Source organism: Saccopteryx leptura, chromosome 7, assembly GCF_036850995.1.
Source record: "Saccopteryx leptura isolate mSacLep1 chromosome 7, mSacLep1_pri_phased_curated, whole genome shotgun sequence".
Taxonomy (NCBI): Eukaryota; Metazoa; Chordata; class Mammalia; order Chiroptera; family Emballonuridae; genus Saccopteryx; species Saccopteryx leptura.
The window spans coordinates 88,458,415-88,602,593 of NC_089509.1; the positions used below are offsets into that span (position 1 = coordinate 88,458,415).

Genomic DNA, 144,179 nt, shown 5'->3' on the forward strand with positions numbered 1-144,179 from the left:
AATACTAAACATTAAAATCCATTTGAAATCCTTATCACTTTTAAATATATCCACAGATGGTCTCTGAGGTGGGGGGAGGTTTTTAGGTTGATTTCTTGACAGTTAAAATTGATGTTTCTAGTTTAACAACCTTCTAGAACAGAAGCTTACATTCAAGTATTTGAAGTAAACATACTTACTCTACAAATATACCGTATTTTTTGCTACATAAGACGCACTTTTTCCCCCAAAAGTGGAGGGGAAAATGCGCATATGTCTTATGGAGTGAAATATACAGTATTTTATTAAATATTTTAACACATGATTTGGTTCAGAATATTTTTTTTTCTTATTTTCCTACTTAAAACCCTAGGTGTGTCTTATGGTCAGGTGCGTCTTATGAAGTGAAAAATACGGTATATAACACATCAGTTGTTTTAAAGTTTTGATATAAACTAAATTTTAAACTATAAATACTTACCTTGAAGTACTATAAATTCTAATACCATCAATTCAGGAATAACTCTGGCAAAGAAAAATAAATACAACCCAAATTCTTTTCTAACCAAAGCTGAGACTTCAACATAAAATAGAAAAAATTCCTCTGCTGATATAAAAAAATCCCCCAAATTATCTGTAAACATATTATTCTATTATTCTTTCAGAATCTCTCAATTTCTACATTTTTCCACCCATCAGTATAGTTGTACTACAATACTGCATAAATCCATGCAGATTTACATTTATTTCTGTTGTTTATCTTATTAATTCAAGTTAAAATTCTCAGTACTTTCCAAGATTCTTTAAATTTCTACTCAATGACCATTATTAGTATGCTATTGGTTTGTAGTTATAAGTATAATAACCACAGTGGACGAAACTAAAATGCAACTACACAGTTTCCACAGATGTGACTGCTGGGATTCGTGTTATGAAGTGAAAGCTATTGTTTTATCTTTTCCAAATGATACAGACTGCAAATCTCTCACCTGCCTGCCAATTTAAATTTTTTCTTCACAACTTTATTTTTTTTTTTTTTTTTAATTATTTATTCATTTTTTTAGGAAGGAGAGAGAGAGGGAGAGACAGAGAGAGAAGGGGGGGAGGAGCAGGAAGCATCAACTCCCATATGTGCCTTGACCAGGCAAGCCCAGGGTTTCGAACCGGTGACCTCAGCATTTCCAGGTTGACGCTTTATCCACTGCGCCACCACAGGTCAGGCCTTCTTCACAACTTTAAAGAGGGAATAAGTTCTTTTAGAAATTAAAAATGTCATAACACACACACACAGAGTTTTTGTTCCTTTTCATCTGTTAAGAGCCAAAATTGGGTATTTCCAAGGGATATGTTAGATACTATTTGTGTTCAGGCTATATTATGATGGATAAATTAAGATGACCTTTTGAAATACTGGCCTTATCAGGTACTCAAAAAGCATAAGATTATACAAAATAAGAGGTATAAAATATCTCAATGTAAAAATATGGAATTGGCAACAAATATATCAGTTTTAAATGAAAGCTGATCATCGAACCAGTCTTCAGTCCACTTATCACATTGCTGAACTTTGACAATATTCACCTTCTGTTCTATGACATCAGAAGTCACCAGAGTTGTAATCCTGAAAAGCTTCAGTAATTTATGTAGCAGATAATTTCTTAAAGTCCACATTTTGTTTTCACTTCCATAGACAATGCTGGTTCTTTGGGTTCTTGCTTAACTTGGTTCACAGAAATGGTACCTTCTGGATCTTCTTCAACTTTAAAACCAAATATAAAAGAAAAACCATCAAGGTTAATAACTGGGATCTTTAGAATTATATGAGTTTAGAAGCAAAGCATAAAACCATAGTTTGGAAAAAAAAACTGAGTAATTTAGAAGAGCAGTTGGTATCTTTGAAAATTTAGTGCTTCTGACACCTTAATAGCCATTCATGTTAAATTCCTTCAGCATGCTTCTAGTAATGAAAAAAAGAAGAGACAAGAAAACTATAGCGGTAGAGCGTCGGCCTAGCGTGCGGAGGACCCGGGTTCGATTCCGGGCCAGGGCACACAGGAGAAGCGCCTATTTGCTTCTCCACCCCTCCGCCGTGCTTTCCTCTCTGTCTCTCTCTTCCCCTCCCGCAGCCAAGGCTCCATTGGAGCAAAGATGGCCTGGGCGCTGGGGATGGCTCTGTGGCCTCTGCCTCAGGCGCTAGAGTGGCTCTGGTCGCAATATGGCGACGCCCAGGATGGGCAGAGCATCGCCCCCTGGTGGGCAGAGCGTCGCCCCATGGTGGGCGTGCCGGGTGGATCCCGGTCGGGCGCATGCGGGAGTCTGTCTGACTGTCTCTCCCTGTTTCCAGCTTCAGAAAAATGAAAAAAAAAAAAAAAAAAAAAGAAAACTATAAAGTTATTCCCCTATAAAGATACTTTGATCAAAAAGCAGTCCATAATCTGAGAAAATTATGAGAAATAACTAATATTTAAAGATAATTGTCTTTAGAAGCATGTGTGAATAAAAGCCAGGAAACATTCCATTATTTCAAAATGATTTGTTTTGCAAACAGCAGGCATATGTATCACAAACTCATAGATGTGTTACCATTCCCATATGGTTTCCATATGTGGTCATATATTAAGAAAATTTTCCCTACCTAAAGAAACTTCACTACATCAGTACTTTAGGAAAAAAATATACCACATCTTTAAATGATAGCTCTGCATGTTTGCTTATCTAAAATATTTCAGAATGCATTTACCATTCTGACTTCAAAGAACTTATGACCAAATTAACACCAGCAGCACTGTTATGAATTGGCCAGAGGAATATCTAAATAAAATAAAATCTTTCTCTCTCCTTCTCAGAAATATCAGTTTTTCAGTTGCTTTAGGGAATTGAGGTTAAAGGGACCATATTTATTCAGAGAAGTGTGGTGGACACACCTAACGCTTGTTACATATGGGTATGTTACAGTTTGGCTCGAGCCATAGAGAAAATCAGTAGAAGATGGATTTAAATGACCATGAGAATAAATATTCTGGTGAAGTAGTCCCTCAGATCATGAGCTAATTTGATAAAATATGTAAGTTCAGATTTAAAGAGGGTCCCCTTTAAAGCAATCTGAATTAGAGATCCCAGAAATACATACTTTGGCACAATGCAGAGGGAGGAAGCATGTTAGAATGAAAAAGCTTTAGAAGCAGATAGATCTGAATTTAAATTCCTTCTTTGTCACTAGATGTGATCTTAGGCAATTACTTAATCTTGTTGAGTCTTAGTTTCACCATCTGTAGAATGAGGACACCTTCAACTCTTTCATGAAGTTGTTATGAGGATTAATTCAAGTATATTCCATTTCTCTCACTTTTTATTTTCTTTCTTTTTAGGTGAGAGGAGGGGAGATAGTGAGGCAAACTCTTGCATGCACCCTGACTGGGATCCACCCAGCAGCCCCATCTAGGGGCAATGCTCTAGTACCGAGCTATTCTTAGCTCCTGAGGTTGATGTTCTCCAACAGAGTTATCGCCAGTGCCTGGGGCACCAATCAAACCAATCGAGTCACCGGCTGCAGGAAGGGAAGAGGGAAGAAAGGGGGGGAGAGGGGAGAGAAGCAGATGGGTGCTTCTCCTGTGTGCCCTGACCGGGAATCAAACCCTGGACATCCCTTTGCCAGGCCGATGCTCTTTCTACTGAACCACTGGCCAGGGCCCCCATTTTGCTCCGTTTTACTGAAGTTCCTCAGTAGTGACAACTATCACAGCCCTCCGGATAAATGTAATACTTCCAATAAATTTAAAAGACAACGATTCTTTTGTAGAAGGACCGATCTCACATTTTCCCTTACCCAGAAAAATGATGATTAAGAATGGAGGGGAAGCCTAACCTGTGGTGGCGCAGTGGTTAAAGCGTTGACCTGGAAATGCTGAGGTCACCAGTTTGAAACCCTGGGCTTGCCTGGTCAAGGCACATATGGGAGTTGATGCTTCCAGCTCCTCCCCCCTTCTCTCTCTGTCTCTCTTCTCTCTCTCTCTCTGTCTCTCCCTCTCCTCTCTAAAAAAAAAAAAAAAAAAAAAAAAAAGAATAAATAAAGAATGGAGGGGAGGCCTGACCTGTGGTGGCACAGTGGATAAAGCGTCGACCTGGAAATGCTGAGGTCGCCGGTTCGAAACCCTGGGCTTGCCTGGTCAAGGCACATATGGGAGTTGATGCTTCCAGCTCCTCCCCCTTCTCTCCCTCTGTCTCTCCCTCTCCTCTCTAAAATGAATAAATAAAAAATTAAAAAAAAAAAAAAAGAATGGAGGGGAAATAGATATATGTTCTAAGGTAACTGCTATGAAGATTTTGCTCTTCAAAGCAAACTACAAATCTTTTCCCACAATAAGTGCCTAATCCAAAACAATTTTTGGGAAAAGAAGTGAAATAGGTCAAGTAGTAGTAAACAGTTTATTACTATATGGGCTGGATTCATTACAAAGTGAAGGTAAACAAAGTCATGTATTAAATCCAAATCCCCAAGTCTTACTAGTTCTCTTTCAATTTCCATAGAAATCCACGTAGAAGTCTATAACTCAACATTTTAATCTTTATATCTGCACACTTCATTCTATTTTCATTCTGTATATATTACTTTTTCCCATAATACACTGAGTTACTACACTAAATAGTTTTCCTTGAAGTTTCTTTAATCTTTTTCATGCATTTTAAAATAACCTTTCTGATCAGACATCACATCACAGATTTTCCATGTAAACTCTGATAATAAGAAAATAAATAATTACACTAGAAAACAAAATTAAAAGTTTAAAACTTGGCCTGACCAGGCAGTGGCGCAGTGGATAGAGCATCGGACTGGGATGCGGAGGACCCAGGTTCGAGACCCCGAGGTCGCCAGCTTGAGTGCGTGCTCATCTGGTGTGAGCAAAGCTCACCAGCTTGGATCCAAGGTCGCTGGCTTGAGCAAGGGGTTACTCGGTCTGCTGAAGGCCCCCGGTCAAGGCACATATGAGAAAGCAATCAATGAACAACTAAGGTGTTGCAATGAAAAATTGATGACTGATGCTTCTCATCTCTCTCCATTCCTGTCTGTCTGTCCCTGTCTGTCCCTCTCTCTGACTCTGGCTCTGTCTGTAAAAAAAAAAAAAAAAAAGTTTAAAACTTATTAAAACTTATGCTTATGAAATTTTTCTCTTTTTCTTGTAGTTTTATACTTGATTTCCTTTATATATTATAAACCAGCTGAGTAGAAATATTTTTTTCTGTAGTTGTAATAGTGGTGATAAGCTATAAAGTTTTAAAACATCGTAACTTGATTTTAACTTACTAAGATCTGGGTGGCTGTCTATAATCTGTATTGGAATGGTCCGCACATTTCCCAACAGAATCCGATGAACACTTCCTTCCAGATTCTCTGTATCCTCAACATCTCCCACATCCACCAGCTGGTCCATTGCAGCCAGATTTTGATCTGGTCCTGGAAGGTTACTCATGGTAGAGACAATACTATTGTTTTCGGTTAGGCACGTATCTACTTCAAGGCTGTGACTTTGACCAAGCTGTAGAGAATTATCATTCATTACAGCACTTCCTGCTGAATCCAGAAGTCTTGAAGGACTGGAGGAAGGGTAGTTATTTACTGATATCAGAGCCGATGATCCATCAGAAGAAGTGAATCTTGGTTGCAACTGTAAACCCTTTTAAACCAAAAAGAATTACATCAAAATGTTTTAATTTATTCTGTAAATTCTCACAGGATATATTATTCTTTTGACACAAAATTGAAATAAAATATGAGTATAGTTATAGTAAATATTAAGTGAGGATAGAAACAAGAACCAAAGGAAAAGTAGTACAACTAAATTTTATTGTATGCATTATCAACTCAAACTTTTTCAAAACACTGTTTAAATTATCATCTTAAATCATGATACAAAATTCAGGAAATTAATAATGAAAACATCTTTCATCATTATTATAATTCTAAAACAATGCTGTAAAACCACTAAGAAAAGAAGGGAGAATTAAAAAGAAAGGGTCTCAAATATGGCTATTTTACTGAATTTCTACCTGTGGTTGTGTGAATATTTTTGGTGGAAATGAAGAAAGTGAGGAGAGCAAGTGGGCTGGTTCTGGAGACAGGGCACGCCTTGTCTGATTGGTTTCCACTTTGGTAGTAGTTGATTCTCCTGGTGAATTTCCTAAATTATATTTTAAAAAAGGTATTAAAACCAAAAAAATGTATGGCTTCTAGGATACTACTCTTTATTACAATCCTAACTATCAGAATTGGAATAGGAAATAAGGTCAAGGGTTTGAAGAGGACTTGAAGAAGTTACGTAGTCCACTACTTCCAGAACCTGGTAGATAATCAAACCATTAGGGGAACTTTAAAAATATATAAATTCCTAGGTTAAACCTCTATTAAATTTAATTCAATATATCTAAGAGGAAGTAGAAAATAATTTTTTTTTCCTTGAAAGACTACATCTATATCTCTGATCAAGTCCATTTTCTATGCCATGATTTTGGATTATATCTACACTTCTCTAGATGAGGGAAAACCACTGAGCCTCTCTATCACAAAGACCAACCTTAATTTAGGCTACTTTGGTAGCCCTAGTGCCTAGGACAATGCCTGGTATAAAGCAAGCAGGTCCTCAATAATAACTATTAAATTTCCTCTAGTAACTCATTAAGGAATATATACAAGTAAAAATCTGTTTTCTTAATATCTCAATTTTAAAGTAAATTATCCTTAGGGAATTTGATTCCTTCTCATGTAAATCTTATCTTAACCCCAAAATATTCATCTCTTTAAATCAATCTAAAACCAATTACCAACAACTACTATTGCTTTCATACTGGCTTTTGAGTGATTTAAAAAAAAAATTTTTTTTTTTTGTATTTTCCTGAAGCTGGAAACGGGGAGAGACAGTCAGACAGACTCCCGCATGCGCCCGACCGGGATCCACCCGGCACGCCCACCAGGGACGCCGCTCTGCCCACCAGGCGGCGATGCTCTGCCCCTCTGGGGCGTCGCTCTGCCGCGACCAGAGCCACTCTAGCGCCTGGGGCAGAGGCCAAGGAGCCATCCCCAGCGCCTGGGCCATCTTTGCTCCAATGGAGCCTTGGCTGCAGGAGGGGAAGAGAGAGACAGAGAGGAAGGAGGGGGGCGGGGTGGAGAAGCAAATGGGCGCTTCTCCTATGTGCCCTGGCCAGGAATCGAACCCGGGTCCCCCACACGCCAGGCCGACGCTCTACCGCTGAGCCAATCGGCCAGGGCCTTGAGTGATTTTTAAAAATCACTCAGTTGGCTCAGTAGTAGAGCGTTGGCCCAGCATGTGGAAGTCCCTGGTTCAATTCCTGGCCAGGGCACACAGGAGAAGTGCCCATCTGCTTCTCCACCCTTCCCCTTCTCCTTTCTCTCTATCTCTATCTTCCCCTCCTGCAGCCAAGGCTCTACTGGAGCAAAATTGGCCCGGGTGCTGGGGATGGCTCTGTGGCCTCTGCCTCAGGTGCTAGAATGGCTCCGGTTGCAACAAAGCAATGCCCCAGAGGGGCAGAGCACTGCCCCCTAGTGGGCATGCAGTGGATCCCGGTTGGGCACATGTGGGAGTCTGTCTCTCTGCCTCCCTGCTTCTCACTTCAGTAAAATACAAGAGAAAAATACAAGAAAAAAAATGGCACTGGTATTAGACAAAGATGGATTTAAGCACTGGCTTTTTTTCTGTCTCCTTCAACATGCTATTTTTTTTCTTTTTTTTTTCTTTTTGTATTTTTCTGAGGTTGGAAATGGGGAGGCAGTCAGACCAACTCCCGCATGCGCCCAACCAGGATCCACCTGGCACGCCCACCACAGGGCGATGCTCTCCCCATCTGGGGTGTCGCTCTGCCACAATCAGGTAAATTAATTTGAATAAAATACAAATCATAATGAAAGATACAGATGTGTAAACAAAAGGATACCATGTTAAACAAAAATGTAAACACAAAAGAGTGAATACCTAACTTTATAGGGGATGAAGTTAAGAGAGCACTTAAAGCCAAAGAGATTATTATTTGAGTAGTGAGTGATGTTTGCCATGCAAAAGAGGAGAAAAGACATTTCTAGAAGAGAGAACAAAAGAGGTGAAATCAGCTTGGGATCTTGATGCAACATAGGAGTAAGAACATATGAGAAAAAGCAAACCATACAAAAGGGACAATAGTTTCCTGATCACAGTATCTGAGGGTTATTACTATTGGAATTAATCTAACTTTATAGCAAACTGTGGTAGTAATCAGACTTAAATTTCAATCATAAAGAAGCAAAAATACTGATTATAAGAAGAAATTTAAGCCTGACCAGGTCGTGGAGCAGTGGATAGGGCATCAGCCTGGGATGCTGAAGACCCAGGTTTGAAACCTTGAGGTTGCTGGCTTGAGCACAGGCTCATCTGGCTTGAGCATGGATTCACCAACTTGAGTGCAGTGTCGCCGGCTTGAGCGCAGGATCATAGACATGACCCCATCTTAGCTGGCTTTAGGCCCAAGGTCTGGCTTGAACACAAGGTCACTGGCTTAAGCAAGGGTTCAGTGGCTGGGCTGGAGTCGCCCCCCTCTGCCTGTCAGGGCTCATATGAGAAGTAATCAATGAATAAAGTGCCGCAATTACAAGCTGATGCTTCTCATCTTTCTCCTTTCCTGTCTTTCCCTGTCTGTCCCTCTCTTGCTCTTGCTAAAAAAATAAAAATAAAAATAAAGAAAAGAGGAAATTTAAATAGATGGAATTCTTTGATAAATCCTAACATAGTTGCTCTTATCTCTTAGGGCCATAGTGTCCTTATCCATAACATTTGATGAGATGAGATAATATCTTAACTGTCTTCCCATTTTAGCATTCTTAGATTTGATATTTTAAAGGCATTAAACATAACCTACCTTCTGCAAATGTAACTGTGACAGTCTCTCTGAGAATATCCCCACTGTCTGTAGCCCATTGAAGCTAAAAAGGGAACATTCACCTCAATAAATATTGAAAAAACATTTTAAAATATCAATACAACTGTCATTTTATTGTAACAGTATAATAGTTCATATTTTCAAAGCACAAGTATACAGTATTTTTCGCTCCATAAGACACACCTGACCATAAAACACACCTAGGGTTGTAAGGAGGAAAATAAGAAAAAAAAATATTCTGAACCAAATAGTGTGTTAAAATATTTAATAAAATACCGCAGTTTTTGTTCCATAAGACACATGGGCATTTTCCCCTCCACTTTTGGGGGATGTTGGGCAGATAAAATATATTATGCTCACTTTGTTAAAGATGGCACTGCCCATGTGGAAGCCCATTGCCCAGGTGATTGCTTGGGATGGGTGTGATTATATTAATGTGTGTTGGGGGCGGGCTGTGGGCAGGCAGGATCCTTGTAGCCTGGGGCTTGGTTTTAGGACTAAGCCTTTCCCACCCTTTTTGATGTATGGTGGTGCACTCTCATGAGGAATCCCATTATGCTTCAGATAAGTGACTTTGTATCAGAGACTTCCTTGTTTGTATATAGGATTAAAGGTTTTGATTTCTACACTATAAAATGGGGGCAGACCGGGAGCTTGCTCTCTCTGGGTTCCTGAGATTAGCATTAGAGGAGAGGAGAGGCAGCCAAGATGGTGGAGTGCTGAAGGAGAAACCAGTTTGTGCAGGGTTTGTGCGGAGAGAAGGAGATGGGGAACAGAGGTGAATAAGGCTAGTGAGCTAGAAACCTTTGATTCTAGGAAACTTGGATAAGTCAGTAGCTTTGTGAGCACTGAGTGAGTGGGCTTTGGACCCAGTGTGTGTTTTTACTTGCCCACCGGGTGCAAGCTAGGATTAATGCTAATGGCCCACCAGTTCTTGGCTCCGTTGTTTCATTACCGTCTGTCCGAATCTAATGCGAACCTGCATGGGCCAGGCGGCTGTGATTATGGCCCTGGCTACTGGCTTTACAGGGGGAAAAAAGTGTGTCTTATGGAGCAAAAAATACAGTACTTCACTATCCAAATGCCTTAGTTTCCCAAGTTCAGATAGCAAGACTTTGGATAGCAAGTATAGGTGGCAAGGACCGTTGCTAACCAAATCTGTTCTTGTTCTTGAATTTTGGATAGTGAGTAATTATGAGTTTTGGATAGCATAGAATAGTAGCTCTAGCTATAAAAAAGTCTAAATCTAAAAAATAAACAAAAACCTAAATCTATTACTGAATTTGGATAGTAAAAATATGGAGAGCAAAGACTATTGTTGCTGAAATTTTAAAGCCATAATCACTGCCCACATTATAACTAGTAGCTTCTGGGTAATGATATTAATCTCTTCAAAGCAGAAAAAATTTTCATAGACGTGGCCAATATTCAGGGGAAACTATTATAGATAAGGAAACATTAATATCCACATATGGCATACAGACCTAAAATTATTACTTTACTGAAGTCTGAACTATTTTATTTAAATTTACCCATCTACTTAGAAGATATACACAGCACATAATCAATAAGCCTGTTAAATGAATAAGATATGCTTTTTACAGAGATGAACTATGTTAATTTTTAGATAAAGATTACTATTGTTATTAGAGTCAGAACTGGAAATTCACTGGTTTTTCTTCTTTTTGAGTAATACAAAAATTTAGTCAAATCATCATTTGAGAGTTCATAATGTTTATATTTTAAGGAAAAACCCTATTTTTTAATATTATATTTATTTACATGTCCTAATAGTAATCAACACTACTAATCCAAATAGAAATAGAAGCTGAGAAAGATTCTGTAATAAAACAAGGAATTATAGTTTAATCATACCGTTGTTGGAATAATCTCCGAGTTATACACATTATCTCCGTTTCTCAAAGATTTCTGTACTTCATGGATGTGATTTTTTATATCATTCACAGTTGGAAAAAAGGATAAATTATGCCTTTCAGGTACCTGTTCAGGTTTGAATAGTTCTCTTTCCACAAATTTTCTGTGGAGAATATAAAATGGAATAAACCATAAATAATCTAGCAATTTACTTGAGATCACATGAGAAGGTTCTCTTTTGGCATAAACTTGTATAAAGTATGACTTACAGCTTTATAAGTAGTTTATATTTTTCTACTTTTAGTTTTTCTCATACATTTAATCATAGTATTCATGAGGATTAAAGAAACATAATAAACAACTGTGTATCTTAGGCCATGGGTGGTTGGCTCAGTGGTAGAGCAACGAATGGCCCAGTGTGTGTTAGTCCTGGGTTTGATTTCCAGTCAGGGCACACAGGAGAAGCGACCATCTGCTTCTCCCCCCTCCCCCTTCTCTCTTTCTCTTTCTCTTTCTTTCTCTCTCTCTCTGTCTCTCTTTCTCTGTCTCTCTGTCTCTCTTCCTCTCCCACAGCCATTGGTTTGAGTGCATAAGCCAGGGCACTGCGGATGGCTCCGTGGAGTCTCTGCCTCAGGCGCTAAGAAAAGCTCAGTTGCAAGCATGGCCCAAGATGGGCAGAGCCATTGGCCCTGGACAAGGGTTGCCGGGTGGATCCCGGTAGGGGCGCATGTGGGATTCTATCTCTCTAGCTCCCTTCCTCTCACTTGGAAAAAAACCCAAAAACCTGTATCTTAAAGTGAGTTTTATACTTTTATGAATATAAAAAAATCACTATTTTCAATTTAAGTATGTTTTTGAATGCTTACTAGGTCAGGTGTTGCACTGAATACCTCAGACAGTGGGATTCAGCTGGTTTGCACCAGTTCAGCTGAACCGATACCTAATTTTTTGTTGAGTTCGGCAAGCTGGTTGTTAAAATGGCACTTATAATCAAGGTTCTCTCTAAAGTGGGTGCCTGGGCAGCTGCCTAATGTAGAAATCACAAATTTATATTCCTTACTCTTTTTTAATGTTCATCTGTGCAACAGCGTATTCTAAGTGCCAGCCATTATGTTCATTTTGTCCATAGGTAAAAAAAATTGGACAGAACTATGCTTGTAATATTTATTCATTCATTTCAAAATACTCATTATACCTTATACCTTTGATGAAATACTACATTTTAATTCCCTTGTGTTTTTTACTTCAGTAAACAAACATATAGTGTAAAGAGAATAAGTGCCAAACAACCAGGAGGTGACAAGCTGGCACTGGAAATATCTAAATAACAGATTTATTGCTTTTTATCAGGTATTATTTAATATTTTTCATTAGTATTTTAAAACTTTCTTATCGAATCTAGTTTTGTGTACCTCTTTTATTGTACTTATTTTTTAAGTATTAAGTGCATGAAATAATAAACTACTTCCAGTATATCATTTTTTTATACTTAAAACAGTCATTACCTCCCCCTCTCCTCTCTCTCTCTCTCTCTCTCTATCTCTTCTTCTCCCACAGCCAAGGATTAGTTGGAGCAAGTTGGTCCCTGGCACTGAGGATGGCTCCATGGCCTGCCTCAAGCACTAAAATAGCTTGATTGCCAAGCAATAAAGCAATGGCCCCAGATGGGCAGAGCATAACCCTATAGGGGGTTTGCTGGGTGGATCCTTGTCGGGGTGCATGCAGGAGTCTATCTCTCTGCCTCCCTGCTTCTCACTTAAGAAAAAAAAAAATAGCCTGACCAGGCGGTGGCGCAGTGGATAGAGCGTCGGACTGGGATGCGGAAGACCCAGGTTCGAGACCCCGAGGTTGCCAGCTTGAGCGAGGGCTTATCTGGTTTAAGCAAAAGCTCACCAGCTTGAGCCCAAGGTCGCTGGCTCGAGCAAGGGGTTACTCGGTCTGCTGAAGGCCCGCGGTCAAGGCACATATGAGAAAGCAATCAATGAACAATTAAGGTGTTGCAATGCGCAACAAAAAACTAATGATTGATGCTTCTCATCTCTCCATTCCTGTCTGTCTGTCCCTGTCTATCCCTCTCTCTGACTCTTCTCTCTGTCTCTATAAAAAAATAAAAAATAAAAAAATAGAAAAATAAATGCAATCATGTATATAAAGTGCTGAGCACAATACCTGGCACTCACATGTTAAGTGCTACCTGATAATAATAGTTAATTATTATATCCTTAGTATCAATAAAACCAGAGTGTTACATGTAAGATTTCATTAGACAAAGAACTATCCATATTCTTCTGTTGTAATAAAATTTAATTGTATTTCAATAGCTTAAAATAAGTACGTTGGCCTAGAGCTTTTAAAATCTTTGAATCTAGGCCCTGGCCGGTTGGCTCAGTGGTAGAGTATCAGCCTGGCGTGCAGGGGTCCCGGGTTCGATTCCCGGCCAGGGCACTCAAGAGAAGCGCCCATCTGCTTCTCCACCTCTCCCCCTCTCCTTCCTCTCTGTCTCTCTCTCCTCCTCCCGTAGCCAAGGTTCCATTGGAGCAAAGTTGGCCCAGGCGCTGAGGATGGCTCCGTAGCCTCTGCCTCAGGCGCTAGAATGACTCTGGTCGCAACAGAGTGACGCCCCAGATGGGCAGAGCATCGCCCCCTGGTGGGCGTGCTGGGTGGATCCCGGTCGGGCGCATGTGGGAGTCTGTCTGACTGCCTCCCCGTTTCCAACTTCAGAAAAATACAAAAATTAAAAAAAGATTAAAAAAAATTTTTTTAAAAAGGTGTCTATTTATAGACATCATTATTAAGTCATGTAGGCCCAATCAGAACAAAGCCTCTACCTGCATTAACCATTAAGCCCACTGACCATAACCAAAGCCACCATTACTCAAGCTAAAATTTATTAAAAAAAAAAAAAAAATCGGCCCTGGCTGGTTGGCTCAGTGGTAGAGCATCGGCCTGGCGTGCGGAAGTCCCAGGTTCGATTCCCGGCCAGGGCACACAGGAGAAGCGCCCATCTGCTTCTCCACCCCCCCTTCCTTCCTCTCTGTCTCGATCTTCCCCTCCCGCAGCCAAGGCTCCATTGGAGCAAAGATGGCCCGGGCGCTGGGGATGGCTCCTTGGCCTCTGCCCAGGTGCTAGAGTGGCTCTGGTCACGACAGAGCGATGCCCCGGAGGGGCAGAGCGTCGCTCCCTGGTGGGCGTGCCGGGTGGATCCCGGTCGGGCGCATGCGGGAGTCTGTCTGACTGTCTCTCCCCATTTCCAGCTTCAGAAAAATACCAAAAAAAAACCCAAAAAACTTTGAATCTATAAAGATGTTTCCTACACAGGTATTTATTATATAACTCAAATCATATATCATTTAGAAATAGTTGGTCAATCAGAATATGGAATATCTCAAATGAGTAATTCAAATCATTACTCATGGCTTGCCAAGCATCGGCTCGAAAATGATCAGTTACTAAATAAGATTATTTTAATAAATTGATAAACGATATTCTTTTTCTACTCTAATAGCATATCTCCCAGAAAATGTCTACAAGGTTCAGTGTATTGTTTAAAGCAACAAAAATAAATAAATAAAAACATAGAAAAACAATTTGTTTCTACGTACCTCAGCTGTTTCCTTACTGTATACACTTGTTCTGTTCCCTGGGATACTAATTCTTGAATCTTACGTGCTACTTGAGGATGTAGACGTGAGGGTAACGCACAATTCTCATCTCTAATTGCAGTTTCCTCTTCTTCACGAGAGGACACAGGAAAAGGAGAAGGTGACAAAGGGAGAGAAGGAGTCTCTAAATCGTGATACTGATGAGCTTGCTGTGTAGGTAACTGTACATACCACCTGACAAAGGCAAGAATCATAATTACCTATTATAATATTCATCAGGAAAAGAAATAATATTTTAAGAAAAAATTATATATTATATTAAATATAAATATAAAATGTCCTCTGCTTAACTCTTCTAAGATTGGCTTTAAACTCAATTAAATACAAATATTTTTTCTTTTGTTACAGACTTTTCATTATGGCCCTAAAGTTAAGGAGGATACAGAATTTAAGTATATTTAAGTATATATGAAATGGTATTTTTTTTTTTTTTTGGTATTTTTCTGAAGCTAGAAATGGGGAGAGACAGTCAGACAGACTCCCGCATGCGCTCGACCGGGATCCACCCGGCACGCCCACCAGGGGGTGACGCTCTGCCCACCAGGGGGCGATGCTCTGCCCCTCCGGGGTGTCGCTCTGTCGCGACCAGAGCCACTCTAGCACCTGGGGCAGAGGCCAAGGAGCCATCCCCAGCGCCCGGGCCATCTTTGCTCCAATGGAGCCTTGGCTGTGGGAGGGGAAGAGAGAGACAGAGAGGAAGGAGAGGGGGAGGGGTGGAGAAGCAGATGCGCGCTTCTCCTGTGTGCCCTGGCCGGGAATCAATCGGGGACCCCTGCACGCCAGGCCGACGCTCTACCACTGAGCCAACCGGCCAGGGCCTGAAATGGTATTTTAAATCTCATATTAAGTAAATTCATCTTAAAATAAAGACAATTTTACACCATTATCTTTTAAATCGTGTATATTCCCATTCTATTCACTTTGTCATCAGATTACAATTTCTCTGTTGCAGGTATTATCCTTCCAAACAAACAGTGGATATAGTTAATACAGTGTGTCCGTAAAGTCATGGTGCACTTTTGACCGGTCACAGGAAAGCAACAAAAGACAAGAGAAATGTGAAATCTGCACCAAATAAGGGAAAACTCTCCCAGTTTCATACCTATTCAGTGCAGTTTGATGTGGGCTCACACACAGATTTTTTAGGGCTCCTTAGGTAGCTATCCCATATAGCCTCTATAGACTCATCACTGACTGATGGCCTACCAGAACGGGGTTTCTCCACAAAACTGCCGGTTTCCTTCAACTGCTTATCCCACCGAGTAATGTTACTCCTAGGTGGTGGTGCTTTGATATAAACGCGCCGATATTCACGTTGCACTTTGGTCATGGATTCAAATTTAGTGAGTCACAGAACACACTGAACTTTCCTCTGTACCGTCCACATCTCGACTGGCATGGCCGTGGGCTGCTCTGCTGTATACACGGTGTTACATCATCATCTGAGCATGTGCACATGCTGCCACATCATCCTACAGAAACTGGGAGGGTTTTCCTTTTATTTGGTGCAAATTTCACATTTCTATCGACTTCTGTTGCTTTCCTGTGACCGTTCAAAAGTGCACCATGAATGTACAGACACACTGTAGTTTATCAAGACCAAGCTATGTGGGAGAATCTCCTCTGACAAGAGCTCACCATACTGCCTCTACAGTGCTCCAGCGCCTGTCACCCCAGGGCCAGACAACCAACAAAAATGCTAAGAAAATGAACTGATCTGACAGGACACTGTTTTAATTGATACATTTGTATAAAATGCTTGCAACGACTGATATTGTGTAAAATGGAGCCTACTTAAAAATTGCATGCAATGTTTTCCAAACTGAAGGCTTTAATTATTGACTCTTTATTTTATTTATTTATTTTTATTTTTTGTATTTTTCTGAAGCTGGAAACGGGGAGGCAGTCAGACAGATTCCCGCATGCGCCCGACCAGGATCCACCCGGCACGCCCACCAGGGGGCGATGCTCTGCCCATCCAGAGCGTCGCTCTGTCGCGACCAGAGTCACTCTAGCGCCTGAGGCAGAGGCCACAGAGCCATCCCCAGCGCCCGGGCCATCTTTTGCTCCAATGGAGCCTTGGCTGCGGGAGGGGAAGAGAGAGACAGAGAGGAAGGAGAGGGGGAGGGGTGGAGAAGCAGATGGGTGCCTCTCCTGTGTGCCCTGGCTGGGAATCGAACCGGGACTTCCGCACGCCAGGCCGACGCTCTATCACCGAGCCAACCGGCCAGGGCCTGACTATTTTTTATGAATGAAAAAAATTTTAAGTTCACACAAAAATTATGGTCCATACCTTTAAGCCCCTAAAGCAATTACAATTTTTTCACCTGGGTTGACAAACACACAAAAAATGAATAAGAAAGAAAGCTTATATTTTTTCTTATTTAAGACCTTAGTGAGTCAAATATATGGTGATGGAAGATGATCTGACCTTGGGTGGTGGGCACACATGCTATATTACAGATCATGTATCATAGAAATCGACACTTGAAACCTATATAATCTTATTAACCAATGTTACCCCAATAAACCTAATAAAAAATTAAATTAAATAATTTTAAAATGACTAGTATAAAAAGTATAAAACAGAATTTTGTGTAGGGCTTAGAATTCATTTCTGGCTGCCACAAATAATCGAAGATGCATTGAAAAAATATTCAGGTGACTGCAAGTTCAGTTCTTATTGTCTGAAAAAAAGTAATAAATATATAGTGAAATGCGTTGCTATGTATGTATTTGTTATTTGGGGGGGAAAACTTCCTTTGATATACAGAATCCTTTGGCCTGATTTAGCTATGACATTTGGCTGATAAACTCAATGGCTTATTCAGTGGCAAATCATTTTAATACCTAGGGTACTACCAGTGAGATATCCACCTTATAAAAACCATTTCTTAATTAAATAATTGGAAAGCATAATTATAACTTATTTTACACAACATGTTCATGCAAATGGAGTTAATCAGTTTATAAAAAAAGAACTATATAAACATCATACCTAAGAACACCACCAGCATCTACCAAGTTCTTCTTTAGGATGTTAAAGGCTTTCTCTTGCTCCAATCGGATTATTTTCTTATCAATTTTGGGGTCTGTAGAAACTCGATATTCAGGAAACTTTTGTACCTTTTTAATATAAATTCTTTTTATAAGAAAAAAATACTTTTTCATTATATTGTAATCTCAAGAAAACCTAATTTACCAACCAAAAGTTTATTTGAATCATTAAAATTTAGAAAAAATTCAATTTATCTAGAAAGCATTCAGATGATTACATGAAAGACATGCCATATTCTCAATGCATCATAATACTTAGCAAATTAACAATAATCATGATTTCAGTAAAATATCTAAATATTTCTAGATATTAGGTTTTGTTTTGTTTTTACTGGATTTGCCTCTTCTCCATTCTCTAGGAAGCCATTAACATCTCATACCTCGATTACTTTAATAGCCTCTTTCTGGCCCTCTGGACATCCAGTCTTGCATTACTTAAATCCACCTGACACATCTATGCCACAATAATTCTTATTTGCACTTCTTGTCTAAAACATCTATCTGCTCTTGTCTCTTTTTTTTTTTTTAAATCTATCTACTCTTTAGTCAAGTAAAATTTCTCAGCAGCATTCAAGGCATTCCATATGATTCTAACTTATTTACCTAAACTTACTTTCAGTTACTTCAAATATAAAATTGCTTTTCCTGTGAACTTTATCATCTTAATGATGAAATCATCCTTCCTCCACTGATACCAAATATATAATCATGCTATATCTTTATTTATATAGTTCTAACCTACAATATCTTTCCTTTAATTCTCTACCTATCCAAATTCAATGTAAACATCAGCATCAGGCTTTCTTATCTAAGTACTTTCTTTCTTGTTAATGAGTTTGCATGGATATTTTTCCTTTCCAAAAATGGTTAGCTAATTCATACTATACTACTATGTTCTCTAAACGTTTTTTGTTTACTGATCTACTTCAACAACATTTTAAGTTCCTCATAATTAAGTAAAATCTTATGCCTCTTTTAGTCTCTCTCCTTCCCACAGCACCCAATGTGGTTGCTGGGCACAGAGTAGATACTAATTAAGTACTTAGAGAATAACAAAGAATAAAATAATTTCTTCACATATAGAGATTTTCTCCCAAGTTAGACGTAAAGTTTTAGATTTATTATCATATGTAAAAATGACCTGAAAATTGTTTCATGGTCAGGTTTAAATATTGCCTAAAGTTAACATTACCAGATTAAACAAGAAAAACCTTCTGACCTGACTTTAAAAACTTGAGAATACTGAGGTCTGTGATATAAGATGTGCTGTTAAAATGTTTCAAGATCGGCCCTGGCCGGTTGGCTCGGCGGTGGAGCGTCGGCCTGGCGTGCAGGGGACCCGGGTTCGATTCCCGGCCAGGGCACATAGGAGAGGCGCCCATTTGCTTCTCCACCGCCCCCCCCCCTCCTTCCTCTCTGTCTCTCTCTTCCCCTCCCGCAGCCGGGGCTCCATTGGAGCAAGGATGGCCTGGGCGCGCTGGGGATGGCTCCTCGGCCTCTGCCCCAGGCGCTAGAGTGGCTCTGGTCACGCCAGAGCGACGCCCGGGAAGGGCAGAGCGTCGCCCCCTGGTGGGCAGAGCATCGCCCCTGGTGGGCGTGCTGGGTGGATCCCGGTCGGGCGCATGCGGGAGTCTGTCTGTCTCTCCCCGTTTCCAGCTTCAGAAAAATACAAACAAACAAAAAAAAAGTTTCAAAGATCAACTAAGTCCAACCTTTATATGTTATCTTTTTAAATTTTATTTTATCTAATAATATAAAACATTTTCAATGTCAGAAAAAAGCAATATTAGCAAAGGACTTTATGAAAATCTTTGATTGGTTCACATTTTTCATTTTTGCTCAGAGCAATAATTCTGTTGTCCTATTCTATCTAAAACTTACTATGTTGGTCTCATATGTTGCTGCTATGAATATAATTGCTAAAATCTCTCTAAAAATAAACTTGATAATACCTGTCAACATTTTAAAAGAATATAACCTTTGCCCTAGCAATTTCATTTCAAGGAATTTATTCTACTAGTATACTTGCACAAGTGTATAAACAGGTACAATATTATTAACTGCAGCTTTGTATATAATAATAAAGAATACTTTTCAGAGTCCATCATTACAAGTCTAATTAAATAAAAGATAATTCATCTATTAATAGACCATTGTATAAATATTAAAAAGGAACCACAAAACCAATATGTTATATGCTAATTATATCTCAATTTAAAAAATAAATTTTAAAAAAATTTAAGAAATAACCAGTGCTTTTAAATACAGATATGGCAGCTTTGAGATTTATTTGGAATAATAAAAGCAAAGTGTACTATATAGTATATGCCATTATATTCAAACTAGTATAAAGCATAATAGCTATTCAGTAAACAATCACAATGAGCATTCAGAAGGAAAACAAAGCAATATGGATTCATAATAGGAAAGAAGGTACATGACTACCTAACTTTAAGAAAAGAACATATTAGTAAGCTTTACTAAGATTTTCAACATTTATGAATGTAAAGAATATATAAAGATATAGCATGATTGTATGAAGGAATATATATATATTCATATACACAGAATATCTTTGGAAGGTTACTCAGGAAACTGGCAAGAACTGCTGCCTTAGAAAGGGACACAGGGAGCAAAAGTAAGAGGAAACTCAGACTTCACTGTATATTTTTTGGAGCTGCTTAAACTTCGCAAAGTGCATATTAGCTATTCAAAAATAAGTACTTAATAAGAAAGGAATAAAAGAAAAAATGCTTACCGGGCTGGACAAGTGGCTTTGTAGAGCTGACAAGGCCTGCTTTCCTGCTCAATGATTTTTTTTAACTGGAAGCCTTTTCTCCTTGGCCCGTACTGACACTCCATTACCACGGCTCTACTCCCTGTGAGTCAAAACCAACTATTGATATTCAATTATCCATCTGTTCTGGATACCAGATTAAAAATAACTTAGTGGTGGCAATGTCAAAAGCTCTCTTTTCGTTACACAACTTTAAGGAAATAAAACAGCAATAAGTCTTACTAAAATGTATAAATAAATTTAAAAGTTTATTGTATTATTTAGCAAACCATATTATATATGTTAAGAAAATGAGTTAAATACCATATTTACTGAATGTCAACTGGTATTTACATACATATAATTTTAATAAAATTTACCATTTTATAAATAGAAATAACCACATGCTACATTTGTTAATATTAATGTCATTAAAATTTTTTTATTTCCTTTTATAATTACTTATTTCCTTTTTTATATGTGGACTGTTAGAATAATGTGATAGTAAGTCACTAAGATGCCCCCAGTGATCTTACCTCCTAGTACATGTCTTTGTGTAATTCCCTTCCCTTGCACATGGGCTGGACTTATTAACTTACTTCTACTGAATATAGCTGAATTGACAGGATGTCATTTTTGATATTAGGTTATAAAAAAGTCTGTGACTTCTCTCTTGGGTACCCTCTTGCTCTTGTTGCATTGCTCTCTGGGAAATATCGGCTGTCATGTAGTGTGGCAGATCTGTGCAGAGGCCCATGTGGCAAGGAAGAAGGTCTGCAAACAGGCTCATGGTGGGCATGGAAGCCGACCACCCTAGTCAAGCCATGAGATGACTGCAGCTCCAGCCCGTACCTTAACTGCTGTCTTGTGAAGGTCCTGAGGCAGAACCACCGTGCTAAGCTGCTCCTGGATTCCTGACTCACAGTAACTGTGAGGTAATAAATGTTTGTTGTTTTCAGTCACCAAATTTGGAGTAATGCGTTACATAGCAATAGATAATACAAATAAGTAAATATAAAAATTATACAGTTTAAAATTTTAAGTTGAATATCCTATTCTAAGGGAGAGCAAATTTCTAAAATATAAAACCAAAAATACAAATCATAAATTCAAATGTTAATAAAGATATTAAAATGTAAAACTTAGATATAAAAGACACTGTAAATAAAGGTAAAATTAAAATAATAGTTTGAAAAACTACATTTTATAATACACATAACAAAATATTAATATGCAGACTATAAAAAACAAAATTTTTTAAAATAAAGATGCAAACAGAAAAATGAGCAAAGACTATGAATAGGCAATTAAGAAAGAAAAAATGATATTAAATGAACAAATAAAAAGATGTTCAACTTCACTAGAAAAGAGGGAAATACGGGAAATACAAATTGAAAACAGTAAAATACTAACTTACATTCTTCAGAATGGCAAAATAAAAAAATTTGACAATACTCTAAACAACTGATTCCACTGATTGATCTTAATTTAACATCACTAAATGGTATTACACATAGGTATCAATAAGAACTACACAGGGCCCTGGCTGGTTGTTCAGTGGATAGAGTGTCAGCCTGGTTTATGGACATCCTGGGTTCAATTTCCAGTCAGGGCACACAGGAAAAGCAACCATCTGCTTCTATCCCCCTCCCATTCCCTGTTCCCTTCTGCAGCTAGTGACTTGTGACCCTGGTGGCTGAGAATAGCTTGGTTGGTCCAAGTGTCAGCATCAGGCACTAAAAATAGCTTGGTTGATTCAAGCATTGACCCTAGATGGGTTGCCAGGTTGATCCCAGTTGGGGCACATGCAGGAGTCTGTCTCACTATTTCCCTTCCTTCCAAATAAAAGAAAAAAGAAAAATAAGAACTATACAGAAGTATTCTTGCAAAATACTTTTACAAAGATTGAATCTTCATTTAGTCAAGCCTCTAGATCTAACAGTTTACAGGAAGTACAGGAGTTAAAAGAACATGTTAAATTATACCACAAAGACTGAACCAGCAAAATCTAAAATATGGCAAACTCCACAGAACAAACTATCTGGAAGAAAATAGAACAGAACGTTTTAGATGAAATTTAAGAGATATATTAACCGAATATAATCTGTGAATTTGGACAAATCTATGAAAAAAGAATTATGAGCCAAGTGGAGGAATATGAACATTGGACATTCTAAGACATTAAGAAATTACTGTTGAAAAGAAAAAAAAAAAATTACTGTTGGCCTCAGCTGCGTAGTTCAGTTGGTTAGAGCATCGTCCTGATATGTCAAAGTTGTGGGTTCTATCCCCCGTTAGGGTATGTACAAGAATTAACCAATAAATGCATAAATAACTGAAACAACAAATTGATGTCTCTCTCTCTCTCTCCCCCTTCTTCTCACTCTAAAAATCAATACATAATTTTAAAAAGAAATTACTGGTAATTCTTTTAAAGTGTGATAATGGGATTCTCATATATGTATATATAAAAAGAGAGAGAGACCTTATCTTTTAGAGACGTATGTTTTAGTATATATTGTTGAAGCTGGATGATGGATATGTAGAATCATGGGATTTCATATATTATTACCTCTCCTTTGATATACATATGAGAATTTTCATAAGACTTTTTAAAGGAATGACAATTGCTAAGGCACAGAGTAAATGTGGGAAAAAGAAATTTTCATACAGTACTGAAAGGACAAAAATTGGTACCATCATCAATTCTTCATGGAAATTTCTGAATCTAAAGAGCTCAAAAAGAACAAAGTTTTTTGGAACTCATTTACCTGCAAAACCTGACTTGAACTTTATAAGGCTATTTATAGTCTTGATTTATTCATTACTGTGACTACCCATTAAATATTACTGTTTGATCATGTGTAATAACATGATCACATGCTATAGAATACATGCTAGAAGTATTTTGTAATATTACATTGTTACAGTCTAAAACTTCGGACTTCTAAAATACATATGGCCAAAAAAAATTTAAAGAAGGGATTTTTAAACCTGTCCAACCACTTTACTGAACAATTTCGGAGAATCTTGTAAAGATAAAATGGGCATTATTCACAACTCAGTAATTTCACTTTTAACACAGATACACTAGAATAACTACATCTTTTCAACAGAAAATGTATACTGTAGAAGTCTGACTATAGCATTCTTTGTAAAATTGAAAAGTTGAAGACAACATAAATGATTGCTTATAGAAAAATAATTGTGGTTCAGTAATATGCTGGACTGTTATATAATAATTAAATTGAGTTAACTGGATCTGTCAGTATCAATATGGATAGATTTCAAAAATAAGGATGAATGAAAAATTTACATAGTAACATCATAGTTTACTACTTATATAATGTGGGGAAAACAACTGTATTAGGCTTGCTCTCTGGTTTCCTGGCCACAGCACTTTGCACGATTAGTGCATGAGCATGTGCCAGAAAGCCATGTGTGTGTCCCTATGAAAAGCTATGGGTGCTTTCCCTCAGTGGCGATTCTCTCAGATCGCTCTCCCACCACTTCAAGGTGCGGTTCCCTGATTCTCTCACCTGCCACTTTGAGGTCAGTTTTCCTGACCCCTTGCCCTCCACTGTGAAAAGCTATATTCCTTTGTTTATTTGCTCGCCTGGCTCTACGAGCCTCCAATCAACAGGTACAGCTCGACACTTTCCGGCTCCACAGTTCCTCTACTGTCTGCCCGAATTCAATGTGAATTTGCCTGGCCTCAACCACCAGCATTACATGTATATTTTTAAAATATCCAAAACAATAAAATATATTATTATAAATAAAAACATGTATGGCAAAGTATAAAAACAGACTGGAAAGATACACACCAAATTCATGTAGTGGCTGCTTAAGAAGAGTTAAGAAGAGGATTAAGAAGATGAAGATGTTGCATTTCTTTTATAGAATACTGATAAACCTGGGCAGAAGAAGTTACATTTATTTTATGTTCCTCTAAGTATTTCTCTTTACCCTCAGAGGTCCAGGATAAAGCTACGACTCTTCCAGCTGAATCACTACCAGCATAGTCCTGAAATAAATCATCACTTATTTTTAGGTTCTGAGGGGTCTGACTAGTCCTAGGGTGAATCTTTGGGAATTGTTTGAAACTCTTCTGCTTAGTAAACACTAGTGTCTGAGAATATTGTATATAAATACACCTGATGCTTGAGAACCTTTATATCAAAATTCTATATAACTCCTGATTGTATGCAGAATTTATATAGCAACTCTAGAGTTATAAGGTATATAAAATGGACACAAATATGTACCACAAAACAAATCAAGAGAGAGATGGAGAGAATATGTGGATTGGATGAAAAAACAAAACCCAAGAGATACATATATTTTAAATAATGAAATTGCTTATTGTTTGACTTGTATTAAATAGGTCTACCTAGAACTTCAATATTTTTATTTTCTATTTTCAGCATAATATCTAAAGAAATCATGATTTATTTAATACATTAAAATGCAGTTTTACAACATAAAAATGGTTATATTTATTATGTTTTCTTCTTAGTTAAATATATATTTTTATCCATTAACATTTAGTTATCACCTACAAAAATGAAAATGTATCACCTTAGGAAAACCACAATTTCACAATGGATCATGGCTAATGCTGAACCTTTTAAAATATTTATTTTAGAAAGTACCTGCATTGACAAATGGAATTCCATCATATGGGACATACTGGGATTTCCACATCAAACGTGTAGCTGGCTTGGCTGGGCTTGGAGATTGGCGGGTCCCCCAAACACTCTGTGTTTGCTGCTTGTGAACTGTTAAAACACTTTCTAATTCAGTCTCACTTACACAGTAGCCCCGGTATGAATCTCCAATTTTCTGCATATAGTAAAAATTAAATAACAGAATTACTACCATATATGTTTCATGGTACAAAAAACTTAATGAGGTGATTGTCCAAAATGAGACTCATCAGCCTTCAAAAAAGAAGGTCATTTCTCCCCTCCGATCAATGGTCTATTACAACCAGTGGATCTGATCTGAATTCAACCAGCTTCATCGAATAGATATTGTCTAGGTATTCTTGATGCCAAACTCTGCCACAATGAGTTCATCAAAATCTTGGTTTGAGACAAATAATATTTAGGGAAGACAGCTTGAAGAATACATCATGTACCCATTCTCCCAGATATTTAAAATTCTTCATCTGTATCTAACCAAATCAGCATAAAACTAGCCACAATATACTGGTCCCTTGTGGAGCTTCTTTACTAAAACTGATTTTGATATGATGCCAGGAATCTACTCAAAAACCTATGAAAATTGTGATGTATCCCATATAAAAATGATGTCAAAGAATTTGTTCATTATATTAAGATTCTTTTCATGAAGAGCCTCCTCAGAGAGAAATTACTGTCTGAACTTAGTACCAAAAATAGGTAAAGGGTTTTTTAAAGCTAATGGAAATTAGCATAATTATTTTTATTTAATACACAAAGAATTTACTAATTAACTGGGTTTCCACTTTTGAATGTAGATGCTTAGATTGTAGACAAGTACGTATAAATATGTCTCAGAGACATACATACACACATAGTCCATTAAGATACATACTTCTTACTTCTATTTTATGGTTCCATTCTTGTTTTTCTTTATTCTTTAGTGCCACTTTTAATTTCCACCTTTGTAATATATTTTAAGTATTATTTTCTTTTAAATTAAAAATTTTCACAATTACAGTTCCTATTCAATATTATTTTATATTAGTATCAGGTATACAGCATAGTGGTTAGACAATTACATACTTTATAATATGTATGTTCCCCCTGATATTTCTGGTACCCAACCAGCACCATACATAGTTATTACAGTACTATTGATTGTATTTCCCATGCTGTACTTTACATCCCCATGACTATTTTGTAACTACCAATCTGTACTTCCCAATCTCTTCACTATTTTTACCCAGTCCCCAAGCTCCCTTCCCTCTGGCAAACACCGTCTGTTCTCTGTATTTATGAGTGTTTTTGTTTTGTTTGTTCATTTATATTGTTCTTTAGATTATACATATAAGTGAAGTCATATGATTTTTGTCTTTCTCTGACTGACTTGTTTCACTTAGCATAATACCCTCTAGGTTCACCCATGCTGTTGCAAATGATAAGATTTCATTCTTTTTTATGGACAAAAATATTTCATTTGTATACATATATGCACAACCACTTTTTTTTTTGTATTTTTCCGAAGTGAGAAGAGGGTGGGGGCAGACATACAGACTCTTGCATGCGCCCTACTGGGATCCACCTAGCATGCCCACCAGGGGGCGATGCTCTGCCCATCTGGGGCGTTGCTCTGCTGCAACCGGAGCCATTCTAGCACCTGAGGTGGAGGCCATGGAGCCATCCTCAGTGCCCAGGCCAACTTTGCTCCAATGGAGCCTCGGCTGCAGGTGGGGAAGAGAGAGATAGAGAGAAAGGAGAGGGGGAAGGATGGAGAAGTAGATGGGCACTTTTCCTGTGTGCCAGGAATCGAACCCAGGACTAACACACACTGGGCTGACACTCTACCCCTGAGCCAACTGGCCAGGGCTGCACAACCACTTTTTATATATAAATAAATAAATAAATAAATAAATAATTTTTTTTATAGGGACAGAGAGAGAGTCAGAGAGAGGGATAGACAGGGTCAGACATATAGGAACAGAGAGAGATGAGAAGCATCAATCATCAATTCTTCGTTGCGAGACCTTAGTTGTTCATTGATAGCTTTCTCATATATGCCTTGACTGCGGGCCTTCAGCAGACAAGTAACCCCTTGCTCGAGCCAGCGCTAAAGCTGGTGACCTTGGAGTCTCAAACCTGGGTCCTTCCACATCCCAGTCCGACGCTCTATCCACTGCGCCACCGCCTGGTCAGGCATAACCACTTTTTTATACACTCCTCTAATGATGAGCACTTTCTATTTGTTGATGGGTTATCATCTTTCCATTTTGTTGATGATTTCTTTTGCTGTACAAAAACTTTTTAGGTGGATGTAATCCCATTGTTTATTATTTTTTTGTATTTCCCTTTCCCAAGGAGATATACCAGAAAAAATATTACCAGCCTGACCAGGCAGTGGCACAGTGGATAGAGCATTGGGCTGGGATGCAGACAGGTTCAAAATCCTGATGTCATCCACTTGTGCGCGGGGTTGCTGGCTTGAGCATGGGATCATGAACATGACCCCATGGTCACTGACTTGAACACAAAGTCACTGGCTTGAGCCCAAGGTCACTGGCTTGAGCAAGGGGTCATTCCCTCTGCTATAGCTCCCTGGTCAAGGCACATATGAGAAAAGTCTATGAGCAACTAAGGAGCCACAACTAAGGGAGAGAGATGCTTTTCATCTCTCTCTCTTTCTGTCTGTCCCTATCTGTCCCTCTCTCTGTCACAAAAAAAGAAGAAATAATATTACCAAAAAAACGTCCAAGATTTTACTGCCTATATTTTCTTCTAGGAGTTTTATGGTTTCGACTCTTACATTTTAGTCTTTATTTCATTTTTAGTTTATTTTTGTATATGGTTGAAGGCAGTTGTGGGATTCAAATAATTTAACAACTGGTACTCTGCCCTAATGACCATTTTAGGTATAAAAAATATATATACCAAAGGGTAATTTATTATTTCATACATTTAATAGTTAAATAAAAGTGATACAAAAGACTAGATTATAAGAGTTTTTAAATATTAATGAAAAAATATTAAATAATACCTGATAAAAATAATAAAACTGTTATTTAAGATATTTCCATATTGCTTCTTGATTGGCATCCTCATTGCAATTTTTTTCACCTGTGGACAGAATGAACATTACTACGGGTGCTTAGAATATGCTGTTGTGCAGATGAATGTTAAAAAGAGTAAGGAGCCTGACCAGGCGGTGGCGCAGTGGATAGAGCCTCAGACTGGGATGCAGAGGACCCAGGTTCAAGACCCCGAGGTCACCAGCTTGAGCGCAGGCTCATCTGGTTAGAGCAAAAAGCCCACCAGCTTGAACCCAAGGTCGCTGGCTCCAGCAAGGGGTTACTCGGTCTGCTGAAGGCCCGCAGTCAAGGCACGTATGAGAAAGCAATCAATGAACAACTAAGGTGTCGCAATGAAAAACTGATGATTGATGCTTCTCATCTCTCTCTGTTCCTGTCTGTCTGTCCCTGTCTATCCCTCTCTCTGACTCACTCTCTGTCTCTGTAAAAAAATAAACAAAAAAAAAAAGAGTAAGGAATGTAAATTTGTGATTTCCACAGTGAGCAGCTGCCCAGGCTCCCACCTTAGAGAGAACCCTGATTACAAGTGCCATTTTAACAACCGGTTCACTGAACTCAACAAAAAATTAGGTACTGATTCTACCAAACCTGTATGAACTGGCTGAATCCCACCCACTACTGGTTTAAGGAGTGGCTTTGTTTCCATTTCTTGCATGTATCTGTCCAATTATCCCAAGAGCATGTATTGTATAGATTATCTTTAAGTATTTTTATAAGCTATCTTACATTCTTTTTTTTTTTTTAATTTTTATTAATTTATTTATTTTAGAGAGGAGAGAGAGAGACAGAGTGGAGAGAGAGACAGAGAGAGAAGGGGGAGGAGCTGGAAGCATCGACTCCCATATGTGCCTTGACCAGGCAAGCCCAGGGTTTCAAACCGGCGACCTCAGCATTTCCAGGTCGACGCTTAATCCACTGTGCTAACACAGGTCAGGCTATCTTACATTCTTATCATGTAAATAGACACTATTTACCCACAACCATGTGATTATCCTTCATCTAGAGAAGCTTTTTACACCAACAGAGAAAATCTGGTAACTGTGATTTCTTACACTGAAATGCATAGAGACCTAGAGTTGAGGCCATGTATATTTCCCCCCTTAGAGGAAATAAGAGCAAAGGTGTGGGAATAGTGATCTTGTTCCTTCCCATTAGATGAAATATTTCATCTTGCAAGGATACATTTAACAAAAGGAAGGTATTAAAATACTGTTGTTGGCCTTGGCCGGTTAGTTCAGTCGGTTAGAGCGTTGCTCGAAAATGACAAGGTTGTGGGTTTGATCCCTGGTCAAGGCACACATGGGAAGCAAAATATAGGGAGCCCTGGCCAGGTGGCTCAATAATAGAGTGTCGGCCCAGCGTATGGAAGTTCTAGGTTTGATTCCTGTTCAGGGTACACAGGAGAAACGACCATCTGCTTCTCTTCTCCTTCTCCTTTCTCTCCCTCTTTCTCCCTCTCCCATAGGCATGGCTCATTCAAGCTAGCTGACTCCTGGGCACTGAGGATGGCACCATGGCCTGCCTCAGGCACTAAAATAGCTCGGATGCCAAGCAACAGAGCAATGGCCCCATGAGCAGAGCACTGCCCCATAAGGGGCTTGCCAAGTGGATCCCGGTCGGGGCATATGTGGGAGTCTGTCTCTTTGCTTCCTTGCCTCTTACTTAATAAAATATATATATTTATATAGGGAAAAAATGTTACTATATATTCATATAACTTAGAAAAGCATCAACAGTGATAATGTCCTAACAAATGCAATACATTGTATCATTAGACTTTATAATTAGAAAATTCCTCAAAATATTAAATAGTAATGCTTTTCCTTCCCATATTTCAAGATGTGTAGAATATAATGAAACATTTTAAGAGTTAAATACTTATTGCCATGCATGGTTTATACAGAACATGGTCCCTTTCCCTCAAAAGGTAGTCTAAATGTTGTGTAATAATGAACAACCCAAACTAGTAAATAATTAAGAATAATGATAATAAATACCAAAGAATTTAAAGAAATAAATAGGTAAAAGTTAAAATAATCATTTGATTATTTACAGAAAAGATATATAGAACTTGCATTGGGATTTGAAAAATAGTTAGAAAGGCAAGCAGAAGAAAAATAATGTATTAGGAAGTAGAGATAAAAATAAATGAAGACAGAGGTAAAGGAAGATTGACTAGGCTAAGAATGAAAGATGAGTTGAAGAAAAATAGGAAATAAAATAGGACAAGATAGGGTGATACTAGATTATTCAAGACCTTAAAAGCTAGCTACAGTGGATAAATGATGTGGAAAAAATAGCACTGAATTTATTGGTTAGTGAGAAATCACAATAAAATTGATACTTAAAAACAAGTAGTTTTAGAAAAATACACAGAAAAGACTAGCAATGGAAGAGTAAAAGAGATTAGAGGAAAGGCTGTTACTACTTGTATAATCAATTTCAAGACAATAAATCTATCATTATTTGCAGATGACATTATACTGTATATAGAGAACGCTAAAAATTCCACCAAAAAACTACTAAAACTGATAAACTAATTCAGTAAAGTAGTAGGATACAAAATAAATATCCAGAAATCAGATGGATTTTTATACACAAATAATGAACTATCAGAAAGGGAAATTTAAGAAATCAGTCCCATTTATAATTGCATAAAAAAATAAAATAAAATACCTAGTAATAAATTTAACCAAGGATGTAAAAGACTTGTACTCGAAAAATTATAATACACTAGATATTAAAGATATAATACAAAGAAATCAAAGATATATAAATAAATGGAAGCATATACTGTGTTCATGGAAAGGAAAGGAAGAATTAATATCATTAAAATGTCCAAATTACCCAAAGCAATGTACAGATTCAATGCAATTCCTATCAAGATACCAATGGCATATTTCACAGAACTAGAACAAATATTCCAAAAATTTATATGGAACCACAAAAGACACCAAATACACACAGCAATCTTAAGAAATAAGAAAAAGTGAACCTAACTGGTGGTGGTGCAGTAGATACGGTGTTGACCCAGAATGTGAGGTTCCAGGTTCGAAACTCCAAGGGCACCAGCTTGAGCTCTGGGTTACCAGCTTGAGTGCAGGATAATCAACATGATCCCAAGGGTGCTGGCTTGAGCCCAAAGGTTGCTGGCTTGAAGCCCAAGGTCACTGACTTGGCTTGAGTACCCAAACCCCCTGTCAAGGCACATATGAGAAAGGAATAAATGAACAACGAAAGTGATGCAACTACAAGCTGATGCTTCTCATCTTTCTCTGTTCTTGTCTCTTTCAAAAAAATGAGAGAAATATTGCTACCTGATATCAAACTATACTACAAGGTCATAGTAATCAAAAGAGCAATGGTACTGGTAAAAAACAGAACTATTGATTAATGGGACAGAATAGAGAACTCAGAAATAAACCAACACCTTTATACTCATGAATATTTGAAAAAGGAGGTAAGAACATTCAATAAATGGTGTTGAGAAAATTGGAAAGATACATACAAAAAAAAATGAAACAAGACCACCTTCTTATACCATACAAAAAAATAAATTCAAAATGGATTAAAGACTTAAATGTTAGACTTGAAACCATAAAAATCCTATAAGAAAACGTAGGCAGTAAAATCTCAAGACATTTTTTTTTTTTCTAAAACTTTCAGGGTTTATTTATTTTATTTTATTTTATTTTTTTACAGAGACAGAGAGTGAGTCAGAGAGAGGGACAGACAGGGACAGACAGACAGGAACAGAGAGAGATGAGAAGCATCAATCATTAGTTTTTCATTGCGCGTCGCAACACCTTAGTTGTTCATTGATTGCTTTCTCATATGTGCCTTGACCGCGGGCCTTCAGCAGACTGAGTAGTCCCTTGCTGGAGCCAGTGACCTTGGGCTCAAGCTGGTGGGCTTTTGCTCAAACCAGATGAGCCTGCGCTCAAGCTGGCGACCTCGGGGTCTCGAACCTGGGTCCTCCACATCTCAGTCCGGCGCTCTATCCACTGAGCAACAGCTTGGTCAGGCTCAAGACATTTCTTTTTTTTTTTTTTTTTTTTTTTGCATTTTTCTGAAGCTGGAAACAGGGAGAGATAGTCAGACAGACTCCTGCCTGTGCCCGACCCGGATCTACCCGGCACGCCCACCATGGGGCGACGCTCTGCCCACCAGGGGGCGATGCTCTGCCCCTCCGGGGTGTCGCTCTGTCGCGACCAGAGCCACTCTAGCGCCTGGGGCAGAGGCCAAGGAGCCATCCCCAGTGCCCGGGCCATCTTTGCTCCAATGGAGCCTTGGCTGTGGGAGGGGAAGAGAGAGACAGAGAGGAAGGTGCGGCGGAGGGGTGGAGAAGCAAATGGGCGCTTCTCCTGTGTGCCCTGGCCGGGAATCGAACCCGGGTCCTCCGCACGCTAGGCCGACGCTCTACCGCTGAGCCAACCGGCCAGGGCTCAAGACATTTCTTGTAGCAACATTTTTTCTGATATATCACCTCAGGCAAGGGAAAAAGTAAATGGAACTACATCAAACTAAAACATTTTTTCACAGCAAAGGAAACCATCAACAATATGAAATGACAACATACTTTATGGGAGAACACATTTACCAATGATACATCCGACAAGAGGTTAATAATCAAAATTTATAAAGAACTTATGAAACTCCGCACCAAAAAACAATCGAATTAAAAAATGGGCAAAGTGCCTGACCAGGCAGTGGCGCAGTGGATAAAGCGTCGGACTGGGATGTAGAGGACCCAGGTTCGAAACCCCGAGGTCGCCAGCTTGAGCGCAGGGTCATCTGGTTTGAGCAAAAGCTCACCAGCTTGAGCCCAAGGTTGCTGGCTCGAGCAAGGGGTTACTCGGTCTGCTGAAGGCCCGCGGTCAAGGCACATATGAGAAAGCAATCAATGAACAACTAAGGTGTTGCAATGCGCAATGAAAAACTAATAATTGATGCTTCTCATCTCTCTCCGTTCCTGTCTGTCTGTCCCTGTCTATCCTTCTCTCTGACTCTCTCTCTGTCTCTGAAAAAAGAAAAGGGCAAAGTACCTAAATAAACACTTCTCCAAAGAAAATATACAGATGGCCAATATACATATGAAAAGATGCTCAATGTCACTAATCATCAAAAAATTACAAATTAAAACCACTATAAAATATCATCTTACACCTGTCAGAATGGCTATCATCAATAAATCAAAAAACAAGTGCTGACAAAGATATGGAGAAAAGGGAACCTTTGTGCACTGTTGGTGGGAATGCAGATTGGTGGAGCCACTGTGGAAAGCAGTGTGGAATTACCTCAAAAAATCAAAAATGAAATTTATGACTCAGTGATTCCACTTTTGGGAATATATGCAAACAAACCCAAAACACTGATTTGAAAGAATATATGCACCCCTGTTCATTGCAGTGTTATTTACAATAGTCAGATTTAGAAGCAGCCCAAGCGCCCATTAGATGAGTAGATAAAAAAGCTGTGATATATTTACACAAAGGAATACTACTTGGCCATAAAAAAGAATGAAATCTTACCCTTTACAACAGCATAGACTTACCTAGAGGTCATTATGCTAAGTGAAATAAGCCATTCAGAGAAAGACAAGTACTGTGATTTCACTTAAATGTGGAATCTAATAAACAACATAGAAACAGACACATAGATACGGAGAACAGCTGTCAGAGGTTAGTGTTTGAGGGGCTAGGTGAAAATGATAAAGGGATTAAACAAAGAAAAAAAACTCATCAACACAGACAACAGTATGATAATAACTGGAGGGCTAGGGAGGTGGAGGGGAGACAGAAAAGGGTAAAGGGGAGATAAATAGTGAGGGAAGGAGACTTGACTTGGGGTGATAAACACACAACACAAAATATAGATGATGAATTATAGAACTGTACATCTGAAACCTATAACATTTTATTAACCAATGTCACTCCCAGTAAATTCAGTAAAAATTATTTTTAAAAAGAAAAAACTGGTGGGCCCTGGCCGGTTGGCTCAGTGGTAGAGCATCAGCCTGGCGTGCAGGAGTCCCAGGTTCAATTCCCGGCCAGGGCACACAGGAGAAGCGCCCACCTGCTTCTCCACCCTTCCCCCTCTCCTTTCTCTCTGTCTTCCTCTCCCCCTCCTGCAGCCAAGGCTCCATTGGAGCAAAGTTGGCCCAAGCACTGAGGATGGCTCCCTGGCCTCTGCCTCAGGCGCTAGAATGGCTCTGGTTGCAATGGAGCAACGCCTCAGATGGGCAGAGCATCGCCCCCTAGTGGGCTTGCTGGGTGGATCCCGACTGGGCACATGTGGGAGTCTATGTCTTGCCTCCCTGCTTCTCACTTCAGAAAAATACAAAAAAGAAAAAAAAAAGAAAGAACTAGTGATCTAGTTTGGGGAATTGTTTTTATAAAAGTGATAGAGGGTTAACAAAGTTGATAAGCCCTCCAAGAAATAAAATGTAGAGAAATAAAATAAGGTGAACATTAAAGAATATCTACTGAGAATATGAAAATAACTAAGCTCTAGCAAAGAGAAGGAATCATCAAAAGATAAAAAGAAAAATATGATGGCAATGTTTATGGAAGACAAGGGAAGAAATGATAGCGAAGTGAGATTTATACCATCCTCTCTTCAACGGAACTTACAATCTAACAAATACAAGAATAGATGAGATCAGATTTAGTATAAACCTTAACAAAATACTACAGATGCAGCCTCTGTTAGTTGTATTCAAAAGTGGACATTTTGGGATGAATTGTAGTTCATCAAGTGAATCTAGGTAAGGATTATTTTTAACTCACCTGACAGCTCCTAAGACGGCAGGCCCATAGAGGTGTGTTAGAAGAAAGTGGTTGGAGAGGAGCCAGTAATGGTTCTTCAAGCATTCTGGGACTGGGGAGCAATACATATAAATATATATTACAAGTTATACACACATACACATGGCATTCAGTTGCTCTATTCTCTTAGTCAATGTCAAAGACAAAATATTGGGGTTGCCCAATAAGAAACTGTAATAATGACAGATTGATCTGATGGGTGTATTAATTACAATTTTCTTTAATTGTGACTATTTTAGTAACTGCTAATGCAAAGGTTTATTCTTCTAAGTATATATACTTCCAACAAATTCAAGCATTTTGTATCTCTCTCTAAAAGCTTATTTTATACTCATATAATTATTTTCATTTATCAAAAAATGAGCCAATAAAACATCTATAGGTGACTTGTTAAGATTAGGATGATATGTCAGGTTCTAAGACTATGAAGATCATAAGTATTGTGTTAACTTAAAAATATTTTCATAGAACAGCCTGACCAGGCAGTGGCACAGTGGATAGAGCGCCGAACTGGAATGCAGAGGACCCAGGTTCGAGACCCCGAGGTCCTCGGCTTCAACACGGGCTCATCTGGTTTGAGCAAAGCTCACCAGTTTGGACCCAAGGTCGCTGGCTCAAGCAAGGAGTTACTCGGTCTGCTGAAGGCCCGTGGTCAAGGCACCAATGAGAAAGCAATCAATGAACAACAGTCAGAGGTCCCCAAACTTTTTACACAGGGGGCCAGTTCACTGTCCCTCAGACCGTTGGAGGGCCACCACATACAGTGCTCCTCTCACTGACCACCAATGAAAGAGGTGCCCCTTCCGGGAGTGCGGCGAGGGGCCGGATAAATGGCCTCAGGGGGCCACATGTGGCCTGCTGGCCGTAGTTTGGGGACGCCTGAAAGGTGTCGCAACAAACAACTGATGATTGATGCTTCTCATCTCTCTCCGCTCCTGTCTGTCCCTATCTATCCTTCTCTCTCTCTGTCTGTAAAAAAAAAATTTTTTAAATCATAGAAAAATTAAAAAAATATTAATAATACAAAATCCACATATGTATTTCCCTAAATTTTTATACAGTGTTATTTTAAGGCAAAAATAAACGTTAAAATAGATGTTAACAAAACACATTTTAAACACTTTACCACAGAGGAATAACAAATGCTAAATATATAAAAATGTAATGAGACCATTTAAAATTTTAGGAATTAGAATGAATATTTATTATAAAAACTCAATTAGTGTCAGGTGTTTTCAAAATATCACAGGCAAGTGTCACTGAGGAAAAGAAGCAGTTGGATGTCTGTACCTTCTAGAGTAGCCTCCTTGTTGCCAAGATGCCATTAAAATAAAGATATATTTAGGCCCTGGCCGGTTGGGTCAGCGGTAGAGTGTTGGCCTGGCATGTGGATGTCCTGGGTTCGATTCCCAGTCAGGGAACACAGGAGAAGCTCCCATCTGCTTCTCCACCTTTCTCCCTCTCCTTTCTCTCTCTCTCTATCCCTCCCATAGCCGAGGCTCCATTGGAGCAAAGTTGCTCGGGCGCTGAGGATCTCTCCCTGGTTCTCCACCTCAGGCACTAGAACGGCTCTGGTTGCAATGAAGCAATGGCCCAGATGGGCAGAGCATCGCCCCCTAGTGGGCATGCCGGGTGGATGTCAGTCAGGCGCATGTAGGAGTCTGTCTCTCTGCCTCCCCACTTCTCACTTCAGAAGAATATTACCCCCAAAAAAGATATATTTGATGGTGGTTTACTCTCTATTTCCTGGATTTCTGATCTTTTCTATAGTCATCTAGCATGAGATGTAATAATTTTAATAAAAAGTATCTCCATGGTGATATCAAAAGGTGAGTTCCTCTTTCCCACTGACTCACCTGGTCACTGTCTTTTTGGGCAACGTGTGGGATGCTTGTGGATGAAGAACATAACTACTGTTATTGTCTGGTAGAGCATCCACTCTTACAGTTGGCAAGTTTCTGTGGCTGGGTTTCTTCTCTTCAGAGGCATCTTAACCACAATAACAAGAATAAAGCAACATCAATATCTTGAACAAGACCATAAGAATGTAACTACCTTGAATTTACATATTTGAAGTAAGAAAGGGAGGATAGTTCTGAAGCTAAAGATAACAAACTTACAATGCTTTATTGAGAATATCTCTGATAAACTTGTTTACTTTCCAATTATAATACTAGCTACTAAAATTCTCTAATTAAGTTTTCAGAACTTACATTGAACATCTAGGATATAAGAGGGGTAGAAATAATTGTTATAAATATCAAGAGTTTCTCAGTATAAAAGGAGAATGTAAAACTGAGTCATTTTGTTTGTATACCATGTTTACAATATTTTCTGCAAACTATATATTTTTCTAACATTCAGTGACTGTTAACAAAGACAAAGAATCATAACACTAAGATAAAAATATCTACCCTAAATCACTAATTATGAACAAACGACAAAGTAGTGCAGCGATGATGTCAGAAAAGAAATTCAAACAGATGTGGAAGCAATAGGAAGAGACTAGTGATATTATTAAATAGGTAAAGGAAAAAGCAAAATAAAAACAAAACTGGGAATATGAGTCTCCTTTCTTAATCTGAAGGAACAAAGGAAAGAGGAAAATAGCAGAGATAAAAAAGAATCATTTAAAAAAAGTAAGGTCACATGACTAACAAAGATAAAAACATAAATGGTAAAATCTTCTCCAGTAGCTATTAGCACTATATTCTTGTTATGTTGTTGTTATTATTACTGTTATTATAACTAAGAATTTATTTTATGCTCACTGATCATTTGGAAGGAAGCAAGAGTCAACCAGCTTCACAGAATTCCAAAATGAAACAGACAGCTAACCTAGACAGGAGTTGAAAAATGAACTTGAACTTTATTTGGACTAAGAAACTTTTTCTAATTGTTCAGTTCACAATCTTACCCAAAGAAATAAATTTTAGCACTGACTTTCATGAAGTGATTTTCCTAAATACACATTTTTTTCTTTATAACATTCTAAAATCCTTTATGTCCCATTATTACTCACCCCGAGGACTATTCATACCCACAAGCTGCCCCTGAGGTACAATCACTTGTGCCATTCCTGTCTGGGTGGATGGAATTACACGAAGCACCTGTCCATTTTCTGATGAGCTGGCAACAATCATCTTGGAAGCATTAAAAAAAAAATTAAATGCATAAGCCTACAATAATTTAACAGTTATTACTTAAATTATTAAAGACATGCTTCCTTGGTCGATTCTATTTTATTTTATTGATTTTTTTTTTCTTTGACAGAGACAGAGTCAGAGAGAGGGATAGATAGGGACAGACAGACAGGAATGGAGAGAGATGAGAAGCATCAATTTTTTTCGTTGCAGCACTTTAGTTGTTCACTGATTGCTTTCTCATATGTGCTTTGACCGTGGGGCTACAGCAGAGCAAGTGACCCCTTGTTCAAGCCAGCTACCTTGGGCCCAAGCTGGTGAACTTTGCTCAAACCCAATGAACCCATGCTCAAGCTAGCAACCTCAGGGTCTGGAATCTGGGTCCTCCGCACCCCAGTCCAACCTCTATCCACTGTGCCACCGCCTGGTCAGGCTGATTGATTTTTTAGGTGAGAGAAGGGGAGCTAGTAAGACAGACTCCCACATGCACCTCAATCAGGATCCACCTGGCAACCCCTATCTAGAGTCAATACTCAATCAACCTAGCTATTTTTAGTGCCTGAGACTGACACTGGAACCAACTGAGCCACTGGCTTTGGGAAGAAGAGAAAGTGAAGGGTGAGGGGAGGGGTAGAGAAATAGCTGGTCACTTCTCCTGTGTGCCCTGACCAGAATCAAACCGGGGACGTCCATTCGCTGGTCTGATGCTCTATCCACTGGGCCAACTGGCCAGGACATATTTATTGATTTTAGAGAGGAGGGAGGGAGGGGAAAGAGGGAAAGAGGAAAATTTAAAAAAAGAGAGAGAGAGAGACATCAGTTTATTACTCCACTTATTTATGTACTCATTGGTTGATTCTTGTATGTGTCCTGACCAGGGATTGAACCCACAGACTTGGTGTATCAGGACAACACTCTATCAACTGAGTTACCCAGCCAAGTCAATACTATATTTCCCTAATTTTATAAATGAAAATATAAAAGTTGTTTCCAAGGTCTCATAACTGATAAGTGTTAAAGCTAGGATTAAAAACAGTTTGACCTGAATGTCCTATGATCTTAACCACCTATGGTCTTAGTCATTACACATGGGTGAGATCTAAAGACTCAGTGATCTGAACAAGGCTCTGATTGAACTAACTGTATTAACTTTTTAAATATTTATTGTATTATCCATACATGTTTGACCTACTTGTGTGGTAATCGTCCATATTTTAAGTCATTTTATTGGTTTAAAAACAATAACTTGTTAGATGTCTAACTAACAGTATTTTTTTTTATATCTGCATTTATACATATATCCTGTCTTGATCCATAGGGAATACTACACAGTCCAAAAAAGTCTAAAAACATAGAGAAAAGTATATGTTTAATGTATCTTTTATTCAGTTTAATAACTGGACACATTGTCTCAAATTTAGAGGAATGTAAACTAAAAAGGAGTCTGAAGTTGAAGTAAAACGTTTGAGCCTAGCATTTGAAGATATAACTAATAAATTACTTGAAAATAAGTTTATCCTATAGTTTAGACTTTTTGTACACCCTGCAAACTTTATTACCTAACATACTACTTTCTACTGACACAATTTCACTGTTTTACCTCTACCTAGTGCAAGTAACTAATTCATTCCAACCCACCTTCCCAGACTTCCCTTTTGCTGTGAAAAACATGAAAACATTGATGATACCTCATAGAAACTGCATTCCTCCTTTTAAGAGGGTCATTTGAAAAGAACTAAAAACCACCTCAACAGAGTAGAATGCTTTAAATATAATCATAAACATTTTCTAGAAATTTAAGAGTAGGAATTGTTTCCTTCCCTGCATTGTTTATCAAGTTTCTTGATATAAAAATATCTTGCTATACCTCTTATCATTTCACCTGAAAAAGCAACTCTGTAAACTCGGACGATGATTCTGCTTTACATATGCTGAATGCATATAAAGTGGCAGGACTTTACATGTTCTCCTTAATTAATACTCATTAGATGTATAAAAAGTATATACATTATACACATAAGAAAACTGTCATACAGTGGTTACAAAATTTATGTAAGGTAACACAGAGCTAGAAATCCAAAACCAAGCAGTCTGACTTTTTTAATCACTACTCTGTACTGCCTCCTGATATCTAGTGATTTTATTTAAATCTAAAAGAGACAAAAACAAAACAATACAAAATGCTTTCCTGGATTTATTTTCTTCTTCCTTTCCAAGTGAGAGAAGGGGAGGTAGAGAGACAGACTCTTGCATGTGATCCGACCAGGATCCACCCAGAAACCCCCCATCTGGGGCCAGCTCTGCCCATCTGGGGCCATGCTCGCAACTGAGCTATTTTCAGCACCTGAGGCAGAGGCTGCACAGGGCCAACCTCAGCACCCGGGCTGAGTGCTCAAACCAGTCGAGCCACGGCTACAGGAAAGGAAGAGACAGTAGTAGGATTCAAGTAATTTCACAGCCAGTTCTCTGCCTTAATAACTGTTTTAAATATAAAAAACCAATATACTGAAAGGTAGTTTATTTCATGATTTAATACAAACAATAAAAGAGGTATACAAAACTATGTTATAAGAATGTTTTAAAATGTTAATGAAAAAATATTAAATAATACCTGACAAAAAGCAGTAAAACTGTTATTTAGATATTTCCAATGACAGCTTGTCACCCCTGGTCATTTGGCACCTTTTCTCTTTACATTATGTTTGCTTACTGAAGTAACAAATACGAGGGAATTAAAATGTAGTATTTAATCAAAGGTATAATGAGTTTTATGAAATGAATAAATATTACAAGCATAGTTCTGTCCAATTTTTTTCACCTATGGACAGAATAAACAGTACTGCTGGTGCTTCAAAGACACTTTTGTATAGATGAACGTTAAAAAAGAGTAAGGAAGCCTGACCAGGCGGTGGCGCAGTGGATAGAGCGTCGAACTGGGATGCGGAGGACTCAGGTTCGAGACTCCGAGGTTGCCAGCTTGAGCGCGGGCTCATCTGGCTTGAGCAAAATCAGCTCACCAGCTTGGAGCCAAGGTTGCTGACTCAAGCAAGGCATTACTCGGTCTGCTGAAGGCCCGTGGTCAAGGCACATATGAGAAAGCTAAGGTGTCAAAACAAAAACTGATGATTGATGCTTCTCATCTCTCCGTTCCTGTCTGTCTGTCCCTATTTGTCCCTATCTATCCCTCTCTCTGACTCTGTCACTGTATTAAAAAAAAATGGGCAAAAGAAAGAATAGACACTTCTCCAAAGAGGACATACAGATGGCCAATAGGCATATGGAAAAAAAAAAGAGTAAGAAAAAAAAAAAAGAGTAAGGAATGTAAATTTGTGATTTCCACACTGGGCAGCAGCCCAGGTGCCCACCTTAGAGAGAACCCTGATAACAAGTGCCATTTTTTTTTAATAAATCTTTTTTTTAAATGTATTATTATTATTATTATTATTTTACAGTGATAGAGAGAGAGTCAGAGAAAGGGATAGATAGGGACAGACAGACAGGAACGGAGAGAGATGAGAAGCATCAATCATTAATTTTTCATTGCAACACCTTAGTTGTTCATTGATTGCTTTCTCATATGTGCCTTGACCGTGGAGCTGCAGCAGGTGTAGTAACCCCTTGCTGGAGCCAGCGACCTTGGGTCCAAGCTGGTGAGCTCTGCTCAAACCAGATGAGCCCGCACTCAAGCTGGCAACCTCAGGGTCTCGAACCTGGGTCTTCCGCATCCCAGTCCGACACTCTATCCACTGCCACTGCCTAGTAAGGCTACAAGTGCCATTTTAACAAATGGCTCACCAAACTCAACAAAAAAATTAGGTATCGGTTCTGCTGAACTGGTACAAACTGGCTGAATCCCATCACTGGGAAGATAGAAAGAGAGAGGGTGGGGGAAGGGATAGAAAAGCAGATGGTCACTGCTCCTGTGTGCCCTGAGCAGGAATCGAACCCAGGATTTCCAAATACCAGGTCAACAATGCCACTGTGCAAACCGACTAGAGCCAAAGCTAGTTATCTTTAATCTTTGCTATGAAAACAAACAGTTTTTGAAGAGTCATCTACAGGAATACATACTATTTGAGGCAGACCATGAAAATTATCAAAAAAGCTTGGGTAATGTGTAGTCTCATAATAATGGGCTCTTTGTGTACAATCTAGCTAATAAATTCAAAATATCATTCTTGCTTCACTCTAAAATCTTTGCATTCATTTCACATTCATTTATCCACTACAGAATACTTATTAGCTCCTTGATAGCTTCTATATTAAAAAAAGAAAAATGAAGGAAGGGAAGGAAAGAGGGAGGGAGGGAGGAAGGGAGGAAGGAAGGAAGAAGAAAGAGTGAGAGAGAGAGAGAAAGAGAAAGAAAAGAAAGAAAGAAAGAAAGAAAGAAAGAAAGAAAGAAAGAAAGAAAGAAAGAAAGAAAGAAAGAAAGAAAGAGAGGGAAGGAGAGGGAAGGAGAGGGAAGGAGAGGGAAGGAGAGGGAAGGAAGGAAGGAAGGAAGGAAGGAAGGAAGGAAGGAAGGAAGGAAGGAAGGAAGGCAGGCAGGCAGGCCCTGGCCGGTTGGCTCAGTGGTAGAGCGTCAGCCTGGCGTGCAGGAGTCCCGGGTTCGATTCCTGGCCAGGGCACACAGGAGAAGCACCCATCTGCTTCTCCACCCCTCCCCCTCTCCTTCCTCTCTGTCTCTCTCTTCCCCTCCTGCAGCAGAGGCTCCATTGGAGCAAAGATGGCCCAGGCGCTGAAGATGGCTCTGTGGCCTCTGCCTCAGGCGCTAGAATGGCTCTGGATGCAACAGAGCGACTCCCCAGAGGGGCAGAGCATCACCCCCTGGTGGGCATGCCGGGTGGATCCCGGTCAGGGCATGCGGGAGTTGGGAGTCTGACTGCCTTCCTGTTTCCAGCTTTGGAAAAAAATGCAAAAAAAATGCAAAAAAATAAAAAAGGAAGGAAGGAAGGAAGGAAGGGAGGGAGGGAGGGAGGGAGGGAGGGAGGGAGGGAGGAAAATAAACACAACTTTTTCAATATGCTCCATTTGGTGGAGGATGTTGATAATGGAGAAGGTTGCACATCTGGTGGGGGGAGGTGCAGAGGATATATGGGAAATCTCTGCATCTTCCCCTCAATTCTACTGTGAACTTAAAACTGCTCTGAAAAAATAAAGTCTAGTAAAACAAAAACAAAAAGTTCCACTCAGTTTCCCAGAAAATCACCACTTTCTGATCTTTGGTACTTTGAAAAAATACTTTCTTACTCATCTTTGTTTCTTACATTTATTTTCATGCTTCCTCATGCCAATGCTTCCTATCTCACAGCTTTAAATAACCCTCTGTATCATCTCCTACCCGAAACAATGTAAAACCACCTGTATAATCAGTCTGGATAGACAGTATAATACCATTAAAAGAGACTAGAATTCTTTTTTTTAGAGTCAAATAACTTTAACATGCTATTAGGAAAGGTACTATATGTAAAATGCTAGTTCTTTATACATTTGACTCCTTGATGTTTCATCAGAACATAAAGACTTTCTAAATGTTCTGAGAGAAATGAAAATAAGTGTCAAATAAGAAGAGAAATTATAAAAGTATTTCATTTGGGACATGAAATATTTAAATGTTCACATTTTAGTTTTGTGTTTTTTTTTACAGAGACAGAGAGAGAGTCAGAGAGAGGGATAGACAGGGACGGAGAGATGAGAAGCATCAATCATTAGTTTTTCATTGCGCATTGCAACACCTTTTTTGTTCATTGATTGCCTTCTCATACGTGCCTTGACCGCGGGCCTTCAGCAGACCAAGTAACCCCTTGCTCGAGCCAGCGACCTTGGGCTCAAGCAGGCAACTTCAGGGTCTCGAACCTGGGTCTTCCACATCCCAGTCTGATGCTCTATCCACTGCGCCACCGCCCGGTCAGGCACATTTTAGATTATTTATTGCATATTAATCTCTGCTAGTGATGCAGTGTGGTTACAGAAGCTTACTCTTACTTTGATTTTCAGTCCTAAAGTAGGCCCAAAAATTCGTTTACACAAATAGCACTTAGCCTTGTCTACATGTGGCCACTTCTCAAACCCAGAATTTAGCTGGATTACAAGGGAGAAAAAGGAAAGAGATAAACTCTAGAATGCTCTAGACTAGAAATAACAGCAACAAGGATTAATTTTAAGTAAAATGGTTGCTTACCTATTATATAATCTATAATTGAAGTTATAAATATAAAAATAATTTATATTATGAAATTAATATTCATTGTAGAAAAATTGTAAAATACAGGTAAATGAAAGAGCTACATTATTCCTCATAACATTACTAATATAAATATGTTCTTATTAATCAGAGAACAACTTAAAAGTTTTTCTCAGTTAATTTCTTTATTTAAATCAAAACCATCTTTCATCTCTTCTACTCAAAGTACAACTTGGTCATAAATACGTTTAACTAACAGTTGAAAGCAGTATTTTCATATTTGTGCATTGTTATTCACATGACACATGTATCTACCTAGAAAGATCAGCAAGGGTGCATCTAGTTTCTAGTGTGCTGTTAGTACTTCCACTGGTTTTTTTTCTTCAAGAAACTATACTAGCATGCAGCTGAGATGTTGATAAAGTGATAATCTTGAGTTCAATCAAACACATATACAAAAAAATAAATGTAAGTTACATGTAAACTGTGGCACGTTAGCACTAGTTACAGATTATGGTACATTTCTAACTGATCTCAAAGCACCTGTGTGCCCAGACACAGCAGCTGGAACTACTGGTTTGGAGTACTGTTTGGTACTCTTTAAAGAAAATCTTTTAAAATCCTTTCATAACTTAAAAATGCATGTCATGGAAAGAGTTTTAAAAGCAATGTAAGTCAACAGTGTTAAGAAATTCACTGGGTAGGCCCTGGCCGGTTGGCTCAGCGGTAGAGCCTCAGCCTAGCGTGCGGAGGACCCGGGTTCGATTCCCGGCCAGGGCACACAGGAGAAGCGCCCATTTGCTTCTCCACCCCTCCGCTGCGCTTTCCTCTCTGTCTCTCTCTTCCCCTCCCGCAGCCAAGGCTCCATTGGAGCAAAGATGGCCCGGGTGCTGGGGATGGCTCTGTGGCCTCTGCCTCAGGCGCTAGAGTGGCTCTGGTCGCAACATGGCGACGCCCAGGATGGGCAGAGCATCGCCCCCTGGTGGGCAGAGTGCCCCCCCTGGTGGGCGTGCCGGGTGGATCCCGGTCGGGCGCATGCGGGAGTCTGTCTGACTGTCTCTCCCTGTTTCCAGCTTCAGAAAAATGAAAAAAAAAAAAAAAAAAAAAGAAATTCACTGGGTAAAAAAAGGTAAAGGGATTAAGAGGTACAAATTGGTAGTTACAGAATAGTCACAGGGGTATAAAGTACAGCAGAGGGGACACAGTCAATAATATTGCAACAACTGCCTGACCAGGCGGTGGCGCAGTGGATAGAGCGTCAGACTGGGATGCAGAAGACCCAGGTTCGAGACCCCGAGGTCGCCAGCTTGAGCGCGGGCTCATCTGGTTTGAGCAAAAATTCCACCAGTTTGAGCCCAAGGTCACTGGCTCGAGCAAGGGGTTACTCGGTCTGCTGAAGGCCTGCACATATGAGATAGCAATCAATGAACAACTAAGGTGTTGCAACGTACAATGAAAAACTAATGATTGATGCTTCTCTTCTCTCCGTTCCTGTCTGTCTGTCCCTGTCTATCCCTCTCTCTGACTCACTCTCTGTCTCTGTAAAAAATAAATAAATAGCCCTGGCCGGTTGGCTCAGCGGTAGAGCGTCGGCCTAGTGTGCGGAGGACCCGGGTTCGATTCCCGGCCAGGGCACACAGGAGAAGCGCCCATTTGCTTCTCCACCCCTCCGCCGCGCTTTCCTCTCTGTCTCTCTCTTCCCCTCCTGCAGCCAAGGCTTCATTGGAGCAAAGATGGCCCGGGCGCTGGGCATGGCTCTGTGGCCTCTGCCTCAGGCGCTAGAGTGGCTCTGGTCGCAACATGGCGACGCCCAGGATGGGCAAAGCATCGCCCCCTGGTGGGCAGAGCGTCGCCCCTGGTGGGCGTGCCGGGTGGATCCCGGTCGGGCGCATGCGGGAGTCTGTCTGACTGTCTCTCCCTGTTTCCAGCTTCAGAAAAATGAAAAAAACAAACAAACAAACAAAAAATAAATAAATAAATAAATAAATAAAATAAAATAAAATAATATAATATTGTAACAACTATGTGTGGTGTCAGGTGGGCACTGGAAATATCAAGGGGAACACTCTGACTCACAAGTTAAAAAGATTGACTGACTAATCACCATGCTGTACTCCTGAAACTAATACAAAATACTGAAAGTTGTAATTGAAATTTTTAAAAATAAAATAAATAAATTAGGATCTAGTAAGACTAATAAAATTTGCTAAATAGCATAGAACTGGTTATTTATAAAATATACTCACCATTTGTGCATTAGAATCCCCCAGTGACTGAAGTTCACAATGAAGAGGTTGCCCATTTTGGTCCACTAGGTGAAACTGCTCTGCAGAAAGAGTATGTGCCTGAGTCAGGGGCCCTGCTATAGTCTGTGATGTCAGTGAATTATCTGCTTCATGAATAGTGATGGGTAAAACTCTACCAGAACTGTTTTGTCCAAAGGAATGATCCTTGGAGTCCATACAGGTTGGATGCTTTGCAAAAAAAAAAAAAATTAATAAATCACTTGATTGTTTGTAAAATATATCATAATACTTTTTAAATAGGATATTTATAATAAAAATAAAGACATTAACTTTTCAGTTAATTATTCACTTTATACTTTGTAAGAGTTGTCAATTCAAACTTATATAAACAGAAAGACATTCTTAAGTGAAATTGTTGATTTTTATTATATGTAATTTCAACTTTATTTAAAAAATTGTCCATGGAAATGCAATTCCTTGTATAAAATTTTATGAATATAAAATTAGAGGATAGAATTGTGGCTAATAAAATGTTAAAATTATTGAATACATTAAGTATAGCACTAGTCCTTAAGCATAAAATGTTAAATGGCATGTTGTTTTTCCTAAGAATGGAAAAAAGTTCCCAGAATCCCTATCTCAAATTACCTGAGAATCTGTTTTCGAATCTTCGGAATCATTGTGGTTGACTATTAATGAATCATTAGACTGTTCCATGCTGATATCATGTTCAATTCCATTTTCTTCTATTATTTAATAGCTGAAAGAGTTCAAATATCTAATTAATTAAAGACCTTAACATTTTTATGGAATTTGTATCTTAAACAAATCACTCATCTTCCCTACTCTGTTACCCTACACAATTTAGGTTAAATCATTCCCATTGTATAAATAAGAAAATAAATATTTTTGCTAAGTGACTTGCCAAGGTACCAGAATACATTCAAGGCAGAGCAAAGATTAGGGTTATGTATTTCCTTCTTCCTATCCTTAATTACACTGCCATACAAGCTTATTAAGATTGCTGTATATGGTACGTACTGTTATACCCTTCAAATACAGTACTTCTAAAATTCTCATTTTACAAAAGATTTAATAAAAATAAAGATTTTTAACATTATAAGTTGGGTGTACCCTATTGTAGCATTAAATAATTTTAGAAAAGATCTCTTACTATAGATGAAGATTATGTATACAGAACTCTTTTTTTTTTTTAACAGCGAGTCAGAGGGATAGACAGGGACAGACAGTTACAGAGAGATGAGAAGTATCAATCATTAGTTTTTCGTTGCACGTTGCAACACCTTAGTTGTTCATTGATTGCATTCTCATATGTGCCTTGACCACGGGCCTTCAGCAGACCAAGTAACCCCTTGCTCAAACTAGCGACCTTGAGTCCAAACTGGTAAGCTTTGCTCAAATAAGATGAGCCCGCGCTCAAGCTGGCGACCTTGAGGTCTCGAACCTGGGTCCTCCGCATCCCAGTCCAACGCTCTATCCACTGTGCCACCGCCCAGTCAGGCTATACAGAACTCATACTATACAGTCACTCCACTCAATAATAGCTTGAGGAGCTTTGAAATTAAAGAAATATGTACTCCAAAAAGTTTGAACCACTAAGGCCCTGTAGAGTGATTTTTAATTGTGGCGACTTTGTATCCTCACACACTCCCCAGCCCTCAAGGATACTCAGCAATATCTGGAAATTTTTTGGTTGTCACAATGCAGGCGGTGGGGGGGAGTGCTACTGTGATCTAATGGGGCATTGCTAAATATCTTTAAATGCACAATACAGCTGCCACAACAAAGATGTCAGAGTTGTTAATCACAAATTCTGGCCTGTTATATTATAGTGAGTATAGCATTCTGTTATCTAATGAGTAAGGTCAGAATGAAACTGGTGAAGATACCATTGAAAATTTATAATATAAAATAAAATAAACTTCATAAAATCTTTTTAAGAACCCACTCATTTAATTTTATTTTTCAAAAGGCAGCACACATTTGTTGTCTTTAAAATTTTATTTTTTAAATTAACATTCATTAAACTTTTTAAAAATATTTTTTCTTTTTTTTTTTAAATTTATTTATTTATTTATTCATTTTAGAACGGAGAGAGAGAGAGAGAGAGAGAGCGGAGAGAGAAGGGGGGGAGGAGCAGGAAGCATCAACTCCCATATGTGCCTTGACCAGGCAAGCCCAGGGTTTTGAACCTGCGACCTCAGCATTTCCAGGTCAATGCTTTACCCACTGCGCCACCACAGGTCAGGCTTTTTAAAATATTTTTTAAATTTTATTTATTCATTTTTAGAGAGGAGAGAGACAGAGAGGGAAAGAGAGGAGAGAGAGAGAAGGGGGGAGGAGCTGGAAGTATCAACTCCCATATGTGCCTTGACCAGGCAAGCCCAGGGTTTCGAACCGGCAACCTCAGCATTTCCATGTTGACGCTTTATCCACTGCGCCCCTACAGGTCAGGCAACATGCATTAAATTTAACTTTTCTGTGTGTATATATAGTTCTGTGGATTTTTACGCATATCCATGTAACCACTATCATAACCAGGATACAAAATAATTCCATCATCCTAAACCTTAACTTAAATTTATACTTTGTACTTTAGACTCAGTAAGTAAGTATATATTTGAATACACTAAAAACTTATTTTTCTGTGATAATATGCAAACATACATTTGTAAAATTAACCATTTCATAAAATCTACAAGGTATGCCATTTCATATTTTCAAAATATTGTAACTATTTCTATCTCAAATATAAATTGTAATAGGCTATAAAGTTGCTCTTATTTTTTATAACTATAAAACATCTTAAAATTGTTTCTCCTTTAAGGTTTTAAATTATCACTTGTATTCTAATCTAATTTATTACAAAAATTCCAAACACCTGTTGTTACCTCTCAGGCTATAAGAGAGCAATTTTATTTTATAACTTTCTGTTCTGTTTTGAAGTTTTTACACTATAGACATATTCCTGAAGAATATTTTTTAGAAAGGATTTAAAAATAAAAAGAAACAATATAGCAGATTAGATACCATAGAAGGCTCTCTTGCTAGACAACAAAATATAGAAAGTTGATGTAAAACAAAATCTTTATTTTGTGTCTGGGCTCTGCTACAGGAAGTAAAAATCAGAAGCCACTTCCCATCCACCCTTTTTCACAGCCACCTAGTACTCATTGTGAGTATATATATACTACAGCTTTTATATCCACTTGTCTCCTGATAGACACTTGGGCTCTTTCCAGATCTTGGCTATTGCAAACAATGCTGCAATGAGCATGCCGGTATATACCTTCCTTTGAATTAGTGCTTTGCATTCTTGTGATAAATTCCTAGGAGTAAGATAGCTGGTTCACAAGGCAGTTCTTTTTTAATTTTTTGAGGAAATGCCATTTTGTTTTCTGCAGGGGTTGCACGAATCTACATTCCCACCAGCAGTGCAGGAGGGTTCCCTTTTCTCACACCCTTTCCAGCACTTGTTGTTTGTTTGTTTGTTTTTAATTTTCTGAAGCCGGAAACGGGGAGAGACAGTCAGACAAACTCCCGCATGCGCCCGACCGGGATCCACCCAGCACGCCCACCAGGGGCGACGCTCTGCCCACCAGGGGGCGATGCTTTGCCCCTCCGGGGCATCGCTCTGCCGAGACCAGAGCCACTCTAGCGCCTGGGGCAGAGGCCAAGGAGCCATCCCCAGCGCCTGGGCCATCTTTGCTCCAATGGAGCCTTGGCTGCGGGAGGGGAAGAGAGAGACAGAGAGGAAGGAAGGGGGGGGGGTGGAGAAGCAAATGGGCGCTTCTCTTATGTGCCCTGGCCGGGAATCGAACCTGGGTTCCCCGCACGCCAGGCCGACGCTCTACCGCTGAGCCAACCAGCCAGGGCCAGCACTTGTTGTTTGTTGATTTAATGAAAGCCATTCTGGTGGTGTAAGGTGATATCTCATTGTGGTTTTAATTTGCATTTCTCTAATGATTAGTGATGTGGATTTTTTTCATATGCCTACTGGCCATTTGTATGTTCTCTTTGGAGAAGTGTCTATTTAGGTCCTTTGCCCTTTTTTGTGTTTGTGGTGATAGAGACAGAGAGTCAGAGAGAGGGACAGATAGGGACAGACAGGAAGGGAGAGAGATGAGAAACATCAATTCTTCGTTGCAGCTCCTAAGTTGTCCATTGATTGCTTTCTCATATGTGCCTTGACCAGGGGGCTACAGCAGACCGAGTGACCCCTTGCTCAAGCCAGCGACCTTGGGCTCAAGCTGGTGAACCTTGCTCAAACCAGATGAGCCCATGCTCAAGCTGGCGATCTCAGGGCCTCGAACCTGGGTCCTCCACATCCCAGTCCGACTCTCTATCCACTGTGCCACCGCCTAGTCAGGCCCTTTTCCCATTTTTTAATTGGATTGTTTATCTTTCTGGTGTTGAGTCATGTCTTTGATCCTATGCTCAAATCAGCGACCCCGCGCTCAAGCTGGTGAGCCCACGCTCAAGCCGGTGACCTCGGGGTTTCAAACCTGGGTCCTCCACGTCCCAGTCTGATGCTCTATCCACTGTGCCACCGCTTAGTCAGGCTGAATTTTTTTTTAAATTTTTTATTTATTCATTTTAGAGAGGAGAGGGAAAGACAGAGAGAGAGAGAGAGAGGAGAGACAGAGAGAGAGAAGGGGGGAGGAGCTGGAAGCATCAACTCCCATATGTGCCTTGACCAGGCAAGCCCAGGGTTTTGAACCGGCGACCTCAGCATTTCCAGGTCGACGCTTTATCCACTGCGCCACCACAGGTCAGGCAGTCAGGCTTAATTTTTAATTCTTTAAAATGAAGGACTCGCCTGTCAGGCTGAATTTTTAATTCTTTAAAATGAAGGACTCGCCCTACCTGTGGTGGCGCAGTGGATAAAGCGTCAACCTAAAAATGCTGAGGTCGCCGGTTCGAAACCCTGGGCTTGCCTGGTCAAGGCACATATGGGAGTTGATGCTTCCTGCTCCTCCCCCTTTCTCTCTCTCTCTCTGGCGCTTTCTCTTCTCTCTCCAAAATGAATAAATAAAATCTAAAAAACTATATATTCTAAAATGAAGGACTCTACTGGTGTGAGTGGTCTCTAAGATCCTATTAAGTTCTAAGATTTTGTTTCTAATAGTTGATTATTTCAATGACTTTAAAGTTCATTTAACTATTATTTATTGACTGACTTTTTTTTTTTTTTAATGATGTACTCATCAAAAGTGATCTTTTGCAGTAGTTTTTTTTTTTCCTCATTTTTCTGAAGCTGGAAACAGGGAGAGACAGACAGACTCCCGCATGCGCCCGACCTGGATCCACCCGGCACACCCACCATAGGGCTACACTCTGCCCACCAGGGGGCGATGCTCTGCCCATCCTGGGCGTCGCCATGTTGCGACTAGAGCCACTCCAGCGCCTGGGGCAGAGGCCACAGAGCCATCCCCAGCGCCCGGGCCATCTTTGCTCCAATGGAGCCTTGGCTGCGGGAGGGGAAGAGAGAGACAGAGAGGAAAGCGCGGCGGAGGGGTGGAGAAGCAAATGGGCACTTCTCCTGTGTGCCCTGGCCAGGAATCGAACCCGGGTCCTCCGCACGCTAGGCCGACGCTCTACCGCTGAGCCAACCGGCCAGGGCTATTGACTGACTTTTAATGTGCACTGAGCAGAAAAATAAAATAATTCTATTCAAAGAGAAAACTTTTCCAAATTAGATTCAACTGAAAATAAGTCCTATGGACGGACTTATTAAAACTGAAATAACTCCTGTCAAGGATACAACTTAATTTTTAAAGTAAATTAAATATATTGAAATACTGTTTAAGCATGGCATTAATGTAAGAAATATTTTTGAGATCTTTATTTTGATATTAAAAATAAGTATTTATTATGATCATGAATTTGTCATAGGTATAAAAGAATCTAATGTTTATCAAATGTTCTCATACTAAATAACTATTAGCTACAATTATTAGCAATCACTCTATTGTCCTGTCATATAGGACCCATTATCACCATTTTACAGAAAAGGATATTCAAGCTCTCTGTTCAAGATTATAAGGTTATAATTTATTGAGTACTTAACCACAGTAAAGAACTTTGCTAAAAGTGTTTTATATGTCATTTTATATAATCCTTTCAACAATGCTGTGATTCAGTTACGTCCTTTAATTTCCATGAGGAAATAAAACTCCATCAATTAAGTAACTTTACCAAAATTACAAATATACCAAGTGGCTGAGCAAAGACTCAAATCTACATGTACTGATCCCAAAGCCCACTCTTTATTATAATAGAAACTCCTGAGGTAAAAAAAAAAGCTTCCTCCTTCCTTCATTAATCATAGCTTTAAATCTTTTCTTTTTCTGATAGGTTAACAAATTAAAGATGCTAAAAGAAGGTCTCTCCTTCTCAACTTTCTTTGGTTGTAATTTAGAGGCAGTCCCTCATACACAAAAGCCCTCCTGCAAGCAATCTCAAGGTCTCGAACCTCACAAGAAATCTAGAGCTCCAACTATGCAGAATGTTTGCCCACGGAGAAAATATTCTGCAGATTCCAAAGAGCTCGGGAAGGAGAGGTTGAAAACTGCAAATAGACATAGACAAAAGTGAAGTGGTTGTCGGAGGGAGGGTAGTTGCGGGAGGGAGGTCAAGTTTGACTTTGGGTGATGGGCACATAGCACAATGAATAGTTCATGGGCTACGGAGATGTGCACCTGAAATCTATGTGTTCCTATGGACCAGTGTCACCACATGAGATTTAATTTCTAAAAAACAAAACAAAGATTAGCAATTATTAACAAGACAGGTAATAGCAAATGTTGGAGAGGTTGTGGAGAAAAAGGAACCCTCATCCACTGTTGGTGGGAATGTAAAGTAGTACAACCATTATGGAAGAAAGTATGGTGGTTCCTCAAAAAACTGAAAATAGAACTACCTTATGACCCAGCAATCCCTCTACTGGGTATATACCCCAAAAACTCAGAAACATTGACTTGTAAAGACACATGCAGCCCCATGTTCATTGCAGCATTGTTCACAGTGGCCAGGACATGGAAACAACCAAAAAGCCCATCAATAGATGACTGGATAAAGAAGATGTGGCACATATACACCATGGAATACTACTCAGCCATAAGAAATGATGACATCGGATCATTTATAGCAAAATGGTGGGACCTTGACAACATTATACGGAGTGAAATAAGTAAATCAGAAAAAACCAGGAACTGCATTTTTCCATACATAGATGGGACATAAAAGTGAAACCAAGAGACATTGATAAGAGTGTGGTGGTTACGGGGGGGAGGGAGGAGAGGGAGAGGGAAGGGGGAGGGGGAGGGGCACAGAGAGAACTAGATAGAGGGTGACAGGTCAATCTGACTTTGGGTGATGGGTATGCAACATAATTGAACTTTAAGATAACCTGGACATGTTGTCTTTGAATATATGTATCTTGATTTACTGATGTCACCCCATTAAAAATAAATAAAATAAAAAAAAATAAAATAAATAAATAAATAAATAAAAAACAAAACAAAAAACAAACTGCAAATAGATTAGGGCCAAGAATTCTAAAAACTTACTCTTAGCTTCCTAAGGTGCCCTAATCTCATTACAAAGTATCCCTACTGGCCTAAATTTTTTCATTTTATTTAATTTCTCTTACCCTATCTAAAATTTCATCAATGAAATTTCCACTGGATTTAATTAGCATTTTCTTCAAATAGAAAAAAACTCGAAAGAGTATCAATTATTAACAAATTGCGTAAATTTACATACAGAGGCTAACTTTCTTCAAGTTAAAAACAACTATACTGAAAAGTTTAATTTAAAGGTAAGAAAGCAAGTACATCTTAGGCTCCGAGTGTTCAAAAGGGAGTCAGCGGACCTGACTGAGCCAGACACGTAATAAAGATGTAGGCAGGATGACTGCCCCCGGAAGTGCACCGAGGGGCAGGCCTGGGTGTGGCCAGTCAGGCGGCAGGTTGAGATTTGTCCTGCACCAAGGTTACAGGCTCCACCCCAGTCAGGGCACACACGGGAAGCAGCCAAAGAATGCATGTCTGAATGGAACAACAAATGGGGCTTCCATTCTCCCCTCTCCCTTCCTCCGTCTCTCTAAATCAATAGCCCTGGGTGGATAGCTCGGTTGGTTGCAGCAGCATTCCAGAGCATGGAGGTCGCTGGTTGATTCCCCGGTCAGGGCACATACAGGAGCAGCTCAGTGTTCCTCCTCTCTTTCCCTCTCTCTCTCAAAATAATAATAATAATAAAAAGAAGAAGAGAAAGAAGAGGAAGAAGAGGAGGAGGTGGAGGAGGAAGGAGGAGAAAATAATAAAGGGGTGGGGTGGAAGATAGCCAAATATTTAAAAAAATTTACTTCAGAACTTTGTCCAGATTACAATGGAAGAAAGGTAACATGTTTTCTAATGTCTTCTGGGAAATCAACTCAAAATTGTCCTTTCAGTTATGTGCTACAATACAACTATACTATGGGTTTTAAACAAGCTTTTTAAAATAATTACACTGGGAAATTGCTTCTTCAAGTTGTTTCCATATGCAAAGTGGTTTTTAATATCTATTGGCCTAACCCATTGCTGAATTGGATATTAAAAGTATATTTTTATGATACAGACACCCTTTTAAAAACTCATTTGAATGCAGTGAAAAGTATTACTCCTTTCTCCTTTAATCCTTCTACCAATTTGCATTGACTTTTAATATGTCAAAGTAAAGTTTCTTTGAGGATAAAGATATTAATATTAAATACCTAGGTATAAAATGTTCTTTTCCAACAGGTAGCCATAAACAAAACAAAATATCTATACTCGAATTGTAATCTGACTTTGTCCTTAATTTGTAATGGACGATAGTTAACTTTTATACAGCTGTTATTTTCAACTAGTTAAAAATAAAATCATTACCTTCAGGCAGTAGCTCAAATTTAAATTCCAGGCCTGAAGCAACCTACTATCCCCCAAAATGTCCTCTTGTCCACTGAAGCTCTTCCTTTCTGCAGCACTAAAATCATGACAGCTTCATTTACGTGAAAACTATGATTGTCTTCATAGCAGCATTTTTTTTTCTGCAATGAGGTGTTCAATGTGTATTTTATTTTCCTACACATAAAGAAAATACTTGAGGCCCTGGCCGGTTGGCTCAGCGGTAGAGCGTCGGCCTAGCGTACGGAGGACCCGGGTTCGATTCCCGGCCAGGGCACACAGGAGAAGCGCCCATTTGCTTCTCCACCCCTCCGCCGCGCTTTCCTCTCTGTCTCTCTCTTCCCCTCCCGCAGCCAAGGCTCCATTGGAGCAAAGATGGCCCGGGCGCTGGGGATGGCTCCTTGGCCTCTGCCTCAGGCGCTAGAGTGGCTCTGGTCGCAATATGGCGATGCCCAGGATGGGCAGAGCATCGCCCCCTGGTGGGCAGAGCATCGCCCCTGGTGGGCGTGCCGGGTGGATCTGGATCCCGGTCGGGCGCATGCGGGAGTCTGTCTGACTGTCTCTCCCCGTTTCCAGCTTCAGAAATGAAAAAAAAAAAAAAAAAAAAAAAAAAAAAAAGAAAATACATGCAGACTTTATTATAAAATAGTCGTTATGAGCCTGGTATAGTGGAACCGTCAGTTGACTCAACTGATGAGAACTAAAAGACTAAACTGACTTCTACAGATAATTATCCTTATCATGGGTTAAGTGACTTAACCTGTTTCCTTATCTAAAACTGGGACACTTGGACTGGTTTTGTTTCAACTCACAGTCTAGAACTACTGAACCAAAGATCTCTGCATCAAATTATTTTTTCCACAAATAAAATTTAGAGCCATGGAAGAATCAGAATAAGGGCCTCTGCCCCTTACCCCACCCCATATAAATTCCTGGAACTGGCCTGACCTGTGGTGGCACAGTGGATCAAGCGTCGACCTGGAAATGCTGAGGTTGCCGGTTCAAAACCCTGGGCTTGCCTGGTCAAGGCACATATGGGAGTTGATGCTTCCTGCTCCTCCCCCTTTCTCTCTCTATCTCTCTCCTCTCTCTCCTTTCTAAAATGAATAATAATAATAAAAAATTCCTGGAACTGATGTGACAAGCTTATTTCTTTTTAGAGAGGCATCAACTCATTCCACTTAGTTGTACACCCATTGATTGCTTCTCATATATGCCCTGACCAGGACTCCAACAGCAACCTCAGGGCTCCAGGACAATGCACTATCCACTGTACCATCAGCCAAGGCTTGATAAGCTTATTTCTTTGCTATAGGGACAATACTCTATAAACAACCAAGCTATTTGGCCAGGGCTGACAAGCTTAATCAAGTAGTATTTGGATGGAATAAGAGAACAGAAAGGAGAAAGTATTAAATATGTCTATACAGTTAATGACTGGACTTCAGACAACACCCTAAGGTATTAAGTTTTCCTGGCAAATTGCTTTCTAGAATGTTTCATATTACATTTAAAAAGTGGATTTTATCTTACAGTGAAAGCAAAGACTAGGAAGTATTAAAAGTATGTTTTTATTTATAGGGAAAAAGGCTTTTTATTATTTATACATATTTAATACATGGCAGAGGGGAAGCGACGATTCAGGCTGTAGTTATTCATATCTCTGTGTGCCATGCTTGGGCTACTGCTATTTTGATTTTATTCAACAGCATTGCTATTTGTAAAAAAATTAAGAGGCAATTTTTAGGTGAAATTTCTCAAAATCTGTCTTTAAGTTTTCTCCTCTAGAGTTTTGTGTAGTAAATGTATCTATTAAAACCAGTAGTCAGTGGTCTACCCAGGCCAGGTAGCTCAGCTGGTCACCCTTGATACACCAAGGTTGGGGATTCAGTGCCTGGTCAGAGCACATACAAGAATCACCCAATAAATGTATAAGTGGAACAACAAATTGGTGTCTCTCTCTCACCTTTCCTCTCTCTAAAATCAATTAAAAAATAATAAAATCAATAGTCTGATAATAAATCCCTGAACAGGAGAGCTAAGAATAAAGCCACTTAAGAGATTTTTTTTTTACTTCTATGTACCTTGATTAGTGTCTCAAGATTTAAAGTATCTTGAAATCTGTTCAATATCAATATCAGATCTTATTAATACATTTTCTTTTTTTAAAATTATTTTAAAAATTTATTTATTCATTTTAGAGGAGACAGAGAGAGAGAGAGAGAGAGAGAAGGGGGGGAGGAGCAGGAAGCATCAACTCCCATATGTGCCTTGACCAGGCAAGCCCAGGGTTTTGAACGGGCGACCTCAGTGTTCCAGGTTGACGCTTTATCCACTGCGCCACCACAGGTCAGGCTTATTAACTACATTTTAAATATATCCCTCAAAAGTACTTTAGAGGCCCTGGCCAGTTGGCTCAGTAGTGGAGCATCGGCCTCATGTGTGCAAGTCCGGGGTTCGATTCCCGGCCAAGGCACACAGAAACGACCATCTGGTTCTTCACCTTTCCCCCCTCTTCTTTCTCTCTGTCTCTCTCTTCCTCTCCCACAGCCAAGGCTCCATGGGAGCAGTTGGCCCAGGCAATGAGGATGACTCCGTGGCCTCTGCCTCAGGTGCTAAAAAAACAGCTCCAGTTGCAAGGGAGCAACACTCCAGATGCGCAGAGCATCGCCCCCTGGTGGGCTTGCCGGGTGGATCCTGGTCAGGTGCATGAGGGAGTCTGTCTCTCTGCCTCCCCACTTCTCACTTCAGAAAAATACAAAAAAAAAAAAAAAAAAGTACTTTAGGAAACAAAATGCTTTTCATATTTTAGGGTAGGTAAATGACATAATGTACCTTTCATGATGTATGCAAAAGTAATATGAATCAGTAGTGTGAAAATTAAATCAAGACTACTAGTTCACAAATATTTTATAGAATAATTTTTTTTTAAGATGTTTTGGTTGCCCTGGCTGGATAGTTGGGTTGGAGCATCATCCCAATACATAAAGGTTGCAAGTTTGATCCTTGATGAGGGCAAATAAAGGAACAGATCAATGTTTCTGTCTGTCTTTCCCCTACTCTCTCTAAAATCAATAAACAAAATTTTTTAAAAATTTAAAGATAGGTTTTTAGAGTTACAGTATGCTAAATCAATATAAAAAATTTAAATGTATGGAAATCTATATAGAAACAATAACCTATCACTTCTCAGCCTTCTGACTAACATGAAGTGTAGAAACAATACCTACTTTAACTTTTCAGTGAAAAAAACTTAAGGCTAGTGTTCATAGTATCTTATTTCTTTTCCATTGATTTGAGAGACAATAGCATTAACTCGTTTCACTTAGTTCCATTTAGTTGGGTACTCACTGATTGCTTCTCCTACATGCCCTGGGGGTTGAACCTGGACCTCTGGCATGCCACCTCTAGCTTTATCCACTAAGATAGGCCCTGGCCGGTTGGCTCAGTGGTAGAGCGTGGCCTGGCATGCAGGAGACCCGAGTTCGATTCCCGGCCAGGGCACACAGGAGAAGAGCCCATCTGCTTTTCCACCCCTCCCCCTCTCCTTCCTCTCTGTCTCTCTCTTCCCCTCCTGCAGCCAAGGCTCCATTGGAGCAAAGTTGGCCCGGGCGCTGAGGATGGCTCTGTGGCCTCTGCCTCGGGTGCTAGAATGGCTCTGGTTGCAGCAGAGCGACGCCCCAGATGGGCACAGCATTGCCCCCTGGTGGGCATGCCGGGTGGATCCTGGTCGGGCTCATGCGGGAGTCTGTCTGACTGCCTCCCCGTTTCCAACTTCAGAAAAAATTAAAAAAAAAAAAAAAAGATACCCTACCAGGACCCCCAGTGTCTCTTTTATATAAGGTTTGTCCTTCCTCTAAATTTCCTTGTAATCTTGGTTTCTACCCATTTCTTACCCTGTCTATATACATCTCTTCTTACTTCTTTGCTCTTTAAGAACTTTACAAATTATTTCATGTATCCTCACAATGACTCTGTGGTACGGCTTAGTATCTCTATAGATAAGAAAACCAAAGCTGTCAAGTAACTTCCTTAAAATCACAGAGAGCATTAAAGCTCAGATTCAACTACTCAGCCATAAGAAATGATGACATCGGATCACTTACAACAAAATGGTGGGATCTTGATAACAATATACTGAGTGAAATAAGTAAATCAAAAAAAAAAAAAGAACTACATGATTCCATACATTGGTGGGACATAAAAACGAGACTAAGAGACAAGGACAAGAGGGGGGGGGGGAGAGGGGGAGGAGGAGGGAGAGGGGCACAAAGAAAACTAGATAGAAGGTGACTGAGGACAATCTGACTTTGGGCGATGGGTATGCAACATAACTGAATGACAAGATAACCTGGACGTGTTTTCTTTGAATATATGTACCCTGATTTATCGATGTCACCCCATTAACATTAATAAAAATTTATTTATAAAAAATAAAAATAAAAATAAAGCTCAGATTCAAAACTAAGTAGGGGGAAAAAAAAACAGAACAAGTTAAAATCCAAAGCCCATACACAATCTTTATACCATACCACACCATGCCATCATATATATATAAAAGAAACCTATAATAAAAAAATATTTTCCAAACTGTTGTTCTCTAGATAACAATGTGTCTTCATAAGGACTATAATAATAAATGAATCATGTAGGAAATCATTAAGAACCAAAAGCTTTGCAGTTAATATTCTAAATAAAGTTTAAAAACAACAACACTCAAAGTAAAAGCACTAACTCCCCTAGGTATCACATGGAGACAGCACCACATATAAGACATGTTACTGTTGAAAACACACCAAAGCCGTCATACTGGCTGTTTAGTTATTTTGGAACACTTGTTAACTAGTTTTTCCTTAACTGAGTTTTCAGTTAAGTGAAAAATATATTTTAGTGAATTCAACATTTCTGGCTTGCCAATTGAAGTTTTATCTTATTAAGCGTTCCGGTTCTGTATCTCATTGATATTTTTCAATTCAAATTAAGATCAACCTATAACTGACTTTTACCAGGTATTTTTTTATATTTCAAACTAATGATAAAAATGTATTCATTTACTGATTAACTATATATTTTAAAGATATATGACTAATGAGATATTATTAGTAATTTTTAAATTACCTGACAAAAGAGTTTAATTGAAATTTTATTTCAGGTTCAATGAAATTTAATTCAGGTAATTATACTGTTGTAACTAAAAAAATCTCTAATGATAATGTTTAAAACTCAAATTTCCCTCTACTTCTACCAAATTAAAAAATATATATGGGTTAAATAGGAGACTTCAATTAAGCAACTGTTTCAAGCCTCAGGTGGTCAATGAATTCAATTTTCACCATTATAATAGATCACACGGTTAAATGATAACCGCTTTTACTTGCCAGCCCTGTTCTTTCCCAGGATTTCAACAAAGAGGTTTTGTCATTTTATTCTTCTACCCATGAGGCTATTCTCCTTTACTTGTTCACGCTGGCAAAGCTAGTTTAATTGATATCTAAATGACAATGATGGTAATAGTAAACATTTACCAGGTGGCAATTAATTCTCACAGCTAACCCAAGAGTGGCCCAGAGGAGGTAAAAATACGGGGTGAGCAAAAGTAGATTTGCAGTTCATTAGGAAAAAGAGATGCAAGTTTTAATTATTATAACACATTTATTAACTGTTTCGCCTACTGACAATTGTAAACCTACCTTTGCCCACCTGTAAGTAGCTGAGGCAGCATTCGAACCCAGGCATTTGGTTCTAGGGCCCCGAATTATAAAAATTGAAAATACTCCTGGTTTCATCGTCATTGCTCTCTAACAAAAGATTGGTTTTTGCTTACAACAGTTTAAATAAATCACTTCTCATATTCTATGGTTGAAATATCGGTGTAACTTAAGCACATCTTTAAGCAACTTGTTTAAAAAAAAAAAAAGAAAAAAGAAAGTTTTAGTTCTCTTCACCTGTACACATACCGCTCTGCCCACAAATTTTGCAATCCAGTTTTGCCTGATTCTAAACTGCTGTCTCTTGAAGTCTCCCTCTTGGGTTTTTCTGCCGAATGCCTTAAAAAAGTGACTTTGAAATATGCATTGTATCTCTCCATCCATCCTCCCTCAGAAAAACTGAATTTATTTAGAATAATTCTCAGTCATTGAGAATAAGACATAAAAATCTTTGGGAAACTTCAAGACCCCAAAAATTCAAAGAGCGGAGAAGGTGGTGGGCGAGTGCGCCTTTGCCCTTCTAAATACATGAACGGGCTCCTAAGAGAAAAAAAAAAAAAAAAGCAGAAACCTAAAAAATGGGGCGTGGGGCAGCGCGAAGGACCACAAACACTGGGCGCTCCCGCCCAAAGGAGGCCGGGTCCTTCTCCGCGGCAGCGGTGCGTCCTCCGGCCCAGCGACCCTCCTCCTCCGGACACCCAACCTCCACCTTTTCCAGCCTGCCTCCCCGGGACCCGCGAGCCCCGTTCGGGGCAGAGGGTAGCAGGCCTCGCTCTATACTATAGAGGGCCCGGGATTGACCCGAGGCGGCTGCGGAGCGGCCACCGGGCTCGGCTCGGCTTGGCTCGCCTGCGGCTGGGGGCGAGGGCGGCGGCGGCTCAGCGACCCCGCAGGTCAGCAGGTGATGGAGGAGGAGGCAGGAGGAAGAAAGAGGGGGGTGGGGTGGGAAGGAGCGTCCAGTCCGGCGGCGCAGACAGCTCTGCCAAACCTCGGACTCCCCCAGTTCCGCCGCCGCCGCCGCCAGCTCTACAGGGCGAGGAGGGAAGTCCACAAAGTGCTGGAGCAGAGGGGAGAAAATTCAAAACGAGTCTACTCAACCTCGTCTTGGCTCGGAGGCCCCGCCATGGAGACCAGCACAATGCGCAGGCGCCTCCCTTTCGGGAGCGCGCAGCGCAGCACCGTGAGATAAGACCACTATCGGCCACCGTCGTTCGTTTTCTATTGTGAGCCGTTCTTTTTTTACACTTCCTTCGCTTGAGGCTGGATCCCTCGGAGAATCGGTAGTATGTATGATAAAATAAACGTGAAACGGCTTTAGTAAATTAAAGTTGAAGACACAGGAAATAGAATCCATATCTAGCTGGAGTCGGGATGGTTTAATGCAAGTTAAATGCCCTGAGGGCAGCGTGGCAAAAATAAATAAATAAAAGACTACAATTCCCTATTGTTACAGCGTCTTAGAAGCGCTGCTTTCTGGGGGTTGTAGTATCTAGGCGCTGTGTTTGAAGTATCGGGTCTAAAGACAACCTCTTACGTTAAGAAAGAGCGAAAGAGAAGCAAATTTGAATTGGGCGTTTCTGTATCTTCATACTATATCACAAGCCTAAATATATGAAAGGAAATCCAAAAATATTAAAGGACACGCTGTCTTTAAGACTATGCTTTCCTGATCGATGATTCCTAAATCTAGGAATAGGTAGTTGATGTGTGTAGGCTGGGCCTCTGTAAAAGGGCCGCCTCGTGGTCTCTTTGCTGTGGAGGCCGGAGGGTAGCAAGCGGAATCCCAGTCTTGGACTGCAGCTTCTGCTTCCCTGCGCAGTCTAATTTGAAGCTGCCTCTTATTATAGTCCTAAGGGACCAGAGCGCCGGTTGTCTGACTCTTTACCCTGTACGTTTCTGTAGGCAAGTTTTGTGTGTACTCCCCGCGATGGCTCAGCTCCAGACACGCTTCTTCACTGACAACAAGAAGTAAGTAAGCTTCTCTCTTGTCACCTTACTAGGGATCCTTTCCAAGGACCCCTTCTGTATGACCTTGTGGATCCCTACTTTGCCGTGTTGACTTTTACACTGCCACCCCCTAATATGTATATAAATATATATATATATATATATATATATATATATATATATATATATATATATTTTTTTTTTTTTTTTTTTTTTTTTTTTTTTTGCTGGACTCCTCGGTTGAGCGTGTTTTCCACTTAATCGAAAGCGGTACCTTTCAAGGATTTCTCAGGGACCGAACTCTGATATCGCGTCCTTACTGCCGAGCTTCTCAGACTCTATACAATTTAAATTGTGAATGCAGGGGGGCCGAAGGGCTTCGAATGGCTTGCTTTCTGGATGAAACACATTATGACATAATGATTATGTAATTTGAACAACGCACCACGTCGTTACAGGCTGTCTGCTAGTGGTGTGTCGGTTTCGGAAAACACAACTTTTTTTTTACAGAGACAGAGAGTACAGCGACAGGGATAGATAGGGACAGACAGACAGGAACGGAGAGAGATGAGAAGCATCATTAGTTTTTCGTTGCGACACCTTATTTGTTCATTGATTGCTTTCTCATATGTGCCTTGAGGGTGGGGCTACAGCAGACTGAGTGACCCCTTGCTCGAGCCAGCGACTTTGGGTCCAACCGCGCTGAAGCTGGCTACCTCAGGGTCTTGAACCTGGGTCCTCCGCATCCCAGTCCCACGCTCTATCCACTGCGCCAGCGCCTGGTCAGGCTTCATTTTCTTTTCAAGGTAATAAACGATGTTTTTTAAACCAGGCTAGAAAGGAGAGCTTTTAGGGGGTTAGTAGAACTGTTTTTGTTGTTGTTGTTTGTATTTTTCTGAAGCTGGAAACGGGGAGAGACAGTCAGACAGACTCCCGCATGCGCCCGACCGGGATCCACCCGGCACGCCCACCAGGGGGCGATGCTCTGCCCACCAGGGGGCGTCACTCTGTCGCAACCAGAGCCACTCTAGCGCCTGGGGCAGAGGCCAAGGAGCCATCCCCAGCGCCGGGGCCATCTTTGCTCCAATGGAGCCTTGGCTGCGGGAGGGGAAGAGAGAGACAGAGAGGAAGGAGAGGGGGAGGGGTGGAGAAGCAGATGGGCGCCTCTCCTGTGTGCCCTGGCCGGGAATTGAACCAGGGACTTCTGCACGCCAGGCCGACGCTCTACCACTGAGCCAACCGGCCAGGGCAGAACTGTTTTGTTTTTTTTTGATGAGTGTGAAGTCAGTTTAGTTAATGTGTGTATATACATACATACATATGCCAGTATACGTAATGTGTGTATATATACCTCTGCGTGTATATATACATCTATGTATATATAAACATTTTTGCCCATTTTTTTTTTATTCTTTTTTTTTTTAGAGAGGAGAGGGAGAGACAGAGAGAGAGAAGGGGGGGAGGAGCTGGAAGCATCAACTCCCATATGTGCCTTGACCAGGCAAGCCCAGGGTTTCGAACCGGCGACCTCAGCATTTTATATAAACATTTTTAACAGTAGTTCCCAGGTCTGTAGCATTCCTTTGAAACCTAATTACATTCTGCTTTATGGTGTGTTTGTAGCTTTACGAATTGACCTGGTAAATCATATTCACTCTTTGTATTTTTAATTACAGTATACATAAACTGTATTATCAGTGCTAATTAGTATACATACTTAGCCTCACTACTTCTCAAGGAATGTGATGACGCAATAGCATGGTCACTGTACTTTTTCTAATTGAAATTTTTATTATTGTTGTTGAAGTCTTAAGAAATAAATAGGCCTGACCTGTGGTGGCGCAGTGGATAAAGCGTCGACCTGGAAATGCTGAGGTCGCCGGTTCGAAACCCTGGGCTTGCCTGGTCAAGGCACATATGGGAGTTGATGCTTCTAGCTCCTCCCCCTTCTCTCTCTCTCTGTCTTTCTCTCCTCTCTCTCTCTCTCTCTGTCTCTCTCTCTCTCCTCTCTAAAAATGAATAAATAAAAAATAAAATTAAAAAAAATAATAAACTGTGGGATCTAAGAAGTAAGATTTAAAAAAAAAAAAAAAGAAATAAGAAATAAATAGACCACTGTATTTTAGCCCCTGAGATAAACTAATATATATATGTATATGTGTGTGTCATATATACCTGTATATAAGTAAAATATATAATGTGGTCTTTAGTGACTGGCTCCAAGTGTCATACATGTTGTAATATGTATAAGTACTTCATTCCTTTTTTTTTTTTCCCCCTTCTTTCCCAAGTGAGAGGAGGGAAGAGAGAGAAACAGATTCCTGCATGTGCCCCATCCAAGATCCACCTGGCAAACACCCCTACACCCCAGTCTGGGGCGATGCTCCCAACCAAGCTATTTTTAGTGCCTGAGGCAGAGGCTGGAGGGAGCCATCCTCAGTGCCTGGGGCCAATTTGCTGGAATCAATTGAACTATGGCTGCAAGAGGAGAAGAGAGAGAGAGAAGGGGGAGGGGGCATGGAGAAGCAGATGGTTACTTCTCCTTTGTGCCCTGACCGGGGATTGACCTGGGACATCCACATGCCTGGCTGGTGCTCCACTACTAAGCCAACTGGATAAAACAGTACTTCACTCCTTTTTATGGTCAAATAATATTCCATTATATGAGTAATACCACATTGTTTCCATTGTTTAGTTGATGGACATTTGGGTTGTGTATACCTTTTGGCTATTATGAATAGTGGTAATGTGAATATTTGCGTATAAGTTTTTGTATGTATATATATTTTCATTTTTCTTGGTTTTATGCTTAGGAGTGGAGTTGCTGGATCAACTGTTAAGATCCTGCTTAACTTTCTGAGGAAATGTCAGATGTCTCCAAAGCACCATTTTACATTTCCCTCCAGCAATGACTAAGGGTTTAATTTCTCCACATTCTCACCAATACTCATTATGTCTTTTCATTGGTCGCTATTGACAGCAAAATCACACTTTCTAGAATAGGCTGGGTGGGCAATTTAACAACTCTTAGCTATTGTTTTGCTGCTCCCTGCTTTCCTGGACTCCTGCTTTCTGTCTATCCATATTTCACTGTGTATCCTTTCAGACACTGCTCACCCGTCCTTCTTTTCTCTGTTTGAAATGACCTATGGCTTATTTGTTCTCCCATTTTTATATTATATAGGACATTATTCTTATATAGTTTCATTGTGTTTGGTTAACAGACTTGAACTCTTTCTGAGAACTGAGACCACGTCTTAATTTATTTTGTTAACCCTATAAAACAAAGTGTCTTACATGGATTAGATACCCACTCGATGTTTGTTAAATGAATAAACACATATTTGTTAAAATAATCTGTGGACTTAATCTTAATGTTTCATTTCTTCTTTATAGATATGCAGTAGATGATGTCCCCTTCTCAATTCCTGCAGCTTCTGAAATTGCTGACCTTAGTAACATCATTAATAAATTGCTGCAGGCCAAAAATGGTGGGTATATATATTCTGAAAACTTAGGAGAGGGTACAATATCACTAACTACAATAAATTCTATCACATTTTAATTTTATTTCCCTTTTTTGGCCTTATAATATTGCATGCATTTTATAATGGTGTCATTTATAACATATGGGTTTCCTAGCTACATGATACTTTGAAAAATGCTTTGAAATAAAGGTTTTCAGGAAAATATTTCAGTTTAATCTGTTTTTAAGACTATGGAGATAAGGTGGTTGCAATTCAGGAATAAAGATCTTACTATAATAGTTGTGTTACAGAGGGAATCAAGGCATTGTGATTGTGCTAAAGAGAGCTGAGTTGAGAAGCGGAGAGAGAGAGAAGGGGAGAGGAAAGGGAAGAGAAGAGAAACAGATGGTTGCTTCTCATGTATGCCCTGACCAGGGATCAAACCTGGGACATCCGCACGCCAGGCTGACACTCTATCCACTGAGCAAACAGACCAAGGCCATATGATGGTTTTTAAAAAGTAAAATTGTAATAGGAAATAGAAAATTTAAACAATAAATTGAAAATAAGCCCTGAAAAAAAAAAAAAAAAAAAAAAAGAAAATAAGCCCTGGCCAGATAGCTCAGTTGGTTGTAGTGTTGTCCCAAAGCACAGAGGTTGCCTGTTTGATCACCAGTCAGGGCACATACACGAACAGATCAATGTTCCTGTGGTGGCGCAGTGGATAGAGCATCAGCCTGGGATACTGAGGACCCAGGTTTGAAACCTTGAGGTTGTCAGCTTGAGCATGGGATCAAAGACATGACCCCATGGTTGCCGGCTTGACCCCAATGTTGCTGTTATGAGCAAGGTGTCAGTGGTTCAGCTGAAGCCCCTCGGTCAAGGCACATATGAGAAAGCAACAATGAACAACTAAGGTGCCACAACTATGAGTTGATGCTTCTCATATCTCTCCGTTTCTGTCCCTGACTCTCTCTAAAAAAAATTGAAAATATAAAGTGTGATTTTTTAATGTTTATTTTATTGATTTATGGGAAAGAGAGAAACAGAAACAATCTGTTCTTGTAAGTGCCCTGTCTGGGGATCAAACAGGCAACCTCTGTGCTTTGGGACGATGCTCAACCAACCGAGCTCTATGGCCAGGGCAGGTGTGATCTTTGAAAACAAAACCTGTCAATGGAGATACCATTTGGAGGCAAGCATATTATTAAGCAGATGTTTCTGATACTTCAAAGCTCTTTTGTACCCTAGTTGGAGAGATAGGGAGGTGAGAAGTATAAACTAATGCCTTATACTTTCCCCTTCATCTTCAGATAGCCCCCAAACTTTGGTAAGTTTGAGGTGATGTTTTTTCAGGGACAGGGTCTACAATCTTTTCATTGGTAGCAGGTGGTAGTTTTTGGTTTGTTTTCTGAAGTGAAAAGCAGGGAGGCAGAGAGACAGACTCCCACATGTGCCGTACCGAGAACCACCGGCATGCCCAGGAAGGGATGATGCTCTGCCCACCTGGGGCATTGCTCTGTTGCAACCAGAGCCATTCTAATGCCTGAGGCAGAGGCCATGGAGCCATTCTCAGCACCTGGGCCAACTTTGGTCCAGTGGAGCCCTGGATGCTTGAGGGGAAGAGAGAGTAAGGGAGAAAGGAGAAGGGGAAGGGTGGAGAATCAGATAGGTGCTTCTTCTGTGTGCCCTGGCCAGGAATTGAACCTGGGACTTCCATATGCCCGGCCAACACCCGGCCGATGCTCTACTGCTGAGCCAACCGGCCAGGGCCTAGCAACTGGTAGTTCTTGATTAAGAGATATTCATATTGTGTTTTCTTTCTAAAGAAGTCCCTGTCTTTACTTTCATTATGGATTGGATATATAGAGATTCTGATGCATACTTTTCTAAATTTCAAAAATATCATATATTCTACCCATTAAAAACTTTGAACTAGAATAAGAATTATTCTTGCAATAGAAGCTTTGCAATATCAATATGATTGTTGTTATACAAATACTTGTATATTTTTAAACTTGTAGATAAACATTGATTTGTCTTTCTATATAAACTGAACAGCCAAGACATCACTCTTGAGTTGAAGATGCAAATTATTTAGATTTCCGATTTTTACAAAGTAACAGTCCAAATAGACAAAGAGAGAATTCTTATATCAGACGGATTATCTCGAATAAGTGCAGAAAGAATAAAGAATTTTAAGTATATTGTAACTTCCAGTGAAATAATGGATTCAAGTAGTGATTATCAGTAGCTGCTAAAACCATTAATTAGGTAAAAGGCTGATAAAGAATATGATGGGAGGGATCATACCTGATCTGAGCCAAGAGGTGGGTCTTAATATTTTAAAAAGAGACATAATGAAGTTACATGCTTCCTGATGTGATGCCATAGGAAATGCAAAAGGATAAACCAGAGAAACCTAATAGAAATGATTGAGGTCTGCCTCATGTACAGGATATATAGGTGATAGAGAAACATGGTCAATGATACCTTGGAAATACAATGTTAGATTTCCTGGTCAGGGCACATACAGGAGCAGCTCAATGTACCTGTCTCTCTCTCTCTCTTCCTGCCTCTCTCAAAAAATAAAAAAATGTAATCAATCAAACCCAGAATGTAAGAAGAAGTATGAAAAGGCAGATGACCCAGTTTCTTTAACAAATATATAAATGACAAGGGAAATAAACATTATTATAAAATATATTAAATATAATTTGTGGACTTTGGATGCTGACTCTAAAAAGCTTCTTGTAAAAAATATTTATGGAATAAGGAAATGTGAACATTGGCTATTTGACAGAGAAAATTATGAAATATTTTAACGTGACTTTTTAAAGTCTTTATATTGTGGAGATACATACTAAAGATTTACAGATGAACTGATACCATTTCTGAGGTTTGCTTAAGAATAAAGCAGTGAGGGAGTGGAGGAAGGAGCATAGAGATGATTGTCCATGAGTGGGTAATTGTCTTTTTTTTTTTTTTTTTTTTTGGTGGGCCATTCCTTTATTAAAGTCTTGTACTGGCGGAGAAACACCACACAGGGGAAACACTTCCCTCTTCATTCATTCAGAGCTCACAAAACCCTGACACATTATCCGTCCACAACTAGGAGAATCTCTCCGGTTCCTCCTAGAATCAAAGGCCCCACCAGTCTCAGCAGAGCTTGCCAAAGCCCCTCAGCTCTGGTTCCCCATCTGCACACCTTCTCTCTCTCTGCACATGGCTTCTTCTTCAGCACTCTGCATTCCTTTCTCTCACTCTGCAAACATGGCTTCTCTCTCCTGCAAAACTGGCTTCTCTCTCTTTCCTTGCCAACATGGCTTCTCTCTGCCTCTGCACAAACTGACTTCTTCTCCTCTGCTCTTTTCAAAACTTTCTCGAGCCCTGGCCGGTTGGCTCAGCGGTAGAGCGTCGGCCTAGCGTGCGGAGGACCCGGGTTCAATTCCCGGCCAGGGCACATAGGAGAAGCGCCCATTTGCTTCTCCACCCCTCCGCTGCGCTTTCCTCTCTGTCTCTCTCTTCCCCTCCTGCACCCTCCTGCAGCCAAGGCTCCATTGGAGCAAAGATGGCCCGGGCGCTGGGGATGGCTCTGTGGCCTCTGCCTCAGGTGCTAGAGTGGCTCTGGTCACAATATGGCGACGCCCAGGATGGGCAGAGCATCGCCCCCTGGTGGGCGTGCCGGGTGGATCCCGGTCGGGCGCATGCGGGAGTCTGTCTGACTGTCTCTCCCTGTTTCCAGCTTCAGAAAAATTAAAAAAAAAAAAAAAATTAAAAAAATTAAAAAAAAAAAAACTTTCTCGAGTGGGTAATTGCCAAAGTGTGTTTAGTGGATGGGGATTCGTTTGTTATTTCTATGTTTGTATATATTTGAAATTTTTTCATAGAATAAAATGGTTTTTTTTTAATCTAAATATAGCTCCACAATAACAACAATTTTACCAACAGAACAAAGTATTTCTGTTCTTAAAAAATCACATACTATACTGGGATACATGGCTTGATTGTGCCATGGAGAAATTCTGGAGAAACTCAGAGGCCACACTGGGATAATAGGCACCTCTTTGTTTTGGGGTCTCATATACCTCTGCCAATACCACTTCAGGTCCTAAGAGTGATAATTTTATTATGTATTTTCTTTAGAGATCCACAAACATGTGGAGTTCGATTTCCTTATCAAGGGCCAGTTTCTGCGAATGCCCTTGGTCAAACACATGGAACTGGAGAACATCTCATCGGTAAGTTCAAATGCTTACCAGCTCTATTTTACCTATTATTAGATAATGCAGGTAAACTCCATTTAGAATCAGCCTAAATCTATAGTAACCAAGATCCTTTTGATTATTGTTTTTTCCTCGGAATTTGAACTTTAGTTTCTATATATTCAAGTTTGAAATCCTCTCTTCTTTGAGTAAATTAGTAAAGAAGTATAGATGAATAAATATGGAAAGATAACTTCGTATCTGTGCAAGAATTGTCAAGAAAGGGAAATAGCAAATATATGCTTACTGCTCCTAAAGATGTACAAAATGACTGTGCACATATAACCACTAGTAGATTAGGTTATTGTGATTTAGAATGATTTTTCTCCCTTTCCTCTAATTTTCAAACTTTTCTTAATATTGCTTTTATAACAATTTTGGGGGCAATTTTTAGAACTATAGTAAAATAGACATGAAATTTATCATTTTATAACCATTTTTTAAAGAACTCTTTAAATTTATTTATTGATTTGAGAGAGAAAGGGAGGGAGGGAGAGAGAGAGAGATGGAAACATTAATCTGTTTCTGTATGTGCCCTGACCCAGGATCAAACAAGCAAGCTTTGTATATTGGGAGGACATTCTAACCATTTTTTTGGAGTACAATTCAGTGGCATTAATTACATTCACAATATTTTGCAACCATCACCACTATCCATTTCCAGAACCTTTTCATCAGGGGTCCCCAAACTTTTTACACAGGAGGCCAGTTTACTGTCCCTCAGACAGTTGGAGGGCCGCCACATACAGTGCTCCTCTCACTGACCACCAATGAAAGAGGTGCCCCTTCCGGAAGTATGGCGGGGGGCCAGATAAATGGCCTCAGGGGGCCGCAGTTTGGGGATGCCTGCTTTTCATCATCCTAAACAGAAGCTCTGTACCCATTTAACAATATGCTTTTGTGATTTATAATTTAAAGTTTCTTATATTTTTCCCCCCACTTTTAGCAAAAGTTTTCAGAGGTCATTAATATTTCTTAATGTTCTTCATAGCATAGTTACATCAAATAAAATTTTTCACATTTTGTATGGCTCCAAATTTTCTGGGTTATGAAGGGGGGACAAACATGAAGATTTATTAATCTGGGAGTCCTTTATCTTCAGAATATACCTTTTAAGATTGTACCGCCTGACTGATTTCTGATTTCTCTCTGTGACCAGGAAGAGGTTGTGGAACTCGAATACGTGGTGAAGTATACTGCACCTCAGCCAGAGCAGTGCCTGTTCCACGATGACTGGATCAGTTCAATCAAAGGGGCAGAGGAATGGTATTGCTGGATGAATGTTCTTGTATCCTTCTTTGTATGCCACCTTGATCAGTCTTTTTAAGTGCACGATGAGACTATTCTCTGATTTCTCTGTCCTTTGTAAAAGTAATTTGTGATACAGGTATCAGTGACCATACCAAAGGATCTTTACAGTCACCGTAGTTAAGAAGAAAGATCTATTAGTAAGCTTTCTTTTCGGTGTCAAGATGTAGTGACATTTTTATTTTGAATAGGTCAAGGGTTAGGGCATTTGTTTGATACAAGTATGTTGTTTCTTAAGACCAAGGATGTAGTATGTGTTGGGGGGGATCCTTTGTCGTCACGTTTCTCCTGGCCTGCTACCATGAAGACGCAGGTCGTGCTGCTTTAGGGCTAAAATGGGCAGACTGCAATCAAGAAGTTGTGGGTGGCTCAGAGCAGACCCCCACTGCCCTTACTTGTAGAAAACCACATCAAGAGTGGTATATAGTGGTAGCTTACATTCAAAGAATTTCTCCCTGGGGCTGTTACACAGTTATATTTTTACTGGTTTTATTTTTTACTTTAACTGGTTTTACTGTTTTTCTTTTTAATGGTTTTCATTGGTTAAACCATTGTTAGGTTTTATAGGCAACTTGCTTAGCTTTCCTGAGAGTTGTAGTATTTATAACGGCACTAAAAATAAAATCTAGGATTTGTCCGCTGTGTGTTTATTCTTAGCAGGTCAAGAAAAGCCAAATGTAACATCTTCTGATCCACTCCAGTGTGTTTTGAAATCTTAATCTTATTAAAGGAGAGTTTAAAAGTACAGTCCTCAAGATTGACTTTGTCATTGCTTTATAAATATATATAATTGATTTCAGGATTTGAAAAAGCTGCTTTTTGTATTTCAAAGGATTTTTTTTTCTCCTTGCAGGATCTTGACTGGTTCTTATGATAAGACTTCTCGGATCTGGTCCTTGGAAGGAAAGTCAATAATGACAATTGTGGGACATACAGATGTTGTAAAAGATGTGGCCTGGGTAAAAAAAGGTATGACTCTGCCTAAACTGAGAGGAATACTGGACAGAGACTAGAAATAAGCCATTCTAAGTGCTGAGGCAGAACAGAGGGTAGGAAACGTCTCATGCCTCAGTCATTGTGCGGTCTTTTAAAAATACAGTGTTCAAGAAGTAAAGGACTATATTAAAAAAATTTGTATGTTCATAGAAGTGCATCCTTTCTAAAATTCTATCAGATAATACATATTTTCAAGTTGGAACTAAGTGTGTTAAACTCATTTTTTACAGTATTTTTGAAGACTATACTGTAAGTTTCTTTTTCAAAGGTGGACATAATGAGCTTTTATATATTTTTAACCTTTGTCCCAACAATAACCAATTCTTTAGTTTCAGAACACGGTGTATTTTAAATTTTTGTACTAGCTTGTTTCTTATTCTTGTGCCCTCCTTTCCTCAGACAACTTGTCTTGCCTGCTGCTGAGTGCCTCCCTGGATCAGACTATTCTCCTGTGGGAGTGGAGTGTCGAGAGAAACAAAGCGAAAGCCCTGCACTGCTGCCGAGGCCACGCCGGGAGTGTGGACTCCATCGCTGTTGATAGCACAGGAACCAAAGTAAGGAGCTCTTCATTATCAGCACTGGGTTGAGTTACACTTTGAACTTCTCATGCAGAAATATTTTCTCTACATATATTCATTGTGATTGGCCTACTTTCTTCACAATTGGTGACTGAAGAATATGATTTGAAACCAAAAAGTAACTACTCATACAATAAAAGATCAGAAACTCACTTCCTTAGTCTGGGTATCTGTGTTAGAACTTCATATGAATTGCAGAAAGTTTTAAGAATTCAGATAAACAAGCAATTTCTTTATATAGACTTAAATCTTAGTGATTGACATTTTCAATGTTTCAGCCACTCACAGTGCTGTCATCAATTGAAAATGTCTAGTTCATCTAATAAGCCATAGCATACACTAAAGTTACTGTTAATAGAGATCGTTTTACTATTACTGCTGATCTACTCTTTATTCTAACAAAACGGCAAGTTAGTTAACAGGAAATAAACCCGAAGGCAACACTATATTGATTTATGAGAAATTACAGCCTCTCATACTGTGTGAAAGTTCCCTAAAAGTGTTTCTTCAGCATTTCTTTGCCAGTTAGCGTTACAGAGGGCATTTGATGCATTCCAAGTTAAAGATTTATGATTATTCATATTTGAGCCATCAAAAGGTTTACATGTTGTCAAGTCCAAACTTAAGTGAATTAATTGCACCCTATGTTGTAGCTATAAGAAACAGGAACTCATCTTAAAATTTTTTCAGCTTAAAGATTGTGAGAGCCAAGGAAGAGTGAATAACCACATCATGAGCAGGGAGATGGTGCATTTGGGTCTCAGGAACCGAGGCGTGGAGGCTTGAATGTGGCCAGCACACCCCCGCCCTCTTGTCTCCCCAAGTTGACTTTATTTTCTCTTACCTCAAACTTGCTTTTTCCACATGGCAATAGAAACTGGCCTTCAATATTCCCAGGTTTTACATCCTGTACCATTAGTCCCTGGAAAAAGACTAACTCCACTCTCTGGATTACAAGTTTTCAAAAAAAGAAAAAGGTCCTGAAGGAGAAAGAGACCTGTTAGCCTACTGGAGGTCAGTTGTCCACCCTGATCTAAGCAACGATGGCCAGGGCACCAGGCCATACAGGGATGGCAGCTCCTTCTGTTGCCATGAGATTGAAGGTACAACTTTCAGGAGACTAGGAAGACAGGCAGATGGTGCCATATTAGTAAGGCTTTCAGAGCAAAGTAAAGGTTTTACGTTAAATAGCAGGAAATAACAGGGCAAATAATATGGATTATACTACAAACTCGGTTTCCCTTCATGTATATCTCTTTAGTTTTGCAGTGGTTCCTGGGATAAGATGCTAAAGATCTGGTCTACAGGTAAATCAAATATTTCTTTTAATGATATTTCAAGAATTTCAGTGAAAGATTTCTTTTTAACCCATATATATATATATATATATATATATATATATATATATATATTGTATTTTTCTGAAGTTGGAAACGGGGAGGCAGTCAGACTGACTCCTACATGCACCCGACCGGGATCCACCCAGCATACCCACCAGGGGGCAATGCTCTGCCCATCTGGGGCGTTGCTCTGTTGCAACCAGAGCCACTCTAGCGCCTGAGGCAGAGGCCATGGAGCCATCCTCAGCGCAGGGGCCAACTTTGCTCCAATGGAGCCTTGGCTGCGGGAGGGGAAGAGAGAGACAGAGAGGAAGGAGAGGGGGAGGGGTGGAGAAGCAGATGGGCGCCTCTCCTGTGTGCCCTGGCCGGGAATCAACCTGGGACTCCTGTACGTCAGGCCGACGCTCTACCATGGAGCCAACCGGCCAGGGCTTAACCCATATTTTAACATAAAAATGGACCAGGGCTTTGTAGGACACAAAAGAGCATAGTGTAGAGAAAAATTAGTATATTTCATTTTGTTTCAAAATGTTTTTTGCCTGACCAGTGGTGGCATAGTGGATAGAGTGTTGATCTGGGATGCTGAGGTCCCAGGTCGGGACCCCAAAGTTACCGGCTTAATCACAGGCTCATCTGGCTTGAGCGCGGGCTCGTCCAGCTTGAGTGCAGGGTTGCCAGCTTGAGTGGCATAGACATGACCCCATGGTTGCTGGCTTGAGCCCCCCAGTCAAGACATGTATGGGAAGCAATCAGTCAGTGAACAACTAAAGTGACACAACTATGAGTTGATGCTTCTCATCTTTCCCTTTCTGTCTTGTCTCTCTGTCTCTCTCACTTAAAAAAAAAATGGTTTTCTACCCCACAATCCCCTTATTTAGCGGACAGTGTCACTGAATTGCTGCAGGTGTCCACAATATGTCTGGTGCAGTGGGTCATTAACTGCCTGAATTCTCTTACTCAGAAACCTGGAAATAAACAAAAATACCTTCTGAGTAATTTTTAAGCTGGTTTACTTAAAATAAAATGTTTAATACAGTTTTACCAAACTTCTGACTTTGAAAACAGAGAAGAAACAGTTAGAGTAGGAAGAGGAGGGAGGACGCTCAGAGGAAGGTACCTTGATAGTAGTAAGAAGTTCTTGAAGACATAGCAAGATCTCAAACTGGTTAGGTTCTAGGATTTTAATGTCTTTACTTTTTACTTTCGTCTTTTGGAAGATTGGTAACCCAAGTATTGTTTTTATGTATAATTTTCTATTAACCCATAAATGAGTAGGAATGTCTTTCTAGTCAATTGAGATAATGTGGAGAAAGTATACACCCAGAATGTAAGAATTTTTTGAGACTTTGCAGTCAATGTTTACTATAAATTTTAAAAATATAAAATCTGGCCCTGGCCTATTAGCTCAATCAATTAGAGCATCGTCCCAAAAGACCAATGTTGCAGTTCAGGGCACACACGGGAAGCAACCAGTGAGTGCACAAATAAATAGAACAACAAATGAATGTTTCTCTCTCTCTCCCTCCCTCTACCGCCCTTTCTTCCCCTCTCTGTCGCTCTAAAGTCAATGAATAAATTTTAAAAATATATCTGTTCTAATTCTCTATGATATAGTTCCTACAGATGAAGAAGATGAAATGGAGGAATCAACAAATCGGCCAAGAAAGAAACAGAAAACAGAGCAGTTGGGACTAACGAGGGCAAGTATTTGTGAGAACTACTATACTTGGCTTAAGTTTGTATTGACAAATAGAAGATAATTTAATATGATCTTTCTTATTTAAATTTCCTTTCGTCTCACCTTGCTGCTTCAACCATAATTAAGCCTTCTTTCAGTAGATTTGTAAATTTTTATCAGAAATACTCCTGTTCCTAGGCTAAATTTATCTGACTCATTGGATGTAGTAGCATTGTGTCAGGCTTACAGACTGGTAGGCTGACTATTTAGCTAATATATTTTATCACATGGTGCATTTAAAAAACTTTTTTCCATTGATTTGAGAGCGAGAAGGAGTTAGGGAGAGAGAGAAGCATCAACTTGTTGTTCTACTTAGTTCCATCTAGTTGTGCCCTCATCGATTGCTTCTCCATGCATGCCCCAGCCGGGGATCAAACCCGTGACCTTGGTGTGCCAGGACCACACTCTATCCAGACCCATCCGGCCAGGGCTCGTGGTACATTTTGAAGTAGGATCTTGCCGTTGTTAGAGCTTGCACTAAAGTTATGTAAAGGTTTTTAATCCTTATTTTCTCTCAAAAATCGCCTTATTCCCTGAAGAACTGTTCTACTTAAGTAACAGGACCAAAGTTGACTTTTCTGTCTTTTAAAAAAAATTACACATATGTAAATTTATTCTTTGATATATAGCTTTTGAATTTTGATAAATGCATTGAATATGCAGCTACCACATAATCAAGATACAGAACAATTCATCATCCCCTAAAACTCAGGCTGCCTACTGGTATAGTCAACCCTTCCCCTCTGCGTCTATACCCTGCAACCACTGGCTTGTTCTCCTTTCCTATCAGAAATGGAATCACACAGTATATAGACTTTTGCATCTAGCTTTTTTTTTCCGTATAGCACAATGCATTTGAGGTTCATCCCTCACCAGAGATATACCCAGGTTATTGGTATCATGGTTTATTCCTTTTAAAAGCTGAGTAGTATTCTTCTGTATGGATATACAGTAGTTGATTTAATCACTCACCAGTTGAAGTATATGTGGGTTGTTTCCAATTTAACAGTCATAAATAAAAATGTGATAAAAATTTGTGTATAGGCTCTTGTATCAGGTTTCTTTATTTTTTTTATGGGAAAATTTTAGAGCTGAAAAGAGAAACCTTAGGGATCATTTGGTCCAGGAATAAGCAAAATATAACTCAACAACTAATTGGGCTGTGGCCTAATTTTGTACTACTAAGAGTGTTTTTTACATTTTAAAGAGGTTTTAAAAACAAAGAATATGCAACGGAGGCGGTATGTGGTCCAGAAAAGCTAAAAAATTTCTTTTCTGAACCGTTATCAAAAAACTTCGCTGATCTCTGATCTACTACTATAACCCCTCATACTGCAGATGAGGTAATAATATTTAAGGAGGCCATATATAACAAAGTTACAAAAGTAGATTATTCTCATTTCAGAATTTTTCCCCTCTCTCTATCACATGTTATTTATATTTAAGACAGACACTATACCTAATTTGGGGTTTTAATTTGAGAAAGATAGTAGAGATTTTGGAATATTAATGAGCCATGGACATTTAAAGGTTGGATGCTAAGAAAATAAAGTGGTAAGAATAACCTATTTAGATTAATTTAACTTGGAAGAGAGAAAATTGCAGCACTTTGACTCAAACCTAGATCTAACCCCAGAGGTGCTTCTACTAACTTCTACATGTAACAGGTGAAAAGAGTTAGTATTCATATTAATACTTCTATCTCAAAATGAAAAGTAGACCAGATGAGGAAGCAGCAGAATATAGTGGAGTAATCATTTGGGTTCAATTTTAAATCTGCCACTTAAAACTTGTATGACCTTGGCAAGTTACCTTTCTCAGCTTCACTCTCTCTAGCTATAAAATTAAAACAGAAATACCTGTCTTGGAGGATCGTTGTAAAGAAGAAATAAGCAGGATACGCAAGCCAAAGCACCTGACACACTATCCGCCATATGGGCTTCAGAAGTACCAGCTACTGTTACTGTTTCAGCTGCTCTGAACTAAACGTGCTTTCCCTTTCGGTGTCTTTCATTTCTAGACGCCCATAGTGACGCTCTCTGGCCACAAGGAAGCCATTTCCTCAGTGTTGTGGTCAGATGCTGAAGAAATCTGCAGTGCATCCTGGGACCACACAATTAGAGTGTGGGATGTTGAGTCTGGCAGTCTTAAGTCAACTTTGGTAAGACTTAATAAATTCAGTGGTTCTCTGATTAACTTTGAGCTTTTAAACGATAAGCTTCTAGAAATGATTACTTCTAGCCCACCCATGGTTAAATGTCCTTTCCTTTTTTTTTTTTTTTTCCAGACAGGAAATAAAGTGTTTAATTGTATCTCCTATTCTCCACTTTGTAAACGTTTAGCATCTGGAAGCACAGATAGGCATATCAGACTGTGGGATCCCCGAACTAAAGGTGAGTCATGTAAAGCACTGCAGAAAACTGTGTAAATAACAACTTCTCTTTTCACTAGAGATGGTATAAAAAGGCAATTTTCTGCTTTTTTAGATTTATTCTGCTTAGTTCTAAAATTTAATAATAGTTTTCTTTTTTGCTTTGTGCAGATGGTTCCCTGGTGTCACTGTCCCTAACCTCACATACAGGCTGGGTCACAGCAGTAAAGTGGTCTCCAACCCATGAGCAGCAGCTGATCTCAGGTTCTTTGGATAACATGGTCAAGCTGTGGGATACAAGAAGGTAAATCCTATTTACAGTCCACAGAAGAAATAGATCAATTGCCTGTTGTATATGGAGAAGGTGAAATGACTACTGGAATGATAAAATACTTTAATTTTTATTTATTGATTTTAGGAAGCGAGGGAGGGAGGGAGGGAGGGAGAGGGAGAGAGAGAGGGAGAGAGAGAGAGAGAGAGAGAGATATGAACATGGCTCTGTTCCTGTGTGTGCCCTAACTGGGGATTAAACCAGCAACCTCTGCGGGTTGGGACAGTGCTCCAACCAATGGAGCCATCCTGCCAGGGCTGGAATGCTAAGTATTGATAACAAAAAGAAAAATCAGGATCAAATGAATTTTCCTCATGTTAATTTGTTTTTTGCAATCTGAAAGAATTTGTGACAGTTTTTTGCCAAAAAAAAAAAAAAGAAAAGCCCTGGCCGGTCGGCTCAGCGGTAGAGTGTCGGCCTGGCGTGCGGGGGACCCAGGTTCGATTCCCGGCCAGGGCGCATGGGAGAGGCGCCCATTTGCTTCTCCACCCTCACCCCCTCCTTCCTCTCTGTCTCTCTTTTCCCCTCCCGCAGCCGGGGCTCCATTGGAGCAGAGATGGCCCGGGCGCTGGGGATGGCTCCTTGGCCTCTGTCCCAGGCGCTAGAGTGGCTCTGGTCGCGGCAGAGCGACTCCCCGGAGGGGCAGAGCATCGCCCCCTGGTGGGCAGAGCGTCGCCCCTGGTGGGCGTGCCGGGTGGATCCCGGTCGGGCGTATGCGGGAGTCTGTCTGACTGTCTCTCCCCGTTTCCAGCTTCAGAAAAATACAAAAAAAACCCCAAACAAACAAACAAAAAACACACGTTTATAAAATCCATCTTTTTGACACTGTTATATGATACAGGATAAAATAGAATTTAGTGAAATTATCCTGGACCTTAATATAAATATAACTATAGAAGTAAAAGCCAGTGGTCTCTGAATAAATAGAACTGTGATTAAATTATAAATTATGTTAAAGAAACATTAAATTTAAAAATGTATTTTTAGGCCCTGTCTAGTTTGCTCAGTGGATAGAGCGTTGGCCTGGCATATGCATGTCCCAGGTTCAATTCCTGGTCAGGGCACACATGAGAAGTGACAGTCTGCTTCTCCACCCTTCCCCCTCTCCTCTTTCTCTTCCTCTCCTTCTTCTTTCCCTCTTCCCCTCTTTCAGCCAGTGGCTCAGTTGGTTCAAGCATTAGCCTCAGGTGCTGAGGATACCTTGGTTGGTTCATGCATTGGCCCAAGGCACTGAAGATAGCTCAGTTGATTCAAGCATCCCAAGACGGAGGTGGCTGGGAGGGTCCCAGTCAGGGCACCTGTGGGAGCCTTCCTCACTATCTACCCTGCTCTCACTTAAAAATATATACACACACACATACATATTATTTTATGTATTTTATATATTTTTTAAAGATAAGCAGATAGTAAAGATGTCTTTTTTATTCATGGGCTAGTGCTATGATACTAATATATTCAGCACATTCTCAATAAAAAGCATACACAATTTGTCTATTTTGACAAGTAAGATGGAGAGGCATTAACCAAATACGTGTTATTTACCCTAAATCTGCTTTCTAACTCCTTATATTACTGTATGACATATGATTTATTAATATCTAGAAGGTATATACATTTTTTTTTTTAATTAAGTGAAAGGAGGGGAGGCAGAGAGACAGACTTCTGCATACTCTCTGACAGGATTTCACCTGGTAAGCTCCCTACAGGGCAATGCTTTGCCCATCTGGGACATTTTTCATTGTTCACTAACCAAGCTATTTTTAGCGCCTGAGGTGAGGCCACAGAGCCATCCTCATTTCCAGGGGCCAACCTGCTCGAACCAGTCGGCCAACTCACTTGAACCAGTCGAGCTGTGGCTGTGGGAGCAGGAGAGGAGAAGAGACAGAAAGAAAGGGGAGGGGTGGAGAAGCAGAAGATTGCTTCTCCTGTGTGCACTGACCAGGAATCTAACCCAGGACATCCACACGCCAGGCTAATGCTCTACCACTGAGCCAACCCTCCAGGGCTGGTATACATTTTAATTGGATACTTTATATAGCAATTATCATATACTTTCTCATAATAGTATACTATATACTTTCTTCATATAGTACATCCTATATGATACTTTCTTCATAATGCTATGAAGAAAATAAAGCAGAGTAAAAGGACACTTATTTGGGGAAGGCCTCTCTGAAAGTGGTATTCGAATAGTGAATTGAACAAGGTGATGGTATGAGACATGCACAGATAATGGCAGAGGTAAAAGCAGACAAGGTGCAGAAAATATTTGCATATTGTTAAAATAGCAAGAAAGCCAGTGTTGATGGAGTGGAGTAAGCGCGGAGGAGAGTGGCAGTACACGAGGCAAGTAGTGGTTATACTGAGCGGGACCTTGTGAGCTATGGTAAGGAATTTGGGTTTCATTCTAAGTGTGATGAAGACTTTGGAGGTTGTTGAGCAGGGGAGCAAGAATGAAAGCAGAGAGGCCAGTATTATAATTTAAGAGACAGAGAATGATGATTTAGACTATGGAGGTATCATCAGAGATAAGTGGTTGACTTTTAGGTATATTTTGAAGATAGCTCTTAGGCAGGATTCCTAGATCCTAGGAATCTAGGATAATGTCCATATAGTCTACTGAACAATTAGATGATTATTGGTGCCATTTGCTGTGATGGGAAAGAGTAGAAAAAGAGGTTTGATAGTAAAAATCAAGAGTCTTTTGATTGTTTTAAACTTGTAATGCCCATAGACATTCTGTGTGTCAGCCAATTGAATATATATACCAAACCTGGGAGAAGTTTGGCTAATATATAAATTTGGGAGTTATGAGCATATAGATGGATAGAGAAAGGATACATCAAGTCATGATTCATTGATAAAAGTAATCAAGAAAGTGTGAAAATGGGCCTGAGTATAAGTTTTTACAAATACATAGCATATTTTCCTGAATATATTTGTTGTACAAAATCTTGGCCGTTGGCTAAGGATACAGGAAAAACAGGAGCGGTGGTCAAGTATATACGCAGAATTTAAATTTATTTTTTATTTTATTTTATTTTTTTAATTTTTTTTTATTTTTTACAGAGACAGAGAGAGAGTCAGAGAGAGGGATAGATAGGGACAGACAGACAGGAACGGAGAGAGATGAGAAGCATCAATCATTAGTTTTTCGTTGCTACCCCTTAATTGTTCATTGATTGCTTTCTCATATGTGCCTTGACCATGGGCCTTCAGCAGACCAAGTAACCCCTTGCTCGAGCCAGTGACCTTGGGTCCAAGCTGGTGAGCTTTGCTCAAACCAGATGAGTCCGCACTCAAGCTGGGGATCTCGGGGTCTCGAACCTGGGTCCTCTGCATCCCAGTCCGATGCTCTGTCCACTGCACCACCGCCTGGTCAGGCATATACGCAGAATTTTAATACTAAGTGGTTATAGAGTCAAGGATGGTGAACTCTTTAGTTTTCAGGAAAGTATACGTGATTATTCGTATGTTTGTTTTAATATTATGAAATACATATAACAAGTCAACCTTTTCATCTTTTAGTTGTAAGGCTCCTCTCTATGATTTGGCTGCACATGAAGACAAAGTTCTGAGTGTGGACTGGACAGATACAGGGGTAAGAAATCATCAGTTATTTTGTGAAGAGGAAAATATACTATTTAACTAAATCTGGAACTTGTGTTTATGGAGTTAATAGTTTCAATTTGTCTGATATTTATAATTCTGTATTCTAAGTTTCCATTATTACTATTCATAAAATTTTTATATTCAAAGAAGAAACAAATATGTCTTTTATTATTAAGAATAGTAAAATTTGAGGATTATGAAGCAGTTTATTTCTCATGAATATTTTAATGAAATCTTTCAAGTCCATAAACTTGCTAATTTAGACTAATTGGATCAAAGTATTTCTCATTTAGATAAGTCTTATATAATAAATCTAGATAAAATGTGTTTAAAGAATTACAGTTCAATTATTTTTATGTACTGTATATACATAAGCTCTTATGCCTATGAATTCAAATATAGGGCCTAGGGCTACTTGAATAATTTGTTATCCATTTACCCACAAACAATTAATGTGCTGTCCTTTAAAAACTTAATTTTCTTAAATGGGTTAAACTATATTACCCTTCAAACTTTTTATTACATTTCTTAGCAAATGCTTCATAGAAAGTACAGTAGCAAATCATTCCTTAACCAAATTCAGTTGATCCCTTTTAAAACTTTAATATATTATAATAAGTAGTAAAAATTGATGTGATCAGTCCATTTAACTATTAACTCTCAATGCAAGTTAACTGCTCATTCATGATTGCTGATAATCAGAATCACCAGTATTTATGTAGGTTTACTAGCATATGAAATAACTGCCTTTACTTCTGTTTGTGTTTTTTTCCCTCCCCTTTTATGCAGTTACTTCTGAGTGGAGGAGCAGACAATAAGTTGTATTCGTACAAATACTCACCTACCACTTCCCATGTGGGGGCATAAAAGTGAATGATGAAGTTGACTACAGAGATTCTTTCTATAAATGTAATTGATAGAAAATACTCAGATTATATCAATGCAGATCACCCCTGGTAATAGTTATTACTGTCTTTTTCTTTATTTTGTATTTATTATACAAGAGTTTGCATTTATAAAATATAAAATGTGGCTTGCATTGTCTACCTTAGGCAAACTCTTGAAATTAAACTGAGTTTATTATTACTTTTTGAAAGTATTGGTTTGCATTAAGTTTTGCTTTTGAAATACCATAAAAGCATAAATTAAAAATACAGTACTTGTCCAGTTTTTTTTTATTTCTGATGGAGAAACAACGTTTTTAAGGTAGCTGTTTTTAAAAGGGATCTAAAAAGCTAATAAGAGAAAAATTTAGAAATACACAATTTTATTTTGGTAAAATAAGTGATGTTTAACTGTAATGACTTTGTAGGTATTAGACATCTACATGTTGCCAGTTTTTAAAGAATTTGTTGAAATACCGTAAGTACTTCATATAAAGATATGTCAGAATCCTTTAGAAACTGCATATTGGTAACCAGGACTCCATCTATCACTGTGTACTGTGTATATAAAAGAATAGATATTTTAGACCAAACCTTTCAGTCAGTTTACAAACATTCTGTAATACAAATTTTATATCATTAGCATTTATCTAAATTCATACGTTATCTACCAAATATTTAAAGTAAATGTTTTCTTAAAACATGACTTCCATCTTGAATAGACTGGCATTCCTCAAGCAGAACACTTCAGCTTCTGAGTAATATATGGCAAATCACTTTGTTCTTATCACTAGACTCTAATGCAATATATCTACTTTGTTTTAATTTTAAAAGTTTTTAAATTAGAGTTGACATAAAATACTATATTCATTTCAGATGTATAATCTGATCACCCCAATTAATGTAATACCCATCTGATACCACGTATAGTTACTGTATTACAGTATAATAAACTATATTCCCTATGCTGTACTTTACATCCCCGTAACTATTTGGTAGCTACCTATTTGTACTTCTTAATCCCTTCACCATTTTTGCCCATTCCCCCAAACCGCCTTACCTTGGGCAACCATCAAAATACTCTCTTTATCTATAAATCTGTTTCTGTTCTACTTGTTCGATTTTGTTTTTTACATTCCACATATAAGTAAAATCATCTGGCATTGGTCTGTCTCCAACTTATTTCACTTAGCACAATACCCTCTAGGTCTATGCAGATGACAAGATTTCATTCTTTTTTATGGCAGAATCATATTCCATTGTATATATGCACCACTTCCTTATCCATTCATCTGTTGATGGACATTAGGTGGCATCCCTATCTTGGCTATTGTAAATAATGCTGTAGTGAGTATATGGATACATATGTCTTGTCTTTTTCTTTATTCAGTTTCTCTTAAAATTTTGGAGATGACAATGGTTAATAAAATATATAGGTTTCAGGCACACAATTCCACAACATGCTATCTATACACTGTACTTACTGTACATTTACCATCCAAGTCGTCTCCATCCATCACCATTTACGTCCATAGATCCTTCTCCACCTCCCTGACCCCTTCCCCCAGCAGTCATACACTATTGTCCATGTGATATATATATAGACCTATAACATATATATATATAGACCTATAACAAATAACAAATAAAATATATATATATAGACCTATAACAAAGAGCTGTCAGCCTGCTCTCTATGAGTCTTGCTCTATTTTACCTCTTAGTCCATTTTCTTCATTATATTCCACATATGAGTGAAATCATGTACTTATCTTTCTCTGCCTGGTTTATTTCACTTAGCATAATGCTTTCCTGATCCAACCATGCTGTTGCAAAGGGTAAGAATGCCTTCTTTTTTACAGCCAAGTAGTATACCATTGTGTAAAGGTACCACAGCTTTTGTACCCACACATCTACTGATGGAACTTGGGCTGCTCCCAAGTCCTGCCTATTGTAAATAATGCTTCAGTGAACATAGGAGTGCATCTATTCTTTTGAATTAGAGTTTCGGGTTTCTTTGGATAAACTCCCAGAAGTGGAATTGCTGGGTCATATGGCAGTTCCATTTTTAATTGTTTTGAAGCATCTCCATACTGCTTCCCACAGAGGCTGCACCAATCTGCATTCCCACCAACAGTGCATGAGGGTTCCCTTTTCTCCACACCCTTGCCAACACTTGTTTGTTGATTGATTGGTTGCTTGGTTTGCTGCTTTATTGTCATTAGCCATTCTGACAGGTGTAAGGTGGTATCTCATTGTGGTTTTAATTTGCATTTCTCTGATTACTGACACTAGGCATTTTTCATGTCTATTGGCCATCTGTTTGTTCTCTTTGGAGAATTGTCTATTCAGGTTCTTTGCCCATTTTTCATTTGTTTTTTGGCATTGAGCTTTGTAAGTTCTTTATAAATTTTGGATATTAACCCCTTATCAGATGTATCTGCACATATGTTCTCTCATTCAGTAGGTTGTCTTTTTATTTTATTGGTTTCCTTTACTGTGCACAAGCTTTTTAGTTTGCTATAGTCCCATTCGTTTATTTTTGTTTTGTTTCCTTGACCCAGGAGGTATATCAGAAAAAATATTGCTACAAGAAATGTCTGAGATTTTACTCTCTATGTTTTCTTCTATAATTTTTACAGTTTCAGGTCTTAACATCTGTCTTTAATCCATTTTGTTTATTGTACATGGTGTAAAAAGGTATTCTAGTTTCATTTTTTTGCATGTATCTGTCCAATTTTCCCAACACTCATTTATTGAATAGACTATCTTGACCTCATTGTATGTCTCTGCTTCCTTTGTTAAATTTTAATTGACTATAAAGGCATGGGTTTATTTCTGGAAAAGAGGTAGAAAAAGTTGTAGAAATGTTCAAGATTAAAGAACACTAAAAAAAAAGGCAACTAAATACAGTGTGCCCGTAAAGCCATGGTGCACTTTTGACCGGTCACAGGAAAGCAACAAAAGACGATAGACATGTGAAATCTGCACCAAATAAAAGGAAAACTCTCCCAGTTTAATACCTATTCAGTGCAGTTCGATGTGGGCTCACGCACAGTTTTTTTAGGGCTCCTTAGGTAACTATCCCTTATAGCCTCTACAGACTCGTCACTGACTGATGGCCTACCAGAACGGGGTTTCCTTCAACTGCTTATCCCACCGAGTAATGTTATTCCTATGTGGTGACGCTTCATTATAAAAGCGCCGATATTCACATTGCACTTTGGTCACAGATTCGAATTTAGCGAGCCACAGAACACACTGAACTTTCCTTTGTACCGTCCACATCTTGACTGGCATGGCCGTGGGCTGCTCCGCTGTATACATGGTGTTACGTCATCATCTGTGCATGCGCACATGCTGCCACATCATCCTACAGAAACTGGGAGGGTTTTTCTTTTATTTGGTGCAGATTTCACATTTCTATCGTCTTTTGTTGCTTTCCTGTGACTGGTTAAAAGTGCACCATGACTTTAAGAACACACTATTGCCGCGACCAGAGCCACTCTAGCGCCTGGGGCAGAGGCCAAGGAGCCATCCCCAGCGCCCGGGCCATCTTTGCTCCAATGGAGCCTTAGCTGCGGGAGGGGAAGAGAGAGACAGAGAGGAAGGAGGGGGCGGGGGTGGAGAAGCAAACGGGCGCTTCTCCTATGTGCCCTGGCCGGGAATTGAACCCGGGTCCCCCGCACGCCAGGCCGACGCTCTACCGCTGAGCCAGCTGGCCAGGGCCAGTTGTAGGGCTTTTGTTCAGCTAGATTTTAGACGGTTCTGAATGATGGTTGTTCAGTAGTTGTAATTTTGATGTGGTGGTGGGAGGTTCTGAGTATGGTGTTTACCTTCACCACCATCTTGACCAGAAACCATTTAATGCCAATATATCTTGCATGAGGTTCCTATCAGGTCTAGGAACCAAAACAGCAGCTATACTTGGCTGTAGTTGAGGGCCAAATTAACTGCGGATTGAACCAGGTGGGAATTTAGTCCTCTCATGTGTAGCAGTCCAGGGCTGGTACAGTGGTTTTGTCCTATACTCTTTAGGGACTCAGGCACCCTTTACCCTGGAATCCAGTCTTCGCACCAAGAGCTAGAGCTCCAGTTACATCATTGCTTAATGACAGGACATTTTAATTCCCAAAAAGTGAATAAAGCTAATGAAAATTTATACCGAAAGTCTTTGATGTTCTCATTTAGTGCAAACTGGTGTACATTTCATCATGTCGTTTCTAGAAATCTTTTAATTTTTAGAGGTCAGAGGTCAATTTATAGTCCTGTTCTGGATGGTCCCTGAATAACCTTATAGGTACAATTATTTAAAATATCTCTCTTAAAAAAATAAATATCTTGGCCCTGGCCGGTTGGCTCAGCGGTAGAGCGTCGGCCTGGCGTGCGGGGGACCCGGGTTCGATTCCCAGCCAGGGCACATAGGAGAAGTGCCCATTTGCTTCTCCACCTCCCACCCCCTCCTTCCTCTCTGTCTCTCTCTTCCCCTCCCACAGCCGAGGCTCCATTGGAGCAAAGATGGCCCGGGCGCTGGGGATGGCTCCTTGGCCTCTGCCCCAGGCGCTAGAGTGGCTCTGGTCGCGACACAGCGAAGCCCCGGAGGGGCAGAGCGTAGCCCCCTGGTGGGCAGAGCATCGCCCTTGGTGGGCGTGCCGGGTGGATCCCTGTCGGGCGCATGCGGGAGTCTGTCTGACTGTCTCTCCCCATTTCCAGCTTCAGAAAAATACAAACAAATAAATAAATAAATATCTTAAGTCACCCAACATGGGCTGTTCAACTGTTGTATGCATAACACTAGATGGTTAAGGTAAGGGAAAAAGGCCTATTTATAAGGCAAAGGATAGACAAGGAAGTGGCATCAACTACAGGTCCTTTACCTATTCTCAATCCTGGTTTCAAGGCGGCATACATTCCTGGGTCAGACATTCTCCCTTGGGATGGATATAACACTAACAACCAAGTCTCTTAGAGAAGGATTATCTGATTGATCTCTACCAAACGCTCTCCCTGCGTAACTCAAGTGTTAGATCTTATTCCCCAAACAGGAAGAACATAGGAGGCCCATAGAAGCCTTGGAGACTCAGTCCTCTTAAAAGATTACTACTCTCCTACATCCCATCCTCCACTTTTCCTTCAAAAGTCAGTCCCTTTTGCAATAGTCCATTGCTCTTCATTTAACACGAGATGGGGCATTACATGGACTTCTTTATCCTGAGACTCTTGGAGAAATGAGTGGGGCTGCTCTCCCAGTAGTGGGTTAAGTCAGGAACAGACAGTGCGCTGCGCAGGACCCGTGGACCTTCACGAGCTCTTGGTGCTGTCTTGCCGTAGTAATGCCGTTCATAAATACGTTGATTCTTGCTCTTACTTGATCAAAGTTTAAACCTTTTATTACTGTTTAACAATAAACCTCCTAATTTTAAAATCATTCTCAGTATATCTTACTACCAAACAAGCCAAGTCAAGGAAAAAGGCTGAACTTCTACCATGTAGCAGGCTCTCTGCGGGACTAGAAGGGGGAAAACAGAAAAATGTGTAAGATATGGACACGGTCTCCAGAAAGAGGGCCTTCACACTCACATGGGAGATACTCATTTCAAAATTAGTTACAGCAGTGTTTTAAGTGCAAAGAAAGGTGTAAATGTAAGGTAGAAAGGTAACGAGAGCAATTAAGTTTGTATGGAGCAAGTTTTGGCTGTCAAGAAAGGCATTGCAGGCCCTGGCCGGTTGGCTCAGTGGTAGAGCGTCAGCCTGGCGTGCGGAAGTCCCGGGTTCGATTCCCGGCCAGGGCACACAGGAGAGGCGCCCATCTGCTTCTCCACCCCTCCCCCTCTCTTTCCTCTCTGTCTCTCTCTTCCCCTCTCGCAGCTGAACTCCACTGGAGCAAAAGATGACCTGGGCGCTGGGGATGGCTCCTTGGCCTCTGCCTCAGGTGCTAGAGTGGCTCTGGTCACGACAGAGTGACACCCCGGATGGGCAGAGCATCGCCCCCTGGTGGGCGTGCCGGGTGGATCCCGGTCGGGCGCATGCGGGAGTCTGTCTGACTGCCTCCCCGTTTCCAGCTTCAGAAAAATCAAAAAAAAAAAAAAAAAAAAAAAAAACGCATTGCAGAAGAGTGACATTTGAGCCAGATATGGACAGATGACTGGTTGGGAAGATGGAGATGCAGGCTATTTCTGGAAGCAGGAGTAGCACAGAAGCAGCAAAAATGATAGCTCAGAAATACTGTGAGGAAAGAAGTGTAGCATAATATTTCTTCACATGCTAAGAAGTTTAATTTTGTTTTCCTCATTTAAACAAAGCTGCCTTCCAGAACTTATCTAAGACATCATGATCTTTATATACTGGAAACTGTAACTAAAACCAGGCTGTAATGACTACCTAGAAGTTATGGTAGAGTTTAGATCCTTAAGATTTTTATTCTATTTAGAATGTAGAAAAACATTATAATAACTTTTCAATGAGCCTGACCAGACGGTGACGCAGTGGATAGACCGTCAGACTGGGATGCGGAAGACCAGTTTCGAGACCCAGAGGTTGCCAGTTTGAGCGCCGGCTCATCTGGCTTGAGCTAAAAGCTCGCCAGCTTGGACCCAAGGTCGCTGGCTCAAGCAGGGGGCTACTAGGTCTGCTGAAGGCCCGCGGTCAAGGCACATTTGAGAAAGCAGTCAATGAACAACTAAGGTGTCGCAATGCACAATGAAAAACTAATGATTGATGCTTCTCATCTCTCCGTTCCTGTCTGTCTGTCCCTGTCTGTCCCTCACTCTGACTCTCCCTGTCTCTGTAAAAAAAAAACCAAAAAAAAAAAAACCCAAACAAACAAAAAAAAAACAAAAAAACTTTTCAATGAGTAGATGGCCAGTATTTGCTTTGTCATATCCTTCTCTTTTGAATTTAGAATTACTATTTTGGAACTGTGGTCAACAATGCATAATAATATGCAAGTTTAAATTGATATAAAGTACATATAATTGGAAAAAAAATCCTGTAAAACAAAACTAATGCATTCTGAAATTTCTGATAATACTGAAATCTGTTCATAAAAATTCTTTTGATGTATTCTACTTTTGAAAAGTTGCTTATATAAAGCAAGTATAAAGGAAAATATTAATCTTTGATATATACTACCATAGCTCCAATTCTTAAAGAAAAAAAATGACATTTTAAGACTATGCATGTGCATGGCCCTGGCTGGGTAGCTCAGTAGGTTAGCTCATCATCTCAGTATGCCAAGGTTGCCGGTTTGATCCCTGGTCAGGCACATACAAGAATCAATCAAGGCCCTGGCCGGGTGGCTCAGTGGTAGAGCGTCGGCCTGGCGTGCAGGAGTCCCGGGTTCAATTCCCAGACAGGGCACACAGGAGAAGCGCCCATCTGCTTCTCCACCCCTCCCCCTCTCCTTCCTCTCTGTCTCTCTCTTCCCCTCTCGTAGCCGAGACTCCATTGGAGCAAGGATGGCCGGGGCGCTGAGGATGACTCCATGGCCTCTGCCTCAGGCGCTAGAATGGCTCTGATTGTGGCAGAGTGACGCCCCAAGATGGGCAGAGCATCGCCCCCTGGTGTGCGTGCCTGGTGGATCCCGGTCGGGCGCATGCGGGAGTCTGTCTGACTGCCTCCTGGTTTCCAACTTCAGAAAAATACAAAAAAAAAAAAAAAAAGAATCAATCAATATATGTATTAATAAGTGAAACAAATCAATCTCTCTCTCTTCCTTCCCCTCTAAGATGTTCCTCTTTCTCTAAAAATCAATAAGTAAAATGTTAAAAATAAGAGTATGCATGTACAAGAGATGTTCAATTAATATCTTTTTTTTTTAATTTTTTTACAGAGACAGAGAGAGAGTCAGAGGGATAGATAAGGACAGACAGGAACAGAGAGAGATGAGAAGCATCAGTCATCAGTTTTTCGTTGTGACACTTTAGTTGTTCACTGATTGCTTTCTCACATGTGCCTTGACTGTGGGCCTTCAGCAGACCGAGTAACCCCTTGCTCGAGCCAGCGACCTTGGGTCCAAACTGGTGAGCTCTGCTCAAACCAGATGAGCCCACGCTCAAGCTGGCAACCTCGGGGTCTCAAACCTGGGTCCTTGGCATCCCAGTCCAATGCTCTATCCACTGTGCCATAGCCTGGTCAGGCCAATTAATATCTTTTTTTATTTTGAAAAGCCACTAATTGGAATCAGGTTTCATTAAGCAAATGATATTCAAACATTGCTAATCAGAAACTTATAGGTAAAAAAAATGGCCGGAACTTTTAATCACTTTAATATTGACTTTTTTTTTTTAATTTAGTGAAAGGAAGGGAGGCAGAGACAGACTTCCGCATGCGCCCGACCAGGATCCACCTGGCAATCTTGTCTGGGCCAATGCTCTGCTGATCTGGGGCCATGCTCACAACTGAGCTATTTTTATCACCTGAGGTAGAGACTCCACGGAGCCATCCTCAGTGCCGAGGGCCGATGCACTTGAACCAATCAAGCCATGGCTGCAGGAGGAGAGAGTGAGAGAAAAAGAGAAAGAAAGGGGAGGATGGAAAAGCAGATGATCACTTGTCCTGTGTGCCTTGACTGGGAATCCAACCGGGACTTCCATACACGGGGCCAATGCTGTACCACTGAGCCAACTGGCCAGGGCTGATCCATATTTTAAAGAATATATATGTTAGAGAGGTCATGCGAGCAGATTTCATGCAGCCAGTAAGCAAGATTTGAATTTCGATTTACTGCGTTTAGAGCTCAAACTCTTAACTAACATATATTTTGCCAATTCCTGAGTTATGCACAAGACCAATTGTTTTTATAAATGTAAAGAATAGGTGTGAAAAAATGTCTTCACCTATGTGAAAGAAAGGTTATATATAAACTAAAGTGGCATTTGTAGGTACCAAATTACCATAATGTTATGTTCAGGTTTGCATGGTTTTGCCTTTACAATTTTAGTATACAACTAAATGTATTAACATAATATATAAGATCCATTTCTGGCCTGACCTGTGGTGGTGCAGTGGATAAAGCGTCAACCTGGAATGCTGAGGCCACCGGTTCAAAACCCCAGACTTGCCTGGTCAAGGCATATATGAGAGTTGATTCTTCCTTCTCCTCCCCCTCTCTCTCCTCTCTCTCAAATGAATAAATAAATAATTAAAAACTTAAAAATAGATCCATTTCTGGCCTGTCCAGGCGGTGGCGCAGTGGATAGAGCATTCGCCTAGGATGCTGTAGACCCATGTGAAACCCCAAGGCTTGAGTACAGGCTCACCAGTTTGAGCTCAGGGTCACCGGCTTGAGCATGATGAGATCACAGACATGACCCTATGGTCCCTAGCTTGAGCCTAAAGGTTGCTGGCTTGAAGCCCAAGGTCGCTGGCTTGAGCAAGGGGTCACTGGCTCAGCCGGAGTCCCCAGGTCAAGGCGCACATGAGAAAGCAATCAATGTACAACTAAAGTGCCAAAACTATGAGTTGATGATTATCCCTCTCCCTTCCCGTGTGTCTGTCTCTCTCTTGCTAAAAATAATAATGATAATAAAGATTCATTTCTTTAGTTTCACATGGGAATTGTACATGAGCAAAAAAAGAACTTTAGAAATCATGTTATTCATATCATTTGAATTATGTTACTCGTTATTAAAGGAAACCACAGCCCAGACAAGTTAAATACTTAGTGTGAAGGCATACAGTTAGTGAAGAAGATAGATGTGCCTCTAAGTAATAAAGACTATAGAGAAATTATCTTGTTCAGTACAATCCGATACAAAGTTTAGAAATGTCAGTTCTATATATATTATAGTTAACAAAAGTATAAAGAACATCCCTGAGATTTCTTAATACCAAGGTAAGTACAATGGGTTTTTTGGTGGGTGGAATACTTTTCCTATGTCTGTAACATTTCACTGCGGGAGACAGGCTGTAAACTGACAAAATTACTTGCAGTCTATGAGCTTAGCCAAAGGCTAAAACTCTTCCCCACACCCTCTGATGCTTTTTGCTCCTTGAAGCAATCTACATGCCATTCCTCTTATCCCTTATTTGTGGAACTGCTAGTTACAATGTTATGCATGGTGAAAGGTTATGCACTGTTGAAAAAGTTCTTGTTTATACCCCAAATATGTGACTTTGTATCGGAGACTTCCTTGTTTTGCAAACTGCTTTGTTCTCCGCACTATAAAATAAAGCTCACCAGGGGTGTCTGGGCTGTTTTAGGTCATCAGCCTACAGAGAGACCTCCTGATCCCATTCTTTTTCTCTATTTCTTCATTCTCCACCGTTCTACTTCAGGACCTGGGATAATATGAATCACACTGGTTCACGGCATTTCACATTTAATAAAATAATTTTAATAATACTGTCTTTAATTATACCCTTACTTGAATAAACAAAACACTAATAAAATAACCAGTATGGCAGAGAGAGCATGTTTAGGTTGCCGATGTAAGTAATTACTAGTGTGGGCATCTGGAAAGACAGCTCGCCATATATAATACCTCACTGACTGCCACTGACCTGTTACTTCTGACTTCCTTGATAAGATCAAACAGATTACAAAGAAAGTGGAACGGCCTGAAGAAATGGAACTATTTCTAGGATATTAGGTTCAGTAGATCTGTAATGCTTAAGAGTAAAATAGCACAAAGGGTAAAATTCTTAATATATTTTATAGTATCAATTGAGGTTTTACTTGGGAGATTACCTAGAGGTTTGTTTGATGGCACAAAAATAAAAATAAACATCATTACTCTGTAAGGACATTAAGACTCCAAATTGGAATCCCAGATTTGTGGAGCCCCACTGTGTGGCCAGCATCCACGGTCACCATCATAGCTGCCTGGCCCATGCAGGTTCGCAGTGGATTTGGACAGATGGTAATGAAACAATGGAGCCAAGAACTGGTGGGTCATCATCTTTAACCCTAGCTTGCACCCGGCGGGCAAGTAAAAACACACACTGGGCTCCAAAACCCACTCATTCAGTACTCACAAAGCTACTGACTTATCCGAGTTTCCTAGAATCAAAGGTTTCTAGCTCACCAGACTTATTCACCTCTGTTCCCCATCTCCTTCCTTCTCTCTGCACAAACTCTGCACAAACTGGCTTCTCCTTCAACACTCCACCATCTTGGCTGCTTCTCCTGGCCTCCTCCATGTGGCCTTTCTCTGTTCTCCTCTCTGATGCTAATCTCAGGAACTGAGAGCGCAAGCTCCCGTTCTGCCCCCATTTTATAGTGTATAAATCCAAACCTTTAATCCAATATACAAAATAGGGAAGTCTCTAATACAGGGGTCCGCATGCGGCCCGCGGGCCGTAGTTTGGGGACCCCTGCTCTAATACAAAGTCACTTATCTGAGGCATGATGGGATTGCACCACCCCACATTAAAAAAGGTGGGAAAGGCTTAGCCCTAAAACCAAGCCCCAGGCTACAAAGATCCTGCCTGCCCACAGCCCGCCCCCAACACACATTAATATCACTTGGGCAACGGCTTCCATGTGGGCAGTGCCATCTTCAACAAAGTGAGCATAATATATTTTATCTGCCCAACACCCACATTCCAGGCCATCTAATGGTCTTCATTTCTAGTTAGCATGTAGAAGGCTACAATGGAGGAAAACACTTTATAGTAGGATAAATCTGTTAAAATGTTGATAGAAAATTAAACAATAATTCTATAAATGTTTGTACTTCTAAGTGAAATTAAATCCATATAAGACTATTTAAATGGTGTTATAAATTACTTTTGTTTTCTAAAACAGTTTTTTTAATGAAATTTAACTACTGTGGCTGCCTCATATGTTAAGGGACTAAGATTAGCCATTTAAATATTTTCTTATCAATTCAACAACTAAAGGAGGATTATCAATTCATTCCACAAACATTTTTCAAATACCATGAGTAAGAAGATCTGCTTCCTGCCTGGTGGGAATGTCAGCAGCTCTAGCTGAAACCATTCTTATACTGTGCCCCCAGTTACATACTGTGTGTGTGTGTGTGTGTGTGTGTGTGTGTGTGTGTGTGTGTGTGTGACAGAGACAGAGAGAGGGACAGACAGGAAGGGAGAGAGATGAGAAGCATCAATTCTTTGTTGTGGCTCCTTAGGTGTTCACTGATTGCTTTCTCATATGTGCCTTGACCAGGGGGCTACAGCAGAGCGAGTGACTCCTTACTCAAGCCAGCGACCTTGGGCTCAAGCTGGCGACCTCGGAGTCTCGAACTTGGGTCCTCCACATCCCAGTCCAATGCTCTATCCACTGTACCACCGACTGGTCAGGCTGCACACTTTCTTTGGTGACTGTGAAGGAAAAGGGGTTGTGCATAAATACTACATTTTATTGGTGACTTGGAGATGTTGTGTATCTTTTGCTAATTTTCCCAATTAAGTAAACAAAACTAACAGACCTGGTCTAGGGTCACTACTTTGACTTTCTGGTGTTCCTTCAAGGTCTTTTCTCTGCTTCACATTGAGCTGAAGAAGCTATCCGTTTAATATCCTGTAATGTCAGTAGCTGAGGCCAGGCAGATTCACATTGGATTCGGGCAGACGATAGAGTAACTGCAGAGCCGGAAAGTGTTGGGCCATTACCATTTAATAAAGTATCACAAGCACACATGCAGGAAAAACTGCTACCCGGGCAAACAAACAGAAAAATGGCCCCTCACAGTGGCAGGCAGGCAATCTGCGCATCCGCAGTCTCCCTGAGCTGTAAGTATCCATAGCCTTATACAGGCCATACACACATGGCGCAGCCATGCTCATGCACTAATCAGTCAAAGGGCTTGCAGCTGGTAAACCAGTGAGCAAGCCTAACACAGCTGCCCCAAATATCCTTGAGTTAAACTTCATCCTGTTGGAACAAGTATTTTATAAAATATCCCAAGAAACTTGTTATGGTGCACAGTAACATTTTCAAAGTAATTTTGCTTACCATTTATTCTATGGAGAAACAGGTGTTCAGTTCTTTTTTGGTATCTTATACTATATTCCTCAGTTGTCAATTACCATCTGTTTCTGTTCCTTTGGTTGAATAAACATTGATTCAGAACCTAGTACGTATGTACTAGGCACTGTGTTACATAAGGCTACAGAAATGCACACAATTTTCACTTTGGAGGAGCTCAGCCTCTAATGGGAAACAGGATAATAACTACAATATAGGACAGCTGCTGAGTGACAGTAGAGGTGTGCACTTTGGAGGCACTCCAGATTTACCAGAAATGAACCAGGAAAGAGCTGAGAAAGAACAATCATATTTGCCAAATGCAACTTCTTACCCTTTTAAGGAGACTCGAAGGAAACCTGTGGATTCTTTAAAAAAAAAAAAAAAAACCCCAAAATTCCCATATTACTTCAAGTACTCACACATTCCTTGAAATCCCATATCTCACAGTAAGAATTCCTCATCTAAAGACATCCTAATATTTTCACTCCATGTTAATTCTGTAGTATAAATAGCCTACCCTTTTTCCTACTCTAAAACTACTTTTTTTCAGGGTTTTACGGGAAGTATTTGATATTCTAGAATATCACCCAATCTTATGTCTTTATGATCTTACATACTTTAGCTATCACTTCCAGGGTAAGCTTTTTTCCCTCACCAGCCTATATGTAGTAGTTGCAATTAATTCATATTCTGTAAAGTTTTACGACAGCTGATAATATTTTGGGGTCACTTTAAAAAGACAGCACTTTGAATTATTTTCCACCAGTAATGTAGTTCTTTTGCCTTATTTTCATTTTTCCCCCTGAGGTTTTTTTTTTTCGGTTTTTTAAATTATTATTTTTTTTTCAGAGACAGAGCGAGAGTCAGAGAGAGGGATAGATAGGAACGGAGAGAGATGAGAAGCATCAATCATTACTTTTTTGTTGCGACCCCTTGGTTGTTCATTGATTGCTTTCTCATATGTGCCTTGACCGTGGGCCTTCAGCAGACCGAGTAAGCCCTTGCTCGAGCCAGCGACCTTGGGTCCAAGCTGGTGAGCTTTTTGCTCACATCAGATGAGCCTGGCTCAAGCTGGTGACCTCCGGGTCTCGAACCGGGGTCCTTCCGCATCCCAGTCCGACGCTCTATCCACTGCACCACCTCCTGATCAGGGCCCCCTGAGGGTTTTTTGTTTTTTGGGTTTTTTTGGTATTTTTCTTAAGTTCCAAACAGGGAGGCAGTCAGACAGATTCCCGCATGCGCCCTACTGGGATCCACCCGGCATGCCCACCAGGGGGCGTCGCTCTGCCACAAGCAGAGCCATTCTAGCGCCTGAGGCAGAGGCCACAGAGCCATCCTCAGTGCCCGGGCCATCTTTGCTCCAATGGAGCCTTGGCTGCGGGAGGGGAAGAGAGAGACAGAGAGGAAGGAGAGGGGGAGGGGCGGAGAAGCAGATGGGCGCTTCTCCTGTGTGCCCTGGCCGGGAATCGAACCAGGGACTTCTGCACGCCGGGCCGACGCTCTACCACTGAGCCAACCGGCCAGGCCCCCCCCCCCCCCCGAGGTTTTTAAGTTCAAATACATTCTGCTCTTGAAGACTCATTTATGACAACAAATTATGTGGTCTTTTTGTTTGGTTGATTGGTTTTAATTATGTGCATTCAAGGTCAGTTAACTTATTCTCTTTAAACCTTTAAAATAAGTGTTGCACGTGAACATTTCCCGCGTGCTGGCAGGGGTACTGAGAAGATCCCGAACACTCGGGAATGACCAAGGCTCAGCTTATAGCCTCGCCGGGTGGCCCCGGGTCCCGGCAGGTGCAGTGGGGGCTCGGAGGAGAAGGGGGTTGGGGCTAAGGGCTCAGAAAGGGAAGCCGAGAATTCTTTCCACATACCCACGCCTCAGAGATCTCACACTCAGTTCCTTATACTGGTGGTCTGGACGGTGTTGGGAAAGGAGGGCTGGAGAAGATCCTGCGTTTATTCTAGAATGGACTGCGAGCGGGGCCCCGTCGGGGTAAGCCAGAGCCAGCGCGGGGTGAGCTCGGGCACCCGGCGGGCGCTGGGGGCAGCGCGGCGTCCGCACGCGCCAGGCTGCCGGGTTTAAACCTCCCGCCTCCCGCAGCCGAAGCCCGACACCTCGACGCACCGGTGTGGAGGGGCACGAGCTGCGGGAGCGACCCGGCGACGTCGCCGGGCTCGCGGGCGGCGGCAGGAACGGGTGCCGGGAAGGACCTCCGCGCGCAGGGCGCGACCCGAGGCGACCGAGGACCAGCGCGTCGCGGCTACGGCGTCGCGGTGAGCGTCTGCGGCTGCCCCTCGGCCCTGCTCCGTCCTCGGGGCTGTGGGGCCGTCCCGTTTCGGGCCGCCAGGGCTCAAATGGCAAAACCCTTGGTTTCCATGGCGACGCCCCTGGTGGAGACGCGGCCGCAGGCGCCCGCCACGCACGCGCGCGGTCTCTCGGGGCCTCGCCGGCCTCCGCGGTTGTCGCGGGGTCCCCGGCCCCTGCGGCCCTCACTCTGGGTCGAGCTCCTGGGGCAGCACCGGCAGGCAGTGTGTTTCGGTGGGGCTGGTTCCTCTCTGGGCCGAGGGAGGTCCAACCGCGCTCGCCCCGGTAATGAGTGTGCGCAGCGGCCTGAGGCTGGTTTGGGTGATTTCTCTCAAAGGTGGACATCCTTCCTTGCGAGGCAAATGCTCACACCCTTTAGGTACTCTCCTGCTGACCTTCTGTTGTGCTTATTTATATGTCATTATTTGGAATGGGAATGTTTTCTTTAGAAACTAAATGGTTAATGAATAGGCAAAAACAAAACACAAGTAAATGAGAGGTGTAAGGCGAACAGCGAAATTCACGAGCTCCGGTGGGGTTCCACGCACAAATCTTGCGGTCCGAGGCCTTGAACCCAGCTTCTCGCACAGATCCGGCTTGTGGAAACAGGGATCATCCGTTCAGGTTCCCAAATGATGTCATTGGTCTGATACCTGATGCCTTGAGAAAGATGGAAGGGAACAGATCCATCTTGGCAACCAACCCGCGATGCTGTGGGTTTGCCGGTAGAGGGGGTGGGATTATTTTTCATGTAATAGATGATCTTGATGCACAGAGCAAGAAAACTGAAGGTCACTACGAAATAGCTTATTGGGAAGACAACGTTTATCCATGGTTTTTGGTTTTCTCTAAATATCTGTGTATTGATTTACTTGATTCTGACTCGGGCAACGTACTGTTAGGTGATACTCCTCTAATCATCTTCACATGAATATTTATGGAGTAGCCACAGGTGCCTCAACCTTTAGTAGGACTTAATTTTACATGTATTGGCCAATCATCTAATGGTATGTATATATTATATGACAGATTTTAAAATTGTTTTATATTTGTTGTCTGTGCCTAACATACCCAATATTCTTTGAAATTTGTTTTTATTTAATAGTGTAAAATTATTGTACATCTAGTCATTGAAACAGTTATGTGCAAGACATTGTTCTAATTACAAGTAATTATAATTGCCAGACAAATCATTGTAATTTTAGAGCTACATAAGTGCTCAGAGATCAGCCCGTTCAAAGTATAAAAACTGCAAACATAGCCTGGCAGAAAAACTAGGACATCATATTTTTATTACAAATATTTACTATAAAACAATCAATAAAACAATGTTTTTACCAATGACTGAACTAGAACCAAATATTAAATATGAGATGTAAAGCAGATAATATATTGTTTTGTTCTACTTTACTGTCAAACTTGTGATTTCATTTTGTGGTACATCTTTATATTTAAAATTTATCTTTATTTTTCTAGTTTATCTTTTTTAGTAATCACTATACCTCCATATAGCTCTTATTCTTTTTTACATTCTTTACCAATAACAGGTAAGGTGTGTAAAAGCTTTTCAATATGTCTAACGGTAAAGATTTTCTCGTGCAAACTGACTTTTGTTATTTAATAATATCCTTATTCCTTTCTTGCACTTTGTCAATTTTTCATTCATCTCTTAAGTTTTTCCTTTTTTCTAAAGTCAAACTTTTGAAACTTATGCTTGAATCCAGTAGTCACCATGAAAAGTTAGTTACCTTTGCTCTGTAATCGATTTTTCCCCCTGCATGGCCTAAAGGATATTAAATGGAGCCTGTGGCCTCTTAAGCTCTCAGCGTTGACATATCAGGTTAACTAGTCCAGTTTTTTTGTTCTTGTTTTTTTAGTTTTTTAATCAATAAAAATGGGATTTAAAATCCAACATTTTAAGCTTGGCCTTTCCCTCCTTCCTTGTACACCTTAATTTACTCAGCTCAAGTTCTATCAGGATGGGGACAGAATGTGTCCCAGATTCTCACTGGTAACAGCGGAGGTCAGACCCAGCAGCGTGGGGTATGTGAGGGAGGATTGAACCCAATACTGAGATTATTTTTTTATGACTGATAATTCTCCTGTAAAGATAACTTGGGGGGGGGCGGGTTGCTGTTAGGGCTGTGTGTATGTCTGTGTGTGTGAGTGTGTGTAGTTTATTTTTACAATGGCTATCTAAAGTATTTTTTACAATATGTTTAATAATCAGTGCTTTAAAAAGCAGTGGTATCCTGTAAAGTGGACATTTAGATTCTAGAGCCTTAGATGTAAAGTTGAGGTCATATCAAAATGTTTCACCATGTGTAAACAAAATCTGGTCTGGGAAACCCAGGGAGGCCTGCAAGACCCCCACCATGATGGTGGGACGCCAGCACCACGGTCAGAAAGACTGAGGCCACGGTGTCTGGGCAGCCTGCATTTTCATCTCTAATGGTATACAGTATTTCAATAAGTAACCATACTTTTTTTCTAAAGTTTGAGATGTGAATATGATTTCTAATTGTCATCAGACATTAATTTTTAAAGCTGTAACAAAGTTTAATTTTGACTTTATTCATTTATTTTAACTGTTCTCTTGTCTATTAAGTTGTTGTATGTGGATGGGGAAGTTTTGTTTCTCCTCTTAGCATTTGTTTCTATAAACAGAAATAAAATTATATATTAAAGAAGTGGGGAAAAAAAGTTACCTTTGGCCCTGGCTGCGTAGCTCAGTTGGTAAGAGTGTCATCCTAATACACCAAGGTGGTGGGTTCAGTCTCTGGTCAGGACACATACAAGATTCAATCAGTGAATGCATAAATAAGACAAATTGATGTTTTCACGCTTCCTCTCTCTCTCAAATCAGTTGAAATTAAAAAAAATTTTAAGTAATCTTTTGTGTAACTCATTATTATCATTATTGTTATTACAAATATTTTGCCATTCAACAATGTTGATGTAGATTTTTTTTTTAATTTTGTTGATTTAGTTTACATTTAAAATTTTTAAGCCTGTCCAGGTGGTGGCACAGTGGATAGAGCATCAGACTGGGACGCAGAAGACCCAGGTTTGAAACCCTAAGGTCGCTAGCTTGAGTTTGGGCTCATCCAGCTTGAGTGTGGGCTCACCAGCTTGAGCACAGGGTCACCGGCTTGAGCCCAAATGTTGCTGACTTGAGCCCAAGATCACTGGCTGGAGCAAGGGGTCACTTGCTCTGCTGTAGCCCCCCCCCCCCACCATCAAGGCACATATGAGAAAGCAATCAATGAACAACTAAGGTGCCACAATGAAGAATTGATGCTTCTCATCTCTCTCCCTTCCTGTCAGTCTGTCCCTATCTGTCCCTCTCTCTGTCTCTGTCACACACAAAAAGAATTAAAACAAAGACTATGGCCCTGGCCGGTTTGCTTAGTGGTAGAGCGTCAGCCTGGCATACAGGAATCCCAGGTTCGATTCCCGGCCAGGGCACAACAGGAGAAGCGCCCATCTGCTTCTCCACCCCTCCCCTTCTCCTTCCTCTGTCTCTCTCTTCCCCTCCCACAGCCAAGGCTCCATTGGAGCAAAGTTGGCCCCGGGCGCTGAGGATGGCTCTGTGGCCTCTGCCTCAGGCGCTAGAATGGCCCTGGTTGCAACAGAGCAACAACCCAGATGGGCAGAGCATCACCCCCTGGTGGGCATGCCGAGTGGATCCTGGTCGGGCGCATGCGGGAGTCTGTCTGACTGCCTCCCCGTTTCCAACTTCAGAAAAATACAAAAAAAAACAACAAAGACTAAAGCACCACAGTACATATATTTACAATAACATTAACCACTGCCAACATTGTCATATTTTTAAAGTATTCAATATTTTTAAAATAATGAAATGAAAAATTTCCAAAGCTTAAGTTCTTTTTCTACCATAGCCATTCTCTTCCTGTCCACCTGGTATTGCTTATTCATATGTGTCTTTCCTTTTTGCTTGATCACTTGCTGGAACCTATCATTTTAGTCATTTTTTCAAATGAACCAACTTTTGACTGTTGATTTTCTCTGTTACTTGCCTGTTTTCTATTTCCCTGATTTCTACACTTATTTTTTTATATTTCATTTCTTCTACTTTGGGTTGTTTTCTCTCTTTTTCTAACTTCTTAGTGTAGAAGCATAAAGAATTGATTTTATACCTTTTTTCTTTTCATATAGGCATTTTAAAGCTGAAAGTTTTCCTATAAGCATGCTTTACCTGCATTCCACAAATTTGGGTGTTTTCATCATCATTTAGTTTAATATCTTAACATTTCTCTGTGATTTATTTAATCCATTTTTTTTATGTTATTTTATTCCCAGATATTTGGAGATTTTCTGGATAGATCACTGGTATTGATTTTTAAATTAGTGATATTAGAGTCAAAGTACATACTCTATTATTTTAGTACCTTTACATTTAATTGACATATTTCTTTCTGTCTAGCTTATGGTCTATTTAGGTGAATGTTGCAACTACTCTTAGGGGAAAAATGTGTTTTCAGCTAGTGATGGGTTAATTAGGTCAAATGGTTGATAGTGTTTCTCAACCTTTAGGGACAGACAGACAGGAAGAGAGATGAGAAGCATCAACTCATAGTGTGGCACCTTAGTTGTTCATTGATTGCTTACTCATATGTGCCTTGACCTGGGGGCTCTAACTAAGCCAGTGATCCTTTGCTCAAGCCAGCAACCATGGGGAAGCCAGTGACCCCACACTCAAGCTGATGAGCCCGTGCTCAGGCCAGCAACCTAGGGGTTTTGGACCTAAGTCCTCACCATCCCAGGCTGATGCTCTATCCACTGTGCCACCACCTGGTCAGGTTCATTATGACTTTAATTTCCCATGCCTTTTCTAAGTTCTGCATTGTTTAGCACATCTAGAACAATGCTTAATAGAATAATGGTGACTTCTGTGATATTATTTCTCACTTAATGTGAACGCACTTTTTTTTTTTTTTTACCATTACACATTATGGTGGCATTTGAATGTAAGAGTGTGTGTGTATGCATAACTCCCTCCCCCATTAAAGTAGAAGCCATATATTTCTATTTTACTGAAAGATTTCTTTTTAAAATATCAAGAATGGATGTTAAATTTAAAACCTTTTAAGCATAGAAGATGAAGAATTTATCATACTTATATTTCTTCTTGCTAACATAAGAGTATGTACTGGAATTTTTGTCAAAGATTATTTTCATCAAAATGTTCTTCCTTTTACATTATTTGCCTATAACTTTAACAGTTATAAGAATTAATTTTTGTTGGTTATAATCACATTTAGACTTAACTGAAGTAAATGCTCCCATTGCTAATAACCCTTTTCACCATTTCTTCATTTTATGAATTCTTTTTTTTTTTTTTTTTGTATTTTTTTTTCTGAAGCTGGAAATGGGGAGAGACAGTCAGACAGACTCCCGCATGCGCCCAACCGGGATCCACCCGGCACGCCCACCAGGGGCGACGCTGTGCCCACCAGGGGGCGATGCTCTGCCGCGACCAGAGCCACTCTAGCGCCTGGGGCAGAGGCCAAGGAGCCATCCCCAGCACCTGGGCCATCTTTGCTCCAATGGAGCCTTGGCTGCGGGAGGGGAAGAGAGAGACAGAGAGGAAGGAGGGGGGGGGGTGGAGAAGCAAATGGGCGCTTCTCCTATGTGCCCTGGCCAGGAATCGAACCCGGGTCCCCCTGCACGCCAGGCCGACGCTCTACCGCTGAGCCAACCGGCCAGGGCCCATTTTATGAATTCTTGATTTTTAAATATATTTTAGTTGTATGGATTGTGGCTTCAAATTATTTTTAAGAGGAGTTTGTAAATGCTGTGTTCCTGATTCTTGCATATCTTAAAAAAAAAAAAGCTTTCTAGACATTCAGCCTCACTCAAATACAAAGAAGCACCTGTTCATAGTTTCATATATCTGAAAATCATTGTTGAAATCTGAACTTTTTAACATATCTGACAATTTATGATTTAAGAGTACAATTGACTTTGTAGCTCATATAGAGATACATAAAATAATGACGTGCCTTTCAAATGGCAGTGCCTTCAATTGATGAAATATGGTAAGATAACTACAAATCACTTCTTTACTAAAAAATAATTTTTTATCTGTAGCATTGGAAAACATCAGAAAATTTATTAACACAATGTGTTGGTCAGTTGTAGTGAACAAGCACTTTCTTACATAACTGGTGGACATAAAAAATGGTAAACTCATGCCTTGGCCAGATGGCTCATTTGGTTCGAGCAGTGTTTTTCAACTGCCAGTCTAGGCTGCAGACTGATGCCGGTCTGCCAGAAACTGCATGCCAGTCCAGGCAAAAGTTAATCACCCTGATGTTGTATGAAGATTATAGACCCAATGACATCAAAGTCATTTGTGTTTAGGGTGATAGCCATTTGTCAGCCTGTATTATCAATGAAAATACTATTGAGGGTTGTCTTAGATATCTTTGGCACTTGTAGTCTCATTCAAACACCAGTTTGCACCATGCAGAGCGTTAACAAATCATGCACAATAGACAAAAAGCATTTGAACAAACTTATGTGGTATTCAATGTATTGTACCCGTGGAGTTTGAAAATCAAGCACCAGCTTGTGCCGTGTTGTAATTATGTGCAGTAAGATAAAACTTTGTTCATTGCGTGTTTCCATTTCCGGCCAGCTAAATGATCTGTCCCCAAGTGTAAAAAGGTGGAAAACCACTGGGTCAGAGCATTGTCCCGATGCACTGAGGTTGCTGGATCGATCCCCTGTCAGGGCACATAGAGGAACAGATGGATGTTTTTGTCTCTCTCTCCCTCTTTCTCTTACTCTCTCGACCTCCCTCTCTCTCTAAAATCAATAAACAAATTTTTTTAAATGGTCCAATCTCTGTGAGGGACAGTTTAGAAAAATGAAAAAAATAAGTAAAATGCATATACCTATTGATTCAGCCATTAGACTTCCAGAGATTTATCTTGTAAGTATACTTTCAAATAATACATATATGCTTATTCATTGCAATATGGTTTGAAAATAATAAAATTCTGGAAACAATCTAACATTCCTCAATGATAAACTAGTTAAATAAAGTATAGCCTACCATACAATGGAATGTTATATATTCATTAAAATTATATTTCAGGCTCTGGCCAGGTAGTTCAGTTGCTTAGAGCATCTTCCTGATACATCAAGGTTGAGGGTTCAGTCCCCAGTCAGGGCATATACAAGAATCATCCAGTGAATGCATCATTAAGTGGCACAACATATCATTGTTTCTCTCTCCCTCTCTCTCTGAATTTTTGCATATCTGAAAATATTTATTAAATGTGTATTCTTATGACATAGCAGTTATAACTATAAGAAGTTTTCCTAAGGAAACAAGAGTGGTATGCAAAGATGTGTGTACATGTTCATTTTGCAGTATTATTATAAAAGCACAAATTAGAAACTAATGTCTACAAATAGAAATTGGTCAGATAAAGTAGACTTATTTCCAGCCATTATTGCAAAATCATAAGTTTTATTACCTTTGTCACCTAACTGAAACTAAGTATTAATCTTTTTGCCAGTTTCTTGTGAAAGTTATAATTATTTAGGTCATGCAAGGCAAACATTAGCATGTTTAGCTGTTAACATTAATACTCTAGCACCTCTTTTAGTTTTTTAAATAGATTAAATATTGGCTAACAGATATTTGTTATTGAACATATTTTTTTAAGAACTTTAACTTTAGTTTGTTCCTTGTAGTCACTCCATGGATTCCTTTGGGCAACCCAGAACAGAAGATAACCAGTCAGTAGTCAGCAGAATACAAAAGAAATACTGGAAAACTAAACAGGTCTTTATCAAAGCCACAGGTAAAAAGGAGGATGAGCATGTGGTGGCATCTGATGCAGAATTGGATGCTAAACTTGAGGTAAATCTGAGGATTCCATGTATTGCATTACACTGGTTATTATTTGGGACTACAGGGCAATATGACAAGTTTACACCCTGAAGAACTTACAGGGATAAATGCAAATTTGATCATAGAATGTTTACTATAACCATCTGTTAGATATGCTGGATAGGAGGTCACAATTCTCACAAATTGAGTATTGGTAGAACTGGTGTTCACACTTTAGATAAATAATAAGTTAAGTGATTTATTTGGCATAAGTATTATAGCTTTTAAGCTAATGTTAATTAATTCTATTTCTGCCTGACCAGGTGGTGGTGCAGTGGATAGAATATTGGACTGGGACACAGAGGACCCAGGTTTGAAACCCCAAGGTCTCCGGCTTGAGCACAGGCTCATCTGGCTTGAGCGTGGGCTCACCAGCTTCAGTGCAGGGTCACTGGCTTGAGCATGGGATCATAGACATGACCCCCATGGTCACTGGCTTGAAGCCCAAGGTCACTGACTTGAGCCCAAGGTCGCTGGCTTGACCTAGGGGTCACTTGCTCTGCTGTAGCCCCCCCAGTCAAGGCACATATGAGAAAGCAATTAAATAGCAAGCAATCAACGAATAACTAAGATGCCCCAACAAAGAACTGATGCTTCTCATCTCTCCCTTCCTGTCTGTCTGTCCCTATCTGTCTCTCTCTCTCTGTCTCAAAAAAAAAAATTATATTTCTAAAGGAGACCATATACTCTTTATATACCATGTCATAGTAGTTTTATACATTTGTGTGAAGTCTTACACCTCACTGAAATAAATTAATTGAAATCAGAAGAATGAGGGTTTTATAAGTTAGAATTTTTATTTCAATTTTTTTTTTTTTTCCCGAAGCTGGAAATGGGGAGGCAGTCAAACAGACTCCCGCATGTGCCCGACCGGGATCCACCCGGCATGCCCACCAGGGGGCGATGTTCTGCCCCTCTGGGGCATCGCTCTGTTACATCCAGAGCCATTCTAGCGCCTGAGGCAGAGGCCACAGAGCCATCCCCAGCGCCCGGACCATCTTTGCTCCAATAGAGCCTTGGCTGCGGGAGGGGAAGAGAGAGACAGAGAGGAAGAAGAGGGGGAGGGGTAGAGAAGCAGATGGGCGCCTCTCCTGTGTGCCCTGGCCGGGAATCGAACCCGGGACTCCTGCATGCCAGGCCGACGCTCTACCGCTGAGTCAACCGGCCAGGGCCAATTTCAATTATTAAGGGATAGAATTATTAAAATATTTCGTAATACATTTCTGGCTTTGTTTTTCGTTTTAAAAGGAATAATTGACTCTGATCTGTTGGCTGGCTCAGCGGTAGAGCGTTGGCCCAGCATGCAGAAGTCCCAGGTTTAATTCCAGTCAGGGCACACAGGAGAAGCAACCATATGCTTCTCTACCACCAGCCCCCTCTCCTCCCCTCCCACAGCCATGGCTCAAATGGTTCAAGCAACTTGGCCCTGGGCGCTGAGGATGGCTTCATGTTGTTTCGCCTTAGGTCAGTGGTTCTCAACCTGTGGGTCGCGACCCCGGTGGGGTCGCCTAAAGCCATCGGAAAATACATAATGCATATCAGGTATTTACATTCCGAATCATAACTGTAGCAAAATTACAGTTATGAAGTAGCCACCAAAATTATTTTTTGGTATGGGGTCATCGCAACATGAGGAACTGTATTGCGGGGTCACGGCATTAGAAAGGTTGAGAACCACTGCCTTAGGTGCTGAAACAACTTGGTTGCTGAGTAACAGAGCAGCCGTCTCAGATGGGCAGAGCAGGAGTTGGTCTCTTGTCTCCCTGCCTCCCTACTGCTCACTTAATGAAAAAAAAAAAAAAAGAAAGGAATAATTACCATGAAACAACTTCAAACTTATAAGTAATTAAGTGAATCAGAGAAAAATTCTCATGAAAATTAATGAAAGGTCTGGATTTTTAAATGCAGATTTAGTAATTCCATGTACATATACTAATTTAAGATAACTGTACAAATATTTCCAAGCAGATGCTGTTATGCTTAAAATATAATCATTTGTTGGGATTTTTAAAAATAAGTCTAATTGCCTGACCTGTGGTGGCGCAGTGGATAAAGCATCGACCTGGAAATGCTGAGGTCGCCGGTTCGAAACCCTGGGCTTGCCTGGTCAAGGCACATATGGGAGTTGATGCTTCCAGCTCCTCCCCCCTTCTCTCTCTCTGTCTCTTCTCTCTCTCTCTCTCTCTCTCTCTCTATCTCTCCCTCTCCTCTCTAAAATGAATAAATAAAAAATATATATTAAAAATAAGTCTAATTAATTAAGTCTTAATTTACTAAGTATTTTTATTCTTAGTAAGTAAACTATGTCATTGTCATAACACATATGGAAATAGATAAAAATTAAAAAGCTTTTACTTTTTAAAAAGTATTCCTCTTAGGATTCAATGGTAAATGTGGAAAAAGTGAAGGGACTTGATTATAAGTGTTATATATTTTAACTCTAAGGGAAGTCTTCACTATTTCCACCCATATTCCCCAGAAATAGATATTTTTTATTGTTTTACATCGTTGGGTAATCTATGGGTACATTTTATATTTTCATGTTATTCTTGTTCATTAGACAAAATTTGGAATCAGCTGAGAACTTTCTCACACACTTGTATTATTTTTATAAGATTGAGAAATTTTTTCATTGTTTGTGTATTTATATCAATCATTATGTTATACAGTTAAAATACATTATAATTTTATTTGTGAAGTCATACCTCTAGTCTTTTTCCACATGCATGTAAGACAGCTTTTTAAGTAGCCAAATCCATATACCAAATTCAATTCAAACACACCTAAACTTGCAGTGGAAAATTGATGGTTGTTCTCCATTTAGATTTAATGTCTCTTAACAGTCTTCCTTAGTTCTGCCCAGACATCAGAATAATAGCAAAATTGCTTCAGAAATAGGATGATCAGGCTTAATGGTGATACTGGAAATTTATTTGATAAACAAAAGGTTAGGACCTAATATATCATGGTGCTTTTTAACTTAAGTTTCATAGCAATTCTTTTTTTTTTTTTTTAAAGTTTGTTTTTATTTTTATTTTATTTATTTATTTTTAGAGAGGAGAGAGAGAGGGAGAGAGAGGAGAGACAGAGAGAGAGAAGAGGGGAGGAGCTGGAAGCATCAACTCATAGCAATTCTTAAGTGTAGAATTGTTAGAAGAAGGCTGCAGCCTGACCTGTGGTGGTGCAGTGGATAAAGCATCGACCTGGAAATGCTGAGGTCACCGGTTCAAAACCCTGGGCTTGCCTGGTCAAGGCACATATGGGAGTTGATGCTTCCAGCTCCTCCCCCCTTCTCTCTCTCTGTCTCTCCTCTCTCTCTCCCTCTCCTCTCTAAAAAAATGAATGAATAAATAAATAAATAAATAATTAAAAAAAAAAAAAAAGAAGGCTGCACCCAAACCTATGCCAGCTGTTTCTCTGGGAAAACCTAAATTTATAAAGATGTGTGAAGAATGACCTCATATGGATGTGTCCTAATCTTAAATTTTCAGGTGCTTACTTTCAAATGAGAACCTACTGGAAAACTTACTTTTCTGTTAGCTATTATTAGTAATAGTAATAAAGAGATTACATGGAAAAGTCTAATTCAATGTTTGTTATCCATTATTTAATTTTTATAGTAAATTTGCTTGCCTCTTTTCCTTATACCAATATTGGGGAAAAACCAGAGTCAGTTAACATTTTCTAAGGTTATCTATATACTCTTCTTCTGTGGTTGGCAATGCTTGATGCAATTTATATTGGATTTACCATTTTTGCTAGTTAGATAATCTGGAGCTGAGAGGAGAGCAAATTCCATAGTTATAAACTTTTGTTAGCTCCCATGTGTTTATCACCGTTTTTTCTAAACATCATGGGGGAAATCTAAATGTGATGTCTACATCAGAAATAAAACCAAAACTTAAGTACATTACAGTCCAGGAAAGTGGGCATAACACTTACAAGAAAATGTTCTGATTTTGAAGTGCTTATAACAGATGTTTTGTGTTTATGATTCTCTAAATTGTCCTAATAAAATTTATATTTCAAAGGTCTTTCGCTGCATTCAAGAAACATGCACTGAACTTCTGAAGATAGTTGAGAAATATCAGCTAAGACTCAATGGTATGATATCATAGCTGTATGTCCTGTAATTTCAATTTATATAAATATTTATTTGAGTGAAATGTTTAATATAAAAATTATTTATTGAACTGTTTTATGAATAGTTTCTTATGACAACCTATGAATATTTAGTGAACTTTCTCAACATCACCAGTGTCCTTTGGTGTCATTCATTTTGCTGAGTTCCGTTTTCCTGCCCAGAGCCCTACGTGGATTTGCTCCCATCACTTACACTCTCTCTGGACCCCCACTTGCCCTTGCAGTCACCATGCCATTCCTCTGCTCCTTTCACAGAAATTTTGACATAATTGTCGGTATGCACAGTCTTTATTACTGTCCTTCCATTTTCTCTTGGGTCCACTCTAGTTAAGTTTTCATCCATACCACTCCACCAAATTACTCTTGTCAGAACCATGAAGAGCTGAACTCAATGACCAATTCTCAGTCCTTGTCTTATTTGACTAATCACTGTTGATTATTCCCTCATTTTTGATACACTCTTCACTTGGCTTCCAGGCACACTACTTCCCTGGGTTTCCTCTTATTGGCCATTGCTTATCGGTATCCTGCCTTTGCTGGATTCTTCTCTCTTGTTGACCTCTTCAAGTTGGAACTAAATCTTTGGGTCCCTTCTCTCACTTTAATTGCAGTGTTCTACTGGATGTGGCCACCTCTCTGATACTGGATGCCACTCTGACCCCATTTCCTAGAGTTCCTCTTTGGTCATATTGCTCTTCACAGTAGGCATATCTGCATAACAGGTTCCCTAACTTCCTTTAGGTATTTGGTCAAATGTCATCTTTTTTTTTTTTTTTTTTTGGTATCTTTCTGAAGTTGGAAACAGGGAAGCAGTCAGACTCCCGCATGCACCCAACCGGGATCCACCTGGCATGCCCACCAGGGGGTGATGCTCTGCCCATATGGGGTGTTGCTCTGCCATGACCAGAGCCATTCTAACACCTGAGGCAGAGGCCACAGGGCCATCCTCAGCGCCCGGGCCAACTTTTGCTCCAATGGAGCCTTGGCTGCGGGAGGGGAAGAGAGAGACAGAGAGGAAGGAGAGGGGGAGGGATGGAGAAGCAGATGGGCGCTTCTCCTGTGTGCCCTGGCCAGGAATCGAACCCAGGACTCCTGCATGCCAGGCCGACGCTCTACCACTGAGCCAACCAGCCAGGGCCAAAATGTCATCTTCTTTTTTTTTATTTACTTTTTTAGATTTTATTTATTCATTTTTATTAGAGAGAGAGGGGAGAGAGAGAGAGAACAAGGGGAGGAGCAGGAAGCATCAACTCCCAATTGTGCCTTGACCAGGCAAGCCCAGGGTTTTGAACCGGAGACCTCAGCATTCCAGGTCGACGCTTTATCCACTGCGCCACCACAGGTCAGGGCAAAATGTCTTTTTTCCTGAAGCTGGAAACGGGGAGAGACAGACAGACTCCCGCATGCGCCCGACCGGGATCCACCTGGCACACCCACCAGGGGTGACGCTCTGCCCACCAGGGGGCGACGCTCTGCTGCTCCGGGGGGGGGGGGGTCGCTCCACCGAGACCAGAGCCACTCCAGCGCCTGGGGCAGAGGCCAAGGAGCCATCCCTAGCGCCCAGGCCATCTCCGCTCCAATGGAGCCTTGGCTGCGGGAGGGGAAGAGAGAGACAGAGAGGAAGGAGGGGGGGGTGGAGAAGCAAATGGGCGCTTCTCCTATGTGCCCTGGCCGGGAATCGAACCCAGGTCCCCCGCGCGCCAGGCCGACGCTCTACCGCTGAGCCAACCGGCCAGGGCTATAATGTCATCTTTTTAATGAGACCTTCCCTGACTCCTGTATCTAAAATGTAATACTCCTCTTTTTCATAACTTTCTTGTCTACTTAACAATCTTCAACATTCTATATATTAATGTTTTTCTTACCACCACTGGAATACTCTCTCCTTAAGGACAGGAATTTGTCTGTTTTATTTCTTTGTCCTCAAAGCCTTGAAACAATGTTTAGCATGTAGTTTGTACTCAGTGATTATTTGCTCAATGAATGATTTTCTTGTGTAGCTATATAAATTAATCTCAAAACATTACTAGCCCTGGCCGGTTGGCTCAGCAGTAGAGCGTCGGCCTAGCATGCGGAGGACCTGGGTTTGATTCCCGGCTGGGGCACATAGGAGAGGCGCCCATTTGCTTCTCCACCCCTCCGCCGCGCTTTCCTCTCTGTCTCTCTCTTCCCCTCCCGCACCCAAGGCTCCATTGGAGCAAACATGGCCCGGGCGCTGGGGATGGCTCTGTGGCCTCTGCCTGAGGCGCTAGAGTGGCTCTGGTCGCAACATGGCGACGCCCAGGATGGGCAGAGCATCGCCCCTGGTGGGCAGAGCGTCGCCCCCTGGTGGGCATGCCGGGTGGATCCCGGTCGGGCGCATGCGGGAGTCTGTCTGACTGTCTCTCCCTGTTTCCAGCTTCAGAAAAATGAAAAAAAAACAAAAACAGAAAACATTACAAGCAAAGCTCATGTATTGTTCCATTAAAGCAAGAAATCCAATATAGCATAGTAATTTTTTGATTACCTGCCATGTATGTGTAAGACTATGTGTTTGCCCAGGGAAATAGAGAAATAATTTTTTTGTGACAAAATAGGAGATATAGGCCCTGGCCAGTTGGCTCAGCGGTAGAGTGTCAGCCCAGCATGTAAAAGTCCTGGGTTTGATTCCCAGTCAGGGCACCCAGGAGAAGTGACCATCTGCTTTTCTACCTTACCCCCTTCTCTTCTTCCTTCTCTCTCTCTCTCTCTCTCTCTCTCTCTCTATCTCTTCCCCTCCCAGCCAAGGCTTGGGTTTGAGCAAGTTGGCTCTAGGTGCCGAGGATGGCTCCATGGCCTCACCTCAGGTGCTAAAATGTCTTGGTTGCCAAGCAACAGAGTAGCAGTCCCAGATAGGCAGAGCATCGCCTCCTAGTGAGCTTGCCAGGTGGATCCTGATTGGGGTGCATGCAGGAGTCTATCTCACTGCCTCCCTGGCTCTCAATATATATATGTAAAAAAAAGAGAGAGATACAAAATAGTATGTAATTGAGTTCAGAATAGTGATACAGACATAATCCTGATTCTCTCAGAGTGAAGAATAACTATGGATTAGTGTAATTAGTAAAGGCAACTCCACTAATGGAAATTGAGATAAAACTTAAAAGGCTTATAAAAATTGAATATGAAAAAAAGATGAGTTTTGGATTTGGGGAATGAGCTTAAAGAGTAAGAACAGTCTGTATGGGTAGAAGAGTTTGCAATTGGGATTAATAAGGGGATAAAAGAGCAAAGGAAGGTGGTTAACATTGCTAAGGACCTTTAATATTTTACCAAGCAGTAAAAGCCATCACAATCATTGGACTAAAGGAGTCCTGTGATAGAAATGGAAATGTGGAAAACGTTGGCAAGTTTGTATACCCTGCATTTTGTCTTGAAATCACTAGTTTTTTTTAGCACACCAGTGGAGCATTTCAAGATAAGGGAGAGGTCTACACATATAGATTTCATTGTGTACTTTCTCTTCAAAATTGTGTATAATCCTATGAGTTCTTGAAGACTTTTCTAATGATATGTCTTCCTTTGGAACTAACATCAGACAACTACAGTACATCTGTATAGGAATCACATGACTGGAGGAAGAACACATAGGAGTAGGGTCTCTGTAGTTTTTGGCAGCAGGTCCCAACACAGAAATCAGCAAAGATTCAGTCGCATCTCCTACTCTCTCGGTATTGATAAGGACAAGATTCAGTGATAATTTATGTTCAATTGATACTTTTTTTAAAAAAGTTATTATTATTATTATTATTATTATTATTATTATTATTATTTTACAGAGACAGAGAGAGAGTCAGAGAGAGGGACAGATAGGGACAGACAGAAAAGAATGGAGAAAGATGAGAAGCATCAATCATCAGTTTTTCGTTGCGACTCCTTAGTTGTTCATTGATTGCTTTCTCATATGTGCCTTGACCGCGGGCCTTCAGCAGACCGAGTAACCCCTTGCTTGAGCCAGCGACTTTGGGTCCAAGCTGGTGAGCTCTTTGCTCAAGCCAGATGAGCCCACACTCAAGCTGGTGACCTCGGGGTCTCGAATCTGGGTCCTCTGCATCCCATTTCGACGCTCTTTCCACTGCGCCACTGCCTGGTCAGGTGCAATTGATACTTGATAATAAAATAATCCAAGTTCTCAGAGAACTTTGACTCATATACAAATTGATATATTTAGAGTTTTCATTGAGATATATTTTATGAAGTTCTGATTCAAAGTACATGTGAAATCAGTAAATCTCTCAAGTAAAGTATTATATTAACAAGGCTCCCAAAATCTAGTCTACTCTGGAGCCAGTTAAATGTTCATAAAACAGCACTGGTTTTATTAAAGATGATACCACAACGTGTGTAAGGACTGTAGGCCTGACAGGGAGGAGCAGTGGGAATAGGGAGCTAGGAGGTGAGAAGTCCTGAGTTCTTTTGATGCCTCAGAGGTACCAAGGGAATTCCCTTTCAGTTTTTAACTTCATTTTTCCATCAGTAAACAAGGGTGAAAGTAGGTATGACATTTGTCATTTTTTCCACTTCAAGCTTACAGTTTGAACACTTTATGGGCTACCCCCCTTACTGTGATTAGAGGGTTGTGCACTAGATCAGTGCTTCTGAAACGTTGTGGTACAGGACTACTTTCTGTTTTGTGTTTTACTTTCAATCTGTTATGAACTGACACTTTTGTAAAACACAATAATTTTTAGAAAAGTGATGTTAAAGAAGACAAAAAATATAAACACACCTTCCTTTTTCATTAGATTAAACATTTAAAATACTTAGTCAAATTAGTAGAAATTTCTCAACAGTTTTTTAGTTTTGGTATTTGCCACAGGCTGAAACAACTGGTTCTGGATTGACATTGGATCGTGGACCACACTCTGAGTAGTAAGGTACTGCACAACAACTCTTAGGATTTCAGCAGCAAAACTGTAGACATCTGTGGACCTGGGGTACTGAGCATAGGAAACTGAAGCCAGAATGGGAGTCAAGAATAAGTTAAATTTAAATAGGCAATGAATACTTTGTAAGGGGCAAATCCTAAAATGCATCTCTGCACATTTGATGATGCATCATTTGTGGGTTTGTTTTATGTTGTCTCTTTTTAAAATTATTTTTATTGTGGTGACATTGATTAATAAAATTATACAGGTCAAGTGTATAATTCTACAATATATCATCTGTATATTGTATTGTGTGCCCACCACCCCAAGTCAAGTCTCCCTCCATCACCACCTCCCCCTCATACCCTCCTCCGTCCCCCCTCAAGCCCCTTCCCTCCTGCCATCCCCACACTGTTTTCTGTGTCTGCACGTTTTCATTCTTTGCTTAATCCTTTCACCTTTCTCACCCAGCTCCCAATCTATCCCAAAGCGAGTTCCATAGATTCACTGCATCGAAACCATCTGGAATGCTTGTTAAAAAAAATAAAAAGCAGATTCTCAGATCTATGAAATCAGAATCTCTGGAAATGGAGCCCAGATATTGCATTTTAAAAATGTTTTCTTTGGCCCTGGCCAGTTGGCTCAGTGGTAGAGCATCGGCCTGGCGTGCGGAAGTCCCGGGTTTGATTCCTGGCCAGGGCACACAGGAGAGGTGCCCATCTGCTTCTACACCCCTCCCCCTCTCCTTCCTCTCTGTCTCTCTCTTCCCCTCCCGCAGCCGAGGCTCCATTGGAGCAAAAGATGGCCCGGGCACTGGGGATGGCTCCTTGGCCTCTGCCCCAGGCGCTAGAGTGGCTCTGGTCTCGACAGAGCGAGGCCCCGGATGGGCAGAGCATCGCCCCCTGGTGGGCGTGCCAGGTGGATCCCGGTCGAGCGCATGCAGGAGTCTGTCTGACTGCCTCCCCGTTTCCAGCTACAGAAAAAAAAAAAAATTAATTAAAAAAAATAAAAATGTTTTCTTCTTCCCCCAAGTAATTCTTACATATAGATAATTATTTCTGTGAGACTTTTAGTTATGTATGTGTTTTAAACAAATGATAAAAATGAAACAATTAACTGTTCTGTAATTTTTTCCTAGCTATATCAGAGGAAGAAAATGAACTAGGGCTCTTTTTAAAGTTTCAAGCAGAAGAAGACACATCGCAAGCTGGCAAAATGATGGACGCCACTGGCAAGGCACTCTGTTCCTCAGCCAAGCAAAGGTTGACATGGTTTTGCATCATCCTTAAATCTGTAGTCAATGTGACAGTTTTGATGTATGTACCTAAGTATGCATATTTAGAAAGGTTATGATCATTCCAGTAGAGGGTTAAAAGAGAAATACATTGCTCAAAAAAATTAGGAGAGAAAGGGGTCACTGGCTCAGCTACAGTCCCCCGGTCAAAGCACATAAGAGAAAGCAATCAATGAACTAAGTTGCTGCAGTAAAGAATTGATGCTTCTCATCTCCCTTCCTGTCTGTCTGTCCCTGTCTGTATCTCCCTTGTCCTCTCTCTCTTTTAGTCTCGCTCTCTCCCCCTCTGTTTCTCTCACTAAAAAGAAAAAAAAAATGACATTCTCAGCCCTGGTGGGGCTGCTTTGCTGTTTAGGACATCATCTTAAGGTTGCAGGTTCGACCTCCGGTCAGGGCACATACAAGAATCAACCAGTGAATGCACAAATAAGTGGAACAACAAATCAATGTTTCTCTCTCTCTCTCTCTCCCTAAAAATTATTTTAAAAAATGAAAAATAAACTATTGTAAAAATTGACATTCTCAGTTGCCTAATTTGTAGAAGTAAACTTCAGACTTGTATTTAAATTCTCTTAAGGGGTTTAAGTAACAGAGACATAGCATAGCTAAAATTTATATATGTATAGTTCTATTTTTCACTTTTTTAGATATTATATTATCTATGAATACACTGGAACTTTTTCAGCAAAGGAAATTTTTTTTTCTTTCTTTTTTTTTTGTATATTTCTGAAGCTGGAAATGGGGAGGCAGTCAGACAGACTCCCGCATGCGCCCGACCGGGATCCACCCGACATGCCCCCACCAGGGGCGATGCTCTACCCATCTGGGCATTGCTCTGTTGCGACCAGAGCCATTCCAGCGCCTGGGGCAGAAGCCATGGAGCCATCCCCAGCGCCCGGGCCATCTTTTGCTCCAATGGAGCCTCAGCTGTGGGAGGGGAAGAGAGAGACAGAGAGGAAGGAGAGGGGGAGGGGTGGAGAAGCAGATGGGCGCTTCTCCTTTGTGCCCTGGCCGGGAATCGAACCTTGGACTTCCGCACATCAGGCTGACCGGCCAGGGCCGAAATTTTTCTTCTTAATTATATGCTTTGCATTTATCATTTTGCAGTTTTTATCTTAAAGATACCTGCTGCAAAGAATCTCCCACAATTCCTAACTATAGCCAAAATCTGAATTTCCAAAGAAAATAAAAGCCTATCAGACTTGTAATGACCATAAAGAACTGAAGTGGTTTTATTCTGAAACAATACATCAATGCCAAAGTTCATCTTTAAGGAAGTGACAAAGAGGCACTCAATACAAAAGTAGACCAGAGGAGCTACGTTTGACTTGTGTTTTTTACGTTCTTGTTTTTTGTCCTCACCTTCAGTTGCCAAGAACTTGATTCTCATTAGTTCTTCAAGTATTTTATCTGTTTTCTATTCCCAGCTTTTTCCTAAATTTGTCAAATAGAATCCCTAAACCCATACAACTCTTTTCTAAATGGTGTATTTACTTGACAGGTTATTTGTATGTGGATTAACATCCAAAATGTTGCAAAAATGATATAGTTCCCAAAATAAGAAAAGCGAAAGACACATCTTTATTAATTCAAAGTTGGCTATATGACCCTTATTTGCTTTCTAAAGCTCAGTTAGGCACCTTAATTTTCTATTTGTAGTCTCATCTTGACAACAAATATGCTTTGTGATTGTTTTAAACCTTTGTTTTTGTTTTGTTTTGGGATGTTCATCTCCCTGATTTTTACTTCTCTGCCATTAGATTGGCCCTGTATACTCCCCTGTCTCGTCTTAAGCAAGAAGTAGCAACATTCAGTCAGAGGGCAGTATCTGACACCCTGATGACAGTTAATCGGATGGAGCAGGCACGCACAGAATATAGAGGAGCTCTGCTGTGGATGAAAGATGTATCCCAAGAACTCGACCCAGACACCTTAAAACAAATGGAAAAGTTCAGAAAAGTATGGAAATACATCCTTCTCCTTTTCTTGATGCATAAACCACCTGAGTGTCTACAGAATAACTTAAGATTAGACTATTTTTGACAAAATGGTATATTATAAATTGTTGGTTGCTTGGAGATCTTCGGTCGAAGTACAACAGGTTGTTACACTTATTGTTTTTCTCTGAGTGGCATCCCCATCCCATCAACCTTATCTATTAGTTTTTTTTTGTTTTTTTGGAGAGGTTTTTTTTTGTATTTTTCTGAAGCTGGAAACGGGGAGGCAGTCAGACAGACTCCCGCATGCGCCCAACCGGGATCCACCCGGCACACCCACCAGGGGGCGATGCTCTGCCCATCCGGGGCGTCGCTCTGTCGCGACCAGAGCCGCTCTAGCACCTGGGGCAGAGGCCAAGGAGCCATCCCCAGCGCCCGGGCCATCTTTTGCTCCAATGGAGCCTCAGCTGCAGGAGGGGAAGAGAGAGACAGAAAGGAAGGAGAGGGGGAGGGGTGTAGAAGCAGACGGGCGCTTCTCCTATGTGACCTGGCCGGGAATCGAACCCAGGACTCCTGCATGCCAGGCCGACGCTCTACCACTGAGCCAACCGGCCAGGGCCTCTATTAGTTTTTTTATACCCCTCATAATAGATCTAACTACCTTTTAAATGTTGTTTGCCTGGATTTTTGGGCTTGTTGGCAGGAGGGAAATAGTTTATTAATGAGGCAAAATATATAAATATAAATTCAGGTAAAATGATTATTATAAGTAAAATAAAGGTGATCAGATTTTTTATTCTGCCACAATACATAGTTTGACCACAAACTTTCAATGCAACTATGTATAGACATCTGTTTTTTTCTGAATAAACTCCTTATTATAAATTGTATTGCCTAAATTTACCATACATAAATAATAAAATTCATTCACCCCTTTATTTCACAAATATCTAGAGTACTTATAATAAAAATGAAACCTTTATTCTATACCAGCTGTTACAGTGGTTTGCATCACTGATTACTCCCAACAGATCTGGGAAGTAGGTGGACACATGGCCTTAGGCCACAGTAACTTGTCATTCTATTCCCTTTATAGTACTTGACAATTGGAATATAGTCCAAGGCAGTGGTTGCACAACATTGTGAATGCATTAATGTCACTTAGTTGCAAATATTTTTTTAAGTGAGAGGAGGGGAGATAGACTTCTGCGTATACCCCAACCAGATCCACCCAGCAACCCTTATAAGGGGCCAATGCTCAAATCAACGGAGCTATATCCTCAGCCCCTGGGAACGAAGCTCAGACCAACCGAGCCACTGGCTACAAAAGGGGGAGAGAGAGAGATGGAGAAGGAGGGGAAGAGAAGCAGGTGGTCGCTTCTCATGTATGCCCTGACTGGGGATTGAACCCTGGATGTCAGTACACTGGGCTGATGCTATATCCCCTGTGCAAACTGGCCAGGGCCAGTTGTAAATTTAAAATGGTTAAGTTGGCCTGACCTCTGGTGGTGCAGTGGATAAAGTGTCAACCTGGAAATGCTGAGGTCACTGGTTCGAAACCCTGGGCTTGCCTGGTCAAGGCACATATGGGAGTTGATGCTTCCAGCTCCTCCCCTCCTTCTCTCTCTCTGTCTTTCTCTCCTCTCTCTCCCTCTCTGTCTCTCTCCTCTCTAAAAATGAATAAATAAAAATTAAAAAAAAATAAAATGGTTAAGTGTTATGTAACTGTCACCTGAATTAAAAAAAAAAAAGAATACAACCCTGGCCGGATGGCTCAGCTGGGTAGAGCACTGGTCTGAAACACAGAGGATGCCAGGTTTGATCCCATTAGGGCACATACAGGAACATATCAATGTTCCTGTCTCGCTCTCTCCCCTTTCTTCTATGGCTAAAATTAATAAATTAAAAGAAAAAAATTCAAATCTCTTATCTGGACCCAAATATCCCTATACAGTCTGACCCCTGGTCCTTCTGCAGCCATACCTTGAACTTACTCTCTTTGCTCCAATAAAAGATATATTCTAACCTATTCCTGTTCTGCAAACATCAGCTCTTTACTCACCTCCCAGGACTCTGGTCTATGCTTTCCCCTGGGCCTGGAATGCTCTCCAGAGGGTCTCAGCATGGCCCGCTCATCACCTTTCTGTCCCAGTTCAAACATCATGCGTGAGCTCCCAGGGCTTCCCTGATTATCTTATCAAAAGTAGTCAACCATTTCTGTTCATTTGTATGTTATCTTTACAGCTTAAAATTATCTTACACATTTATTCACTTCTTTTTTCTCTCTGTGATTTTCTACTTAGGGACAGTGGGGAAGAGCATTTTTTTGTTCACCACACTGTCAGTGCTAGCACAGTGGCTGGCACGTAATAGGTAGCTTATAAATATATGTTAAATGAATGGGTATATTTACTTTTTTTTTTTTTTTTTTTTTTCTGATGTTGGAAACGGGGAGGCAGTCAGACAGACTCCCACATGCACCCAACCGGGATCCACCCGGCATGCCCACCGGGAGGCGATGCTCTGCCCATCTGGGGCGTCGCTCTGTTGCAACCAGAGCCATTCTAGCGCCTGAGGCAGAGGCCATAGAGCCATCCCCAGCGCCCGGGCCAACTTTGCTCCAATAGAGCCTTGGCTACAGGAAGGGAAGAGAGAGACAGAGAGGAAAGAGAGGGGGAGGGGTGGAGAAGCAGATGGGTGCTTCTCCTGTGTGCCCTGGCCGGGAATCGAACCCGGGACTCCTGCACGCCAGGCTGATGCTCTACCACTGAGCCAACTGGCCAGGGCACGAATGGGTATATTTAAAAGTTGAGTGTTCACAGTACTTGGTGACTTATGACTCAACTTACATATAAGAAATAGAATAGGAATGTATTTAAATTTATAAATATATCTCTATGACGTAGAAGTATTATTAATGCTTCTCAGCACTTTAACTATGTCCCCTATCCATTTATTCTTCTGCTCTTACCTAAGTGTTATCCATCAGTAGTTTTGGATGTTAACTTTTTAATTGGAATCTGTACAGGTTTTTTTTCTTAACTACATACTTTCCATCTGTCATTGCATACTTTCTCAGCATAAAGATATCTGGAAAGAATCTCATATAATTACTAAAAATAGCCAAAATCTTTACCATTAGTCATGAAATACTACTACAGGGAAAGGGAATTGGCCTTTATTATAATTTCATGTGTCTGAAAACATGTATCATGAAGCTTTATGGTATATTTATAATCTGTATTATCAGTAATAATAATCAACATTTTTGTGGTTGCAGGTACAGACCCAAGTGAGAAATAGCAAAGCTTCTTTTGACAAGTTAAAGATGGACGTTTGTCAGAAAGTGGATTTACTTGGAGCTAGTCGCTGCAATATGTTATCTCATTCACTCACTATCTATCAGGTACCTATCCCATGGTCAGCATGTCCTTGCAGTGAAGATGAGTGGTGAGATTTCTTTTTAAAAGTTGTCTAAAGAATGTAAAAATATATAATTGATCAGATTTCTCTGATTTGCTAAAATTAACTTTTGAGGTTATGACAGAAAATCATACAATTCTGGACTGAAAAAGACCTTCGAGATTGCCTACTCTAGTAGCTTCACATTATTCCCTTTAGTGTTCTAGGAGAGAAATGGAGAACTAGAGATAGATGGTCTAGGGCAGTGGTCCCCAACCCGGTCCGTGGGCTATTTGGTACTGGTCTGCAGAGAAAGAATAGATAACTTACATTATTTCCATTTTATTTATATTTAAGTCTGAACGATGTTTTATTTTTAAAAAATGACCAGATTCCCTCTGTTATATTCGTCTAAGACTCATTCTTGACGCTTGTCTCAGTCACGTGATACATTTATCCATCCCACCCTAAAGGCCGGTTCGTGAAAATATTTTCTGATATTAAACCGGTCCGTGGCCCAAAAAAGGTTGGGGACCACTGGTCTAGGGCTAAGGAGAGAAATGCTGAGGAGGCAGGCCTTCAGGCCTGTTAGCCCTGTTTACCTGGGCAGTGGTGGGCAAACCGAGGCTCGCGAGCCACATGCGGCTCTTTGGCCCTCAAGTGTGGATCTACCTCAAAATACCCACCTGTGGGCGCGTATGGGGGCTGTCAGTTGGTCAGGTGACAGGAGACCGGAGTGGGGGGTGGGGTGGATACCCACCTGAAAAATGAAGAAGGTGAAAGCTGAGGCTGTGATTACCTTGAAAAAGAGAGGGGAAGGCCCTGGCCGGTTGGCTCAGTGGTAGAGCGTTGGCCTGGCGTGTAGAAGTCCAAGGTGCCATCCCCGGCCGGGGCACACAGGAGAAGCGCCCATCTGCTTCTCCCCCCCTCCCCCCCTCCTTCCTCTCTGTCTCTCTCTTCCCCTCCCGCAGCCAAGGCTCCACTGGAGCAAAAGATGGCTGGGGCGCTGGGGATGGCTCCTTGGCCTCTGCCCCAGGCGCTAGAGTGGCTCTGGTCGCGACAGAGTGACGCCCTGGATGGGCAGAGCATCGCCCCCTGGTGGGCGTGCCGGGTGGATCCCAGTTGGGTGCATGCGGGAGTCTAACTGCCTCCCCGTTTCCAGCTTCAGGAAAAAAAAAAAAAAGAAGAGTCTGGCCCTGGCCGGTTGGCTCAGCGGTAGAGCGTCGGCCTGGCGTGCAGGGGGACCCGGGTTCGATTCCCAGCCAGGGCACATAGGAGAAGCGCTCATTTGCTTCTCCACCCCCCCCCTTCCTCTCTGTCTCTCTCTTCCCCTCCCACAGCCAAGGCTCCATTGGAGCAAACATGGCCCGGGCGCTGGGGATGGCTCCTTGGCCTCTGCCCCAGGTGCTAGAGTGGCTCTGGTCGCGGCAGAGCAACGCCCTGGAGGGGCAGAGCATTGCCCCCTGGTGGGCAGAGCATTGCCCCCTGGTGGGCAGGGCGTAGCTCCTGGTGGGCGTGCTGGGTGGATCCTGGTCAGGCGCATGCGGAGTCTGTCTGGCTATCTCTCCCCGTTTCCAGCTTCAGAAAAATTAAAAAAAAAAAAAAAAGTCTCACTTGTGCTTATATTACCACAAATCACACATAAATAGCATACAATGAATAAAGTAGATTATCATAAGCAACTTTTACTGATTCTAACATGTTATTGTAAATGGCAAAATAGAGTAAACTAAAGGAAACGGGCAATCACTGCTGCTTCTAGGGAATCTCCCTAATTCATTTTAGTACTGTGGGATTCAAGAATAAGAAAGGATCCTAGTGAAAATGGAAGTATATGACACCCTGTGCAGCATAATGCCTGAAACACAGTAACTGTTAGTTCAGTTCTCCTTTATTCTCTCCATCCATCCCCCTTACTTTGAACAGGAATCTTAAAGCAGTAGGGAAATTTATTCATTACTTGAGTTAGCTTGAGAACACAATTTTAGAGGCAAGTCTTTCTTGAACACTAAAGGAAGGACCAAATTTAGTAGTACATATTATCTCTCTCCAATTAATAAAAGATGATATACATTTACCAACATGAAGATTCATTTACTTTAGTTGTTCATTGATTGCTTCTCATATATGCCTTGACTGTGGTGGGGGGTGGCTCCAGCCGAGCCAAGACCCCTTCCTTGCTCAAGCCAGCGACCTTGGGCTCAAGCTGGTGAGCCCCACTCAGCTGGCGACCTCGGGGTTTCAAACCTGGGTCCTCAGAGTCCCAGCCCGAGGCTCTATCTACTGTGCCACCACCTGGTCAGGCAGTATTGTGCTTTTAACATTTCTCTTTTGGGTTCCTCAGAAGGTGTTTTAGTCTACCAGTTTTCTTCTCTTGGCTGCAGTTACTGTCTGGCTGGCCCAGTGTACATTCCAGTGCTGAGTACAGACAGCACGCATACGTGCAGATACAGAAGCTAGTTCTTAGGCAGAATTAATAGTTACCGTGCTTTCTGGTTTCCCAAACTTGGAAATCGATTTTAGTTCCTGCTTATATATTTTTTAAAATTAATTAATTAATTTTTACAGGGACAGAGAGAGTCAGAGGGATAGATAGGGATAGACAGGAAGGCAGAGAGATAAGAAGCATCAATCATCAGTTTTTCGTTGTGACACCTTAGTTGTTCATTGATTGCTTTCTCATATGTGCCATGACCGCGGGCCTTCAGCAGACTGAGTAACCCCTTGCTAGTGAGCTTTTTGCTCAAGCCAGATGAGCCCGCGCTCAAGCTGGCAACCTTGGGGTCTCGAACCTGGGTCCTTCCGCATCCCAGTCCGACGCTCAATCCACTGCGCCACCGCCTGGTTAGGCAGTTCCTGCTTATTATTTGATAACTATTTACCTACTGACATTAGTGAGGAAAAATAGCATTGAAAAAAATCATGGAGAAGAAGCAGAACTGTAATGTCACTTTATTTTTCTTTCCTTTTTTCTGCAGAGAACACTGCTTGGATTCTGGGAGAAAACAGCTGGAAAAATGTCCCAAATCCATGGGGCCTATATTGGCTTCCATCCCTATGATAATGTAGCTCTCAAGGTACATTTCTTTCCATGTTCTTTGGTTAGATATATTACATTTCATTTGGGCAATAATATTGAATCTATTTTTTGCTAAGCCTAATTTCAAATTTATAAAACATTGGGAAACTTTTTTTTTTTTTACACACAGAGACAGAGTCAGAGAGAGGGATAGACAGGGATAGACAGACAGGAACAGAGAGATGAGAAGCATCAATCATTAGTTTTTCGTTGCGTGTTGCAACACCTTAGTTGTTCATTGATTGCTTTCTCATATGTGCCTTGACCACGGGCCTTCAGCAGACTGAGTAACCCCTTGCTTGAGCCAGCGACCTTGGGCTCAAGCTGGTGAGCCTTGCTCAAACCAGATGAGCCCGCACCCTAGCTGACCTTGGGGTCTCGAACCTGGGTCTTCCGCATCCCAGTCCGATGCTCTATCCATTGCGCCACTGCCTGGTCAGGCAGGAAACATTTTTTTATACTTCTTTAGCCAGTCATTTTTCTGTACTTTCCTGATTCCAAATGCTATCAGCAACACTAACAAATACCGGGAATATTGCTGGAGGACCCAAAATAATAGTAGGTAGGTAATAAAGGAGGGAGAAAGTGAAAAGAAAATTAAAATATAAAAAATAAAACATTATGGAAAAGAAAAAGTTAAGAGGAACAACTGATGGAAAGTGGTCATGTGTTTCAAAAAATGACCAGATTGCCTACCTGACATTTAGAAATTAAAGAAAAATTTCCTTGCTTTAGTTTTATACTAAAGTCTTATTTGAAATTTATGATACAAAAATTATGCCAGTTTGGTCATTATATATGTGTGTGATTGTAGCTGAAGAGATGACTGCATTAGATCAACTCTTTGTGTAACACCTACATATAAAAGGTACTCTCAGCCTATAATTATAAAGCTTTTAACATTTGTATATTTTCCCATCAATCTTCTTTGCATGTAGCTTATTCAGCATAGTCACACTATGTTCATCTTTTTGCTAAGATAAGTTTCAGGACCTTCAAACTTATCATTCTGCCTTATTTTCAGTAGAGCTTGAAAATGATGTTGGTGGATTTTTTTCAAGCTAGATGTGCTATCTGTGATGGGTTCATATTTTGTAACTGTATATTTCTGGGATTTAGTATGGATTTTTTTTTTTTTTAGAGAGAGAGAAAGGGAGGGAGGAATGAGAAGCACAAACTCGTAGTTACAGCACTGTAGTTGTTCATTGCTTTCTCATTAATGCCTTGACTGGAGGGCTCCAGATGAGCCAGTAACCCATTTGCTCCAGCCAGTGACCTTGGGCTCAAGCCAGTGACCTTTGGGCACAAGCTAATGACTATGGGACCATGTCTGTGATCCCACACTCAAGGTAGATGAACCCATGCTCAAGCCAGCGACCTCAGGGTTTCAACTAACCTGTGTCCCAGGTCTGTGCTCTATCCACTGCGCCACCTGTGGTCAGGCTGCTATGGATTTTTAAGTCACATTCTGACACAGCATATTACAGTCTAATAGATACCCTTGAATTTGTGTTTTTGTTTTTTGTTGTGTGTTTTGTTTTTTTCCTTTTTCTATATTAATGCTTCACTGGATAGCATATTATGTATTTAGCCAAATTTAATATATAATTTCTACTCAGAATTGAAGTAAAAATCTTCAACTGTTTTTAGAGCATTGCAGTACAGGCTAGCAACAAATGTAAGTCTTCTTTGGCATATCACAAAGTTGTAAACCCTGGGCTAGCCCACGTAACAGTGAGTGGTTTCCAAGGACACAAGGTTCAGTTCAAATTATATTAGCATACATATCTCTCTGTCTACTTCAGAGCAATTCCTATTTTATATTGTTGTTTAGAATTTTTATTTTAAATAATATTTTTTTGCACAAAGAGAGAAACAGATTCTTTTCCTCTACTTAACATTGAATTTACTTTTATTTAATTGATTAATTTTAGAGAGACAGGGAGACAGAGAGAGAGTAGTATTCATTTGTTGTCCCACTTAGCTGTGCATTCATTGGTTGCTTCCCTTCGTGTCCTGACCAGAGATCAAACCTACAATCTTGGCATTTTAGGATGACATTCTAACCGACCAAGCTAACCAGTCAGGGCTTAACATTGAATTTCTTATCCTTAGCAACTACAAGACACTTCAAGCAAGCTTCCTGAAGACCACAAAGAAGAACAAATAGAAAACAATTCACTCACTGAAAACCTCAATAAGTAAGCAGACAAAAGTTATATATCATATTATGGAAGTCCTTGGACACCATTGTATATTTGGAAAGAGTTGTTTCTTGTCTGGCTTACTGAATACTTTTTTCTATGTCATTTTTCAAGTTAACATTAAAATTTTGTTTTGAAGCTTTTTTTCCTCCCATTTTTAACACGGCAGGCAAAGTAATGACAGGAGTGCAAAACTGTTTAGGAGTTTAGGAGACTGAGCCTTGTATGAAGAATCTCTACATAGTGAGTCCCAGCAGTGGCAGCTTGAGAAAGAAAGGGACAGGTGCCAGCACCTTTGGGACCCAAAGCTGGTGAAAATCAATACCCCAAATAACACCGATGGGCCTCGGCTAGGCTACCTGAAAATGGAGCTCTTGCTGTACCCATCCTTCATGTTGCCTTAGTTCCCCTTTATTACGTCTTCCCTTTGTTTTCCTTTAAGAGCTGCCACTTACATGTCATTTTAACCAGGTTGCACTGAGTATACTATTGAACCCAGAAGTAAGGCCTGAACAATTATAAGCCAGATACTGTGCGTTTCTCTCTTTCCTTTGTGGGGAAATTAAAAATATTTTGGCTAACTTAAATATATAAATGTTTTAGGATGTAGATTAAATAATCAAATGTATAGTTACAAATTAACGTTAATTTGGGTCTACATTGACATTTAAAATCAAATTGCTTTAAATTTATTAACTTAGTAAATTTTTTCCATTATCACATTTTATGAAATTTTTATTCTCAAGTATCTTTAGCATTGTGACAGATAGCCTCCTTTTAAGTTAACTAACACATTCCAAAGCATTTCATCTTCTCTTCTATCTAAGTTGAAAAACCAAATATGTATACTGTCATTGGAAATTTTATTCTAAGTCATAAGTATGTATCTACTCTGTAGGCTTATTTTTGTGGTATTTGCAAATAAATACTGCATTACTTTTTAAATAACCTTAAAAACTTATTTAAGGCCTGACCTGTGGTGGCGCAGTGGATAAAGCATCGACCTGGAAATGCTGAGGTCGCCGGTTCGAAACCCTGGGCTTGCCTGGTCAAGGCACATATGGGAGTTGATGCTTCCAGCTCCTCCCCCCTTCTCTCTCTCTGTCTCTTCTTTCTCTCTCCCTCTCCTCTCTAAAATGAATAAATAAAAAATAAATTAAAAAAAAAACAAAAAAACTTATTTAAAACAACCTTTAATACTAGAATTTTGAGGCTATATTCCAGGAATGCTAATGACTAAATCTGTGTTCAATTTCTTTGTCTCTCTCTCTTTTTTTTTTTTACACTAGATGGATGATATAAATATCCAAAAGTAGCACCAACTGAGAATATTTTAGGCAAACGTGTCTTGTTTTGCAAACATCACTTTGTTCAAATTAGAGTACCCATTTTTTTTTTCCCTGCATTTCTTAATTCCCAAGTGGTGTTGAGCAAAAACCCTTCAGTGCTTGAAAGCTAAACTTTATATACAACGCCTTTGATGACAGATGTTCTCTGTAATATAGTGCAGTGCTAAACATGGTGCCTGGTGCCTTGTCAACACTCAACAAATGCTTATGAATGAATGAGGGGTGAAGGGTTATGTTCACAGTCTGTGTAGATTTAGAGAAGTAGACTTTGTCTCCGACAGATTTTAGGAGATCTACTGGCCAACAAGTTAAAACAAAATAATTAAGCCATATAAAACTGTAAAATGTGAGTCCTAAATATATTTTAACCAAAATCTTTGCAATTTTTGGTTTTTGCTTTAGGTTAGTTTTGTCAGATGAGGAAGTGAGCTTGGGAAGTGAACCAGGTAAGATGGTAAATTAACATGTTGAAATGATCACATTTTAAATGTAACAGCTTTTTAAAAGAGATTATTTTAAAATATATATTTTTAAATGTGAGGTCACTTTTTTTTTAGTTTATATTCAATATTATTTTATATTAGTTTCAGGTGTGAAGTGTAGTGGTTAGACAAATATATACAGTGTGTCCGTAAAGTCATGGTGCACTTTTGACCAGTCACAGGAAAGCAACAAAAGACGATAGAAATGTGAAATCTGTACCAAATAAAAGGAAAACTCTCCCAGTTTCATACCTATTCAGTGCAGTTTGATGTGGGCGCACACACAGATTTTTTAGGACTTCTTAGGTAGCTATCCCGTATAGCCTCTACGGACTCCTCACTGACTGATGGCCTACCAGAACGGGGTTTCTTCACCAAACTGCCAGTTTCCTTCAACTACTTATCCCACTGAGTAATGTTATTCCTATGTGGTGGCGCTTCGTTACAAATGCACCGATATTCACGTTCACTTTGGTCACGGATTCGAATTTAGCGAGCCACAGAACACACTGAACTTTCCTCTGTACTGTCCACATCTCGACTGGCATGGCTGTGGGCTGCTCCGCTGTATACACAGTGTTACGTCATAATCTGCGCATGGCACATGCTGCCACATCATCCTACAGAAACTGGGAGGGTTTTCCTTTTATTTGGTGCAGATTTCACATTTCTATTGTCTTTTGTTGTTTTCCTGTGACCAGTCAAAAGTGCACCATGACTTTATGGACACATTGTACTTTACAAAGTGTTCCCTCCGATATTTCTAATACCCACCTGTCACTATACACAGTTATTGCAATTTATTGATTATATATTATTGACTGTATGCCAGGGCCTCTTGTCTTTTTTTTATAATAGCCATTGTAACAGATATGAGGTGATATCTCATTATGGTGTTTTTTTTTAAAGATTTTATTTATTCATTATAGAGAAGGGAGAGAGAGAGAGAGAGAGAGAAGGGGGGAGGAACAGGAAGCATCAACTCCCATATGTGCCTTGACCAGGCAAGCCCAGGGTTTTGAACCGGCAACCTCAGCGTTTCCAGGTTGACGCTTTATCCACTGCGCCACCACAGGTCAGGCTCATTATGGTTTTGATTTGAGTTTCCCTAATACTTAGTGATGTAGAGCACCTTTTTGTTTATCTGTTGGCCGTTTGTATGTCTTCTTTGGTTGGAAAAGATGTCCATGCAGGTTTTTTGCCCATTTTACATCAGATTATTTGGGGTTTTGTTGTTTGCTATTGAGTTATATGAGTTCCTTATATATATCAATATATATTGGATATGAACTCGTTATCAGATATATGGTTTGCCAACACTCTAATGCTGAGCCAACCAGCCAGGGCCTATATCATTTTTATTAAATGCCATTTTTTTTGCCACAGGAATTTCAGATAAGTTCCAATCATATACTAGATTTCTGTATGTACTTAAGTCTGTTTTTGGCCCTGGCCAGTTAGCTCAGTGGTAGAGCGTCAGCCCAGCGTGTGGAAGTCCCAGGTTCAATTTTCAGTCAGGGCACATAGGAGAAGCGACCATCTGCTTCTCCACCCCTCCCTCCCCTTCTCTCTCTCTCTCTCTCTTCTCCCCTCCTTCTCCCACAGCCATGGCTCAAATGGTTTGAGCAATTGGCCCCAGGCATGGAGGATGACTCCATGGCTTTGCCTCAGGTGCTAAAATAGCTCGGTTAAATGAGCAATGGAGCTGCAGCCCCAGATGGGCAGAGCATGGCCCAATAGGGGGCTTGCCAGGTGGATCCTGGTCGGGGTGCATGTAGAAGTCTGTCTCTCTGCCTCCCCACCACTGACCTGACCAGGTGGTAGGTAGCACAGTGGACAGAGTGTTGGTCTGGGGCACTGAGGACCCAGGTTCAAAACCCTGAGGTTGCAGCTTGAGCATGGGCCCATCTGGCTTGAGCACAGGCTAACCAGCTTAAGTGTTGGGTCAGTAGCTTGAGTGTGGGATCAGACATGACCCCATGATCGCTGGCTTGAGCCTAAGGTCTCTGGCTTGGCTGGAGCATACTCCCCACCCTGGTCAGGGCACATATGAGAAAGCCATCGATGAACAACTGAGGTGCCACAACTATGAGTTGATGTTTCTTATCTCTCTCCCTTCTTGTCTGTCTGTCTGTCTCTCTCTCTAAAAAAAAAATCTATTTCTGGACTTTCTTTATATTTCATTGATGGGTGATTACACCAGTGCCACATGGTTCTAATTAGAGAAATTTATTTGAGTGTTTTTGTATCTAGTGGGATTATATCCTTCTCTCCTTTTCATTACTTTCTTAGCTATTCTTGCATGTTAATTTTCTATATGAAAGCAAACTTTGTATCAAATTGTCTAGCACCATAAAAAATCTCATGGATACTTTCATTGTATTAAGATTAAATATGAAAACTGACAGCATGATGATGTCAAAACTGCCTAACCAAAATACAAGTGACCTCTTTCTATTTGTTAAAGTTTACTTGTAGAGCTTTCAGATGTAGTTATTTTCATATAGGTTTTGAATATTTCTAACATTTATTTCTAAGTATTTTATCTTTTTAGTTGCCATTATAAAAAGGCTTTCTTTCTTATTATATCTTTTGATTGGTTATTGTTTTATATATGAATGCTTTTGATTTGCATATTAATTTTATGTACTGCTACCTTGCTGAATAGTTTTATAGTTTGGGTTTTATCAATTTTCTAGTTTTCCAGGTATACTATAATGACATCTGCAAATAGAGATAGGCCAGTTTTTTCTTTACCAAGTCTTATCACTGAAGTTAATTTCTTTTTCTTTTCTTTTTTATTTTTTTTACAGGGACAGAGAGAGAATCAGATAGAGGGATAGATAGGGACAGACAGACAGGAATGGAGAGAGTTGAGAAGCATCAATCACCAGTTTTTCATCACGACACCGTAGTTGTTCATTGATTGCTTTCTCATATGTGCCATGACCGCAGGCCTTCAGCAGACTGAGTAACCCCCCGCTCGAGCCAGTGACCTTGGGTCCAAGCTGGTGAGCTTTTTGCTCAAGCCAGATGAGCCTGTGCTCAAGCTGGCGACCCCCGGGGTCTCGAACCTGGGTCCTTCCTCATCCCAGTCCAACGTTCTATCTACTGCGCCACCGCCTGGTCAGGCAATTTCTTTTGTTTAATTGCATTGGTTACTACCTCCAGAACAGTGTTAAATTTTAGTGGGCATTTTAGTTATAAGTCCATTTTTGTCATTGTGCATTAATCTGTTGATATTTTATTTACTATGTTGGCATTATTATTCATTTCCCTGCGAAAATTTGTAGGCCTGGTGGGTTTTGTTTTCTTCTCTATGGAAATTGGCCTATTTAAGGTATCTATCTGTACTGGGATCAGTTTTAGTAAGTTATATTTATCTCCACTTTTACTCATTTTCTCTAGATTTTGCCATTTACTTACATAGAGTTGTACAAAATCTCTTTTGATTATTTTTTTAAAGATTTATCTTGTTTTTATTATTATTGATTTTAGCCAGAGAGGGAGTTGCGACGGGGGTGGGGAACATTGATCTGTTCTGGCATGTGCCCCGACCGGGGATTGAACCAGCAATTTCTGCGATTTAGGCCAATGTTCAACCAACAGAGCTATCTGGCCAGGGTTCTTGATTTTTTAACAGCTTTGAAGTATAATTTAAATGCCATAAAATTCACCAATTATAAGTGTAAAATTGATTTTTAGTAAATTTATAGTTTTGCAATCATCATAATTGACTATTAGAAATGTCTATTACCCTCAAAATTCTCTCGTTCTTGTTTGCAATTAATTATTTTTCCCACTCCCTGTCTTAGGAAATGGCTAATCTAATATCTGTTTCTGTAAATTTCCCTTTCTGGAACATTTCATATAAATGAAATACTACAAAAGGTGGTCTTTTTTTTTTTGTCTGGCTTTTTTTTTTTTTTTAAAGATTTTGTTTATTCAATTTTCAGAGAGGAGAGAGAGAGAGAGAGAGAGAGAGAGAGAGAGAGAGAGGAGCAGGAAGCATCAACTCCCATATGTGCCTTGACCAGGCAAGCCCAGGGCATCGAACAGGCGACCTCAGCATTACAGGTTGAAGCTTTATCCCACTGCACCACCACCGGTCAGGCTTGTCTGGCTTTTTGTGTTTTTCATTAAGCATATTTTTTTTCTCTTTTAAAGAGAGGCAGGGAGATAGGAACATTGAGCTACTCCTGTATGTGCCCTGACTGGGGATCGAACTGAAGAATAATGTTTTTTTAGATTCTTCCATGTTGTTGTTGGATTCTTCCATGTTGTTGTGTATAGCAGTAGTTCATTACTTTCTTTCCCCCTAAATTTTTTAATGTAGTAAAAAATACACATACTATTTACCATCTTAACCATTTTAAGTGTACAGTTTAGTGGTATTTAATGCATTCATAATTTTTTACAACTATTACCACCATCCATCTCAGTAACTCTTTTCATTGTATATCCATTAAAAAAATTTTAAATTTTATGAAGTCTACTGTACTTTACCATTTTTTTCTTCTATGGATTATTCTTTTGGTGTCATAGTAAGAACTCTGCCTAATGCAAGGTCACAAAGATTTTCTTTTAAGTTTTTTTTAGAAATATTCTAATTTTAGCTTTTACAAGTAGGACTATGATCATTTTGAGTTAATTGTTGTGTATGGTGTGAGGCATCTCAGGTTTTTTGTTTTTGTTTATTGCATATGCATAGCCAGTTGTCCCAGCAGCATTGGTTAAAAAGACTTTTTTTCTCTTTTCATTTCATTTTCTTGCATTGCAAGTGTCCAAAAAAGTTAAGGGTGTATTTCTGGATTCTAAATTCTGTTCCACTGATCTAAATACCTATCCTTGGCTAGTACTATACTATTTTAATTACTGTGGCTTTATAATAAATTTTTTAATTAGTTAGTATAAGTCCCACAACACTGTTGTTTTTTCAAAGTTGTTTGGCTATTCTAACTCCTTTGCATTTCTATATAAATTTTACAATTAGCTTGTCAATTTCTGCAAAAAAAAAAAAGGATTGAATTCATTCATCAATTTGGAGTTAATTGTCATGTGGACAGTATTGTCATTCCAGTCTCTAAATATTTCAGTAGTTTGTCTATGATATACCTAGGTCAGGATCTCTCTGTTCTTTGTATTCATTCTACTTGGGTTTTCTTACATTTGTTGGATGAGTAGATTGATGTTTTCAATAAAGTTGGGACATTTTGTCCATTCTTTCTTCCCCCCACCCCATTCTTTTGAGGCTTTTATTATGTATAATGCTTTTGGTGTTGGCACACCATTTCTCAGAATCTGTTCATTTTCCTTTATTCTTTTTCTCCTCTCTGTTCTTAGATCACATAATCTCTAACCAGTCTATCTTGAAATTAGCTAATTCCTTATGTTAGTTCAGATCTACTGTTGATCCTCTAGTGAATTTTTCGTTTGTTATTGTATTTTTCAATTTCAGTATTTCTGTTTTGTCCTTTTTTATGATCTCTCTTTATTGATATTGTCTATTTGTTGCAACATTGCCATCATACCTTCCTATACTTTTTTTTAAAGATTGCTTTACATTTTTTTCAGCTCTATTGCAATAGAATTGATAAATAAAATTGTAAGGTATTTAAAGAGTACAATGTGGACCTGTGGTGGTGCAGTGGATAAAGCGTTGACCTGGAATGCTGAGGTTGCCGGTTCAAAACCCTGGCCTTGCCCGGTCAAGACACATACGGGAGTTGAGGCTTCCTGCTCCTCCCCCCCTTCTCTCTCTCCCCTCTAAAATGAATAAATAAATAAAAATAAAGAGTGCAATGTGTGGATATGATATGTGTATACATTTTTTTTAATTTTTATTTTTTTATTTTTTTACAGGGACAGAGAGAAAGTCAGATAGAGGGATAGATATAGACAGACAGATAGGAACGGAGAGAGATGGGAAGCATCAATCATCAGTTTTTCGTTGCAACACCGTAGTTGTTCATTGATTGCTTTCTCATATGTGCCATGACCGCAGGCCTTCAGCAGACTGAGTAACCCCCTGCTCGAGCCAGTGACCCTGGGTTCAAGCTGGTGAGCTTTTTGCTCAAGCCAGATGAGCCCGTGCTCAAGCTGGCAACCTCCAGGGTCTCGAACCTGGGTCCTTCCGCATCCCAGTCCTATGCTCTATCCACTGCGCCACCGCCTGGTCAGGCTGTGTATACATTTTGAAGAGCCTCCCATCTATTAGCATCTATCACCTCACTTCCTTAATTGAATCGTACTTCCCTTTATTTCTTTAAATATGTTTATAAGGATTACTTTGAAATCTGTTAAATCTGACACTTGGTTGCTCTGACAGGTAATTTCTGTTGCCTGCCTTCTTGCTGTTATATTTTGGCAATTTTGGCTACTAGTCCTCTCTTGGGCTTGTTATTACTTGCTTCTTTATTTGCTTAGTGATAGGCTAGATTATTTCAGTGGAATCTATTCCTGCAGTAGTGGAACTCCTCATGTGATGCAAGCTAGGTTTATTATACCCACTGTCACTCTGAGCTAGGTTTATAACCACGGTCCCCCCACCTATTCCCCCCTCCCCTTCCCTCCTCTCTTCCCACTCCTTTCCTCCCACCCCTTCCCCCCTCCCCTTCCCTCCTCCCTTTTACCCTCTCTTTTCCTCAAGTTGGTGTGGCTTTTCCTTATATTAAGGGCACCTGTTAGGTAAAACCCACAGGTCCTTTATTCATGTTTTTTCCCTTCAGTTTCTTTATCCTAAACCAGTGGTCGGCAAACCACGGCTGGCGAGCCACAAGCTCACTCAGCTGTGCATGAACTCACGCGCCTCCCCCGCCCTGTATCCTCCCCCGCGGTTCTCCTCCCCTGTGCACCTGCACGTGGTATTTTGTGGTAGATACGGGCCTCGCCAGCTGCGGTTTGCCGACCTCTGCCCCAGGGAAAGAAGCAGAAAGTATTCTGTGGTTCCCATTAGTCTTGAGACTGGCCGGTTCCCAAACTCTCTGGCCCTTGTGTTCCCCACCTGAAAAATGAAAAATGTGAAAGCTGAGACTGTGATTACCTTGGAAAGGGGAGGGGGGAAAGGGAGGGGGAAGGGGAAGGGGGGGAAGGGGGGAAAGGGGAGGGGGAAGGGTGGGGGAAACGGGAGGGAGGGAGGGAGGAAGGGAGGGGAAGGAGAGCCACATGCTCACTCAACTTGTGCATGAATCCCCACACTCAAGGGGCCAAAGAGCCGTATGTGGCTCGAGAGCCGCGGTTTGCCGACCACTAGCCTAGCTAATTAGAAATAATTTTTACAATTTATTTAAAAATGTTAATAGGAAAGCAGTGAAACAAATTTGAATTACCTTACATTCTCTTCTCATTTCTTTAAAAAATTGTTTTTATTTTCACTCAACAGTTACAGAAGATTTACCAGTAGATTCACTGGAAGATGACTTTGAGAAGGAATTCTCATTTCTGAACAGCCTTCTAAGTCCTGGTTCTTCAAGTACTAGTGAATTTACCGGAGAATACCAGACTGCCTTTGGGAGCCCCAGTGCAAGTCTCACGCCCCAGGAACCTTCTGTGGGGTCTGAGCCCCTTGCTCATTCCGCACAGTTCCTTCCTTCACATCTCTTTGACCTTGGCCTTCATGAGACTGGAGCTCTCAACAGTAAGTGTCTATGAAACATTTGGACACTCATGACTTGTCTTTGAGAAACAAAACTACATGCATGTGGATTCTAAAATTAACAAGATTGATCTTAATAGCTTGAGTACCACTATATAACATCTGCAGTCATCCCAATCAACTGGAAAAATAACATATTATCACCACTGGAGTCTGTCAATGAGAGTGAAACAAGGGTTGCTTTCCCACTACCTCCACCAAACCCCATATTTTATTTTTTATTTTTTATTTTTTTTCATTTTTCCAAAGCTGGAAACGGGGAGGTAGTCAGACAGACTCCCGCATGTGCCCGACCGGGATCCACCCGGCGATGCTCTGCCCCTCTGGGGCGACGCTCTGTTGCATCCAGAGCCACTCTAGCGCCTGAGACAGAGGCCACAGAGCCATCCCCAGCGCCCGGGCCATCTTTGCTCCAATGGAGCCTCGGCTGCGGGAGGGGAAGAGAGAGACAGAGAGGAAAGCGCGGCGGAGGGGTAGAGAAGCAAATGGGCGCTTCTCCTGTGTGCCCTGGCCGGGAATCGAACCCGGGACTCCTGCACGCCAGGCCGACGCTCTACCGCTGAGCCAACCAGCCAGGGCCCAAACCCCATATTTTCTTCATTGACTTTCCCAGGTATTTTCTCTACATAGAAAATCAGTGTCTTGTTGGAAACTTTTCTTTTAAGTGTTTATTTTTGTGTGTGACAGAGAGAGAGGGACAGATAGGGACAGACAGATAGGAAGAGAGATGAGAAGCATTAATTCATTTTGGCACCTTAGTTGTTCATTGATTCGTTTCTCATATGTGCCTTGACCCCGGGGGCTACAGCAGACCAAGTGACCCCTTGCTCAAGCCATCAACCTTGGGCTCAAGCTGGTGAACCACACTCAAACCAGATGAGCCTGCATTCAAGCCAGCGACCTTGAGGTTTCGAACCTGGGTCCTCTGCGTCCCAGTCCGACGCTTTACCCACTGCGCCACGGCCTAGTCAGGCTTACCAGAAACTCTTGACCTGCTAAGTTACCCCTACCAAGGGCAGGCAGGTGATAGTTTCTTCTACCTAGAGAAATTTAGTGTTATCTCTTTGTGGGTTCAGAGTTTGCAAGGGAAGAAGGACCAGCCCTGGGGGCTTGTTCGAATAGCAGTTTCAGGGGAACTGTGAGAGAAAGCTGGGGGCAGGATATTTTCCTGAGGAAAGGGACATCTGCTTTGTTTATATGTCAAAGGCTTCCTCTACTCATCTGTTGTTCCATCATCCTGTGTCTAACCCAGCACCTTGGGAATCATCTTGCTCCCCACTTCCATGTTGGTTGCTAAGTGCTATCTGTTATTTTTCAAAAACATGTCTTGAACTTCCCACTTCTCCTCTCTGTCTCCACTACCAGAGCCATTTAAAGCTTCACCTGGTTTCCTGGGTTACTGCTGGAGTCCTCCTCACAGATTCCCAAACCCTAGTTCATCCTCCATGCATCCTCCAGTTCTCTCTCCCAGAAGCAGATTCTGACGTCAGTACCCTGCTTACATTATTGAAAAATGAAGCACCGTGGTTCCAGGATACAACCTGCCTGCCCACCCTTACCTCCTACCTTACTTCAGAATACTTACCATTTTCTATAACTATGCTATTTTCAGATCCCTCTGCAGTGTCTTTGCTTGTGTCACTTCTCTGACTTACGTTTCACTATTGGAATTTGGGCCTGAGCCTGAGTATTAGATTCCCAGCCCCGCATTTGCTCCATGACAGCCAACCCTTGACTTCCTCAGTAATGCTAAATGGAAGTGGTTTCTCCCTCCTCTGGCATTATAGTGGTTTATATTTTCATGGCTGTAATCAGTTTATCTTGCCTTACAGCTCTATCTTTATCCCCAAGTAGATTGTAACCCTTGAAAAAAAGCCTCATAGCACCTAACAGTGGGGTTTTTTTTTTGTGTTTTTTTTTTTTTTTTTTTTAGTGAAAGAGAGGGACAGACAGGAATAGAGAGAGATGAGAAACATCAATTCTTCAGTGCAGCACCTCAGTTGTTCATTGATTGCTTTCTCATATGTGCCTTGACCGGGGGGCTCCACCAGGGGAGTGACCTCTTACTCAAGCCAGTGACCTTGGACTTAAGCCAGTGACCTTGGGCTTCAAGCCAGCTACTTTTGGGCTCAAGCCACTGACCACGGGGTCATATCCATGATCCCATGCTCAAGGTGGCAACCTGGATCCTCAGCATCCCAGGCTGACGCTCTATCCACTATGCCACCACCTGGTCAGGCTCACAATATCTTAATGCATTGTATTTTGTATTAAAATACTTATGTTCATACTTTATCTGAAGGATCATATTTTATGCCATCTGCAAGCACTCAAGGGCATGATCTGTGGAGTGATTATATTTGCAGCATAAAGTTAGCTCAGTAAATAAAATATCAGTTAAACAGTTACTCAGTAAGAATTTGTTAAATAGCCTAAAAGTGAGAATGAACAGTATTATTTGATAAAGAGGCACTCTAGGATAATTCAGATGTTTCACTATAGTAAAATTTTAGAAAACAATTCTCACATGTCATATCAGTGGCCCAATTGTTATATTGACTCACTGATTCATTCACCCCTATGAATTTCTGCTCTTTCTCCTTAACTTGCCACATCTCTAGCAGCACTGGATTCTTCTCTTACTATCTGGCAATACAATCTCAACAATATTTCTTCACCACTCAGAACATGTGTTCTGGCCCCTGCCTGCAGATTGACAGGGTATTTCCATGTAATAGCTGAGGCAGTTGATACTTAGTGTCTAAGTGTCTTGCTTAAGGTCCTCAGGTAGTTTAAGGTTAAGAGGAAGCCAGAATCTGGTTTCCTGCCTGCCAGAACAGGACTTTTTCTACTCTACTAGCCTCTCCTTGTTTGCTGCTTCTGCTCCTGTGATGTAGACCAGGAAACTGAACTGCCCTGAGAGTTAAAAACTATCTTCTAGGAACCCCAAATAATATCTTGGACCTCAAATTATCTTTTCTATACAGGGAAGGTAGTAGCAGGACAATCTAATTTACTTTCTAGTGCTGTTTTTTAAAAATAATTTTTTAATACTGCTGTTTTAATTATAGCATAAGTGATTTCATGTAACAACAAACATTTCCATTACCAACAGAATATTTATAGTGAACTTTTTAATTACTCCATAGTCACATTTATCCACCATAATCAACTTAATGCCTACCTTACTGTTTCTACTTTTTCACTTTAAAGATAATGCTGCAATAAACATAATCATGCATGTAATTTTTCCCTCAGTTTAATTATTTCCTTATATTTCTAATACTGGGATTACTGAGTCCAAGGGTATAAACATAATTATTGCTTTCAGGAGTCTAATTGTCAAATCTATTTCCTCTTTTCCTGACTCCTTAGGACTTCTCTTTTTATGCCTTATTCTTTTGCAATTGTTTTTTGGGGTTTTTTTTTTTGTATTTTTCTGAAGTGAGAAGCTGGGAGGCAGAAGGACAGACTCCTGCATGCACCTGACCGGGATCCACTGGCATGCCCACCAGGGGGCGATGCTCTGCCCATCTGGGGCATTGCTCCTTTGCAACTGGAGCTTGCATGCCATCTGCAAGCACTCAAGGTGCCATTCTATCACCTAAGGCGTAGGCCATGGAGCCATCCTCAGCACCGGGCCAACTTTGCTCCAATGGAGTCTTGGCTGTGGGAGGGGAAGAGAGAGAGAGAAAGGAGAGGGGGAAAGGGTCAAAAAGCAGACAGGTGCCTCTACTATGTGCCAGGCCAGTAATCGAACCCAGGACTGCTACATTGCCGGGCCAACGCTCTACCGCTGAGCCAACTGGCCAAGGCTCATTTGCAATTGTTAAAAAAAGAAAGAAGGCCCTGGCCTGTTGGCTCAGCGGTAGAGCGTCGGCCTGGCATGCGGAGGTCCCGGGTTCGATTCCCGGCCAGGGCACACAGGAGAAGCGCCCATCTGCTTCTCCACCCCTCCCCCTCTCCTTCCACTCTGTCTCTCTCTTCCCCTCCTGCAGCTGAGGCTCCATTGGAGCAAAAGATGGCCCGGGCGCTGGGGATGGCTCCTTGGGCTCTGCCCCAGGCGCTAGAGTGGCTCTGGTCGCGACAGAGTGACGCCCTGGATGGGCAGAGCATCGCCCCCTGGTGGGCGTGCCGGGTGGATCCCAGTCGGGTGCATGCGGGAGTCTGTCTGACTGCCTCCCCGTTTCCAGCTTCGGAAAAATACAAAAAAAAAAAAGAAAGAAAGAAAAGACTTGTATATTTAGTCATGCGCCCTTTAAAGATGGATGGGAAAACATTCTGAAAAGTTCATCATTAGGCAATTTCATTGTGCAAACATCATAGAGTGCACTTACACAAACCTAGACAGTATAGCCTGCTACTATAAATGTATGTGCTAGACTTTTATACCACCGGCAGTGCAGGTTTGTTTACAGCAGCATCACACAAATACAAGTAATGCATTGCACTGTTGTGTATGCATTGCACTGTTGTGTTAAGATGGCATTATGAATTTTTCAGCTCCATTATGTTATGGGACCACTGTTGTAAATGTGGTCTGTCATTGGCCAAATTGTTATTATGTAGTGCATGACTGTTATTTCAAAACCACTTTGAAAAAATGTAAGGAAGTCTAATCTAACTCTAGCTGGAACTAAATTTAGATTATTTGAATAAAATACATAATTGCAGATACATTTTAAGTGTTTTATACCTCTTATAGTGTAGAATCTTACCCTGGTATGAAGATTGGAGGACTTATAAATATTTTTACCTTTTCTTTTATTTTTACCTTTTCTTTGTTTTTCTGAAGCTACTTTCCTATTTGATTAACAATGGATAATCGATTACTTCCTTCCCCCCAGGATGGGCCTCCAAAGGGAGATTAGATCTTCCTCTTTCACAGGTTGATAACCAGCCAGTGCCTTCACAGAGTCCAAAGAAATTAATGAAATGTAAGTTATTTATATTTTTGCTATCATATTAACAGTACAATTTAGATTTAGAAAAAGATGACTTTAGTCTTCACCTCATATTGTCCATAAAATTTTTTTTATAAATAATGAATTAAAATGAAAGCTATGCCCTGGCTGAGTGACTCAGCGGATAAGGTGCCAGCTCGGTGTGCCAGAGATTGCAGGTTCAACCCCCAGGGCACGTATGAGAAGCATTCAGTGAGTACACAACTAAGTGGAACAACTAAGTGAAAGAGTTCATGCTTCTCCCCCTCCCCCCCAAGTCTCTCTCTCAGACCAATGGGAAAAAAAAAAGAAAACTGTACCTGGATATCCCTCACCATAGAACTGAATAGAAATTTGTGAGCTTGTCCTAGTTAACTAAATTCTGTACTTTCATTGTTTCATATTTTGTGTTAAGGTTTATAATGGATAATACCGTTGGGGATAGAAGATGTTCTTTGATTACAGGATACCTATTGACAAATAATGCATTCAAGCACTCACTGGCATAGGACCTAGTAACTGCTAGCATATTGAGTACTTACCTTATTGACCTCTGCCGAGCTGCTACATGTTGTTTTTACCAAGTAGGGTTTACACAGAAATAGACACACTCTGTCTTGCAGAATTTTAGATACATATTAATCTTAGTCACTGATGTTGATTTTTTTTACAACTTTTTTAATCAGAAAGAATTTCAAACATACAGAAATGTTGCATAATTGAAAATACCACAAAGAACACCTGTATACCCATTACCCAGATTCGCCTGTTAAGAGTTTTATCCCATTTGCTTTATGCAGGCCTCTTTGTAGTATTTATTTCTGAATCAACTGAGGATGCTGTGTACATCATGGCCATTTGTCCCTAAATACTTGTTTGTGTTTCCTAAGAACAGGTATAATCTCTTGCACAACCACAATATGATTATAAACTTGAGAAATTTAATGTTAACATAATACTTTTCTAGAATCTGCCATGTATTTGTATTCTGGTTTTGTGACTTGACCCAGTAATGTCCTTTATAGCACTTTCTCCCTCTGGTACAGCAAGTCTAGGGTTATGTATTATATTTATTTGCCATATCTCTTTAGCCTATTTTAATTTATACAGCTTTGAAACATTTATAGCTTTTAAAACATTTTTAGATGTGGGCATTTTCATAGAATATTATAGTCCCTCTGTTCTACTTTTTGTTCTTATTAGAATGCTTATTCCAATTTTAGCTGAAGTGTCCACATGATTAAATTCAGGTATTCATTCTTTTTCTGCACTTATTTTTTAATTTAAAATTTAACTATAGTCTATATATACATTAGTTTCAGGTATACAGTATATTGATTTGACATTTTTATACCTTACCATGTGATCACTGCACTAACTCTAGTAACCATCTGTCACCATGCAAACTTATCACAATGTTATTTACTGTATTCCTCTTCACCTTTTTCACCTAGCCTTCTACCCCCTCCTATCTGGTAAGAATTCTTTTCATCTGTTTCCAGGAGTCTGTTTTTGTTTTATGTTTTTAGATTCTACATATAGGTGAAACCATATGATATTTGTCTTTCTCTGTCTGACCTAGTTCATTTAGCATAATACCCTCTAGTTCCACCCATGTTGTCACATATGGCAAGATTTCATTTTTTATAGCTGCATAATATTCCAGTTTGTATATATTATATATATCTCACATCTTCATCCAT

General features: G+C 40.4%; 3 protein-coding genes and 1 non-coding gene across 9 annotated transcripts in view; 3 read left to right on the forward strand and 1 right to left on the reverse strand.

Annotated features, from left to right (window-relative positions):
- Nucleotides 1–1,181: 1,181 nt before the first annotated feature.
- On the reverse strand, nt 1,182–61,205 carry CARF (calcium responsive transcription factor). Its single transcript, XM_066344899.1, is given in 16 exon segments — nt 1,182–1,657; nt 1,659–1,738; nt 5,282–5,651; nt 6,025–6,155; nt 8,878–8,941; nt 10,774–10,936; nt 14,376–14,609; nt 17,434–17,577; nt 20,251–20,371; nt 24,924–25,113; nt 34,828–34,918; nt 36,723–36,855; nt 37,889–38,009; nt 46,437–46,664; nt 47,085–47,196; nt 61,078–61,205. Coding segments are annotated over 15 exon segments (2,178 nt in total). The 5' UTR covers nt 47,154–47,196; nt 61,078–61,205; the 3' UTR covers nt 1,182–1,618.
- Nucleotides 45,750–45,825, forward strand: TRNAT-AGU (transfer RNA threonine (anticodon AGU)). Its single transcript has one exon. It is a non-coding gene; the product is annotated as a tRNA-Thr (tRNA).
- Nucleotides 61,206–62,317: 1,112 nt separating the features above from the next.
- On the forward strand, nt 62,318–84,204 carry WDR12 (WD repeat domain 12). Of its 2 annotated transcripts, none has more exons than XM_066344902.1 (14): nt 62,318–62,378; nt 62,998–63,063; nt 66,439–66,533; nt 70,656–70,750; nt 71,934–72,040; nt 72,936–73,051; nt 73,478–73,632; nt 74,918–74,963; nt 76,611–76,696; nt 78,755–78,895; nt 79,022–79,127; nt 79,277–79,409; nt 82,965–83,037; nt 83,838–84,204. In XM_066344902.1, the coding sequence occupies exons 2-14, from the start codon at nt 63,023–63,025 to the stop codon at nt 83,913–83,915; spliced, it is 1,272 nt and encodes a 423-aa protein (XP_066200999.1). In that variant the 5' UTR covers nt 62,318–62,378; nt 62,998–63,022; the 3' UTR covers nt 83,916–84,204. The 2 variants fall into 2 exon arrangements, with proteins under 2 accessions (XP_066200999.1, XP_066200998.1); XM_066344901.1 differs by lacking the exon at nt 62,318–62,378 and adding an exon at nt 62,620–62,791.
- Nucleotides 84,205–99,064: 14,860 nt separating this feature from the next.
- Nucleotides 99,065–144,179, forward strand: part of ICA1L (islet cell autoantigen 1 like) — a 50,334-nt gene continuing 5,219 nt past the window's right edge. For 2 of the 5 annotated variants that reach the window (XM_066346139.1, XM_066346141.1), the window contains exons 1-11: nt 99,065–99,142; nt 106,905–107,073; nt 111,135–111,207; nt 117,271–117,394; nt 119,187–119,385; nt 122,644–122,769; nt 125,744–125,842; nt 127,960–128,045; nt 129,800–129,843; nt 137,261–137,515; nt 142,381–142,470. In XM_066346139.1, the coding sequence (XP_066202236.1) occupies nt 106,912–107,073; nt 111,135–111,207; nt 117,271–117,394; nt 119,187–119,385; nt 122,644–122,769; nt 125,744–125,842; nt 127,960–128,045; nt 129,800–129,843; nt 137,261–137,515; nt 142,381–142,470 (1,258 nt within the window). In that variant the 5' untranslated portion in view covers nt 99,065–99,142; nt 106,905–106,911. Of the gene's footprint in view, nt 99,143–99,350; nt 99,459–100,103; nt 100,181–106,904; nt 107,074–111,134; nt 111,208–117,270; nt 117,395–119,186; nt 119,386–122,643; nt 122,770–125,743; nt 125,843–127,959; nt 128,046–129,799; nt 129,844–137,260; nt 137,516–142,380; nt 142,471–144,179 lie in introns of those variants that run through there. The other 3 variants (XM_066346143.1, XM_066346140.1, XM_066346142.1) reach the window with 3 other exon arrangements.

Bases quoted from the DNA above. Each gene is read 5' to 3' on its own strand.
- WDR12 (XM_066344901.1), top strand. From the start codon at position 62,769: ATGATTCCTAAATCTAGGAATAG. The intron at 70,751-71,933 runs GTAAGTTCAAAT...CTCTGTGACCAG, and splicing joins AACTGGAGAACATCTCATCG to GAAGAGGTTGTGGAACTCGA. The intron at 76,697-78,754 runs GCAAGTATTTGT...TTTCATTTCTAG, and splicing joins AGCAGTTGGGACTAACGAGG to ACGCCCATAGTGACGCTCTC.